The following is a 144,179-nucleotide window of genomic DNA, read 5'->3' on the forward strand; positions in this document are numbered from 1 at the left end:
TGGTTCCCAGTACAGAATCATGCCTGTATTTATTGCAGTAAAGCCTGAGGGCCAGGAGATAATAAACATCAAATATTGACCTTGGGCCTTGTCCCTTGCTCCAGATCCTCTGAATCTTGAGATGATACTATGTGCTGTAGATGGAGGGGTATTCAGACTCTTCACTATTTTACATTAAGGAATATTCTTCTGAAAATGTTCCACAGTTTTTGAACATAGTTTTTCACAGATTTGTAAACCACCATCTTTACTTCTTTTATACCTAGTCACATTAGTACACCAACTTTTCCAGCCTTTTTTTGCCATGTCCCTTCTTAGTGAGATGTGTTAATGTCATCAAATTCAAAATGACCCAGTATCTTTTATGTAGTGATAAAATGCCTCATTTTCAGCGTCTGATATGTTGTTTGTGTTCTATTGTAAAAAAAAAAAAAATGTGATTATGAGATTTGCAAATCATTGCAATCTGTTTTTATTTACATTTACACAGTGATTCAACTTTCAGACTTTGGGTTGACTTGGTGGAACCCAAACAATCAACAGCACTTGCTCATTACCTCTTAGAAAAGCATCTTACTCACCACATGTAAATATTTTTATGTCTAGCCCAAATAAAAAAAAAATCTGTTTACTAATGGTGCAAGACCTCACAGATTTTTTTTTTCTACATGCCATTTTAACACACAGCAATTCATCAATTCAATGTTTGAATACGTCACTATGAATCTACCTAACTATAATTGGAGGGAGAGTTGATGTTTGGGACACAAGTCCTTCTCAGGAAATTTTTTGAATTAAAAAAAATCTATTTTGGTGTTATTTTGATTCACTCATGGCCCTTTAATTACATTGAAAATACACATCTACATCTACTGAATGTAATTTTGATTGATTGAGATGTTTATTGACATGTAAAAAAGGTGAAAAAATGTAAATGATCATGTGATTTCTTGGAGACATATTCAAAATTGATGAATAAATTGATAAATGGATTGGATTACATATACTAAAAAGGAGTGGACAGAAGTACTCCACAGCAAAAACTGGAGTGTTCAAGTTTCAGTTTTAAATAATTCAGGGTTTATTTTATCTGCAAAATGTAATTTTAACTCCATTCTGAATTAAATGGCTTTCAGTGGTGGAGTTATTTAAAAGTATTTATCATCAGTTTTAGTCCAACTATGTTGAGAGACAGTGATGATTTTTTGTGTACCTTACTCATTCCCATCCCTTCTATATATATATTTGATTTGTTTATTATTATGCTTCTCTATCAGTAAAAAGCTACATGATATATTTAAAAAAAATATAAATTATTCCAAACAGTAAAACATATTTTACTTAACATCAATAAACTTAGTATAACAGGATATATATTCACAAAATGTATTTCTCAATCAATGTATATTATCAATAGTAAAACAATAATTTATGTGAAATACAGCATATTGAGATACCTTAAAACCAAACAAACTGTATTGTTACAAAACAGGCATAAACAATAAAAAGACAATTTCTCCAAAATTGAAGCATATTTCTAATATTTGTTGATACTTGTGACACAGCAGGACTGGGGACATGTTTATTGTCCTTCTTTACAATAAGTCAGATCATTTAATCATCATCATCCTGATTTGTTCCTGCATGTTAATTCGCCTTTAGCCTTGAATCATATCCTCAATTTGTTAATTCAACATTCAAATGTCTCGTGGAACAAACGCTGATCCCCTCTGACCTCGTGCGCATTTAATTTTCTCGCGGATCTTCCCCTACCGACGATTACCCACGTGGCCTCCTCTAATCTGACAGACGGCACATGTTTACTGATTTCTATCATGGGAACAGCCGAGCCTGTGCTCCAGCTACAGCCGTGTCACCCGAGGAAAACATCACTGTCATCAGTCAGTGCTTTATAAACTTTTCCACATGCAACAAGACGCACATTTAAGGAAGTAAAGCTTCTTTTTAATTTCACTTGACCGTCTGAAGTCAGAGGAAGTTACTTTACCGGACATCAGAGGATGGAATGATCACTTTCCAGCGCTTTCTTTTTCCCTCTCTACCGGCTGCGCACGCCTCTGGATGGCCAGGAGTTGCAACTTGCCAGCAATGATGCTTAACTTTCCTCACCACTCATTGTTCCCAGTGGTCGCAGCGGCTGTCCTGACAGCTGTTAAAGGTGGGATTTACGATTTTAATGAGCAGAAAGTCTTTTTATTTATTGCTTCATGTGTGTTGGAGCGGACTCAATGGATCACATATGAAAGGAACTGGGTTGGAAGTAGCTTGAAGGCTTCAGCTGTGTTTACTAGATGAAATGTGCAGCTTTTATGCGCCTTAAGATGCTTTAAAGATCCAAACACACACATAAGATGGCTTTAAAAGATGTGCACGTTTTATACAGTGGATCTGGTTTAATTTTATGTGCCCAAAACGGCAGAGTTGCAGCTGTTGCCTTTGGTCCTTTAGTGGCAAAATTTTAAGCAGCAGGCACATAAAAAGAATAGATATGTTTTTTTTAGACATTTGAGAAGTAAGCTGTAAAACAGAGAAACTCTGGGCTTTTTAAGTATCCTTTTCTAGATGACAGGCTGTTGAGGAATGTAGGGCTAGGTTTTATGCAGTCCTGCAGAGATGCTGAAGAATGAGCCATACAAAATGTGCACATTACCATTTAAAACCAATCTCCTTCATGTGTTAAGGCACCAGGCTGTGGAAAAAAAGTAGTTTTGTGTTTTTATTTTTACTCTCTGCCCATTTCATTGTCCCTGATTTGAAATGAAAGTGACAGCATGCTCTCCTGTGCACATCGGTAAGCCTCATCTGTGGGATTAAAGAGGCCTGCAGCTCAGGCTGCACAGCTGTTTCTCTGCTTGTTTAAAGATAACCTGCATTGGGAGCGATGAAGTCACAGTAAGCTGTCTGTCCTCTCTGGGATACCGATATCATGCCAAAGACTACTTTCTGAGATTGCACGGGTTTAAGTCTGCACATGATCACTGTGTGTGCATTTTTCATAGAACATGTATGTTGGACTGCAGCTCGTGCAGGACTCAGCTGTGCAGCTGTGCACTCCATGCGTGTCTAAGTGATAGAGTTCAGCCTCTGTTATCTCTGTGATAAACATGGAAGCTTGTCTTTCACTGCAGCCAGATGTGCAGCTTGTTGTATCAGTGAGCTCGACTAACTTTTACTGTAAATATTACAAATAATTTTGATTTTAATGTCCTGAGTCAGGATACTTCTGGAAATCCAGCCACTTAGCAAATAGTGTCTGATCAATAAATAATATGCTGGCTGATGTGCAGCAGTGTGCGTCATCAGTGGACCAGTTTTCAGCCTCAGAGTGGAGGCCAGAAGCCAATTAAGAAATTTTTTTAACAAGATGGATTTGCAGCATCAACACAGTAGTAGTAGAACCTGTGAAATAGCCTCTGTAAAACAGCAATCAAATGTGTTCTTTCAGTATGACAGCTGAAGTATTTAGAAATCTCTTTCATCATTACTGAAGGAAAACATAATGTACACAGTACACATCTGTCAGTGTGTCATACTTCAGGAAGAACCCAGATTTAAGCTTAATAAACCTCAATTTTATTGAGCTTAAGTTGAATGTTGGCAAAAATTTTGTATCAGCTGATATAGATAATTAACTTTCTAAGCTCTTAGCCAATACCCAACATCGTGCATTCCTATTACTTTTTCCTATTTATCTGACTGTATTAAACTATCCAAATGTTCATAATAAGTCACTTTTTATAATCTTTCAACTAATTATTGGTTTTGTTTACAAAAACGATTATCCTTTCATCCATTATACACTTATTCAGTCAGGGTCGTGGGGGGCTGGAGCCTATCCCAGCTGTCATAGAGGGAAAGGTGGGGTACACCTTGGACCAATCATAGGGCTGACATGTAGAGACAAAACAACCAGGAGTACTCCATTAACACCTATTTAGAGTTTCCAGTTCACCTAATGAGTGTTTCTTTGGATCGTGGGTGGAAGCCGGAGTATCCTGAGTGAACTTGCGCATGCAGGAGGAGAACATGCAAACTCCACACAGAAAGGTCCTGTCAGACTGGGATTTGAACCAGGAACCTTCTTGCTGTGAGGCAACAGTGCATACCACTGCAGCACTATACAGCCTGTAAAACGTATTTAATTGCACCACCAATACTTTTATTACTTTAGATCAGTGTTTCCCAACCTGGGATCCGGGATCCCCTTGGGGGGGCACAAAAGATTTTGTCTGCCTTGAGGTTGTCAAAATTAGATTTGCAAATGTTAAGTAAAATCATGATGAAGCACTTAATTAACAGTTTTATACAATGGTCTTTGGTAAGAAAGGTCTGTGCAGAGCCACCTCCTTAGGGTTTTATCAATGAAACACTTAAATTGATGTTGATTTTTGGCAACAATATGATGCTATAATTTTGTGTTCAGGTCTTGGGGGGGGCTCAGCTTGACTTCAAAACCTGTAGGGGGGACTCCAAGGAAAAATGGTTGGGAATCACAGCTTTAGATTATGCTGAAGAAAATTCTGACATACTCTACCTTTAATGCTTTTCACCCAATCCCTGCTTGTGTTTTTACTGATTATTTAAAGAGTGGAGAGATATCATTGGTTTTTAATATCCAACAGTCCAGCACTTCCATTTTAGTCTTGTGTTAGTCTCCTTGAAGTAACTAAACTTACTTTTTGTCAGAGTTTGTATTATCAAAGGTTTATTTTCAAGAGGCATGTGGCTGCAGACCTCTATGGTGGGGCAATCTCGACTGTGGGTTGGGAAGTGATGTACTGTTGGGGTTTTTGCTTAATTAATGGTGTGTTATTTCTAAATGTATCACAAAGACAGCCTGGAACAGTGAATGGAGAAGTCTGTTTCTTTACACAGGTCAGCATGCACTCACACTCACTATGTGAACATGTGGATTTATCACATTTAGCTTTGGATACATGAGCCATGTGTTCACACCATATGGCCAATCAACCCTAGCTTGCTGTTTACTATCCCTTGATCAATGATTGCCAATTTGATGTGAGCTGTACAGGTTAGAAAGGGATGCCTCAGTGAAGGGGGGAAAGCCAGGGAAATATTGGAACATTGCTTGTACACAGACTTCGACATTTGTTAGGTTACACAAATCGATTCATTGTAGAAATACTGATTTATCTATTTTATGAAAAAAGAAAGTTTACCAGTAGTATCTGCTCCCTGTGGCATCAGTCTCAGCTCTGAAATCTATAAAGCTGTTTCCCAGTGTGCTTTTATGCCTACTACATTTTTTATATCAACTCTGACATCTGTATATATCACAGATTTGGCTCGCCCTGAGATAGAGGATTGATTTACATATAGATGCAGTCATGAAATATGGTTTGTAAATCAGGAGAGAATGATATATCACTTCTAAGACCTTTTGGGGGGAAAAGATTCTGCTTTGCTGTCAGATAAGTTATTTTTGTAAAGGTTGGAAAAGTCACAGCCACATATTAAATCTGGAGCACTTCAACATGGAGGATGGCAAATTATCAAGTGTCTTTGGCAGGAGGGAGTGGGAGCTGTCACATACAGCATCCTAGTGGGACAAACAGTCATCTCAGAAGTTAGAGGAGAAGCTTTTATTTTCATTCAGACATTTATCATTCTCTTTGTTGTGGTGACACCCGCACTAGTAGGAATATGGAAGCAGAAAACTGAAAAATGAGGATTACTCTTAAGAATTTATTCTTTATTTATCAGTCATTTAAAAATGTAAAATACACTTTATTTGAATACCAGCTGTAGAACCATTTCTTAAAACCAAATAATTATATGTGGTGATGAGACTTCAGCATATTAAGGGACACTTTGCACGCACTAGTGCGCGTATTTTATTGTGAAACTTTAACAAAGCATCAAACCATTTTGCTGTATGGGGACAGTCATATATTTGAACATGTTTACACAGCACTGCCAACTGCAACAAATAACAGCAAAGAAAAACATGATCTCTAACACCAACAAGTGACACATCTCCTGTATTATCTCATTTAATAAGAGCACAGAGAAGTGCTTTAAAGGCAGCTTTAATCAGGGATCATGGAGCAGGTGTATCATCACATCCAGGCGAGCCAAATACGTTTCCCTGTGGGCGTATTTCAACATTGTCCAGTTGTTTTGCAGCTCTGTTACTTTCTCAGTTATAAAGAAAACCAGTGTCGCACAGTGTAGTTTCCTTATTTTAGTGTGCACGTTGAGAGCAAAGATACCCTCCTCTTCAGCAGTGTGGCTGAGTGAATGCACGTGTTACACAGGCGAAGCAGTGTAATGGGGAATGGGAATGGTGAGGGGGTCAAACTGGAGTGACAAGTGAACAAATTTTGATTTAAAAAAAGAATCTGTACATATTTATGATTTTTTTTCATGGCACTAGTTTCCACGCCAGTACACCTAAGAAGTCTTCTGAGAGGTGGCGTGCAACTGGAGAAAGACAATGGAGGAGGCAGGAGAGTCTACGGGCTGAAGTTTTCTTAAAACTTTAAGAAAACAGAAAAAAAGTCTAGATCATTTCCAAGAAGCTGATTTATTTGAGAAAAAAAAAGGGGACATAGAAATATCATTCTGAAAAGGCTCCAGTTGTGCTCATGAGCAGTGCTGCGCTTTTGGAGAAAATTCATGAGAAATTAAAGGCTGTAGGAGAAAAGTTTGTGAAAAATAAATTATTCCCAGCTTATATGTACATTATCAAGACTTATCTTGCAAACCTTTTTTTGTGTTAATATGAGCCGTGAAATTTCTCTGCTGTGCTACGATGGTGATGACAGTGATTATCATGATGATCGATAAAAAAGGTACTGTAGATGTAATCATCTTCAAAATTAATAGCATGGCTCTATCTAGATTCTGGATTGTGTCATGCAGTTCTTTATGGAGTTTACTCCTGCGGTGGGGGCGCACCTTGATGGCAGCTACGTCACGTGTTTTGTTGCTCTAAATGGCCCATAAAGATGTGACAGACAGAACGTTCATCCAATCACCCTCCAAGTTTTTTTCAAAGGCTCTACCCTTTCCAAAACGCTTTATGTCAGAGGTTTACCAGATGGATGTGTGAAACAAATCCATCTGGCGTGCCAGGTTAGCCATAGAATAATTGTATTTATCTGTCAAATTGTATTTATCCTGAAAATATGAGATGTAGTCATGTCTCTCTTTTGTTTCCAATTATTTCCCCCAGGATTGAACCACATTACTTCATCATATATTTCATCTTCAGACTGTAGTGTGATGCACGTTGTTTCTGGTGACAGCAGAGTCTGAACAAATGATACAAAATTATCCAATGTATGTCTTTGTACTGTGTATTTTAGATCTACTACTGGTGCTGCTAAATTAGCCTGTTTGGCCTTAATTTTGATCAGCATCAACTTTGGAGCTTGTAACCTATTTTTTTTAGATACACCTCTGGTGCCAAAGATAAAGATTTTGCTTCAGTCATTTGTGGCGCTTCTCTGCTCTTTTTAAACCCATGGACTTTTTTGTGCTCATGTCCTTTTTGTCTCATGTCCTTATATAGGTATTAAAGAGATATTTCTGTATGCTGTTTTAGGAAAAACATGCATGACCTTCAAGCCTATGAGAACATGGCATTCATCACTGTAAGAGCACAAAGAACACAATAAACTGCAATTTAAAAACAGCTTCATAAATCTGCCTATGACCTAGGATGTTCATAGGAGAAAAAACATTAAAAAGAAAAGTTCTGGAAATGCTAATTCTTTTCCCCATGAATAGACTAAGTACCAATAAAAGGCTAAGTTTGCACTTAATTATCATCACTTTTGGAGTGCTCTGCATCAGATTTTACAGTATTTTCTAATGAGCCTTGTGAAAAGACTTCACATTTTTAGATAAGAATAAACAGGATTTGTAGTTACTCTAAATTAAGTTTGAACTAAAATCAGAGCATAAAAAAATCTCACAGAAATGAATGATTTTAACATCATTCTTCTGTCAAACACATTTGACTTTCTAAATCATCAGCATTTGCCGAATTGCTGAAAGCGCTTTGCAAACCCAAACTTACCCTTGACCTGATCTGACCTTGGTTTAAACTTTTCTTTTGAGTAATTCTGACATTATCACATGTATTTTCCATTCTGCTCCTCTTTCTAAGTGCAGGGATTGTATGGAAAAGCATTAACTAGTTACAGAATACCCTGACTATTCCCCTGATTTTTTAAAAAATATATACACTACTGCTCAAAAGTTTGGAATCACTGGCAAATTTCATTGTTTTCCATAAAATCCTCAAACATTTTCATGCAGTTCACAAACGGTTTAACCTTGCAAAGCAGATGGATACGCCCGTTTCCTTGTTTTTCACTGGCGAATCCATCTTGCAAAGCTCCCATCTGAACCGTTTGGGCCCGGTAAGAAAGTGACAGGACCAATCAGCGATGAGGGGCAGTACTTTGAGGCGCAGCAGATTCGTGACGTAAACAAGCAGCAGCAAGAGCTAGTGCAGTTATGGAGGAAGAGATTAGAGTAGATGCTGCTAAAGTGCCAGTTTTTATCAGAGCTTGACAACATTTCTTTGTTAAAAGAAAAACAAAGAACAGCAGTGAGTTGTTTCCTTTTCAAAAATGAAAAAAGTACTTACGTGTCTGTATTCGCCATGTTTCGCATTATTCGTCAGTAGCTGCGCACGTGCAGCTTGATAGCGGCTGTCACGTGTTTTGTTGCTCTGATTGGCCCGTAGAGATGGGACAGACAGAACGTTCACCCAATCATACTCAGAGTTTTTTTCAAATCCTCTGCCTTTTCTCAAACATTTCCTATTGAAATTTTCCTAGATGGATGTGTGAAACACATCCATCTGGTGTGTCATGTTATTTTCAACTGTTAGTTCTCTGCATTAGTTAATTATGTTGCACAGCTAAAAACCATTTTACTAATAAGGGAGCAAAAAGACTGGACACTGGAAGACTGGAAGAAGGTGTTGTGCACAGATGAGTCCAGGTTTGAGTGCTTTGGATCAAACAGAAGAACATTTATGAGACGCAGAACAAATGAGAAGATGCAAGAACAGTGCTTAAAACCATCAGTCAAGCGAGGTTGAGGCAGTGTGATGGTGTGGGGTGCTTTGGGGGATGGTAGAATAGGAGATTGTAAAGAGTGGAAGGGACCTTAAGGGAGGAAATCTATCACAAGACTTTGCAATGCCATGCCATACCCTGTGGACAGCACTTGCTTGTGGCCACTTTCATCCTACCACAGGATAATGACCCAAAACACATCTCCAAAATGTCTGCGGAGCTGAACTCTACTGAGCTGTTTTGGAAGCAGCTTAACCGTATGGTATGAAGGAAGACTCCATCAAGCCAATCCATCTTATGGGAGATTCTCCAGGAAGCATGAGTGAAATCTCAACAGATTACCTTGACAAACTGACAGCTAGAATGCCAAAGGTCTGCACGACTGTAATTGCTGCTTAAGAGGTTTTTTTCTATGAAGGCAAAGTTTAAAGATATTTTTCATTAAATTTATTATTTCTAATTCTGACAATGTAAGCATGTCCCGTTAATTTGCCATAATTCATTTATGTTTAATGTAGTAGTAGTAATGTAGTTTTATGTAGTTGATTTCCCATTTAATTAGGACAGTGCAATTTAACCTTAACCAGTCAATCAACCAAACAATCCTGATATGTTTGGCAGAAGTTCATAACAGAAGAGGACTACAAAGAGGTCTAGACTGTACTCTTTGTTTTATTATTTACAAAGACCCAACATTAACTCACCATGGGTACAGCACTATGAAAAATCAGAACCTGACTCGTGTCAAACAGCCGTCTGCTGTTGGGGTTGTTAGGGGATACACAAAGAGATGGATGGATATAGACAAACAGAGCAACAACTTTGAAGATTTATGGCTAAAATGTCAAATGTATAGGTGATATTTGCAGGAACAAACATTTTTAACAATGCACTGATCATTCCTATAACATCAGCTATAATGATGATGAAACACAGAGTACTTATACTGGTAATTCCAGCAGATGAATTTGAGCAGCTCTTAGATTAACTTTAACATTTCTAATCATGATATTAGATGTAAGGCTGTAAGAAAGTTGTAACAGTTTAACTCAGGAGGGTCAGCAGCAGGCTGTCCATGCCAGCAATAAGCAGCATCTTAACTTTTTTCACAGGAATAAACATTTGTGCTCATAGACGGATCATTCCAGTGTTTGAATTAGCAACTAATATTTAATTATAATGAAAAGGGAGGTAATTATGGCAATTTAAGTTGAGTTGCTTGTAAATTCACTTCATAATAATGATAACAGATGTTGGCTAGGCTGCCCATATAAGGGGGATAAATGGGAGAGTTTCTGGGGCCCTTCCAACTTGGGGGCCAGTGGAGGTCTGCAAAATCATTGTCCATTGTAAAGTTAGGCTGTGATAACCCTATTTTATTTAAACCCTGAATAGTAACCACTCTTATCAAAGCAACAAAATATGATTTTTATTTATTTATGCTATAGTACAATATAGCCTTTTTCAAAATGTAAACCCCTTTCTTATAACAGATTTACCGTTATAGTAATGTTAATGATGTAGATGGGCACTCTGATAAAAATGAGTAAGAAAGTAATGCCAGACTTCATAGCTAAGCTGTGATGTGCTGAAATGTTGGGATACCAGGAAAGAAAGAAGAAAAACAGAGTTGTGTAATGTGATGGAGGTGAAAAAGGTTGACCTTGAAATTTGTGTTATTAAGAGTTGATGGAAGTCAAAACACAATTTCAGTACATAACATAAAAGAGAAATTATAGCTATGAATCTAAAACACTTAACCTACACAAGACAAAGTATGCAGATGACAGTATACTAGTATAAACTTGCTGGAAACCGCCCTTTTTTCAAGATCCTTTAAGGTTCCAACTCAATCCCATCCTTTAACCTTTCTTTTGTTCCTCAAGCTGTGATACCTTATCTTCCTCCCCTTCCTCTTAAAATGTTCAGAAATAAATCAACTCACGTATATTGTAAGTGGCATTTGTTTTTATGACTGTAGTTTTGAAATGACCAGTCTTTCCATTTTCTTTGCTTCCAGTTGGTGACAGCCAGAAGATTGCTAAAGACCTTGAACCGTCTACCAGCCTATCTCCGGTTTATCCCAGCATCAACTTCGAGGTCCTCAATGTAGATCATGTGTTTTTGAGGCAAGACACTCCAGAACCATCATGGAACTCCAGTCTGAAGGCTCAAACTCAGACTTTTCTCATTACAAGTCCAGGCGCTGAGCTCCTACAGCCAACAGTCAATGCCTCATTTGGCCCTATAACTGTAGATGCCCCGATTCCTTCTGACCAGCTCCTCAGTGGGCGCAGGATTCTGCCAGTCATATTGGTTCGCCAGGTTCGTTCTTCTTCTCCTATTGTCAAGATTCTTTTCCACATGCCCACAGTTAGTAATACCACTGCTGGGCAAGAAAAGACGAGATTTGGAGAAGATACGGAGAGTAAAAACGCCGGAGCCAAGGTAAAAGATGGAGCTTACTGTGTCACGGCTTACGCTTTCTGGGACACGAGGGAAGTTCGTGGGGCGTGCCTGGTGCCTCCAGGTGGATTCTGTGTGGCACAGCTCAAGCCAGAGCCTTCCTGGTTCAGCTCAAGCAGCCGATCAGGCAGCTCCAGCAGGGAAGCAGGAAGAAATGAAGGAATTAATGTGCTCCAGGGGAACATTGTGGAGGTTTACTTCCAGAGTCGGAGAGATCAGACTGGTCAGTGTACCCCACAGGATAGTCTGCAGCGTGTAGGAGTGGGAAGAGGTAGAGATTCAGGGAGATCTGGCACACCCATGAGGCGGATTGGAAGTGTTAATCTTCTCAGGACACCACCAGGGAACCCAACCTTTCTTCGACTGAGGCTTGGAGGTGCAGTGGTGATCCAGACATCCTCCAAACCCCTGAAGACCACAGACGTTGCAACTTTCTATGTCTTCCTGGCTAGCACATCTACCTTGGAAAGCTTCAATCTCAGGTAAAAGAGCTTCACTCCCTCATTTTAGGGCTGTTCCTTAGTTAAATGTTTGATATTATGGCAATTGCTTATATCCTGTTGCCTTAGATGAGCTTTTTTTTATACAGAGCACAGTATTGAAACACAGTGTTGACTTGTCGTAAACTCTCTCCATTTTGACTGATATAATTTGTACTTTGTATTCCACTTCAGACAGTGTATACTTACTAAAAGAGGGGCTTTTGCAGAGTATTTTATTACATTTATAGACTGGCATTTGAAGGTGGAATTCTTGTGTTCCAGTTACACCTCCAATGTGCAATGTGTAACACATGGAGACTCAATATTGAGGTTAAGTGGTTTCACCCCTAAGCTACCCTCAGAGCTAGTGACAGAGCCATAATGGAGGGAACAAGTTGGTGTTGTTAAATGGAGTCAGGCAAGGTAGTGCAGTGCTGGTGACCATGGCTGAAATGACCTTAAGTCCCCCATGTTTGTACCAACAACACAGTACAAGCCAGAAATGTATTGCTGCCATGATCCACCCAGTGAATCCTGGATTAAAAAAAATAGATATTTAAAGTGGAGCTGAACAATATACGTATAATTTTGAAACCACAAGTGTGTGATGTGTGCTGGTCACTTTACAGGATTTGCAGTTTTGTCCTGGTGATCTTAAGGATGTCATGCTGTCACTTCTTTGTTGTGTGATTCAAACCAAAACTGTTTTTTTCTTGTTTTCATGACCTGTTTACATTTTAAGTAGTCAGAGAAGTGAACACTGTATTGTGTCTGTGTATTCCATGCATGTATGTGTGCAAACTCAAGGCTCTCAATACCTCGAGGTATATCTAACATTGGATGGGTGTCATCAATCATTGCCTGAATTTGAATCTGATTCACAAGGTGCTAATGAGATTTGATTTATGACTTTAGATGTAATTCAGTTTAGATCAATTTGATGCAATTCATGCAGGAATATAACAATTATATAAAACTATTTGGCTGTGATATGAAAGATTCAACAATGTTGGAAATTGTACAAGGAACCTTCTAGTTGGGGACGTTATTAAAATATCAACATTTGAATTAAAAATGATTGAAAAAAACAATAATTTTTCTACAATATCTTACTTCCATGTAGCATATCTTGCTGGTGGTCCAGCTTGATGTAGCCAGACATCTGCTTCTGTGTTGACAGTGCTTTTATTAGGGCAGAGCTGAAGGGTCCTTTTTTTAGGGGTGTTAATAAAGTGAAAGAACCCTCCATATCGAATCAAGAAATTTGCATCACGTCATGGACAAAAATTTATTTAAAAGCTACAGCAGATGCTGATTTATGACTTTCCTTTTTTCAAAACAATAACCATTATTCCTGTCTCTGAGCACTCTATTGGCATGTTCACACCAGACACGAGTAAATCATTTGCTTTATCTGCTATTTGTGAGAGTTGAAAATCTGAACTCAAGCATATTACTCGCACTGCGATGGCCAATCAGCATAGAGAGCCTCTGGTTGCATCAGTGTCACTCAATGTCATTCAACTGGAAACTGGAGGAGAAACTTGTGGTGGGCTATACGACCCAATGTGCCTGTTCTACTGGTACAGGAATAAAAAGGTGCGTACCTAGGGGAAAGTAAATGAGAAGGTCAGATTTTGAAAAATTGCACATTGTGAAAACATTGTCTGTCACTTGATTTCAGCCATCTACTGCCAAGTAGGGTTGTTCCGATTCTGATACCAGTATCAGAAATAGGTTCGATACTGCTTAAAATGCAGGTATTGATATCAGCAAGTACACAAGTTTATGCACTAATGTGATACCGTTTGGTTTAGCTTTATATTTTGCTTTGTTTAGCCATGCTAAATGTTAGCGCTATAAACCAGAAATCATTTCTTCTTCACTGCCGGACAGCACTGCATGCACAGGCTACCATTTTTAGAGCAGCGAAGTAGAAGCAAAGGAAAGGACCCACTGCAGCAGATAATGTGGCTGCGTGACAGTTTTTTTCAGAATGTGATTGTTAAAATGCCTTCCAGACCCGTGCTGTCATACACGACAAGAAGTGACACAGTTTATCAAAAGATAAATAACTTTTGAACCATAAATCGTTGCTGCTTACTTGTTTTCCTCTTGAAACTAGCTGATGTGTCTCCCCATTGACGCTGTTGACTTTGGATCCCTTGCGTCAGCATTTTCAGCAAAACTGGAACTCGTGTGACTTTTGGGGACTTTAATGATTAAATCCACACCAGTGAAACCGATATTGAATGTCTCTTCTATCCATTTTAATCGGATTACAATCATTTATTACCGCTAGCTCGAATGCTAACACAAATGCTAACCACCATATTGGTCACGCTTTGTGAGCGTCTGTCAGCCAATTGCAGGCTATTCTGTAATCATGTCATGCTACCCAAATAGAGCACAATGGAGTGAGATAGAGAAAGCCTGTGATGCAGCCCCCTGTATTATTCTTGTTTTAATGTTTAGTAGTAAAATTCAATAATCAGCAGAAAAACAACTTTAGATTACAAAGATGCTGTAAATTATGATTCTATTTGTTGAGCCATGTTCTGAGTCAAATATAGGTCTAAAATACTTTGCTAGTCAGCACAGTCAGTCCAGAAAGCTCATGTTGGTATCTGATCAGTACTTGGTATCGGCCGATACCCAACACTTTGGTATCGGAATCGTATCGGGAAGGAAAAAATAGTATTGGAACATCCCATAACATAACACAAGCACTGCTTGAGTTAGCGTATCAGGCAAGCTAATTTTTCCCTTCATTTGAGGCAATTACCTGTACTGTGTTTGAGTCAGTCTGGTCTGTTGCTGCTGCAGATGGGCAAAAGTCCCAAACCTCAAGTCCAAGCCTGAAGGCTTCAAGGGGCAAGTCTCAGTCAAGTCTCATGTAGCATGAGTGATGTAAGTCTGAGTCTCAAACTTGAGTACTCATCTCTGTTTTAAGGGACCAGTCTTTCCTGTGGATAATTGTGGTTGTGTTAAGGCAGGTCACATGAGACGACGAGTCACCAGGAAAAAGAGTGGGCCGATAGTTAATGCCTGATCTCTGGACTATATCAATCATTATCTTAATATGAAAATGAGAGTGGACCTAATCAGAGATTTTTTTTAATCCAGTCCCAATTTTAAGAGAGTATTTTCTTGCTATCAGTGTCTTTTTCAGGTTGTCATTAATATGTCAGTGTTAAAGCGCTACTAAAACATGGCAGACCGAGTCATTTGCTTATTGAGACTTTTGTTTATTTTGGATAACCGGGGTTTGCATTGCCCCAGTTACTTTTCCAGGTCAGACATTAATTGTGCTTGTAATTGCTAAACTGGTCTTAAATAGGACGTTTCACCTCTTGTTTTGCATGCATAATGGTGATTTTGTTTCTTTATTTGGATAGTAGTTAAGCTTTTCTATATGACTTATATTTATGAACTGGACTGTGAGAGAACAAACAAGGAAAATTAAAGACTGAAGTAAGCAATGATCACATTTTGGCCTACCTGGTTAAATAAGCCAAGACGGCTTTGCATAATACATCATCCCCATAAAGAGAATATCATTACTCAGCTAGGCTGCTGGGTTTACAGATGACGGGAGTTTAGGAGGAGTCACATAAAATGTAATTGTCACTGAAACAAGTGAAGTAGAAAAAGAGACTGAAACAAAGTTGGAACATTATGATGTATATTTGAGCATCTTATGGAGGATAAGCTCTATGCATTTAAATGGTTGCTTAAGGCACTCTGAATACTGATGGGGCTTGCCATGAAGGCCGTTTAGTAAATGCTTGAGCGCCAACATGACTTGTGTTGTCTGCCTGTTTCCCTGGCCTCATAAATTTCTGACACGTTATATCCTATCTACTTCAACTTCTCAGGTTGTGGGGGAGTTCTGGAGAGCACTCTTCCATAAACAGGGAAATAATTGGCAAATGATTCACCTGTTTTCATATCTCAACATCCCACTAACATTTCAACAAGGTTCTGTGGGTATTTGACTTCATAAATAATGCATCTATTTAATGGAGCAGGAAAACAAATAACTAAAATCTCCCTGACTCTGTCGGTGGGGAAGTGAACTCAATATACAAGCAGCTCTGCCACATCAAAACCCACAGTTCAATCTGCTTCACAGTTTCCACTTGTTGCCTTTTGATGCACATTGCTGAGTGGGATAAAATTGTTTTCATCAGAATACTTTAGAACAATAATGTGCACAGCGATCACAGCATGGTTTGAGGTTTCAGTCCTTCCACGGCTTAATGGTTTTGTTTCAAACGCAAGACAAATTTCTCTTTAATCCCATGATTTAACCATATCATGCTGCAAACAGCATAGGAGCCGTGCAGTAATCTGCAGCAGGATGCAGGCAAATGGAAAGAAGTTGTGTGTATAATCCGTAGGGCACATGCAGTAGTTAAACCTGTGGCTGTGTCAGAGCACTTATACCAGACTTAACTTCCAGACAAACATGCCGACAAACACACAAACCCAGTGACCTGAATTTAGCTCTGTTAGCATTGTTGGAAGTCTGTGATTAAGGTTTGGTAGAGAGATGCTGACCCTTTAACCTTTCTTGTTATTTCGAAGATTTGAAAGGATTTACAAGCTCTCCAACTCAAATTCCCCAAACTCTGAGTGACTGACTTTACTACCCATGTTCTTCCATTCAGGGCAGTGATTTCCCTCCGTGTATCTCTGACCTACTGTCGCATCCAGAAAGAGATTGGAGAAGAAGCTGGGGCTGAGCCGATGGTTAAGTCCAAGTCACGGTTAGCTCCGAGGAGCTTGGCAAAGTGATTGATTCCTCCTGGGAGAAATCCCTGCTCCACTTCACTCTTTGGCCCAAGATTGAGTCCACTCTAGCAGGGTTAGCCCAGATAATCTCAAGGCCTGATTGAAAATGAATCAAGAGGTTAACCCTTTAGGGTAACGATGATCTGGGCCGACTGCCAGGATTAAGTACATCTGTGTGTTGTGGTTTAAAGAGACATTATACCCACCTGTTAAACTCATGTGCACTGTAAAAACACAGCATCTGTGGTGAAAGATATTCTCTCTTGCATGAAACTTTCCAAATGATTAGATATTAAATAGTTAGCTTGTTCACGTTTATAAACAAAAATGACTGGAAAGGTCATTGTACAACATTGAATTGACATGATACAATGTTTTCACATTTTATTTTCAGTTTTAAATTATAGAAACATAAATTATATAGTGTTTTGCTAATATTAGTGTTGTAAAGACAAAATGGTCTGAATCAGATAACCAATCTGTACATCAAAGATCAGAATGCATTGTTCTGTGGATCCTTGGATGGCTAAGAATAGAACATGAATGATACATTGATGCACCAAATTTTACTTTTGGTTGACTGAGACTCCTGTGTCCTAAAACCTAAAGAAAAAGAAAAAACAAACTTTGCAATTTGATATCCAAGCTCATTCTGCATGCCCAGGCTCTGGCTCTCTATCTTCAATCTCGCAGCACTTGCGCTGACCTTTCAACTTTTGCGCGAGAGCTGCGTTAGTAGTAGGTGCTTGCTACATACAAAGCATGGACAAAGCATTTTACAGTTACAGTTCTGTCACAAAAATCAAGACATTTGGACTCATATGAAGAAAGGATGACTTTCCAAGCATTTTTGCACTTTTTATTTTACTGTATTAACTCCTTTTTCTCCTGTACCTGTTGTCCAAGTGCCGTTTACTTGTTAAACTGGCTGTGCACTTTGATGGGTTTAAATATTTTATTTTCACTGTAAACAAGATTAATTAAGCCAGTGTTGTTTCAGGAACAGACTGGCAAAGATTTGTGAAAAAATTATGACAGACTATAATATACAATCAATTTGCATCAGATCAAACTGAACTGAATCAAATCAAGTCATTCAAAGTGTTTAATACGTCAATGAATCGTCAGTAAATTGGATTATAGCCTGTAAATCCAGACTGGAAGGATGATTAAGAAGGATAGATACATTTTTTCCATGTAGCCCACTCTTAGTCTCAGTTTATTTCATTTTTGGGGCCAGATTTACAGTATTTGTCTTATATGACATTTACTTAACACCTGAGCATACAAACCAATATTGCTCTATTGAGTGATTCACAGAAATGAGAAAATAAAAGGGAAGAGATGTGAGAAGAGGTAAGATACTCTTCTAATGCCCACAGAAGTCATTATACAACATTTAATGCCAAAAAAAATCTTTAAATCTAATTCAAAAAGCCATGTTCACAGACGACACATCAACAGGAATTAACCCTCTATTTGTCCTTCATGAATGACCAATCAAAGCAACAGGAAAAAACAAAGAGCCAAACAAACAGAGCTGGCAGCTCTCCAGCTTTCCCATTTCCAAAAACAAAGAGATGGATTGTGACTAGCTCTTGTAGAGCAACAGTGGAGAGCTGTTCAGTTTACAGGTCGATTTCCATTCTGTTCACCACCTGTGGTCATGAACTGCTTCTAGTGACTGACAAAGACAAAGAGCGAGGATAGAAGTGGCCGAAATGAGGTTTCTCCGCGGGGAGGCTGATGTCTGCCTGTGAGCGAGAAACTCAGTGATCCAGGAAGATTCTTGGCATTGAGATACTGCTTCTCTGCTCTCGACAGGAGCCTTCTGGAAGTAGTTTTTTCCCATGGGAGGGATGGTCATCAGGTCCTGCTGTCACTGTGATGCTCAACTGGACAAGCAGACAGCAGCTGAATTTATGGGTGTAGTTTTATAATTGAAAAACTTTAGGAAAATACAAATCACAAGTATGTTTGGTCTTAAATGAAAAAGAATTGAATATTTGCTCAATCAGGAAATGAAAACATTTAGATCTTTGTCAGACAGCCAATATATTTTCAAATAAATTCTCGGTTTTCAGAGTTTTTTATAATCTGCCTGTTAGAGTTTAATAACAGAAATGTTTACATGAGTAATCTTTAAAACATTCATTTAAATGGTAATGAAAATGTAAAGTGGCACTTTATGCCTTTGGCTACAGCTTTTTGATCCAGACATTAAACTTTGCACAAATATGTCACACAGTTATTGAACTGTCTTCAAATAATGTGATTGGTGCATGGGAAATACTTGAATACTGTGCTTGTGTTGTCCACCAATCAGCTCTGACCTTGACCCTGTGTCAATGGTTATCGATTGGCCTGGTGATAACATGTCAGTGAATTAGAACATATGTGACAGTGCACCAAACATGAGGGCATACAAATTGATCTTTCTTCAAGCATGAATACACTCTGTGGTGTTTGGTCAGTTGTGTGAGATGTCAATTATTTTAGGGAATGAGAGAGTAAAAGTAGTCAAATTACAATAGAAGCAAAAAGTATGTTGTACACAGTGTTGGGTAGGGATACTTTTTAAATTAGTTTTTTAGATAACTGCCATTTAAAATGTTACTGCATTACCTACTGTGAAAAGGAATGCACCAGTGTATCTTCGTTACCAAAAACTAAAACCACCGAACTACTTGTCCACATCAGTTTTGACAGCAGCATGTAGATGCATGCACAACTGCTTTGAATGTGTTTTACTCTACTGTCATTCTAGTTTATAGCCCATAATCTCTAATTCTGCCGCCTACAGAATAACAATGACCCTTACTGCTTTTTAAAATGCTCACAGTCTAACAATGAACAGACTGTGTGTAATACTGTATGCCTAACTGAAATGGCTGTCTTGCACAGCTGTTTCAATGAAAACAAAGCAACTGGAGCTTTTGAACTTACATTTCGTTACACTAAAAGCCCTGCACAGCAAACACTGGAGCGTTGATACCTAAAGGTTAAGCATCGTAGAGTTTATTTCAAGAGAGTGTAGTTTTGACACATTCTGAATTGGAGTTGTTTGACAGTGTTAGGCTAACTCTGTGGAGAGTCAGTTCATTTAAGCCCCGCCCACTGTCGTTTCAGGTCTTCTCTTGATGACACAAAGGCAAGCTAACTGAATGCTCCTCTTGTCCAGCAGTTCTACATGGTAAACATATTAAAAAAAACATGGCGTACTGAAACATTTCTAAAGTGATGCTGTGGAATCACTGTGGTTAACTAATATTAGCTAGCTTTAACGGACAGCTAGCTGATTAAAAAAACATTTACTTCCCTTAATAGCGTGTTAGGGGATATTTGGGTGTAGTTTCCCCATCATACTCTTGGGCAGAGTGTTTACATTTGTTTGGATGTTGCCTGTTTTCCAGTGATCCCTGCTATGTGCTTATTAAGATGCCTTAAAATTGAAACTTTTCTCTCACAACATTTTAGCAATGATTTTGCCTTCACCTATTGTCTAAATTGTTGTTTTGGGGTTATGAGTAAATGTGAATTTTATCCCCATTAGACCAAGAACTGTATTTGTTTGAGGATGATGAATAGAGGAAAACTGATACTGCTGTTAAATCCTGAATATTCCAAACATTGGTGGAAGTAAGAAAGTAATGGGTTTATAGTATCAGAGTGCAAATTGCAAATTGCAAAATTTTTTTTTTTTTTTTCAAATTATTGTCCCTGTTAATATCCTGCAGTTAAATTGCAGGATAAAGGGACCTGCTTGAGTAAGCATGGGTTAAATTCACACTGAGATGTTTCAGACACCCTGTTAATTTCTGTTATGAGGAAGTCAGTTTGTGTGGGATAAATAAAGTCCCGTCTGATAGGAAGAAAGCTGAAATTAGCTCTACAGGAGCTAATTATTAGAGTTTCTAAAGTGGATGTAGAGCATGCTGGGACCTTTTATCACCTTCTTGCCCTGTGATTCATAAAACTGCTCTTTCATCCTGTCCAGTTATACTTGAGGCAAAGTTTTTTTATTAGTTTGTTTTGAACAATTTAAAAATGAGAAGGATTGAAAATATAGTGTGCAGGAAGAGGCAGAAACCTCAGACAGATTATTTTCAGCTTCAAATGGTGTAAAATTGTAGCACAATTCACAAAATAAACCCTCTGAGCCTTGTGCCAATTTTAACAATTGTGACTCATCTGGAAATTTTTGTCTTAAAAGGCTTATTAAACATCAGCCTTGTAGTGCACAGTCAGGCTCTAAACATCCTTTTTTCAGGACAACTTGGTCTTTAAAAGTATGTGTGCTGCAGTAATTTCACTGGAATTTAAAACTGAGACTTAAAGACAAAAGAAAAACAAAACAGAAATTAAAACGGAAAGATTTTATGTTTCACACGGAGTTAACATTGATGATTAAAGTTTTTTCTCCCATCTATTGGGGACCAAAACTGAAAAAATGATCTTTCTGTTACATGAAGTCTTCAAAATATATATGTTCAAATGTTTATAGCGATGAAGATACAAAAGAAATGTGCAATTAATGGATTACTGCTTCCTCATGACCATTACGGGAGAACCCATTGTTCTCTGCTGCCTGCAAATTTCAACACCCCACAGCCCCAAGCATGTTATCAGTGTATTGCATACATACACAAACACATGTGTATATAAATACTGAAAAAATTAAATAAGATAAAGAGCTAAATAAGGAGTAGACAGTGATAGACAATTTGTCTATCACTGTAGTCCTGTATACGTCCACATCATCAAAAGTTGTCCCAGGAGTAATACGGTTCTAGGTGCCAAATAAAACACATGTAAGACCACATTCAAAATATTCACGTTTATTTAAAAGGGTTGGCCAAGTGATTAATTGTCAGTGGTCCTTTCTAAGAGAGCAGTTTGACAGATTGTTTTCCTTTTTTGCAAAAATGTATTGTATCTTGTGATTTCCTTTCCATTCACACAGGCTTTTAAAATGTTGTGTTGTCACTACCAGGCCAGGGCTGGATATGGTCAAGGCTGATAGTGAATCATGTCAGAAAAGAAAGAAAAGGCCAAAGCATCGTGTGAAATTTACAAATGGAATCTGCGTTTTTATATTTGACTCTTTTCAGCATATTTATTTCATCATAGCAGTCTTGAATGATAGTAGTGGAAGGCGGTTTCCATTCACCAAACAGTGTTTTTTTGGTGACTCAAAGGGCTGTAGCCAGCCACTCGCTGTTCCGTTGATATTCTATTGACACATTCATTTAGCAACTGGACATCTGCAGCGGATTGGAGATTGTTGGACCTCAGGGACTGTCTGGTTCATTCACATGATTTAATAATAAGCCTTCTATCTCTCCTGGCAGAGTGATGTGTGTGTCTGAATCAGAAATCTGATTAACCGATTCCCTGTCCTCCCAAGGGCTAATGGGAATAAATACCCCTGCCAATTCACAGTCTGCCGGCAGCCTGCCACTCATCAATCTGTTGGTGACTAAACATGTTAAGCACACTATATAAACAATTAACACGTACATAACACGTCTGAAAAACATGTTTGTGCAGCAAATGCACTAAATAAGTACCTAAACACATGCATGTTTACAGACAGCTAATGTAAAAATGTGGCAAAGGTCCTGGATAGAAGAGAAAGATGTAAAAAAAAGGATCATAATGACTCGTGTTAAGAAACCTAAGTGAACATGCATCTATTTGTTTATTCTAGGTATTTTCTTGTGATAACTGAGCAGCAGCTTCAGTAGTTGAAAAATGAAACCAACGTAGAAGTGCAAAAACCGCCTCAAGTATCCTCTAGACCTGTGGCTCTCCACTTGTCTTGCCTAAGGACCCCCTGCAAATGAGAAATTGTGACCCAGTTTCCTGTATTTATTGGTTCATTTTTCAGTCAGATTTATTTAATCTAATAATTTAAAATGTGCTGTTTGGACCTCAACAAAGAAACTAAAAAATACAGCAAAGTTCCTGGGAAAAGTATCATAGAATATTCATGAAATTTTTTGGGGACACAATTCAGGTAAGATTTCAGAAATTCTCTGATGTTTCCATTGAGAATTGCGGAAAAAGCCCTTATGGCAACTGTTGAATATTACAAAAAGTTCTTATTTCCTGGTGAAATTTCTTCAGATTTACAGGTATAGTCTCTGAGAATATTACCAAAAGTTTCTGAAAAATGCCTACTGGAAACATCCAAAAATGGAGGGGAAATTATGGGGGTAAATTGCTGCAGATTTCCTAAAATAGTTTGCAGGGAAAATTCCTCAAAGAGCTCAGATAAATTCACAACGAAAAAATCTGTCAATAACTTTTTTAGTTTCCTTTCTGCTGTCAAGAACTTAAACTACAGAAAAAAATCATTTGAAAGTACTTTATGGACTCTTAAACAAATTAATTTCCTGGCACATGTTTGCGACCCACTGGAAACCACTTTGCATCCTACTTCTGGGTCCCAACCCACTAGTTAAGATCCACTCTAGACCACCTGCTTGGAGCCCCTGAGAAAAACATAGTTCCCCCAAGAAACACATGAAAATAAAAGTGGTACATAGCTGTCAAAAATCAACATTGATTTTAAACATTTGCTGATAGAACCTCAAAAAATAGGCCTCTGTATGTTTTTCTTTCCAAAAGACCTCTGTATAAACTAATTATTTGGTATGTTTCATCATGATTTATGTAATATGTGCAGATCTAATCCTGACAACCTCAGAGCAGCCAAGGCCTCCCGCCCCTCAGAGATCTTTGGCACCCCCACAAGGGGGTCCTGGATCCAAGTTTGGAACCAATACTCTAGGCTAGCTGCAAAAGCCAGGGAGGCCAATTAACACCAAATCAATAAGACCATTTCCCTCCTACACTGGATCAACGGATAAAAAGACTCAGGGGTGTGAACTGTAGATGGAGCTCTACTAGAATGAATGGGACTGTCATCTAGCATAACTGAAGTTTTGTAAATATTCAGTTTGATAAGATTGAAAGTGAAAATTTAATACACAAGGATGGGACCCTCTACTGCCCGTTTTTTTTTTTTTTCTGTAGCTAATTTGTTTATTAGATTTCTGCCTGTTGTCTAAACCAGTACAATTTCTATCAAATATTTCCCATGACTGTTAGCTTCAATAGTAGCTGCAAACAGTAGAACTTCCTGGTTCAACGTGGGCTCAAGTAATCAGAAACGTCACTGTGTTACTCTAGAATTGTGAGTAATGTAGTGTTACTGCCAGAGATTGTGAATAAACCACGTCTTTACATCTCTACATGACCACAAGTCATCATTTTACTGTTTAAACCATCTGTTGTTGAAAAATGACCATTAAAGTCACTAATAGTTGCAGAAGATGCAAGTTTCATGTGTAAAGGTTGGCTCAACCAATGAAAGACACTGCCATGACGCTTTAGAATTGTAATGCAGTGCTGTAGCTCAAAACCAAGTTTTCTTAGGATGAAGTGGATAATATACAAACTTTTTTGTGTTCTACATGACCATGTATCATTGTTTCACACTCAGGTAAGCAGCGTGGACCACATGATGTGGCTGATAAGGGACAGTAGGAAGGAGGGAGTTAGAGTGTATCATCACCTGCTCCCACCCTTCCATTTCTATGATTTTCTTAAGGGTTTTTTTTTTATTCAAGGGTAGATGTACCTCATCTTAAACTCTGGAGTTTAGTTCCCTTCAACTGCACGAAGCTTTTTAAAAATACTTGAGGGATACGGCTGAGGGAAGCAACAATCAACTTTAATTACCTAGCATCATATACGCAGGTAAGCACACTCTGAAGTTGAGGTTGTGGGCTCTGTAAGAGCAAAAACCGCTGTGCATAGACACAGGCTGTAACTGGTTATCAACCTGCTGCAACCTTAATGACAGTCTATCTGGAGGAACATTAAACACTTTTTTTTTTCAAAGTACAGAGAGTCTCTGCCTCCTGGAAAAAAACTAGTAGGTTTTCCTTAAAAAAGTATTCTCTGCCTCCTATGCTACTGGCGGAATACGTTTCAACACAGATCATACGTACACCTCTAAGAAGTATATTTCTCATCACATACTACTCATTGTATTAGTAATGTGATTGAACATTTCCCAAACAGTACTGTGTGTCCTTTGCCATGAGAAAACTTCAAACTTTGCACTAACTGGACTTTGTGTTCATTGTTTTTTCTATTTCTTGCAGGGCAACAGTAAAAACAGGCCTGTCATTCAGTGCAGCGCGACCCAGTGACTCTACGCTGTGGGACATCGTTGTGGAGCCTGGCAGAGGAGCGACTCCCAACACTGTGTCTGTTTTCTGCCAGAGGAAGCTCGCTGTCACTGCAAAGAGGTCAGCCCAGTTCATGAACAGTTCAGTCCCACTGTGTTAGGCTTTTGTGTTTCAGACTGCTCCTTTCAAATGTATTCTTTCTGCATTCAAAGCAATCTTTTTCTTTTCTCGCTACGTATTTTCTCCCATTCTCTTCTTGCGTTTTTGAGATTTCAGTAATCCCTGCTGCTATCATAAGAAAAAAAAGCAATCAGTTCTCATGAAAAATGTATCTGCAAAGTTACGTTGGCTCTGCAGAGGAGGGACGAATAGAAAGGGAATGGTTTCTATCTTTCCAGAGAAAAAGTAATCATATTTGGCCTTGCACTCAATGAAGCACAAACTGTAAGCAGCCAAGTGTGCACAATTTTGTTTTTGTCTGTGTGAAAGAATGTGTTCATGACAGAGACTTGTTATCACTTATAGATGTAAGAAAGAGAGAGAAAAAAGAAATGTCAAGGACTGACTGACCACATCTACAGTTATTTGATTTCAGACACTCTTTTCCACAGTCAACATGTCTGACAGCCAGAGAAAATGAATGACACTGCAGGAAGGAGAACACTGTGAAACAGCAGAGGGGGAGGAATCTATGACCCTGTGCAAACAACTTAAAATTATTTAATGTGTTCTCATGTCTTTGGCTGTGTAAAATGCCGAAGAAAAATTGAGAATATTTGGCATGAATTGGCTTCCTAACTATCCAAATTACTCATGCACTCCTCATGTATTTAACCATAGGTTAATGGCCCTTCAATCAATATCCCAGGCTCTGGTTATGCCAGCCTGTAGAATAACTCTGCCTTTATGTGGGACAGGCAGCTATACAAGAAAGGCTTTTGATTATTTTCAAATAAACTCATGCATAGCAAAGATAAGAAACGATATAAAATAGTGCATTCACACCAGAGAGCCCCGTTAACATAGTCACTAACAAGTGCTTTGCTGTGCCACAGAGCTTTGTAAACATATCTGAATGTCTTTGATTGTTGAAAGTATGTTAAAATGGTTAAAACTGGGACTGACAGAGTTGCAGATAGCCTTGCATAAAGGCTGTGCCCCATTAGAGATGGGAATCTTTTAGTATCTCAGGTTTCAGTTTGATTCTGGGGGTCACCACCTTGAAGACAGGGAACAGCAACCACAAAAGAGTCTCAGAGTTATGATTTAAATAATAATACTACAAATATTTGATAAAAAAAATTGGTGCAAAGATGAGCGCTGACCCTCTCAACCAGCGAAAATGTCATTATTTAAACGCTCAGTAAGCGCAGACAAGTTCTCTTTAAATCTATAATAGAATTTATTTAATAAAACATCAATTAGAATCAACAACACTTAAACAAATAACTTTTATGATACTAAACTACAACAAACAAATAAGTTACAACTTAAAAAAAAGATGGTGGAAAATGTGTGTCAGAGAGATAGTGAGACAAGATGGCCGATAGTCTTAAAATGATTATTTTTTATTATTTTTATTTTTTAAATTTTATTCTTAATTTTTTTAGTGTTTTTCAGACAAAACATAACAAAATTGACAAAAAAATACAGTAAGACATTGCCAGACATTCAAAAAATTCAAAATGACAGGTTACAATACTAGTTACATTGGGATTTTAACACATTATTTTAGAAATTATAAAGTAATCAGAGCTTATAGTAAAGGAGTGGTACATGAATTCCAAGTCACATGTGGTTTTAAACATGTGCCCTTAAATATGGTAGACTAAGACAAAGGATAGAGAAAGGAACTTTAGCTCTCAACTGTAAAATCAGTATGGCAGCTTCAGCACACAGAAACCTAGAGGACAGACTTTGATTCAACACTCACACTAATATGTGTGTAGGTGAAGGCTAACCTGACATGCCAGATGGATGTGTTTCACACATCCATCTGGGATAGCTTCAATAGGAAAGGTTTGGGAAAAGGTAGAGGCTTTGAAAAAAACTCGGAGTGTGATTGGATGAATGTTCTGTCTGTCACATTTCTACGGGCCAATCAGAGCAACAAAACACTTGACGCAGCCACTATCAAGCTGTGCGTGCGCAGCTACTGAGGACTAACGTGAAACATGGCAACTATGGACATGTCAGTACTTGACTTTTGTTGCTTTTGCAGTGAAAAACAAGGAAACGGGCGTATCCATCTGTTGTGCAAGGTTAGGTGAAGGCACTGTATGAGATAAATGTGGACACAGAAAAGTAAACCCACAGCACATTAGCAGACAATAGGACAACAAATGCAGGTTTCATGAGTGCACATGCAAAACCTCCTGCAGTGGTTGAAGTCTGGTGTCCAACAGATCCAGATGTGAGCAGAGGTCAGTCCATTAATGTTTCTTCCGTGGTTCCAGCGAGTTAAAAGTCTTGTGATATCAAGATTCAGCTTTAGGATGAGAGTAGGGCTTTTATCTTCCTGTTGAGGCAGGAGAAGAGTTGTGTGTCCTACTTTGGATACCAGTGGGCTTTCTGCATGATCCTATCCAGATGTTGATGAAGGAAGGAAAGAAACTGTTGTACTTGACCGACTGATTGCTGACTCCACCACAACTTAAGCTAAAGCAGGGAACACAAAGCAACAGTGGCTTTTATCACTTGTGGACCCCCTGCTCAGGTCTCATATCAGGGAGGAGAATTTGTCCTACAAGGGCTGGGTTGATGAGTCCCTCAGGCTGTTTGAAAATTCCCTCCAAAAGAACTAATACTCGGGCTCCAACTTTGTGATGGAGGCCGAGTCTTTGTTTCATGACATTCACCACATGGCTTATTCCTCATAATATAAACACAAAATGCTTTGGAAGCCCAGTCTTGTTACGATTAAGATATCTACTAACAGCATTTTTGTATAGACACTTAACCATTACAGCCTTGAATTTCTCCTACATTCGCTGGTAAAGCCCTGTGCAACCTGCTCACAGCTGATGAAGGAGAGGCTGGATTTTCTGTGAAGTTTCAGTGGGAAAAAGTCTATTCAACATTAGATGTATTTGGTAATTTCTTTAGCCTTCATGTTTTTCATTCATCTGCTTGCAACATCCAGCTGCAAAAGCCACCTACGGACGATTTGACAAACTGAATCACAGAAAACTCCATACTTGCAACCTGTTTCAAGCTGCATTCAAGCATTTCACGCGGCTGAAACTGTCCTATTGTGGCGCTCTAAAATTGTTTTGATTGTGTTATGAATCTTTGGCCAAAAGTGAGCTTAAGTTCTACACACCCCCTTAAAAATATTAATATACATTTATATTTTCTCTGATAATGCCTGTTTTTATCATTACTGTTGATGCAAAAAGGTGGGTAAAGAAATTTACAGACAGAAACCGTAGAATCAGATTTATTGATGAACAGCCATATGCCTCAACCAGATTAGTCTTGAAATTGAGACACACAAATAATTGTAGCAACAGACTTCTATGCATTTACGACCTGACTAATAATGATTATTATTTCTACACCATAATCACTGGCTTTACACTTTATGTTGTTGTGCTAAATAGTCAGTAATGCCGGAGTGATTTTAAAGGGCCTTTTTTTCTGTTTTTTTTAAGAGTAAAATCATATTGATTTCTCTGCTTGTATTAACCTGAAAAACAGCAGTTAATTTTGATACTTGTTGCCGCTGGTGTTGAAACACACCATCAGCCACTTCTGCCCAGCAACCTCCCACCCACACAGCCACACACCACCCAGCCTCCGTCCGTCCGACCCACTTATCCGTAATCATCCATAATCACGGCTACGTTATCCGAGCTTAAGCGCTTGCACGTTCAGAAGGGGAGATTAGGAAAGAGAGATGTTCCAAGTTGTGTGCTTCGGACTGAGCTAACGCACACACACAAACGACATCCACACACGCACATGCACACTTGAACACTCACACTACTGTGCTTTGAAGTGATGATACGTCCAGAGATTTTAAGTCCCCTCACTAGATTTCCAGGAAATAGGGACGTTAACCCCTTCTGTACTTCTCTGACCGACGTGCATGAAAAATCTTGCAGTGATTTTAGTGGGAATCACTCCATTTGGTGTAAAATGTCTTAATCCATTTAAGTATTGATTACTTCTGTTATTGATCATGTTTTTATCATGCAATATATGAAAAACATGCTCAACCATAGAAGTGCTTAGCCAGCTGTGTCATATAGTTTACTCATGCTAGGCTAAGTAAGTTAGCTGTTGGTGATATCAAATGCCTCATACAGCTCCTTTTAAAGGAGAATATTTTATAAAACAGCATTTTACAGATCATGGTTGCAGCGTCTAGTTTGGTCTGGGAGTATTTTACATGATATTCGTGCTCAATACTTGTTTTCTTTCTTTTTCTTTTCTTTTTTAAAAATCATTGTAATCTCCATGTTGGTGCATTCATGTTTAATGAAAGACCCAGTCAAAGACCAAAAATTTAGTAAATAAAGAGACAAAACAAAGGGCTATTTTGTAAGATTCCAGGAAATAGTGTTAAACTGAAGTCCGAGAAAGCAGGTGAAAAATACAAGAGATTTGTATTCACAGGCTAATTTGATATCAGAGTTTCGCCATTTGACCAGCTGACCATGCTCATCCCTTGCCAAAAATACCTGCTTACTAGTGGAATAGGCCACAGGCATTTGGGGTGATTAAATTCAGGTCAGTGGTAAAATGGACTTTATTTTGTGTAGTGCTTTTCTAGTCATCTGACTACTCAAAAAGTGCTTTTACACCACAGGTCATTGATACCCTTTCAGCCCATTCACTCCACATTCATACACTAGTGGCAGAGGTTGCCATGGATATGGACATCCATACACATTTAAACGCCACTGATGAAGCAATGGGAGCAAAGTGGGGTTAAGCCCAAGGACACATTTATACTGGACTGCAGGAGCTGGGGATCAAACACACATTCTACCTACTGAGCCACAGTCATCCCAGGTGAGACTAATGTCTCTTCAGGCTGGAGATACACTCGTGATTTGACCGTGTGTTTGCATCTGGCTGCGTTATGAGCATTCTATTAAAACTACATGCTTGTACATGATGCATGATACTGGAGGATACAACTATCAGGCAGACAAGAGAGCTCAGACTCTATACTATACTATTCTTATTAATTGTGAGGTCAGAGCTGACATAATATGAATATCAGTAATCAACAGGAACAACAGATCAGCTCAAACTATTGACAGATGGTCAGAATTTACTGTCTGCACTTTGTTTCTCCAACATTTTTATTCATTTTATTTTTTTATAGTGGCCGTGTTAACAGGTGATTTCAGTCAACTGCATTTGAAGATGCAGTTGTTACAGGCAGTAAGAGTCCTTGTAATCAGGGGTGTAGCTAGGGATTTAGGGCCCTCAGAAAGAATATTACACAGGGGCCCCCTTAACCAGCTAGCCAAGCAACAAATGTTGTGTCATTTTTACAGATATATCTGCATTTTAATGTATTTTTGAACCATAATTTTCTTTTTTATGAGCAACACTTTTACGATGGTTAAATTATATTTACTTGCATTATTTTGCAGCGCTGGACTATACCATTTGGACATTTTAAAGGGAGGAGCGGTATTTTATTTTGTTCTATTTCATACAAATTTTAGTCTGTTAACCATTTCATTTAGTCACTTTTGATTCAATAATGACATTAATTACTAAGAAAAAATAAATAAAAACACAATTTTCATTGCAGGCTTCTCAAGGGCCCTTCCCTATTGTGGCCCCGGGTAATCAGTACCCTTTTTCCCCCTGTGCTACTCCCATGCTTATGCCTTTGTTTAGTTTCTGTTATCATGGCAAAGTATCCTCATCAGTTATATTAAAAACTAAACTAATACATTTCATTCAACCTTTATTTAATCTCAAAGAATTATTGAGGGTATGCCCTCATTTTCAATGATGTTGGATTTTCATTCCCAGGTATTTTGATGGACATGTTTGTCTTTGTGCAGGGATAATAACACATCATTAAGATGTGGAGAATTGTGGACTTGATTTGTAACTTTCTGCGTCCTTGTTTCTGCTGCTGTGTTAAATGTCACACCTCTGTCCCAGCACTACATCTACCAGCCATGTGCAAGCGGCAAATGTCATGTTAATGTATGAAGATATGCACACGTGTCACACCAAACAGATGCTGGGTCCACATAGTTAGTAGCAAGTATACCTTCGATCTAACACATACAACAAGTACAACACAACCAGAGTAGTTAACGGCAAAATAAAACAGGAAACAACATCTCAAAGATTAGACTGTAAATACAAAACTGAACAATGATACATTAAATGTTTCTTGCTTTATACAGCCCTTTTATGTGAGGTTATGAGTGGAATGACTCAGCGTTTTGTCGAGTTCTGGTGTTGAATTGACCCTCTGTGGGCTTTATGTTTTTTTCATAAGAGCCTCTCTCCCTGGAAACGGGAATAGTTCTCATAAACTGCACGAAAGTTGTAAATTAACTTAGATTGTGAATCTACAGCCTGGAGCGTCCACTGTGGAATACTTGATTAGTTTTTTTCACTTCAGAATATGTGTTTTAATCTTTAACCACATAGCCCAAAGCCTGTGGATGCACACGAGCAGAATAAAAGAAATAAACTGGGTTTTCATTAGGGACCCAGACATATAAAGAAAACAAGCAAATTTGTTTCACTACTTTTCATTACCTCTTTGAGATAAGTCCTTGAGTTGCCTTTTGATTGAACATGAATATATTGAAAGGTTTCTCTAAGAACAGATATTTGTACATCACTGCTGATTTCAGTCCTTTTCACCTTTTCCTGAATGCAAGTCTCCCCCCATGTAGAGCAGAGGTTCATTGTTTTGCTCTATGCGAAGTTTTGCTCCACTTCAAAGTGCCACAGGTCTGTTCACATTCGCCTCTATTTCCCCTTTGATCTGTTCCTCCCGGCAGGTACAAGCCTACACGCTCTCCCCAGCATCAAATAACATCACATGTCATTTCTCTGACAATCCTTTGACCAGAATATTCAACTGCGAGTCTCTGCCAGCACACTTAATCTTGCCTCCACACTCTCGCCTTATTCCTCCGTCTGCTGATGGAAATGAGACCTCTGGTGTATTGCCTTCACTTTGAGTTCAAACTCTGCACTTTACTTTGCAGAGTAATTTCTTTCTCTTTTGTTTTTCTTCAGCAGTGTCTTTATTACATGTATTTAAGTTTCCTCTCCGAGGGACACGAGAGGGTACACAACCAATCCCAGCTCCTTTTGCAGTCAAACATTTCTGTCTCTTGATGACAGTGTTTTATTGAAATGTCAAATACAACTGTCCTGAGATTTAAAACACAAATATTCAGCAGGAGAGCTTTCACATTCTGTTGTATTTTTAATTGACTAAAATGACAAGTTTTCCTTTTTTTTACACTGCATCACTTTCAGTCATTTAAATTAGGCTTATAAAATTATCCCTTACATTTTAACAGTGTAACTGTAGTAATTTTCCATGCTATATTCAACAATAATTTCCAATTTATCCTTGTAAACTAACACCAAAGTAGCTGAAATAAGTGGTGATTGTATTCAAACTTGACCTGTTGTGGGCAGAGGCTAAGTGCTATGTCGTGTTGTATTGCTCTTAACATTTAACCTTTCAATGATATTTAATCTGGTTTAATTTTCATATTTTATCTTCCAGTCATTTGTATAATATTTTTTATTCCCCTGTTGAATTATTAACCGTGAGACTACTAAAACAACATGCCCTTTATTTGCCTGCATGCACAAAAAAGCAAGTTTGACTCCAGATCAGTATATTTAATGGCAAAGGTCTGACTCAACATAAATTTACATCTCTAACTATTCAAAGGATACCCAATTTAATGAATGAAATCCTGAACTCAATAACCAGTAATGCCAAACATTTTGCTGCAAAATTTCTGCAACTAGTTTGCAGTGGCTGATGCCATAACAAACTTTATTTTAGGATTTGTCTTTTATCAGTTAATATACTGATGGATCAAAGATTGGCACTTTTCGAACCACATACAGCTACATCCTTAATTACAGGTAGATGACGTCATGTCACACCTAAGGCCAGGTATTCCCCAAAAACCATGATACGATACACGTCACGATTCAAAGGGCATGATGAGATACGTATCAGGATATGCATTGATTTGAGATAGTAAACACGTCCCAATAAACATGACCTACATAAAATTCACTATAGCAGCTGCTCCTTATTGTAGGGAATAACAAAAGAGGTATAATTTTAAGGATCTTTCATTTTAAAACACTTCACATCCTCAGAGATCCAAGTAAATTAAACAAATATTTTTAGAATCACTAAGCAAGTACAATAATGTTTGAGTTCCTAAACTTTTCTCATAAAAAGTAGCTGCCTGAAGCCCTTGCCATTCCCTACAAATAAAGCATAAAGTGCTGCTTATGATTATCTGATCTGGTTTTAAAGGTGAGGGAAATTTTGACTTTACAGCATCATTCAGTGCTGGTCTGAACAAAACAGTCCAGCATGGTGAGCCTAACTACTAACTGGTGTCATGTATTGATAAAGGTAGGTGTTTCTGCGGTGTTTTACCTTGTTTATTGTACAGCTTGCATGACTTACCTCCAACTCCTGACTTTCTGGTGTTTTAAAAAACATAAAATAATCAAGTAACTTTGCTTTTTGTCTTGCTGGCAGTAGATAGACACTATGATCCATGTGAGTACCAACTGTTTTGGTGCGAGTTGGTGTGCTTAGAGTCTGCTGCCATCTGTTGGCATTTTTGTTCACTGAGCCATAGAGGATTTGCATTATAAGACTGCAATCACAGCTTTTGTGGCCACGTCGATTCTCTAACATCTGTGTTGATACACGTATCAGCAAGGAGCATGTGACAGTATATTGCCATATCAATCTTTTAGCACAGGTCAAAGCAAAGAAACTCAGAATGGAAAAGGAATACGAACGCGTTAATGCTTGTGATTAATCTGGAAAGCTTAACGCCTTAAAAAATAATAACACAATTTAATCATATGACTAAGTTTGACCAAGAGTCTGAAGAACCACCTCCGGGCAAAACGCATCTATACTAATGTTAGCAAAGACGCCAACAACAACACAGGATCAAGCTATGATAGCTTATGTTGCTAATGCTAGCAAAGACGCTAACAAGAACACGGGATCAAGCCATAACGCCAAGCTACACCGGGGCAGTCCAGCAGACCCAGATTTGTCCCCAAAATGACAACATCTAAGCTAACTAATGTGATCGCTAATGGGTCACCAGAGACTGCAGACCATTGACATTGTTGACGACAAGGGGCTTCAAGACATCCTCCGGGTCGCCTCGGTTGACCTGTACCACAGAACACCTATGAGAACTACTGTCACAAGAATCTGTGAACTGTATGACAGCTAAAACGGCAACTAAAGTTGAGCAGCTGGCTTGAGCTACATTTATCACAATGGCGAGAGACTGCTGGACATCACTCAGCAACTTCAGCTACCTCGGGATAACAGCACACCTGATCATTCACTCTACAGCAGAAGTTAATTTGTGCCTGATGTGTTTTTCTGCTGGACTCGTTTGCAGTCTTTAAATATCATTGCTTAGTGAATTAAAATGCTCTAATTTACAAACCATAAATAAGTTTAAAAACTCTAGTTTGTTTAATATTTCTTCATTTAAACACCTTACTTGTACTAATTTATCTCAACCAAAAATACAAGAAAATGGTAGTATTTTAAGTGTTTCTTTATAGATAATAATAATGCATTTTTTTAGGAAAAAGCACTTTCAGAGTGCTATACATAAAGGTGAAATAATGAAAATAAACACTTGATAATAAGAACGTTTAAAAAACTAAAATTACTAAAACTAAAGAAATGCTGTGATTAATCACAATTAATCACAGCATAGTGATGTGATTAACTTGATTGATTTTTTCAATCAATTGACAGCACTAAAAAAAGCAATCTTGAGGTACTTTTGAGTCAAAAAAAGTGACACATTCAGACAAAAAGTTTAAAAAGCTCAAGGAGGATTAGCTGCTGGCACAGATTAAAAGCCTCAGTCTAAAGTCAGACAATGATTGTTCCTTTTTTTTGTGGTTAGGTTCATGTTATATTCTTTGATCAACCTAAGGTTTTTTTTTTTTTTTTTCAAAATAAAAGCAGGCCTGTATCTGAACAGGAAGTACATTTTTCAAGACAGAAGAAAAGTCCAAACTTAATTAAGAGAAATTTTAAATGCAGATAGTGGAATTTTAGAATGCAAAAATAAAGACAAATCATGATTTAAATTTCTAATCCTTTGACAGTCATGAAACAAAGTACACAGGCTCTAAAACAAGAGACAGATCCTGATCCCTCATTTAAAGGAGTCTGCTTGTAGAACCAGCTTGTTTGCAAAAGACACATCATACCTTCATTGTTTACATCACGATGTTTAGCAGAATAGCATATCACCATTCACATTAAAAACATGTTAAGACAGGGTGCATGGATGGCCTAGTAGTCTAAGGCGCTACCCATGTATGCGGGCGGCCCGGGTTCAATTTCCAGCCTGTGGCCCTTTGCCGCATGTCTCTCCCATTTCCATGTCCACTGTCTTCAACTATTAAATAAAGGCATGAAAAGCCCAAAATAAATCTTAAAAAACAAAACAAAACAAAACAAAAAAACATGTTAAGACAAAAAAGGGTGGAAAGTGGTTTAAGAGGTGCAGTTAGCCTTAGAACAAGACTCCTTCAGACTCTTATCTCCCTTCATCTGGCTATTTTATAGTAGGTAGTCTACATGACTAGATAATTTTGGAAGTCAATCGCCTTCATGCCAGACAAAGTGGGAGAGATCCCTTTTTTGTAAAGTGCCAGGATCATACCCAGTGCATGTAGAACATTTTTGATAATAACCGCAGCATGCAGAGCCACCTAAAGCTTTAATAAATTAACTTTCCTTGATTCCCATTAACTCCTAACTGGTGTTCTTCATTTCCTGCCCCCTGTTTGACTTTCACACATAATCATGAGTACAGCCTGTTTCTTATTTGAACTTCTTTAACACTGTGCTCAAGCTTTCATCACAAGGCTTACCCAGGCTTGCTGTTCACTTGTCTGAACATGTTTATCATTTTTCTCTCAACAGGGGTCTCCTGGAAGTTTTGCAACTGGACTTTGTTCCAAAAGATGTTTCTGAGCAGATTGAGAGTCAGATTATCTCCTGGCGTCTGGAGATGCCGGGGAACATCAGAGATGTGGGAACGATACGCATCTACACGACTCAGAAAGACTACGTGGGGCTGGCACCAATGGTTATGGTGAGGACATGATCAGAATATCTGTACTGTTTAAAATCAACTTCCCTTTTCAGTTTCTGACATTCATGACAAATTAAACACACACCCGGACATTATAATGATCTCATTCATTCATTTATTCACTGATCTTAATACCACTGCCCATTAATAAACATACACATGTAAATATGCCAGATTAAAGCTGTAGGCTATTTTCTATCTGTACTCCCCTAGTAGGTTGATGTACACATGCATACAAATATGCAGAGAACATCAAAAAACACAGGTAGCTCATGAACATCAACTGACAAAGACACTGATTTAATATGAGAGGTGGTTATAATATTTTGCTGAAAGCCCATGAGGAACAAAGCAACCGTTAAAACTAATATGCATAATGTTACAGGAGGTGGAGGTAAAGTGCCAAAGTGATGGGGAAAATTGCACATTAGTTCCATTATCTGATGAGGCAAAGTGGTAGTCTAATTGTATTTTGCCCTGTTGCACAAAATCCACAGGCTATTGCACTACATTGTTTATTCAGATTCTCTAAGAAGGTTGAATTGCAAAGAATAAGTCAATAAATGATACTAAATCCAGTGTATACAGATGAAAATTGTTTTCTCAATATAGCAATGTTTTATTTAAAAGTGGTAATAAAAGCTTAAACAACATCTGGATTTTACTTTATTCACATGAATTGTTTTAGTCATAAAATATAAATTTAAATAGTCTCATCTCTTCACTATTGTGAAGCCATGCTGTTGTGATGGATGCGGTATGTGGTCTAGCATTGTCCTGATAAAATATGCAATGCCTTTCCTGAAAGAGACGTTGTCTGCATGAGAGAACATGTTGCTCTAAAACCTCTTTATACCTTTCAGCCTTGATAGTGTCTTTCCAGATGTGTAAGCTGCCCACGTCACTAATGCAACCCCATACATCAGAGATACAGGCTTTTGAACTGTGTGCTGATAAGAAGCAGGATGGTTCCTCTCCTCTTAAGTCCCCAGGATATGGCATCTATGTTTCTCAAAAAGAAATTTAAATTTTGATTAATCTGACCACAGAACAGTATTCCACTTTGCCTAAGCACATTTTTAATGAGCTTTGCCCCACAGAAGACTGTGGGGTTTCTGGATCATGTTCACATATGGCTTCTTTATACATGATTCAACTTTAACTTGCATTTGTTGGCATCTGGCCAAAACATTGTATCTCCATTTTTTATGAGTTTTTAAATTTTTCATAAATCAGTAATATAAGTCACCTTTTTCAGCTGCCAATGGGTTTTTAACAAATATTAAGGCAAAAACCATTTAGTAGTAGATTAGTTGAAAAAATGCAGTTTTTCTCCATTCCCTGAAAAGTAGTGATTTTGAGATAGGATGTTTTGGTCGATTGCCAGCAATTTGCGGATGGCATGGCAAACTGTGCTGACAGTGGATATGTTCCTGAGCCATGCAGGGATTTCCAGTACAGAATCATGCCTGTTTTTAATGCAGTGCTGCCTGAGGGCCCGAAGATAAAGAGCATCCAATATTGACCTTTGGCCTAGTCCCTTATGCACAGAGATTACTCCAGATTCTATGAATCTTTGATGATATATACTGTCGATGTTGGGATATTCAGTTCCAGTAAATTTTACAATGAGGAACATTTTTGTGAAATTGTTATTTATTTATTTTTGGGCTTTTTCATGCCTTCATTTGACAGAGGAAGGACAGTGGACAGATTCGGAAACAGGGAGGAGAGCGGGTAGAGACATGCGGTAAAGGGCCACAGGCCGGATTCGAACCCCAGCTGCCCGTGTACATGGGTAGCGCCTTAAGCCACTTGACCATCTGCGCTCCCATAAAATAGTTTTTTAAAGCAGTTTTTCACCAATTGGTGTGCCTCTGCCCATATGTACTGTTGCCACTTAACCCAATTAGATACAAAATGTTCCTCTAGCTGTTTTTCATAAGTACCACTTACTTTTACAGGCTTGTTTTGCCCTATCCCTACTTTTTTGAGATGCGTTGCTTTCATCAAACTCAAAATGAGCTACAATTTTCCATGAAATGGAGAAATGTCTAAGTTTCAACATCTGATTTGTAGTTTATGATCTATTGCCCTCATCCCCAATTTCTGAGTGGGACCTGTAGGTGAGTCGTGGGAGGTTTTGTGTTTTGGTCTCGAAATGTGTTTTTCAGTATTTTTCTTTGGTACAGTATTTAACAGCCACATGGGGAGCTCCCCCTCTTCACCATAATAAAACACAAAACAAGGCTCTACCAGCCACTGGAGCTAAAGTCACAGTTACTTATACTTGGCTAATAAAAAAGAAACTTGTTGTTCCTGACTGGCCAGCTGCTGAAGGCCCAAGGTGCCAAGCGGAAAGTGCCAGGTAAGGACCAGATTAATTTTAGAATTAACAAAGCTAGCACTGGCCATCCCCTTAACCAACCAGCTGAGGACAGTGCAGAAGGCAGAAGTGATTAACTATAATATACAGAAAACAAAGTTCTTGGGTCACAATGGCTTGTGCCTTCTAAAAAGTGGATTGCCAGAAAAAAAGTCTGCTTTATTGTGTTAAAATATTAGTTAATGTGATTTGCAACTTATTGCATTGTTTTCATTTATATTTTACATGGCACCCCAGGCTTTTTATTTGCACATTGACACTCAGCTTCTGCTGCTTGATTTAAGGTGGATAATGATTAAATTATAATGAGGGAAGCAAAGTGATATAAAGTAGCAATGGTGGATCCATTTGCATAGATATCGTGCAAAGTATGACCCACTCTGCTCTGCCTCTGATTCACTTACCCTGATATTCTCACACACCAAATGCAAATAATAAGAATTAGCCGATTAGAGATGGCATAAGGTGTCATGCCTTCTCAATCCTCGGCCAAAAAAATGCAACTTACTGATAAATGAATGAACCAGAAGATATTTAGTGCTGGGTATACTCTATGGAGATGAAAATAGGTGGGTATACTCTGGATACCTCCTTGTAAGCTTATCACTTGGGTTAGCAATTCATTTTTTTGAAACATTTTCATGAGCAAGGACCACATTATTTGGCTATGATTTAATCTTGATTTAAATTAATCTGAATAAAGTGTTAACTTCTTGTTGGTATTCATTAGGGGAAGCTTTTAAGGGGATATGCTGTACCTCCTCAGGGCCCTAAGGAGTGAAGGAAAAAGATAGTTTTACTTGAATTTTGCTGAAAGAGGCAGAGTTAAGGTGTGGGCCTGCTCCTGAAACTTTACAATATCATACTAGCATTTCTTCCATGTGAAATCATTACTGCACAAAGATCTACTATATGAGACTTGAAGCAGAAATAACAAGGTAGAAACAATGAGTCTGACAGGGGCTTCAATGGACTATTTTATGGTACAGTAGTCATTCATGATCACACAAACAGTGGTGAGGAGAGATGGTTTATTTGCAACAGAGGCTTCACATCAGATCAAGCAGCTCTTTTCCCCTTTCAAAACAACGTTTATGTAAAATTGTTGGGGCTTAACATTAATATTTATAGCAGAACAAAATTGCTGCTACAGCCTGTTGTACAACAGGCTACCCGCAGCCCTGAGTGAATAAAACAATGTTTTTTTAAAAAGAAGCAGATTTAAACAGGAGCTAAACCATTTGAGCTGAACTTGATCACCGCCGTGAGATTACTGCAGAGCTTGTGGAAACATTGGACGTCAGCATCCTTCAGTGTGCCTCTGCCAGCACCGCTGCAGCGCTGATATTTGCTCTCTGATTTTGTGTCTACCCCCGTGATCCCGTGGCTTATGTTTGGGTCAGTGTAGCAGTTTGAACTGGAGTGTGTCCTTTTGGAATTGCGGTCAGCAGCTGTCAAGCCAACAGAGTGCAGAATATAAAGCTGCCGGGAAACATCTGCCTGGTGCTTTAGTCAACAAGCATCAGTGGGCGGGGAAAAAAAGAAGAACACTGATCAGCCAGAGTTCACTACAGACTCACTGCTGCTACCTTTAATAGATTAGAAAGTCTGTATGAGAGATCTTATTAACTTGAAAGTAGTTTTAAATCCATGTGCAAGGAGTTAAAGCCTAAAAATAAACCTTCATCAGGCTTGATGGCAACTTGTTGGATATTGGAGAGTTAAGCTACTGCTTAACACGGAAAGTGATGTACGGTACAAGGTCGGAAAATGGATTGCAGGATTAGAAATGTAATCAGGTTAAGGTGTTTGAGAGGTGATCTACTGTACGGACACTACAATTTAGTAGATGATATTTTCCTCCAGGTGTGTGGGTTTGTCAGGGACAGACATGCACTGATTTTTTTGGCACATCTGTAAGCGTTTTAATCCCCATCAGGCCTGCTACCACCACCCTCTGCCTGTCACCCCTGCCTCCTTCTGAACAGGGATGATTGAACCGTATAATTTAAAGTCAAGAGGGTGTCAAACAAGCTGCTGTGGGGTGATTTAAAATTAATCCTTGTTCTATGAACTTAACTGTTAAAGTAAAGGTGATATTTCTTGTTTGTGCTTTTAGGCTACAGTTAAAATGACATGCTGAATAATATAATGACGCTCCAATTAACTTATAGCTCAGATCTATTACAGTATGTCTTCAGGATCATGTTTCAGCTCCTCTGAAAGGAAAAATATACTCTACTTAGCATCAAAGACAACTTGTGTTGTGGCTTCATTGTGAGTTTTTTCTGCTTCCTCCCTGTATCGTCAATATGTGAATTTCATCCACGAAATTGGATCATTGGTTTACTGTATAGACCCTTTTCACGCCAATGTCACAATGACAGCATTGTAGAAGCTGGAGGCAAAAGAAAGCCTGATTGGAGGCAACACAAATGGCAAACAAAGTGTAAGCCATATATAAGGCCAAAAATGTCATTGTGGGAGTTTTGTGAAAGTCCTTAAAGACCCTGTAAAGTGAAATCCAAAATTTGTGTATTAAGACACTAGATATGTTGGAATATGGTTGCTGTAAACATGTGAAAACACTGAGATCCACATGTGACTGAATTTTGGATTTAGGCCATTGGAAAGTTTTTCATCTCTTGCCTGGTTGGGTTTAATTTTGGTGGGGCAAATATGTGGGCTGATGATATCACTAGTATTGAAAGTCAATAGTCAGTTAAATGATGTTTTTTGTTCACTCTGAGGTAAATTTGGCAAATCTATCAGCCACAGTAGCCTATGGATCATTTAAAGTATCATAACAGAGATTTGATTGGTTTATTTTCTCAGAAATGCTTTTTTTTCCATGTGTTGATTAATAAATTGTGAATCCATCTGCTTTGCAAGGTTAGCATTGAGGTGTATTTGCTAAAAAGTAAACCTTGTTTTGTTGGTTTCATGGATGATTTCACATCATAAGTGAGGAAATTGTGAAAAGGGCCCTTCCTTGTTCACCTTGCGAGCTACTTGCAAAGCTTTCTTTGGCCTCAACTAGCCTAATATATGTTTGTGCGTGAAGATGAAATGACCTGTTAGATGGACTTAATGCCTTATAATTGTTGAAACTTCACACATTTTTGGGGACTATGTTTTATTCCATTTAATATTCAGCAGGTAATGTATGAAAGGTTCAACTCAAGCTCTCATCTTCAATCTGAAAATTAACCTCCACTGTTGTTGTTTTTTTTCTCACCTACATCTAAATCCTCAGTTCACTGGACATGGCAGTGTCTAACGTGACTTTTATCCTCCTTTCTTCTTGCACAGAACTCTGATATCTTGAACACTGCGGTGCTGACGGGTAAAATGGTGTCTGTCCCTGTGAAAACTCTCGCTGTAGAGGCCGATGGCTCCGTCACTGATGTCAGTAATTACACCACCTGCAAGTCTACAGAGGAGGATGTACTGCAGGTGAGCTATTATATCTACTTCAAGGTTCAAGGTTGTCTTATTTTCCCTGTGAAGGGCAGTTTGTCTTGCAGTCGGCAGGATCACCTACATCCATTAAGCCAACAATAAAAAACAGTATAAATAGAAGCCCAACTGATAATGAGCAGTGAAAAACAAAAAAATACAAACAGTTGGTGGTTGGATAGCTTAGTGATTTACATCACTAACTTTGTTGCAGGAGAAAGGGGGTTTAAATCCCAGATGCTACAGTATTCAATATGACATTTATTTCTTCAGTAATCATTATAACCACATGGGGGATTCGACCCTATAACACTAACCCTCTCCACCATATTATAACGCAAAATAAGGCTCTACCAGACACTGGATCGCAAAAGAGCTAAGTTATGGATAAAAAAGAAACCCATTATTTTAGACCAGGCACTTGCTGTAGGCCCAAGGGGTTAAGCAATCGAAGAAAGCCTATGTGACGGATGTTAAGTGGTGTTTTCCAGGCTTATAAAACAGAGGTCAGGACCAGAGTTGCCATGGCTTGCACCTTGTAAAAAATGGGTCATCAGAAGAAAAAAGTTCGGAAAACACTGCACTGGACAACTCTGCTAAACAAGCTCTACCATGAGACCACACACCTGCTGTGTGTAGTAGCGACCTCACAAAGAAGAATCACTACATGCAAGATCACACAGAAACTTGCGTGATCAAGCATGACTTCAGAAGAGTGACATGGAAGACCTCGGTTGGTTGTCAGGGTGTTTATTTACAGTTGAAGCAAAAATGAAAAATAAGAGGCAAATAATACAGATGAAATCCTGGTTGAGATGAAGGTTGTGTTTATGTTTGTGAGCTGTAAAGGCACATAACATCTGCAACCCAGCCTGCCTGCTCTCATTTCCCCATAGAGGCAGCCCGACTTTGAATCATTAGTATTAAATATGTTTGATATTTACAGTTTAAGATCCACAAAGCTCTGTTGTAATAGGGAGAAGTAAAATATTTGTTTTGACACCAAACACTTGAGGTTTATTGGGACAAGTAATAATTTGTGATGAACCTCAACTCAGGACACACCCCCCTGATAGTCAGAGGGAGCAAATCTAAACTAAAGACTGACTTGAAATTGTTTCATTTGCCAGCCTACAAGAGCTGAGATTAAAATAAAAATACACACAGGGGATACAGATGAAATCACAAAATGAAACAGGAAACAGAAAGAACTACTAAAAAGGCATTCTAATGATGGGCCTAGTTAAACCAAGGTCATCAAGACAGTTCCCAGGTGTGTGTTATTTTTTCATGATTCATTAAAGGTCCATCTGGAATTTTTTTTTTTTTTCTTGGATGGAGAACTTTATGAGTTATCTCTCAGTTTTAATTCTGGTAAGAAATGAGAATTAATTATTGATCCTAATTTGCATGCAGAGCACTTTAGCTGAATGTTTGACACTCATTAATATTAATATGGAGACATTAAAAAAATGAACAAAAGTTTGGTGGGCTAGTATCATCCCTTAGTTTCAACATTTTCTGTGCGAGCGGCACGTGTCTCTGTTAAAGTATAGTGGATAAAAACAGCCTTTTCCATATGGCACTAGAGACTGAGCTCATGATCCAAGCACTCAGTCCATAAGCACGGCTCTTTGACCTTTGTGTAATGGATCCATGTTAGTGGGGCAGTAGAAGCACAGAGGAGAGAAAAGCAGAGGAGAAAAGGAATAATAGTGTTTTCCATTAAATGACATGGCAGCTGCTGGCTTTGTGAGTGTGAGGAAGTGTAAGCTCAAGAGAGTGCGTTTGTAATGATTTTCTGTGTCAGTTGAGGAACTAAATCCAGTTATTATTCTGTCTCTGAAAAGTCTAATACACTTCCTGTGGTGACTGGTCCCTCTGAGAGCAATGTCAGCAACTGGATGATTATAAGGCTTAACCATTCAAAATATAACCACATCACTGGTGAATCTTTTTGATGGATTTGACTCACATACAGTCCATAAGCTCAAGATTTAGCTGCATGTAAACATAACACTGACTGTAAGAATGGAAAGACAAGGATCCCAATGCACTTTTGAACCTTTTAAATCTACATTCAAAATTTTTTTCATTTTTTGGTCCCCATTGACTTAAAATCACATAAAGAAGTTTTATGAGAAAAAAGCACAATCTTGTCAAGAATCCATAGGTCTTCTTTTTGGCCTCATGCTTTATGCAAGAACAATAATGACTTTTCTCTGATTATTTTCCTCTAAACAAATCTGACTCTAATCAAATCTAGCAGCTATAAATTTGCAATTATTCCTGTTATTTATATCAGGTGGGGTGGCTGTTCCAGGTTTCCCCTACCCCTCCACAAGCCTGCGTGCAAAGTATCAAGCGGGAACAGCACGCATTTCTGCCTTCCTCTCCCTGTAAGGAAAGCCTGAGGCAGGGCGAGAAGCAGCAAAAAAACCCAGAGCAGAGAAGGCATCAATGACAGCAGAATGGCAATGATTAAGTCAGAAGCAGAATAAAGGAGAAGCTGGGGTGGAGAAGGAGCTTGCAGAGGGAGCAGCAGAGAAAAGCTAGGCTAGAGCAGTTGTAGGAAATATAGGAAATATTGAAAATAGCTTGCTTAGAAGTGAATCAGCTTGCTGTCAACTGATGAGGGCTTACGTGAGCTGATCAGCTGATCTCAACTAACTCTGTGGCCTGCTTGAACTACAGCCCTGGGTGTTAACTTATGTGGACCAATCCAGAGTTGTCATCTTTCATTTGCTAAATGACCTTTTTTTTCCACTATAATTTGAATTTCTTTTTAAATTTGCAGTCTTTACAGTCAGATTTTTTAAGTGCAATTGAAAATGAAAACTATAAACCCCAGAATACTACTTTTTCGTACAAAGTGCTACATCAAGTTGAAAGGAAAAAATTGGTATATTTAACTCAAAATGCCTTCATATTAAACTTTGACCAATCTAGAGCAAAGCATTCTGTTTTCTCCCTCAGATATTTAAGCAACTGTACTTTCCATCTCCTTAATCTCCTTTCTTTGCTTCTTTGCAAAAACAGTGGTAATATTACTCAATGTTTATCAGCTCCTACTCCAACATAATATACTTGGTTTCAACCATGGTTTCATGTAACCAAACAAGCAGGAATTGTGACACGGGACCATGAACTGGCATAAAAATGCACTGCCTGGTGGTTTTCTGGCAGAATATTGTGAGTGACCTGGAAACACCAAAACAAAAGTATATGGCCTACCCAAGGTTGTAATAGTTTTGGATTTTTCAATAGTTTTTATTTTTATTTCATTTTCACTTTCTTTTTTCAATTTCAGTTTAGTTTTTATTAGTTATTACTGCTGGTTTGTTAGTTTAGTTTAGTTTTTGTTTTTGCAAAAAATGCTTTGTTTCAGTTTTGTTTTTATTAGTTGTAGTGTTAGTGGTTTCTTCGGTACATGTCGGGGCTGAGTGAACATCATACTTTTTAAAAAACATATTCAAACAGGCTACTCTTCACTTTTGATTTTATTTGTTTAAAGATGATGTTTGAATACAACTCCAGACATAAAACTGCCACTGTATGAAGTCTTAACCAATTTTACTCTCCCCAGACTCTAGTGTAGGTGCCAGTTAATAGGGTTGTCAAAGACTAAAACTAAGGACATTTTGCCTCTATTTTAATTTTTATTTTCGTTAGTTTTGTAAGTGCACTATACTGTTTTAGTTAATTTTCGTTTTTTTTCAGTAAAGCTTAGTTTTGATTTAGTTTCAGTTAACTAAAATTATTTTTTGAATCTTAGTTTTAGTTATTTAATTAGTTTTAGTTTACTATAATAACCTTGGGCCTACCAGCCTAGACTCAATGCAAAAGCAAAAACTAGGCTGTAGTCTCTTAAATCACTTTTTTTTCTCAGTTCTGATGCTTGATTTAAGCTTCAGCACATCTTATTTGACGTGTTTACATGCCTAAATACCTAGCTTGCATTTTGTTGTTATATGAATATTTTTGTAAGCAATTGAACAGGTGTACCTAATAAAGTGAACACAGTGCGCAAAACTCTTAATCTGCATGATTCCTGCACAAGTATGCAGACAGAACTGAATAAATAGGGTGAAGACTTTATAAAATTTTTCATTTACTTTATTTTTTTTTCCATTGGTGATTTAAACCCTTACAGAGTTTATCTGTCTAGTGCTCTTTAAGTCTATCTAGCTTTTTCAAAAGCTCCCCCAAACATCAGAGATTTTAGTCTAGACCACTTTAAATTCTTGAAAAAAACGTCTTCACAGTCTGGTCCCCCAGTCCACATTTTCACAGAAGTTCGAGTTGACTTACCTTGGAAGTCATTCCTCCCTCTGCATTTTCCTCACTTTTTCCGCCTCCGTCCTTTTACCTTCCCTCTTTCCAGAGCTTCACTCTATTCTCCAGTCTAGTGCCCTCCAATTACCTCTGTGGAGCCACTGGTTTCCAAAGATAAGTGAGGCGGCGGTGGAGATAGGCCTCCAATCTTAAATAAAACACACCAACTGCTGTGTCTCACCTCATTGCGCTGACTGGTAGGGACTGCAGAGCTCCCACCTGCAGCATAAGCTCTCCAGGAAGAGGTGTAAGGCTGAGCTGATTTATATTCTGCTCTTGTTTCATAGAGACCGCAGCCTTGAATTTACATGACGTAAACAGAAACATTGTGCGACTCCCCGGCCACACTTTGGAAGAGGAGTAAAATGAATATAAAGTGTATGTCTGTGTGGTTTGTAGCTTATTTGTCTTGGTACCTCTCCTTTCCTCTCCCCACTCCTTTTTGTCAGTTTTTACCAAACGTTCTTACTTATTTTCTACTGGGCTTTAAACTGAAGAAGTATTGTTCAAATCACTTGACAGCAGCTCAGGACCAATTTCAGTGCATTTATTTTAAAGTGAATCAAAACTTCTGAACTCCCAAATAACTTTCTTTCCTGTGTTTAGATTTTTTTTCCAGCATTTATGTTTGTGCTTCCTTAGATTCTTACCCAGAAGATGCTCAGTCACCATCGCTCTCTCTCTGTGCCTTTGTTTGTACTGTGAAGGTTTCAGAGCGCTGTGATTACATCTTTGTTAACGGGATGGAAAAAAAGGGCAGGAGCAAGGTGATGCTTAACTTCACTTACGGATTTCTAAGTGCCCAGCTGGAGATGAGTGTGTGGATGCCGCGCCTGCCCCTGCTCATGGATGTTGCAGATCCTGAGCTGAGCCAGATAAAGGGCTGGAGGGTCCCTATTACTACAGGAAACAGGAGGTAAGACTGGATCTGTTATGTATGAAACATTGCTCTGCATTCACTGCTGTAGGATTCTCCCATAACTTTACTGATTTTTGTCATTATTACATTATATATAGAGTATGCACTGATGTGACTTTCAATCAGCCACATGACTGCTTAGCCAGGCTGAGTGGCAAAAAATTCTGAAACAAGACTGTCTGATCAATGAGGAACAGATGAAAATGGGAGAAAAATCAGACTGATATCTGCATTAATTGTGGTTATATGGACTTGGCAGAGATCCATACTAAAGTCACGGCGGACAGCTGACATTAATATGTGGCCAGATTGAGTTTCCTGACATTAGATGGACGTGATTTCAAGTGCACAAAGCAGAGCCTTAAGGCACACATCAGCCTGGTTCATTAGTGATGGATGTGATACTGAATTATCATCACACTGAATCATTTATTTATCTCACTTTAGCTTTTCTGTGAAAAGATTGCTCTTAGGGGCAGATCCACCAAAGAATAACGCAGCTTTTTGCATGTTTTTTTAGCTGTGCAAATGCAACAAAAGCATCTAAACCACAGAGTACATGCGAAGGGGAAACTGGCACATACTGCAAAAAAAAATAAAAAATAAAAAATGCACACAAACTGCTCAACTGAGCAAACAGCACCTTGTCCCATCTACATGTATGTGAATGAAAAAATATTTTAAAAATCAGCACAAAATCACTCCCCTCTAATGCAAATAAGCCTAATTATAAATAGCAACTCATCCACAAAGGCCAGCACTAACTTCAGCAGGTGGTAAAAGTGGTGCAATTTAGAAGCAAATGAAACCAGGTATCAAAGCAGTGCTATTTCGCTCTCCCCCTCTTGCTTCTTCTATCACCACTTAAGTCCATTGTTTCTGTATGTCCTAAGATAAGCTTTTTATTTAGATGATTTCCAAACATACTAGTTTGTATAATAATGTGTTTTCTGTGAAATTGTAACAACGACATAGACACAAGTGTGGTCACTATATGTTTTCCTTTTGTCCAGTTTCTTAGTCACACAGAATCATCTAATAATTACTGAATGTGCCAGCAAGTATATGCTTTGCTTCGTCTCATTCTGTCATTGGGGTGTTGGTGATCTGGGTACAAAGCCACAGATGTTTGACTCGGTCTGAGGCAAATAATGTGCAGAGTTGCTCAGGGGACAAAATTGTAAGGCGTGTTTACGTCAGCATATGATGAGAAAAAATTCTTTCTTGGATATGGTGCAAAAGAGGAGTTATTAGTGGCTGCAAATCTTGTTCTAAAGTTAGTGTTATTGATGTGGCACACAAAATCTTTGTGGATCTACCACCGAGATTGTTAAGTGTAAACCTGGACCTACGTCTTTTTCCCTATAAAACCAACTGTGATAGGACATTGCAGGATTATATTTAGAGCTTTAATTAGTTGTCATCAGATACTCTGGATACTGTGGAAAAATACACAGGAATTGTAACTTAGTAAAAGTACAGCTACTCAGGTTAAAATTTTCTTGAGTAAGGCAAATGTACTGGCCTATAAGTTTACTAGAGTACAAGTAAAAAGTAATTTATTCAAAGTTTGCTTTAAGTCTGAGTACTGAGGAGCTTATACAGTAAAACTGTATCTTTCTTTATTTGCATAAACAACAAGAGAAGGGATCTTCAACCAGGTTGCTCTGCTAAAGTCCCAACTCTATGATAGAGTAAAAAAGTGGCAAGAGTTAATTAAACTCAAATAGAGTTAAATTCAACACTTTTAAAGTGTTTATACTGATCCATGCTACATATAGTTAAACTACACTTTCCAAAGTGTTAACTATTCTACAGTATGACAGAGCTGCAGTAACCCTTGAAAATCAGTGTCAAAGTGGGTCTCCTCTAGAAAGAACAAAGCAGAGAGTCGACCTCATAGCAAGGCACACTGATGAAGAATAAGCACTGTAACGCTTGTTGGAACACCTAAAGTCACAGGCAGGAACTCTAACTCGGTGGATAACGTCACTCATGATGCAAATGTGTCTCACATCAAGAAAAACAAAAACCCACCAGAGACATAAGCAGAAGAACCCCAGCAGGGACCACTGTACAACAGGCAACATCAAAACACAACACAACAAATATAAACACATCTAGACACTGCCCAGGGGCATTATGGGAAACTTTGCCCACATATCTCTCCAGATTTGAGATTGCAGTGGTCGGAGCTTGACTCCTTACAGAGTTGAATTAACACTGGTGGATGAACACTGTCAACTGAAGACCATTTCACTCAGAATGGAGTTAAAATAAACTTTTGGAGTTAAATCAACTCTGAAATGTTTGACCCTGAGATATCAACACTCCAGTTTTTGCTGAGCCCAGATGTGTGGAGTCATTCTCAACATGTGCTATAGTGTAATCAAAAGAGGTGTGAAAAGTGCAAGAGTATAGTACTCAAGTAAATGTGTTAGTTCGGTTAAAATTTACTTAGGTAGAAGTAAAAGTACTGATTTAAAAATGCACTCAAAAAAGTACAAGTACACAAAAAACCCTGCTCAATTGCAGTAATTTGAGACCGTATGGTTGATCAACTTAAATTTGAGGTCTTAATTTTTTTCCTTATCAAAATAATTGGGAGGGAAATTAGAGTGATTAATCTCCATATTTTGAACTTTTCAGCTGCAGTAGATCTGTTTTCTTCTGACTGATTTCTGTAACCAGTTTGTGCTCTCTGCCACTCAGCAGCTGGAGCTGCAGTGACTCACACCGACTGTCACATCACATGCATACCCTTTATGTTGTTTTACTACTTGTCACATAGCATGCATATAGTGACTTTGGAACATTTTCTTGAAAAATGTAGAAACCACCAAAGTTTAAGAAAAGGTAAAACAAACTTTATTTCGTCTTTTTGGCTCTGACCAAATCCTAAGGCTAGCTACACACTAGAATATTTTCAAATCTTAATCTTTTAAAAACATGAGAGAACATGAGTGTCTTTTGGTTCTCATCCCTACAGCTATTAAAACAACCCAAAAGACAATTAAGATTGAAACAGTTTTATCAGTGATGACTTGATGTTTAATGAGTTTTACAGTAATCCACCTGTCAGCACTAGCAATTATTCAACCAGGAGTACAAGCTCTACTCTCAAAAAGGCTTTATTTGATGCACTGGTTTTTCACTGAATAGTCAGGACCCACTGTTGGTGAATTGAAAACACAACATCTGCTTCTATGACAGGAGTAGTGCCTGTGCCTTATCCTGCCTACATTTAAGAATAATTACACATTGCTAGTTCTAGTTGTAACATTTTTATAGGCATTATGATCACACATGGCCTGTTGTGTATTATATTTCAAGTCAGAGTCAAGGGTAACTTTATCTTTGATACAACAACTTTGTACCCACACTGACTTTAATGAGGGTTCTTATGGCTTCATGTTATAACAAAAACTAAATGACCCTTTGCTATTAGCTAACTTTACCTAGAGCAAATTGAAGTTATTTTGAGTCCATATGCAAGTTTTGAGCCCAGAGTTTTGCATGTTGGTGCTTATGTTTCCACTCCCAGAATTTGTGATATTTCAAGATACTATCTGAGATGTGTGTGCTGGTCTGAACCACCAAAGGCACCTTTCCCTGTCAGATCAATTCAATTTTTATCTGTTGTCAGAAAATGAAGGGTTGAGTTGCTGCATCCCGTCCTGTGATTTCCCTTTTTAATCTTCAGTCTCAGGGATGTGCCATTCAAAGTCAGAAAAGTTATGTTATGTGCACTGAGTTTACACCTCTGGTAAAACTGTTTCATGCAGAAATTTTCTGTCAAACAAGAATAAAGAGATTGTTAGACTGAGAAATGTACTAAATGTAAGGAACACCTGGTGTTTTCTATCATATTACATGAGCTATAACTATAGTTTCACTAGTAAGCAATCAGTGAGGAGCATTTTTAGGGATAGATAAAACCAAAAGGCATCTGTCTTGAGTTGAATAAGCCAAACAAGAAATCCTGCTGCACCTTCATGTATTCATAAGTGATCAGCTGTACAGCACTGTTTATTCATAGGAACATCATAAAAGTTTGATGGCACGCAATGTTATACATTGGACACACTGTCCCCAAGGGGGCTCAATGAGGACTTTGATCTTAGGCCTTTTCTCTAATAACTTTAAGGATGTTGTTGATATGCTTCTCTGGTCCTATTGTTTGTGTGGATGTCATTCCCCCAGTCAATGACTGAAATGTGTACATTGTCTGTTTTCCATTTACTGTGAGATAGATATTTACATTTAGACACTACCTGTAGTATGAATATTTTTATATTTTTATATGGTTATTGCGTTGTGATTATCACTTGTCTTTAATTGACAGGGGTCATTCACTACTACTTTTTCTATATATCCTTTGCATGTCACTATGATGAAGATGGTTCTCACCCATGTTGAGGTATTTTAGACTCACTTCAAAATCTTTGATCATAGACTGAGATCTAATAGGGTACAATTGTCCAAAAAATATGTGACTTGCAGATGTGTATATAGTTCTTGGTATGTTTTTCCTTTCACCGACGTTATTTTGTCACATGACTTGTCAGGTGATCCAGTTCATACATATATGGAGGTGTATTCCCTGTATCTCATTGTCTGATGAAGGGCTTAGGCCCGAAACATCACATGTGGTGATATTCATAGGAACATCACATCTGTGTTTGGTGTTAGTGGGTTGGTGATGCACCATAATTGCCCTGCAGATAAAGGTTAGTGGGATTACACTCAATACTTACAGTAAAGTCATTATTTTACACTCAATACTAATGATGATAGCTGACTGATGGACTTTTCTCCTGTTGGGCTTCATTTCCCCCAAACATTCAATACCCAGCTGCAGACATGAGCAGATACTAGGTCAGAGATGTGGGGAATGAAACAGCTGGCATGAACTCAGCAAACAAGTAATTATCTATGCCATGTCTGCTTTGATATACAGTGCCTTTTAAAATATTCAACCCCTTATTTTACCCTTTTATTGCTTTCATAAATCAATCATGTTCAATATAATTTGGCTTTATTGACCAAAAACATTACAAAAAACCTCTTAAATGTCAAGTAAAAACAGATTTCTACGAAGTCAATGTCCATTAAATAAAGAGATGTAATGTAAGATGAGTGAGTGAATAAATATTCACCCCCTTCAACTCAGTATTTAGTAGATGCAACTTTGGCTGCAATCACAGTGCTGATTCTGTGTGGATAGGTCTGACTCAGGCTTGCACATCTGGACACTGCAATTTTACTTCATTCCATTCTTTCTGTGCTGGAAATAAATATTTTCTCAGGCCATAGTTCTCTTGCAGATTAATTAAGATTGATTTAGACCAAAGGACTTTCTGCAACTTGTCAACGGAATCTCCCACATTCTCCAACATTGGCTTCCTCTTTGCCACTCTCCCATAAAGCTTCGACTGCTGAAGAACCCAGGCAACAGTTGTTGTATACAGACTCTCTCCCATCTTAGCTGCCGAAGCTTGTAACTCCTTCAGAGTAGTCATGGGTGTCTTGGTGGCCAGGAATACTGATTGACCAGTGACTGGACCTTCCAGACACAGGTGTATTAATACCCCAGTCACCTGAGACACATTCACTGCACTCAGGTGATTCCCATTTTACTACTTGTGAGTCTACTAGCACCAACTGACCTCTGCTGAATCAGGTCAGTCACTCCAAAGAGGGTGCATCTTTAAGCAGTCTCTTATTTTGCATTACATATTTTTATTTAATTTACATTACTTTTTTGAAATCTGTTTTCACTTTGGCATTAAAGAGATTTTTTTTGTAATTTTCTGGCTATAAAGCCAAATTATATTGACCATGATTGATTTTTAAAATCAATAATAGTGTGCTCGGTGAGCGGATCCCGGTGCAGATAGATTGATAGGTTACTCATTAGATCTTGAATGCATCTGTCATTGTATCAATTAAATAAGCTCAGAGCTTAATTAGGAGCTGCTCTGATATAGATCCTTGTCTCTATGGTCAGATGGCATGTCCTCAGTTGGACATGGCAGAAATAGATTACAGAGTGCAGGTCTTGGGTAAATTCATAAGGGCAGAGCAAGTTTTATTCTGACTAGAAGTAAATTTAGAAGCCTATGATGCCACCTATGCTATACAAGATTGGGAGTGCCCCACCACAGCAAAGGAGATTCGACTTTCATGTGATGTCATAATAACTCCATTTTAAGTGCAATAAGACATGTTTGACAAACACTAGAAAAACACACTTTGTTTTGACTGTTATTGGAATTTTGACCATGTGTTTTGTGCATGGTATGCTGCAGAGAGAGACCTGCAATCCCTGTCTACTTTGTAGCAGATTTGAATTAATACCTGTAAGTTAAATTCATAGATGATGTAAATATGCAGCCTTGCAACCCCAGAAAAAGCAGTGAAGAGTCACTGAATATTTATCGAAACCGTGTATGTTACATAAAGTAATGTCAAAGACTCTTTATTTCTGCAGAGTGAAGGCAGGTAGATTTTTAATAACCACTTGTATTTGACAGAAGGACTGTAGGAAAAAGTTATTTGCTGTCTAGTTTTGAGTCACACTCATAAAATTCATCCAGCATCTCCATCACATGCTAACTTCTCACCTTAGGCTATATAATAATGATGTTTATTTGGACTGGAGCTCTTGACAGAAGTCCACTGCCAGCCGTGTGTAGAAAAATATACAGCAGGCCTGCAGCGCACCTGCAGAGCAGTGCACGACAGAACAGCTGTGCTTATGATAATTATATGATTATTGCTGAGGGGTTTGAGGATGGTTTACAGCTTAACCCCTGTTACATACAAATAGACCAGTCAGCTGTGGAAACATGGTTAATTCAACTCCAGCTCATTTAGAAGAAAAAGGTTATTCTGTAAATGTTTTTTTTTAAAGATTTGTTTTTGGCCTTTATTTGATAGGACAGTGGATAGAGTTGGGAACAGGGAAGAGAGCAGGGAGAGACATGCTGGAAATAGTGCCACGGGCTGGATTCGAACTCGGGTCGCCTGCGTACATGATGCACACCTTAACCACTTGACTACCGGCGTGCCTATTCTACCAATGTTTGTTCATCTATTCAGAAGCAGAAATACACTGCTCTCTCACAGCATGAGATTTACTGCTAAACTTTACAGAATTTCAAACTAAAATAGCGATACTAATACGTTTTCAAACCCACTGTTAGCATTTTCCTAAAACTCCTAAAACTTTCTTTAGCTTTGTGACATTTGGCAACTCAGAAAAGCTTTAACAGAGTTTAAACTAAGGGCCTTTCACTTCATACACCTAGCCTAAAGTGTTTTGTCATGCAGGTGTATTTTTTTTTTTACCAATGCAAATACATTTTTCATTTTAGTTTGTATCCAAATAAAAGACTACATTTTCTTATTTCTTCCATTAATTTTGGTAACAATTCATTTATATTGTTAAGACAATAAACACTTGCTTTTGAGTTCCCATGTTTGACTTCCTGTTTTGGCCAACTGCTCTGTTCAACTTGACACACACTGGGTAAGACTTCACTGAAAGTACACTCAGCAATAATTGTACATTGTGTGTACTTAAGCTGAGCAGAGGCCCTTCTGGCATGTTCTATAGGTGGACAGTGGCATCAGCTGTTAAAACACATTGACTAGAGAGGGACTGATTTGCTTTGGGGTACATGGTGCAGACCGAACTTCCTGTGGCCCCTGTGGAAGTTGCGGGACCACCTAAAACCTGGTCCAAAGCTAAAGTCTGTGGTACAGTAAACCCCTGGTATTTAGAGGGCATATTAGAAAGAGGACATGTATTGTTAAGGTCATGACGCTATTCCCTTGTCCCACACAGGATGTACGACAGCACATATACAGCACAGTTGTATTGTCCGTGCATGCGCAGATACATTCATATTAAGTTTTTCATAGTGCTAGGAGACTAACTCCAAGCTCTCAAAGAAATACAGTCACTTTACTAGGTACACCTTTTCAATTGTTTGTTAACAAAATAGTTAATCAGTCAGAAGTTTAAACTAGGCATCAGCGTAGTAAAGAAAAGGTATTTAAGGTGCTTTGAAGGTGGCATGGTTGTTAGTGCCAGACGGGCTGGTCATCTCAAATGGTTTCTTGAACATGACAATGAGTTCACTGTACTTCAGTGGCCTGCACAGTCACCAGATCTCAGTCCAATAGAGCACCTTTGGAATGTGGTAAAACAGGAGATTTGCATCATGGATGTGTAGCAGACAAATCTGCAGAAACTATGTTGCTATCGTGTCAATATTTACCAAAATCTCTGAGAAATGAGTCCAACACCTTGTTGAAACTATGCCATGAAGAACTAAACCAGTTCTGAAGGCAAAATGGGGTCCAAACAGAACAATAATTCTTACAAATTCTTAAATGTGCCACCAACAGTTGTGATGGACTCTGAACAAACTGCCATTGTACCAATTAGTTCCTCATGAGGATACAACCTAGACTCCAAAAGAAGAAAATAAACAAGGGCATGTTTACGGCCAACCATTATAAGTCTGATCCTGTCAGCATATCTGATTCTGATAATTAATGATGTTATACTCTTTCTGATCAGTTTCTTTAAATCGTTGGAATTCTTTATCAAAATACAACTTAAATCAACCATCAGCATATTTTATACAGTGTCCTGTGTGTGTTAAGTGTCCCAATAAAAGGAGAGAAGCTCAGTCTTATTAGGAAAAAGCCCTGAAATCTGCAGTGTAAATACAAATGTGCAAGCCTTCAGGTGCATCTGGCTCTTAAAGGGAATGAGAGATGGCAGTATGCTTTTGTTGATCCATGTTGCTCCAGCAGGAGCTAAATCCAATGTCTTTGCGCTCTTCCTTCCACCTTGCACATAATTAACAAGAATTTGTCAGACATACCAAAATATGTTTGCACACAGGCAATTTTTACAACACACTGTACATCTGCAAAATAGGGCTTTAAATCATCACCCTTCTCACCTCTGTGATCCCAAATGATGATGCAGGAAGGCTGCTTGGCTAGTTTAGTGTTGGTAACAAGCAGTGCATGCTAATTAGAAAGGAAAATTGAGAGGGATGAAGTATATTCTCAGACATAGGAGATGTGCTTGCTCATGTGTGTACCTGCGAGGGAGAAAAACAAGTCGTTTTCACATGGCATACATTTCCCATTTGCCACCAACTTAAATGGGCAGTGTCAGGTCAAAGTGCTTGTAAAGTGTGTGACTTATTGGGTCTAAATACCTCTGTGTTTCAGATCCACGTGGGACAGTGAAGAGGAGGAGGACATGAGGAAGGGCAGGGGCTGCATGCTGCAGTACCAGTACTCTACCCTCCGGGTGCAAACACAGTTTATCGCCCATGTTGACAACGATGGGCTGCCGGACCCGCTAACTCTGATGGAGCCTGTTGAGTACTTCATGGGTCCTGATTGGAAGGTAAATTTTGTCTTAACCGACAAGCAACCAGTAGAACGATGAAGTCTGTACATCTTGACCACATATGTTAAGAAAAAATAGAATTTTAACATTCAAAAATGTATTAAAGGTTACCTGATGCATTGAAGGAAAATTAAAATGAATTTTGAAAAAATAGGGAAACACTGTTATTTTTGGAAGCTATTTTAAACTTAGCCTCTGTGTTCAGACCATAGAATAAAGAAAATATTGGACGTCTGTGTGACGTCAGCCATCTGCTTACAATAGGCGGACTCAAACAGCCCTTGAGGCCAATCCGTGGCGGCTTCTACATTGAAATCGCTGTCTCAACTGAACTTTGGATCAACCTAATGGCCTGCCCACTAAGCTCCACTTCCTGTCAGCTAGCTAGCTAGCATTCTGGTTGACAGAAATGGTCAAGCTATCTGCCAATAAAATGAGACGCACCAATCAGTGCACAGTTAGGTTTTTCCTCAATATAATTGAAACGATTGTGGTACAAAACAGTTCACCCCCCGTACAGTGAGAGCACAATAAGACACTAGCTAATGAGACACATTTGGTTTATTTCTAGTGTAAAAACAGACTCTTTAACAGGTGTTTAGACTGGACTTCTGGTGTTCCTGCAGCCAGCCTCAAGTGGACACTCGCCGTATTGCAATGTTTGCACTTCCCCATTGGCTTCATTTTTCAGGACTGGAGGTTGCCACTTGGCTCAAACAAAAATGGTCATTAGTTTTTGTCACATTTTAGTCATTTTTGCAAAGGACGGTTTTAGCTTTCATATTTTCAGTCAAGATTTAGTCACATTTAAAAAGGAATAAGATTTTATTAATTACTTTCAGTTAAACATTTGTTATCATTAAATAAGTAAGTTAAGTAAATCAAGTTACAGTAAGGCAGGGAGCTCTGGATGGGGAGTGATGCAGGCTGCAGGCGTGAGTGAGCCGCTAAACTCAATCAGAAATGTCCTGAATTGACATGAGCTCACAGTTTTCCCACATGATCCACCAGGTAAGTTAATTGGGATTCCTCCAGGAAACCAATCCCCACTAAAGTTTCATTCCCCTCTTTATTTCTGCTGAGTCTCCATCTAATGCCCCTGTGTATTTTCTGGGCCATAAAATCATCTCCTTTATCCACAGTAAATGGCAGGCCATTGTCACTTGAGTTGCTTATTTTAGTGTTGCTAGAACTTAGTTGCCCGTTTCCTCTGATGAAGCTCACAGACCCAAACAGCTGTTCAGATACAATGAGAAGAGCACGTATAAAATAGCTGAAGCTCACACTGCTGAACAATGCCAAACACAGAGGCTTTCTGTGTGAAAAATAAAACACTTCAAAAATGTTTGATATAGTGTGTAAGTGTACAGCAAACTGATGTTCAATATTCTTTTGCATTGTTCTTAACTCATATATATTTCTCTAAACCTGGATACTGCCAATAATCATATTGCCTACTTTTTTGAAAATTTTATCATTTATTGCTTTGATACAGATTAGTTATGGTCATAGTTGATATATTTCTCTTTCTATCATCATCAGGTGGATGTCACCAACCTTGTCCGTAGCGCACTGAAAGTAGCAGATCCTGAAGTAGCCCGAGTGCAGGATGGGATGGTGCTGCAGGGACGGGCTGTGGGTACCACTGCTGTACAGGTGACTCATAATATCTGGGTGTTTTGCTTGCATGTGATGGTTTTAGCAAATGCATGCTATAATCATAAATCTCCATTTGCAGTTTGGATGAGCCTGTTTTTTTACTTGCTGCAGGTGGTGTCCCCTCTGACGTCTTTGGTCCTGGCGGAGAGGAGCATCACGGTGGTGGATGATAAAGTAAGTGTGACAGAGCTTGGGGTGCAGTTGGTGTCCGGACTCTCTCTGTCCCTGCAGCTCAGCCCGGGGAGCAACAAGGCCATTGTTGCTACGGCAACCACACGGGAGACGATCACGCAGCTGAAACAGGTAAGCGACTGGAAAATTATAACACACAGAGCATGAAAGTGAGGCACTTTGCAGTTTGTGATGGTACTTGTGTCTTCTATGCCTCCGGGTTTGACAGTAACTCATTTTGAGCCTCACAACAAAACAGGTGAAGGGCATTTCAGCAGGGTATAAAAATCAGAAAGAACAAAGAAAAGCACTGAATTACTTATGTAACAATACATCTGAAGAGGGGTTATGCAAGTTTAGGAAACAATGGAATAGACACTTTATTCATATTTTGAACATTTTGTCCTTATTTTTATTAAATAATATTCAAAAGATGACAGCAAATCATGACATAAAAATGTCATCTGAAATTGATCAGTCCCTCTACATCACATCATAAAGTTAGACCCTCTACACTGTTAAAGTGCTAAGACAAGATGACAGAGACAACATCATTTCTTTCAGTTGTTGTAGTAGTAATGGCATTCATTAGTTGTTGACGAGACTCATCATTGGTATTGCAGTTTTCAATTGCTGAAAACTTACAGCCTCGCCCCCACTCTGGATTTGACGTCATAGTCTCCTGCATCATTCGTTTTCCAGGAGACTCTTTTAGATCCAATTTGAGGGGTCAGAGCATCTGGGCTGAGATACATCCAGTTGGCATTGCATTTAAACCAACTCTGAAAATAGTTTAATCAGATTTGGAAACAAGAAATTTTATTTAATATCTAGACTTTCTAAAATCAGCCTTACTATAATCTGGATTTGGCAAAAAAAAAAAAAGAAAGATATTTAGGCTGGTAGTTAAAATAAGGCTGTCACACCTTTGACACACTGATCTACTCCTTTGAGACCACCTGTCAGTGTCAGACGAATGGACAAGATTTAATCAGAGCTTACAGCACTAACACAAATCCCTCATTCTGACCACTACAGTCTGTGGTTACATATCGAAGACTAGACTTCCCCTGATGTGCTAAGCTGTATTTACTCCACTTGTTTACTTTTTAAATTATTTTTAAAGAATCACTTGAGCCTCAGACTACTTATTTTCAGCTGTAAACCTGTGGATGTGTGTTGTATAGCATTATTGTTGATCTGTTTGGGTCCAAATCTCAATATTGAGCAACTGTGTTTAAAGTAATATCCAATGGTGACTGCCCTCTACAGGTTGAAACCAGGCTACTGCATCTGAGTTTTCTAATTGGTTGATGAATTTGGGTAGACACTTTAGAGCTTAACACTTAACACCCACTGATTAGACAGCTGTTAAGTTCAGTAGGGGCAGTCGTTGCTTGCCAATATTCACAGATAACAGTGGGTTTCACCAATCAGAGCCATTTCTGACACGATAGGATTGTGGATTGCGTAGTGTAGGTCTTTCGCTCTGGATCACAAATAAACTGTGTTTCACTTAAAACAAAGTTGACATCATTCAAGCTTTTGCTTCCTAGAGCAGTGGTCCCTAGCTCCCCACCCAACCACCTACTAGTATCTAAGAAAAGCTAAGCCCCCCAGGACCCACTTGGAAAAATCAAACATTAGTGTTAATTGTTGTCATTGACGAAACCCCAGCATAACAGGTCTACGTGCACATGTTTATGACAACAGATTGATGTATAGAATATCCATTATTACAACAATAGCTGCGTTTCCATTACCGTAGAAATGCGCAAAATCTAAAAAGCACAATAAAAAACTGGTTATGGAAACACCTGAATTTTGAAAAACCTCAAATATCGCTAAAAAGTTTTTATGCTCTCATGGGGAGGTTTTTTCAGACGTTTGGATATAAAAGTATATCACAAAAGTGTAATGGAAACACTTTTTCCGCTTTTACAAGTCACAAGATGTGACGTACAGTGTCACATGACCAGTAACTCCGAGACAACATGTACGTACAGGACAGGTACGTGCGGACAGAAGTGGAGACGAGACTTTACTTAACATCATACTTACACCCTTATACATGGCTTTTGCCATACATATGGACTTTGCCTCTGAACTATTATCCGTTGCCTTTGTGTTTTCTTCAAAGTTATTAAGGCAACCGCTGTAGATGTAATCATAACCGTACCAACACGCAACAGGTTTTGAGCGTCCAGCTTCCTTGTAGCAGATTCATGCGAGATGAGATTTCACTAGAATTGCGAGGCTCATGCCCAAAACTGCCTTCAATGAAATCACATTCAAAGCGCAATTGTACTTAGTCGATATATGATTCATATTGATTTCATTTTGCTAAAAACTACCTTTGGAGAGAGCCACTCTCCCTCTAACAGAGCCATTCTAGAAAAATATTGTAAACTCAAAATTATCAAAAGTTAATTTACTAAAATTCTTCTTAGAAATGTTTAACAATGCTGTAAATGTACATCAACCAAAACTAAGAATTTCCAAAATATTAATGTCCAAAATCAAACCACTGTTTTCAGTTTTATTTCTTGTCAGTTTTTTACTTTACACTGATATAAATTTACTATTTCAAAAACTTGAAATTTTTGAGTTTCTAAATTAAATTTTAGAACTTTTACTCTCTGATATTCTGAGTTTGTTTTCTTCTAAATCAACTGTATAAACTCAAAAATAGATTTTCTTCCTAACAGAATGTTTACTTTTTTGCTCAAAAATTAGCCGATTAGCTTCCCTTTTTTAATATTTTACACTGGCCCTAATACACCTTTAAACAGTATGTTTCTAATCATGATTTTAAAAATATGTATGTACATCTAATTTTGACAAAGTCAGAGCAGACAGGCTCCCTCTAGGGTTGCCTGGACCCCTCGTGGGATCCAAAGTCCTGGAGGACCATATACGTACAATCATTTTCCTACTAAAATAGTCTGTAGTTGGGTGCACATCCCATGCATTGTTAATGTTTTTGCAGCTACTTTAAATTAAGTATTTGGCTTCATCTCTACATTAAAATGACTTTTTGTTTTAGTCATATTTTAGTCATTTTTAACCTTTATAGTTTTAGACAATGAAGACAAAAATATTTAGTCCAGTGACTTTGCCTTATACTTTAGCTTTAGTTTTGACATTAAACCATCTACCCTGAGAACAAAACTACTGCCCTTGTTCCTTTGAACAAGAGTCAGGCATCAGCCTATTTATCGACTTGTGTTTTAAAGCCACATGAAAGCCTAATCCACATTTACCCTCTAAATGTACGACTTTGGTTTTTGTTCACAGTTAAACTGTGTTTTGCCAGTAGGCCATTCAGGTGTCAATCAGATGTGATTAGTCACACCCATACAGTCCAGAGCACATCTGAACATCTTGGCATGGGTTTGTTTAATTTGTACTTGGACAATGAAATATGGTAATACAAAGCAAAACAGTGTATCAATGTTGTATACTCATTGTCAAACAGGACAAAAGGAAACACAAGAGTCTGCTGTTATATTTGTGATGTTTTTTATGTCATATATTAATTGAAAATTAACATTCTGACAGCCACTGTTTCATAATGAATAGTCACTTGGAGAATTCATTGTTAGTACCACTAAGTCAAGTATTACAGCCATTTTCTTGCATCAGTCTGTGGTAGCAGCTCTTGTGCTAAAACCTTATTAAGAGTTCAGAAAGACCTGTGAATAGAAAAAATAATCATAAAGTATTACATTCAATGAAACATTCAATTTGATGTATTAGGTTAAATTTGAAAGAAAAAAGGAAGGTAGGAAGTAGCTTCAAAGAAATGATGCAACTTTGTATAAAAAGAAGGAAATAGAGCGAAATGTCAGGATCTCGTAGCTGGAGATTGAATTAAATTATAATGAAACTTATTTCTGATCCTTCACTAATTTCACATTCTTTTTATCAGCATTCCTCTTGTATCTGCAGATCCCAACACAATATCTCCTATGGTGCAGCTGGTTTCTTAAACTTAGGACCTCATAGTTAATTTTCTTTGATAGAGTTAGTAGTTCATTTTAGTTAACAGAGTACGTTAGGGTCAGAATAAGAGATCAATCTGAATGAAACTCCCACCTTCTGACCAATAAGATGTCTTGATCACTTTGAGCTGATCATGACAGGAGAGAAGGGAGAGTCCTCAAATACTTTCTCATATGATTACATGGTTGTCAAAGATGTACGAAATACTTTTCAGTCAGGATCCTGTGAAACTGTGAAATTAAACTGTTAAAAACACTCAGAAATCCAAAGCTAAGGCTGCTAAGAACCTAATCTTCAGAGACGATAGCACAAAAAGCAGAAAAGTAGGAAAGTACAACAATTCCACACTCAATTTAAGTTTTCTCCAGCCAAGTTCAACTCTAAGTGCAGTTAAGGCAAAAGCTAAAGTGTATATGGGCCATGAGTAATATCATTCAAAACAACTTTATTGCTAACCCCCGAGTATGGAGTCTTAAAATTACCCTTTAAACTTTTATGTTGACATGTTTGTTCTAAAAGTCAATTTTCCCAAAAACATATTATGGGCTTTTGTAGAGGTTTTGAATTACAAGATATGCCATATAAAGTGCATTGACTCAACAGTGACCTGGAGGGTGTAATAATATTTACCTCTCTGTATGTGAACTCATTGTGTTCACAGCCCCGACCTGCATAGACTGCTCCATGTAAGCGTGCTGCAGAGGCAGACAGGGCGCCCAGATGATCATTTTAAAAGCTCACTTGCTCATTTAGCCACGGCAGCTTGCCCGGTTCAAATGAGCTCTCTGACACAGGCATGCAGCAACAATTAGGCCTTCCACATCTGCTGGATTGGCAGCTCACGTTACCATCATGTCTCTGCTGCAGCGCCTGTCAATAACAAACTGTTAGAACCATGCCAGTACAGATGACCAGCTAATTGTATGGTTCATGGCAAGCTGTTAATGTTTCTGCTCAAGGCTATTCATAATGAATTCAAATCCAAAATATGGGTTAGGTTTGTGGCCCAGTGGTTCACATTAGAAACAGGAAATGGGTCATTGTGTAATAATGTGATTGGATTGGCTAATATTGCTCTTAGTTTGACCTATAATGACCCATAAAGTCTATTATGCTCTCTTTATCCATGTTGGTTCAATTATAATTCAGACTATTACGAGAACTATGATACAATAGCATCCTACCGAGTCCAATCATAAAGAGATTAGTGAGGGCAATTTAGTGTTCTTAACAATCATGAGAATATGACTCTCAGTGAAGGCAGGGGGTAATATTGATTAGCTGCATGAGTTCTGACCTGATTTTTTAAATGTGTTATTTTAAATGCTCTATTATCACTCTATGTGCTCTCCTCTATCCCTTTCTTTCTGTCCCCTACCTTTCCTTGGCTAAACTTACCTTTCTTTCTTTCTTTCTTACGTTCTTTCTTTCTTTCTTTCTTTCTTTCTTTCTTTCTTTCTTTCTTTCTTTCTTTCTTTCTTTCATGCCTGCTATCCTCCTCCCATCCTTCATTCCCTCCTGCCTTCCCTGCTATCATCTTGTCTTTGCTTCCCTCCATCCTTCCTCTTTTCCTTCCTTCTTTCCCTTCTTCCTTCCTTCTCTCTGCTATCTTCCTGCTTTCCTTCCTTCCATCCTTCCTTCCAGCTTCCTCTTCTTCCCTTCTAACAGTCTTTGCCTTCCTCCCTCCCTCCCTCCCTTACTGGCTTCCTTCAATCTTTGCTGCTTTGCCTCCTTCCTTTCCTGCTAACATCATGTCTTTGTGTCCTTCCTTCCTTTCTTTCTTCTTTCCTGCTATTGTTCCTGTCTTTATGTCCTTCCTTTCTTCCTTCCAACTTTCCATCCTTCCTTCCTGCTTGTTTCCTTCAAGCTTTGCTTCTTTGCCTCCTTCCTTTATTCCTTCCTTCCTTTCCTGCTATCGTCCTGTCTTTGTGTCCTTCCTTCCTTCCTTCCATCCTTCCTTCTTCATTTACATTTTTTTTATTATTTAATTTTTTTCTCAGTTCTTTTGCATTTTTTTTTACTTCCATCTCTCTCTCTTCGCTCTTTTCTTCTAACTGTACCTTCCTTTTACTTTTCTCCAGTATTTCCCTCTTTCTAAATTGTGTTTTTTCTTTCTTTCAGGAAGCTGTAGTGACCTGCTGGATTCAGTTCAGCGATGGCACAGTCACCCCTCTGGAGCTGTTTGACCGCAGCATCTACTCTCTGACAGTCTCTACACCAGATGAAGCTGTGGCCACAGTGCGACGCACCCCACGGTCCACATTTGTAGTTGCACAGGGTGAAGGTGATGGGAAAGGGGCGGTGGTTCGAGTGGAGCTGAGGATCTGTGAGGAATGCCAGAAGTCCAAGAGGAAGAGTAAGTTAGCAGTGGGCACTGGTCTCCTCAGCATCAACTTCCAGGGTGCCAGCAGAGTCATAGCAGCTGGAGGTTTTGATGGAAATAAAGGCTCTTATGGAGGCGGATCAGAAATGGTTGAGCTTAGAACTACAGGGACAACACAGCGTGCAATGACAGGAATGGATAAATGGCTATTCAGAGGCACAGCACCAGCTCAGCAAGGAAACACCCTAACAGAAACGACCACCACTACATCAGTCAGAAATATGCCACCACATGTTGTGTGGATTGGAACTACAACCAGAGCATCAAGAAGTAGCACATTTTCTGTCAGTCCGTCAAGTACAACAACCAGACCAAGTTTAAATGCACCTCAAGGCACAGCCAGACCCATATTTCCAACAATGGGGGTAGTCAGTGGAGGAGAAGGGCAGAGGAAAAGCTTTGGGAACATGTTCGACAGCCCCAGTTCACCTTCCAACAATGACATTTCAAGAAAAGAGCCTCCTAAACCAAGAAGTCCAAAAGTAATTGAGAGTGACCTGATCAGGACATTCAAGGCCATGTCAGACTTGGAAATCTGCTTGTATGCTCTGGTGGGGGTCTCCTGCATAGCAATCTTGGCATTTTTACTCAACTGTGCTTCATATAACCTCTGTTTCCGCAACAACAAGTCCCCTATCCAGGCTGGTCCAGTCCCAATGGGGGTTCCGAAGGATCACAAGCATGACTGGGTGTGGCTGGGAAGCACCAACCAAAGCAACCCTCATCCTCCAGGCCCTCCACCTCAGGTTTCGACGCTAAAACGTGAACCACATCGACCCCTGGAGCCGCGCCATTCCGTGGACTCCGGTGGCCACAAGACCCTGCCCACTGTGAGTACTACCAATGTCCCTGAAAGAACTGCCACCCTAGGGCGCAGCAGGTCCAGCTCACAGCAGCAGCAGATAAAACCAATCGACCCGATGGCCAATCGTTCAGCTACCTTGCTGGCTAGGCCTCATCGCTGTGAGCCGCTTCATTCCCCAACAAGTAAGCGAAACCAGGTCCAGTTCACCACCTTCACCACACTGGACATCAAGCACTTGGCTGCACTAAAGAAGAATGGCGTGGAATTGAACTGGGCCAATCAGCAGGCGCAGCAAGTTCAGGCCCCTGTGGAGCCCCACACACCTTTGCCTGACATGCCGTGGCCTGTCGTTAAGCCACTCGGAGAGCCTCAGTAGTTTGTGTGGTTCTTCAAAGTTTGGTGAGATTAAGAAAACTCAACTTTAAACCAACTTCCAAAAAATCTGGGGCGCTGTGTTAAAGGTAATAAAAACAGAATGCAATGATTTGCCTCAAAAACCTATATTTTATTCACAATAGAACATAAACAACATATCAAATGTTGAAACTTAGACTTTTGACCATTCAATGAAAAATAATAGCTTATTCTGAATTTGATGGCTGCAACACATTTAAAAAAAAGTAGGGACAGAGCAACAAACGGCTGAAAAGTAGGTGGTACTAATGAAAAACAAGCAGGTGAGCTTTCACAACTTATTAGATTAATAGGCAAGAGGTCAGAAACATGACTGTGTATAAAAGGGGCATTTTAGTGAAGCTGAGTCTTTTAGGAGTAATGACGGGAAGAGGTTAACCAATCTGCTCAAAACTGTATAAAAATTGAGGAACAATCCTCAATGTAAAATCTATGGTACATATGATGAAAAGCTGTATCATGCAAAGTAGAAGCCACATGTAAACATGATCCAGAAATGCCACAGTTTTCTCTGGGCCAAAATGGAAACTGTTCTGGGGTCAGATGAATCCAAATTTAAAATTCCTTTTGGACACCAAAGTCCTTCAGACTAAAGAGGAGAGATGTCTTGCTGCCATCAAATTCAAAATGAGCTAATATCTTTCATAAAATGGTAAAATGTCTTTTTGAACATCTGATGTTGTTTATGTTCTGTTTGGAATAAATGAGTTTGTGAGATTTGCAAATCACTAAATTCTATTTTTATTTACATTTTACACAGTGCCTCAACTTTTTGGATTTGGGGTTGTTAGAGAAAGAACAAGTTATTGTACATACACATCATTTTATGGTGTAGAATAGCTTAATAAAGTTTTTTGATTGATAAATTGTATTTATAGCTATGGAAATAGGGACATTTTATATTAAAGGAGTTTTTGCTTGGTGAAAGCCTGTAAATACAACAGAAATAGAGCTCCTTTGATTATTCCTCTAAATTAAAGTGTCTTTTGTAAATGGGTTCTTTCTCCAAATGTGACGTTGTAAATATACATATATCTATACTAACATTTCTAAGTTTTAACAGATACATTTTCATAACCTTTTTTTGTACTATTCTGTTGCCCCTGTAGGAATGGCTCCAGATATTTTTAGCTGTAAGGGTAAATGCAGTACATGAGGGATTATTTCATGTAAGTAATTCTATTCTTTTCCAGCCTTTTGTACTTTTTTCCTCCCGAGATTACCTGAAGAGTCTGTGCAATTTGTCAAAAGAATATGCAACATTTATTAAGTTATTTTGGGGCAATCTGTCATCTTAGTCTGTACCAGGATATTTATTCAAATCAAATGCATGCTATGCAAATATAGTCTGTGCAGAGTTTAGTCTGTGCACGTGGACATTGTTTCTGAATTTTTTTACAAAGTTACCTTGGGCGCCTGGGAGCCTGGTTCTAAAATTTATAAAAGTCTAATCTTAGTCTCTTGACACAGAGCAATGCATATTCTGCTCTAAAATTCTTCATGTGTGAATGAAAAAGGATGATGTCTTTTCTATGTAACATCGTCTTATTTTTCAACCAAAATGTCATGTGTATTTCCTCTGAAATCCCTACAATAAAGAACAAATGGAAACATTTGTTATAGTTGCAATTCAATGAAATTCACTGATTGTTTTTTTGCCTTTGAAATTGTGAAGTACCATTCATATGAAAGCAGACTGAATGGGTTGGATTAGGATAAAGCTCTGCTCTGTCCCAGGGGGGATTTAATTATGTTTAATCACTTTTCTGTGTGATTTAAGGCTGATGTCATTCAGGGAAATATTATTCAGCATTTGAAATGCCTGCCAATATATGAGAGACCTAGCTGCTGCAGAAAATAACCACACAGAGAGGAAGAGAGAAGTAGAAAAAGATTCTCATTTTGTGTATTGTTACATTGTCCCAAAAGAATTACAAGCATTTCCGATGTTGGAGGCTAGCGTATGATAACTCATTCCTCATTTATCTCCTCTTTTTTCCCTGTCTCTAAGGTGACCGCAGCTACACCTCTCAAAATTACATTCCAGCTAGCTGTGATGTATAAACAGCATCCCCATCTTAAAGAAGCCCAGATAATCTGATGCTCCGCACCTCAGGAATTGGCAGCTGTGGATATTGAGGCGGGCCTTGTCACTCCCTGCTGCACAACAGCATCGGGTGGATTTAAAGCCTTGATAAATGCAGTTTTAATAACTTTCTCCCAAATTCTCTACCTACGGGGCCCACAGCGTTTTTTTTTTCTGGATGTGTATAAACTCTCTGCTCTTTCCAGTCGATTTATCTGTCCGGCAGCTGCAGGAAAAGTAAACAAACTCCCTTTAGAGATAAGCAGTGATTCAGAGCAGTCTCCGCAGTACATCATGCTCCAGCATCTTTGATTGAAGCCCACTCTATCATTCAAGACTGCCAATGCTGAACTCAAAAATTCTGACAGTAATGATGATCCTATAAAAGCTGCAATGTGTATGACAGCATTGAGTCATAAAAAGTGTCTCAATTTGCTTTTGGTTGGAAATCTTGATCTTATTTGATCGTTCTGGCATATTTTCTTCTTTCATCTATTGATCTAGGAAAGAAAAAAAAATCAAATTGGGCTTCATTACAGCCCTGTGAAGGAAATAAGATCTGGGTGCTTCATTTCAACTTTTTCAAGGTAATATCACAAAGAAAACATGAAAACAAGGTAAAGTAATCCTGTCCTGACACAGGCAGCACCCCAGCTTTGCCTATCTCCAATGTTTACTTCTTGTTTTGTATTGAGGACTGGTTAATAAAAATGGCACCCCACAAGACGTCTTTAGTGAACAGAAAACCAATGTTTAGTTTTCACATATTTCTCATCAGGAGGGAGAATGCACTTGAAGGTGCACTTCCACATTCACGCTGGAAGTGTCCCAAAATGTACATTTGATCTTGGTTGCCAGAATGTGCAGGTGCCGTGGCCTCGCCGACAGAGTAAATGCAGAAGTGCACATTACAGTCACTCTGTAAAACTCAACTAATAAACTTTACTTAAAAAATCATGTAAATCAAGAAAACACAACTTTCCGACTTCAGTAAAGTGAACTAGATATTGTGTGTTGCATTTACAAATGATTGTTTAGTGCTGTGCACTTTAGTTTAATAAACTAAAGATACTTTTAAGTTAACACTTGATAGATTAAGTAAGAAGTACATATGACTAAATGAAGAGAACAACCAATGCACATTTCATACTAGTAGGCAAGTTTGGCCAATAAAATCCGCCATGTATAGCAGGTATTTAGCCATTTTAAATTACATCACAGCAATTTTACTCAGTCATTTAAGTTGGGTTAACTTTTTTAAGACAAAATCTACTGATAGGTCGTCAGCCAAGACAGAGCAAGATTTTAATCCCATAGTCTGACCAAGTTGCTGTTGACCAAAAAATCATGTAGTCTGAGCCTGCCTTTAGTTACTGGGTAATACAGAGAGATCCCACCTGTGGGCAGCAACCACAATACATAACGGATGGTATACTGAACACAATGGAAGAGGACTTCCTGGTTCAGTGTGCACCTTTTGTCAGTGTAGTGCCCAAAGGCATTCTGGGAAAACTCTGCAGATCAAGAGATGATTGTCAATTAATTTGAAAACAATGACCACAAAAAAAAAAGTTACAGAATACTATACTTAAAACTTAAAATGTGACCTATTTACTCAGAAACTACAGCTTTAATGTAGACAAGTAATCACTTAGGGCTGGGCAACCAACTTACTGAACCACACCGCTGTCTAGTAGCTGGAGGTAACCAGGTTAGAACAACACTCAAGTTGACTTTATTTAAAACAACAATTTAACTCCACTTGATAAAACCTCGTACATAGTTATTTGAGTATTAAGGAAAGTCAACTTATTTGGTGTCTTGAAGGCTATCAGGGTTTTCAGTGCAACTCAAAACAAGCAGTATTGGGAAGTTAAACTCACAACAATGTCCCTTAACAAAATTAAAAATTAAGAATTTCTTTGGCTTTGAAAACTTCAGGAAATATTGGAGACTGTAAGACCTTAAAAAAATATACAACACATGAATGGCCACTTTTTAAATAAATAGATAGTTAAGTGCAAACATTCTACATACTTTTCTCACTGCCAGTTTGCACCCAAAGCCACAGAGCTCATCTTTTACACTCCTTTCTCGTTTGAGAATGAAAAACACAATCTAAGGTATAGTTTGTAGTTATTTTGAAACACTACATGCGACACAGTAGCATTTAGTGGTGGTTTGTAGCGCTGGAAATGTAAAGCACAGGCTTTACATTGAGAATGAACGCTGGCTGTGGAAACAGGCCCTAATTTACTGTGGTCCCAAAGATGTGACTACATCTGTACTTGAGTACCGGCCTCTTGTCAGCAATAAGAGTTGCAAAAGCAGTTCTAAAAATCTCCTGTCCTGTAAAATATCCATGGCATCAGTGTAGCATGGGCCCATTTAATCCTCTGAGCTGCAGATGCGAATTACATACCGGGTTGCTGTTTGTGTTTCAAAAATATTAAAAACATCCACAGTTGCCTGCAGGATGGTCTCCATTGCCCTCTCAGAGCATTAATGAATGTGAAAGGGAAAAGGTACCGTGGTTCCTTCTTCTTCATTCTTCTTCTAGGTGGATTTTTTTAAACTAACTGTGTGCATACTGCCACCTACTGTATCACACTGTGTATATGCACAAGTGTGCTGAGGCATGGAACAATGTTAATGATGTGAGGGGAGTAGTCATGCTGTGGCATGGCAAAAAACAATGTGGCTAATGTGAAACACCCTCAGTTAATTCCATAATATGAAATGGCATTATATGCTACTTGGCATGCTATGAAGCAGCAACATTGTACACCACATAATGTCTTACAAACAGCAAGATAGTAGCCGAGTTCTTCAGTATCATTACAGCAGGATCTCTAATCTGGAGCATCAGCTTCCCTATTGACAGATTTAAAGGATTGGGGTCATTGTGTTGAAGGATTAGTGTGCATTAGTGGACCCTCTCTATGGCACATTCCTGATAATGTAGGCCAAAAGAGACAAGGTCACTGGTTTCACACGCTTACATTTCTCACGGGTTAACACAGATGGAGGCAGGTGTTTATTGGAAGGTGTAGTTGCAAATGGATAAAAATGTACAAGTGGAAATGGGCTGTAGATGAGGCGTTACAATGCTGCCTTTATGTGGTCTGATCAGCAGAAAAGGAGGAAAGGTACTCTAAAGGGACTTTTATATGAGGACATAAAAACCTGATAGGCAGCCACAGAGAGACAAAAGATGACAGGCACAAGAAGAAGTTGCGAGATGGATGCAGAGATGAGAGCTCACAGGTGGAGGGGAGCTCAGACTGTATGGCAGCTCATTAAGACAAAGTACCTTGTGCTTTCTTGCAGCACTCGCCGCTGTCATGGCTTGCCAGCACAGCTCAGTGTGCATTTTAAGATTATGTCTATGATTTTGAAAAAAGAGCATAAAAATGAAGAAAGATGTCTTTGTGTTAATGAGACAGACATAGAGCTTTGTCAGAAGAATAGGCATCCTTTTAATTGGAAAGAGAGAGAAGTCAATTAATCTTAATAGTGTGTCGACATGGTGAATGAGTGCAAATTTATATGAGAAGTATACAACACACAAAACGTTTAGAATTTGGTTTAACTGATGAAAAGAAAGGATAATGGGAAGGGAGGATGAGGGTGGGAGAAATAAAAGGAAATTCTCAAGACATGGTGACTGCATAATTGTCTGCTCCTTGGGAAGTGTTTGAATTTTTAAATGATCTCAGATGTAATGTTATTGATAAAGAAATTATGCAGAAAATCTCAAATTTCAGCCCACGTTTTTGCTACAACCCCCTCTGAGCCAGATTCTTGTGTAGATTTGTCCATAAATCCTAGGAACCTGGTAATTTAGCATCTTTTTCTAATTGGTGCAGCTTCTTTTTCTTTCAAATCAATGATGGAACTTGAGTTTTGTGTGGAAAAAGTGTTAAAAATGGTATAAAAACCATACAAACCTTCCCATGAGGTAAGGTTTCTCTCAAATGTTTGACTTTACAATGTTCTAATTTTACAACTAGAAACCTGCAATCTTTTATTTGATGATGACAAAATTTACAGATTTTTACACTTGGATATTTTGAGTTTTTATCATGTTAATGTATGACTAAACTCAGAGTTTGGTTTCTTGTATATATACAACTTTATATTCTTAAAATTTAGAGTTTGTGTCCTCAAAAACCAAACAAAAAATTTAAAAAAATCATTTTTTCCTTCAGGGGTGGCTTGAATATGCTGTTGTCTTCTATACTTAATTTTTTTTCTCTAAATATATAAAGATTTAATTTTGCCAACATCAGGGCAGACAGGGCCCTGCACCCCCTCTGAGATCTTTGGCACCTGACCCCAGGTTTTGGAACCAAGGAAGGAAGCACTTCGGTGGGTTATTTGTATGATTTTGTGAATTTAGAGGGCACCAATAAAGGCTCTTTGTCAAATTTTGTCCACTTAGAAAGCACTAAGGTAAATTTTGTTCACACAGAGGGCACTTAAGTGGGCACTTTGTAAAGTTTTGACTATTCAGAGGACACTTATTCAAATTTTGCCCACTTAGAGAGCATGTAAACAAATTTTGCACACAAAGAACACCAAATTGGTCACTTTTGCAAATTTTGTCCCCTCAGAGATAAAAAAATGGCACTATTTTGTTTATCTACTCTAGTGGCATACTAAAGGGCACCTGTGCGGTGATTCTTTCAAACTTTTGGGCACAAAGGGGGAAAATTATCCCCCCGCCCCTCCTCTGAGTCCACCAGTGTCTCGCTGGACTTAAGTACCAAATGTCTTCTCAAAAGCCCTGAATCTTTCAGGTTGGTTAGAAGTATGCTGCTGATAAATGTTAACAGTTTTAATTGGCTTTTTAAAAATCCATTACTTTTCTTTCGAAACTGTTTAAGTCCACAGTGCAAAGAGCTATCATTCTGATCTTGAATTCCAGTATAATTATGTACATAAATGCTCTGTTGCTGCACCAATGTGGTCTGGAATCATCACTCAGGGGTAGACAACAGCTTCATAGGGCTTATTCTGTGGAAAACACTGTTCATTGTTTAATTCACATTGAGAAATATGCAGGAGTGCATGCACAAAATGACTCACTTGAGTTCAATGATCCCTTGTTAATCTCACAGCATTTGTCCTTTTCAGGAGTTCCAGTTTAGTTACTTGTATGTTTTCTTATCTCAGGGTACTTTAGTTCCTATATGGATGAAACCTGTTTTTATTCTGAAAGAAAATAATGCACTGCAGTTACATAGATAATGAGACAGATATATTAATGCAACTGAAATTGTAATTTTCAACTTATGAAAAAAAAAGAAAAAACAAAATGAATGAATGAATAAATGAAATGGGTATCAAAAGGTGAGGATTACTGCTGACTTGTACACTGAGTTGTCTGGTTCTTTAAAGTGAAATGAGCCATTCAAAGCCCTTAAGTGTAAAATGACTAGATAGCATGCAATCAGTGCAATAAAAAACAGTAAATGTTCTATTTGACCTAAATCAGGGTTGCATGTAAACACTGACTGCCTTAGACAGTGGCTGGGAAAGGGCAGAGCCTTTGAAAAAAAACCCTGAGGGTGATTGGATGAAGGTTCTGTCCGTCACATCTCTATGGGCCAATCTGAGCAACAAACACGTGACGTAGCCACTACCGAAGGAGAAAACTCCATACAGAACTGTATAACGTGAACCATGGTGACTGTAGACATGTCAGTACACGACTTTTGTTGTTATTGAAAAGAAAACCACTCCCTGCTGTTCTTTTTTCTTCTTTTAACAAAGAAATGTCGTCAAGTTCTGATGAAACTGGCACTTTAGCAACATCCACAATAATGTCTTCTGCCGTAATTGCACCAGCCTCTTGTAGCTGCTTGCTTATGTCACAACTCTGCCGTGCCCGAAAGTACTGCCCCTCGAGGCTGATTGGTCCTGTCACTTTCTAACTAGGCACAAACGGTTCAGATGGGAGCTTTGCAAGATGGATTCGCCAGTGAGAGACATGGAAACGGGCGCACCCATCTGCTTTGAAAGGTTATAACAGCCCCACTTTCAAGCAAATGTTTCAAAATGTCCACACAGGAGAGAAGTCATGCAGTTAATGCCAAAACCAAATTGTGTTTCAAATTTCACATATTTTTTTCTCATCCAATTAAAAGTTTGACCACAAACTAATGGAAAAGTGAGGATTCCTCTAAAGAGCTTAAAAATCTACAATGAAGGTGTTATAGTTGTACTACTGGTCATGTCATGTGATCAACCTTTTGAGGACGTACACAATACCATGACAATGGATTAGGTAGCAGTAGATGAGTGCATGATCATAAATCATAAATCAGCCATTGTGATGCCTCCTTATGGATTTAGAACAGCAGATTTCAAACCTTGAATTTGGCACCGTGGTAGCCTACATGTTCTTTTTAAAAGAAGACACCATATGTGGATGATCTGACAAGTTGGCGCTAAAGATAAGCAGATGGTTGGCGAACAGTAAGTTAGCATCATTTCCCCAGGATTGGTTATTAGCTCACAATAAGAAGATTAAGACTGAGATATGGCTGACAAGTGTTTTTACCACCATAAAGCTTAAAAAGAGTGTGAAACTTGTCTCAAACATCTTAAGTGGGAAACCTGCACTCTTTGCTGACTCACTGTCTCTCCAGTAGTGACGGTAAGAGCTCCTCTCTGTGTTTTCACATTCTCATTCAGAGGTGTGTGATTCTACAAAAGCACCACTAAAACCTTTTGTGTGATTTGTTTACCTCTTCCAGCTGCTCTGAGAGTGTGGTTTATAGATGCTGGTTTGTTTTTTTCTGACCCAGCCTTCTTGTTTCTCTTTAAGCACAGGCCAGGGGGGCTTTATGTCTACACTGCATTGTTCCTATAGCCTCCACAAAGGAATGGCGTCCATTTAGCTGCTCAGCAGCAGTGGTTTTTCTTCATGTTTTTCAAGTGCTGACTTGGAGATAGAAATTACTTGTCTTGGCTCACAACGACTTTGATCTCCCTCTTATCTGTTTAATCATTTGCAATTTTGGTGGTTATCCCTCTGAGATAATGTTATGACGCACCTGAATCAGCAATTGTGTCCCTTTAATGAACTTCCTGATAAGATCCACTGATCAAGCTTACAGCACAGGTGTGGTGAGTGCAGACAATGACACATTTAATAAGTACTAAGGTATTAGGTAAAATAAAACTATAATTTCACTCAGGAAAAAACAGAAAAATCTTTTTGACTAGACTCTAGATGATTGTCAAACTTGGGATACAGAAGGAACAATGAGGATTTCGTCCTGGTCATGAGAAAGTGGACCTGCTCTTTACCCTTGTAGAGCCTCCTGAGGGAGCATGGAAGTTTGCTCATCCAGTCTACATGTGTTTTGTGGACCTGGAAAAGGCTTACGATCGTGTCGCATGTGGGGTCATATGGGGAGAACACAGGGTCCGAAGACCACTGCAACCTAGAATGCATGTTGGCCTCTGCCATCTTGCTCCTAATCTCCAGATCTGTCTGTGATGTTCATGGACAGGATCAAAAGGTGCAGCCAGGGGAAGAGGGTTTTTGGTTGGTCAACCTCAGAATTTAATTTCTGCTTCTTGCAGATGATGTGGTTCTTTGGCTTCTTCTCCTGGGGATCACCAGCAGGCACTGGGATTATTTGTAGCTGAGTGCAAAGTAGGATGAGAGTCAGCACCTCAAAGTCCAAGGCCATAGTTCTCTGCTGAAAAATAATGGATTGAGCCCTCTGTGCGGGGAACGAGTCTTTGCCCCAAGTGAAGGAGTTCAAATATCTCAGGGTCTTGCTCATGAGTGAGGGTAGAATGTACTGTAAGACTGACATGTGGATTGGTGCAGGGTCAGCAGTGTTGCAGACATTGCACCGGACTGTTGTGAAGAGGGAGTTGAGCGGGAAGGCAGAACACTCAATATGCTGGTTGATCTACATTCCAACCCTCACTATGGTCATCAGCTTTGACCGAAAGAATGAAATCGCAGGTTCAAGCAGTTGAAATTAGATTTCCTCAGGAGGGTGGCTGGGCTCAGCCTAAAAGATTGGGTAAGGAGCTTTGATATCTGCTTCTCCATGTGTTACAGAGGAGCCAGCCAATGTGGTTCAGGCATCTGGTTAGGACACCTCTTTGTCACCTCTGATGGTCTCTCAGGCCAACTGGGAGGAGATCCAGGAATAGCTGAAGGCAATATCTTATTTTGCCAGGGAACACCTCAGGATCCCCCAGAAAGAGCTAAAAAATGTTGCTGGGGAGAGGGATGTCTAGGCTCACTTACTTGGCCTGCTGCCACCACGACCCGGCCCTGGATAAGCGAGAGAAATTGGATGGATGGAAGAAATCTTTTGGAGGGTTTTAAGTACAGTTCACCACACATCAAGTCATATGTTCTATACTAACAGGAAAATCAGCTACACCAGCTTAAACAACAATGCTATCAGAGATATTAACCAAGCATTTTCATACATAATCGTAACTATACTTAATCTGAGTGGCAACCTCCAGGGTTGAAGTGAATGTCCACTTGAGGCACGCAGCTGCATAACAACTGCATCTTCATATTTATCAATTTTTTTTAGAGTGGGAAAAAATTGTTAAAATCGGTTTCAAATAATCTCATCTTCTCATGAGTATGCGACAGTGTCACCTAAAGAGTAAAATAAGGTGAGTTTATCTGAACATATGGTAATGAATGGAATAACAGGAAACGGCAGGTTTTCTTTAAACATTTAAAATGAAAATATTCCATGTATATTTATTTGTATTGTATGAGGGTGCTTGCTGTCATTCTGATATACTGACATGAAGTTAAAATGATAAACAAAACAAATACGAGATAATATAAGGAGGATGTGTCATGGGGAAGAGGCGGAGAAGCGGAGAAGCGGGAAAAAAGGACAATAGAGCAGGCAAATTTTCAAATCTTGAGAAATTCTTAATTTTCAGAGCTGTAATGGTTAATGTCTTGATATTACTGCTGCCATGGCAGAGTCACAGTGACAGTAAAGACTGCAAAATTACTTGACAAAGCCTTAGTGACATCAGCCATTTGGTAATTGAGGGGGACTTTTGGGTCCAGTCTGTGCCGGCTGCCGTACTGAAAGCAGGGTCTCAAACTAACTGTAGATCAAACTGTTAACAAGACAAAGAGAAGGAGGTGAGGTGTCTTAAGCCTTCTGACAAATGTGCCGGCTTACAGTTATATCAGATAGGCTCCTGGTTCATCAGATAGTAGTCCTGGCTACCATTACTCCATGAAGACAAAAGGACACCCCAAGTGAATATCTATGCAGTCACTTATTTTACAATACATATTTTTTTTTACATTACTTTGTAGAAATCTGGTTTAACTTTGAAATGTAAAGATTTTTTTTTGTAATTTTTATTGTGAATAGAGCCAAATTATATCAACCGTGATTGATTTATAATATCAATAAAATGGTAAAACATCTTCAGGAGAAATGTCTTCGGGAGCTGAGCATTCCTAAAACTGCAAACTGCACCTGATGTATACAAGTAGTTTCAGAAAATGGGTGAGATATTAGTTTAAGTTGATTTTAAGGCAATCTATTGTATTTTATGAACTATTAAGAGTTGCACTGACTTGTTTTTTCTCATTTATTGGGAATTCAGGAGAAGTACATGAGCACTAGAAGTAAAAACCGTACTACACTGCAATGCATTTCTATAATTGTTATGCAGTCAAGTCAAATCTGAAATCAAAGTTTTAAAAGTAGATCAAATCTATATCAAATTTCCCCAGTATTACACATCTGGGCCTGGCGGATCGAACATTGCTTATGCAGAGTGTTGAATTCATAGTAATCCTGCCACCACAGATGTGGCAAGACTTTCACACATCACAGCAGAGGTGATTTATTTCACTTCCAGCGTCTTGCTTCTGTAATCTATATTTATCTGCTAATGTGTTGCAAACAACTGAACCCAGTTCTGAAAAACCCAAGACTTTTTTTTTAATGCCTTCATTCTTGGAAAATGGATTTTTTTTTGATGAATGTTTTGCCCTTCTTATGATTTTTTTTTTTTTGCTGCGAAGTTACAAACAGAAATAATAGTGTTTATCCCTTGAAGAAAAATGAAACGATAGGACCGCGTAGCAAGTCGAACGTGCCGTGGCGACATTAAAGGTGTTTGGAATGGGATAGTTGTATTCATCCCTGAGATAGCTGCAGGCACCCGTCTGGCTTTGCAGTTACTTTAACAGCTCATTTCAGATCTGAAGAGGAGGCTGTGAGCGCGAGACGTACACAGTCACGGCTTTGCACAGAAAGCATGCGCAGGTGTGGGTTCAGAGCGAAGGTAAAGAAGACAGAAGTGGTGTGTCAGAAGCAGCAGAAATAGGGAAACATATGACAGGTTGCACACTAGGTAGAGATTCTTGAAGCTCACTAAGACGTCTGCAATATATATTTTTTTATTGATGACAGACGTACTTACTTACTGTAAGCCCATTTGTTCTTATACAGCAGACAGTTCTCTATATCCATTTATTCCTAGACAACTATTATTTTCCCCTTTTTGTTCCCGCCTGTCTGTCTCCCTCCCTTCCTCTCCTCTTATGATTCCTGCCTTGCTTCACACTTCATACACATGCTGCATTCATCTTGCCTACAGCCCCTCAAACTAAATCTGCCTGTCTTGCTATTTTTTGCTTGCTCTCTTCCTTTCCCTCAAACCTGCCACTCTCTACGTTTCCTCTTGATATTTGTTTCCCCTCAAGTTTTACGCTGACGTTGTGCTTTTCTCTGTCACTGGAAAATTTCAGTGTCAGACACAAGGTGAGGCTTCAGAGACTACCAGATTAAGGATTCATTCAAGTTTAGCCTCAACTGCTGTTCACTTTTTGACCTTTTTACTTTGTTCTAAGTTAAAATATATTGAAGGAACAGATTTGCTTCAGTCTAAAATTCAAATTTTAAAGGAAGAGCATCTCGTATTTGATCGATTTTAAATTCATAGAAATGGGAGAGTGATACCGAATCCATTTTGTAAAATGAGGTTGGATTTATTTTTTAAGGGATCATCATGAAAAAAAAACTTCATTATTTTGCCCCTATATTTTCGTATCTGGAGTATCTGAAACCCCACAAATGTTAAATTAACCCACACAGTTTTTTAGTGGTCCTCCTAAATCTGAAAACACAAAATCTGATGGTCTGATTAGAATCTGTGCTCCTTGTGACATCACAGTCATATGTAACCCTCCTCCTCCCCAGCTACCTCCATTCAGTTCACCAGCATCCAGTCCAGAAATCATAATAAAGTGCCATCCAAGGTGCCATCTTAAGTTCCAGCTGCCCCATTTCCTCTTCAAAACATATGAAGTTCACGTAAGTTCATGCAGGACACGGAAGTCATACGCCCAGCTGTTATCAGCTGACAGGCTGATGTTCGAATCACTATTCCCAACCCCACTCAACCAATCACAGCGTGTGTTTAGCAATAAGGCGGTGTATTTAAATTACGTCTCCACTCTCACTTATCCCTGCTACTCCTATGCTACCCCGTCGCTGCTGTCTGAAATATTGCCTCCTCCACCCCAGCCTCCTCCTATTAAGTCTGCATGTTGTATCCTATCAAATCTCTATGTATGTATTTACCCATGTGGGGGATTTTGCATGCACTCCCCTGGAAAGCCTAAGCAGGCTGCTTGGCTAACCCAGGGAGTACTCTGAAAAGCAGAGCTATAACGCCAACTCTAACTGTATTCCATTTGGCAATAAATGGTTTAAATCTATGACGAGAGTGTTCCTGACTGAATTGGTTTTTAGTGACAATTTTAAGGAATGTCTGACTTTTCATCAAGGAGGAGGCATGGGTCCTGATCCCAGACTGGTTGAGAACCACTGCTTTAGGGTGGACAAATCATGATAAAGTGACCAATAGGATAACTTTACAGCATAGACATGAAAAAGTAACTTTTAAGGTGCCCTTCCTATGGACACAATGGGATAAAGTGCCTTCGACAGCACCCTTTCAATGACAAAAACAAGATAAAGTAGGCTCTAGGGTTCCCATCTAGTAGAAAAAAAATCAAGATAAGGTGCCCTCTAGGGTGCTCTCTCAATGAACAAAACCTGATCCTCACTTGTTTACCAGTGAGAAATAAATTGTTTTTAAGTTATGATTCCTCAACTCTTTTATTAAAGTGATAGAGTAGGCATAATCTCTTCAGAGAAACATTTAATTTTAACCAGAGTTTCCAGCTATTGTTAATGTTAAGAACTATTTATTTGTGTGGGTGGCCCATCGCATACATCAGATGCCCTTGAGTCCCCCTGCCACTCAAACATACTGGGTCTGCCATTGTTTCAAACCTTACTTATTTGTAGGCTGTTATTTGCTTCTTATTTTGTCATCACACTGTATGTCTGATATTTTCAAAATGTCATATTCAAAGGTAAATCTGGTGTGTTGTGTAACTGACTGTTATTTTCAGTATGTTTATGTTAGAACTTTTTGAAAAGCTGTGACAGATCTTTGACTGTATAATTATAAAGTAGAAAACTCAGATTATGTGTTGATTACCTCGATAAACTAATGCCTGAAGGGAATTTGGAGGCTGTTAGTTGTTTGCTCAGCTAAAAAGAAGAGTCATTTAAGGAGTCTTGTGATTAAAGCAGCTCAAATCCAGTTTGACCTGTGCACAATCACCCTATGTAGCCAGCTTTTTCAGAACATCACATAATAAATCAAAAAGGGAGAAAAAAAAAGATATTTCTTTTTTGTTTCTATCCATGTCCCAGGTCAGTGGTTTCCAACAAATCCCCATTGAGGAGGTAAAGGAGAGGAGAGGAGGGGGAGAGCTTTCTGGGGCCCAGCCAAACTGGGGGCCCCTAGAGGTCAGCAATATCATGGTCCATTGTAAAGTTATGCTGTGATGACATTATTTAGTTTTTAACCATGAATAATCTCGTCAAAGCAACAAAAACACATTTTATTTTATTTATGCTGCCATATGACATCACCACCACCGCTCAGGGGAAAACAACCTACTTCCTGTCTAAACTGAATCTTCATTTCGGATCAAATAAATGATTTAAATCGAATCCCTTAATTTATATATATATATATATAATCTTTTTTAATAGCTTTTAAATACTTTTATGCTTTCTTTATGTTACTTGATTTGCACCATACACCAAGTCAAATTCATTGTATGTGAAAATGTTCTTGGCAATAAAACCTAACTCTGATTCTTCTGATTTGGATTTCTCAAGTCAGTTGATTGCTGATTTAGCATTCCTGACCATATCATGACATGCAGAATAACAAAAGTTTGTGTCCCATGTATGTTTGCTCTGCAGCCATGCAGTTTAACATGTTGCCAGATCATTGCATTTGCCCTGCTGTTGGTGCTAGCGTGTTTGCTTTTAAATCGTGTTAAAATGCAAACTGTCCTGCCGTTGGACTGGTTTTATTGGCTCGGAAATAAAACTCTTATGACCTCCTTTTAATGTAACTGAGCACGACATAATGCAGTTTGAGTTGCCTTTTGTGTTAGTTTGTTAATGCCTTCTGTTGACTTGCAAGGAAAAGAGATAAGTGGTCTCAGAGTGTATAGTTATGAAAATGCTGTTGTTAGCCAGTCGGGAAGCCTGACCTGTAATTCAGGCTTAAACAGTACTTTGTTGATAAGCTGCACCTGCAGGCAGACTGCTTAAAACAATACTGTTTGAAAGAGTTAGTGTGTTTACTCAACCTTTATGTTCCCACAATGGCTGGCCACTAGATGGAGGAGAAAAAGAATATTCCCAATAGCTCCAGAGGTGCATTAAGCTTGGAAAGTGCCATGACCTGACAAAACACTACATAATGCAGAAAGTTGGTGGTTTGTAAATGTCAGTGTGTTGTTTAAGGGGTTAATAAATGCATATTTTCTCAGACTGAGAGGTGTGCTAATTTGACTGCCTGCAGGAATGAGAAACACTCTGACCCCTGTACATTTTAGTTATAATATACATTCATTTTGTAATATGTGAATTAATTCAAACTTGGTGAATGTTTAATCCTATTACACATAACTGAGTATAAAGAGCATCATCATAGTTTAAGTCATAAGACTCTAAGCCTTTGTTCAACATAAAGTCTAAACCCATGCAGTATTGAAGCTTCATGCGGTTTTTCTTCCTTTGTGCTTTACTATGGGCCCAGTCGAGATAAATGTTTATTCACAGATACTGATTCTGAATATGAATGAAGATAAAAACAGGCCATAGATGGCATCTCTCAGCTCCAACTCCATCAGAATTAAGCCATCAGATTGTAACCACAGAAAATGAAAGATGAGGCGTTGGGCAGGATATCAGTAATCTGTTATCAGAACTCCTCTGACTATTGGGAGCTGGAAATATTGGCAGGCACCCTCAGTCATGGTCAGACAACAAATTATGGTTTCTGAGGCTAAAAAGAGAAATATATTGTGTACTGGCTGTGAGGATGAAAGCAAATGAGCGCTGATTGACTGATTGTTTCAGGTCACTCATTTAGTCCAACAGATTTCTTAAAAAATATGCTACATATGCTGCTATCCTAGCTCAAAATATTTATAAATAGGGAGTTGCATTAAAAGTACAATATGTGGAATTCTGCACAAAAACATTACAACTAATAACATCACAAAATACCACATGACTGCTACAGATTGTTACCTACTGGAAGCTGCCGTTCTGTTGCTGTATCACACTCATGTTTGTTGCTACTTACTTGTCATGGACTAAGATTTTTGTCTGCAATTGGCTGCATGTTCTCTTACCCAAATTCCTCTCTGAAGTACATAACCCCTCTTGCATAAGACCCATCCCTAGTTTGGTGAGCCCCATTCACTAAACATTACCAAGTCTGCACTCCTGTTTTTTGCAGGGTGACATGTCCTATTTGACACCAATCAGCTGAATTCTTGCTAATTTAAATTTAAACATCAGATCCAACAGTTTGTCAAGACATTTAGATTCAAATCATGTAAATAGAAAGAGGATGCAATTATTGCAAATCTGATTAACCAATATTTTATTCTTAAAAAAAAAAAAACTAAAAAAATACAACATATCAAGTGTTGAAAGTGAGGCATTTTACCATTTCATGAAAAATATTAGCTCATTTTGAATTTGATAGTACCAAAACATCTCCAAAAAGTAGGGATGGGACAACAATAAGCTGGAAAAGTAATGAAAAACAGCTGATGGAGGACATTGCAACTATTGAGGTTAACTGGCAACAGGTCAGTAAGATGACTGGGTATAAATGGATCCTTTAAGAGAGGCAGAGTCTCTCTAATACCAGCTTTACCAATCTGTGAAAAACTGCATCTAAAAATTGTGGAACAATTTCAAATTTCTTTTCCAACATAACCATCCTTGCAGGTGGTGATTCCACAAAGGTGTGGCTCCATGTAGCTTGTTTGGGTTGAAAGGTCTGGCTCCAGCAAGGTGCCCCGATATCACGTGTCTGGGCAAGGTATCTGGATTCCCCATATGCCGGTTCATGGTGGGTATCATCTGGAGGGAACTAAGAGTAAAGCTGCTCAGAACGAGCTGTTTCTGTGTCTGTGGCTTTAAATGTTAATGAGCTGTCTGACTCCGCCTCTCTTAGGAAATGGATGTGGCTTAATGCATATGGCATATTATGCATATTTCAAGCAGGGAGGGACAACCGAAACTGGGGACTCCCCACATGACATCACGAGGGGAAAATCTGAGAACGGTTTGTTTCAGCACATATTTTCTGAAAGCTGGGGGGGGTTGTGGACAGGCCAGGGGCACAATTTTTTGTAGGAAAGCCTGTAAAAGTGCCATCGTTTGTTGGCTAAAGATCATTTAAAGTGGACTGATGTAAAAAGGAAAACTGTTCTTTGGTCAGATGAATCAGAATTTGAAATTCTTTTTGGAAACCATGTAGCTGTGTCCTGTAGATAAAAGAGGACAGGGATCATCCACAGTTCAAAAGCCTGCATCTCTGATGGTATGGGGTTATTGTATCTGTGACATGGGCATCTTACACATCTGGAAAGGCACGATCAATGCTGAAAGGTATATAGATGTTAGAGCAACATGTGCTCTCATCCAGACAATGTCTCTCTCAGGGCAAGACAATGCTAAACCACATACGACATCCATCTCTACAGCATGGCTTCACAATAGAAGAGTCTGGGTAATAAACTGACCTGCCTTCAGTCCTGATATTCACCTTTAGAAAACGTTTGGCTCATCATAAAAGGAAAAATCTGGCAAAGAAAACCCAGGTCTGTTGAGTGGCTAGATTGCTACACCAGAAAAATGTGGAACTTTCATGACATGCATTCGTTTTATTATTTACATTTCACAATGCACCAAAACTTTTTAAAAATAAACAATTGGAAAGTCAGAGCTGTTCTTTGTTTTTTTGGTGACAGATGTCAGAATAGGTCAGAAATATCTTTGCTCACTACATACTCCCTCTTTACCCCAGATGTGCATTCATAAATAAAAATAAACTTATTTTTAAAATCAGCAATTAAAAAAAGCCTTTCGGTTGTCCCATTGGTATTGGCCCTCAGGAGTAGGTCATTATCAGTATTGACACAAAGAGTCACACAGCCAACATGCATCCAGCATCATATGGCCATTATCGATAAATCTCCTGTTTGGCTTTGTAGCCATCTTGGTTTAGTAGACAAGTCTCACCATTGTCCTGGGCTTGTATAAGTTGTTTTATAATGATCAGGTTAAAGCCCACATCCATCCTAAAATGTGTTTCCTGCACTGTTTTTCATCTCTCATGTGACTAAGCAAATTCAAGTGAGATGTTTAACTGCAAAAAGAGAGGAATATGCTGTTATATTTTATTCATGTTTCAGCCTTTATGCGTCTGCACTTGTCTTCCACTGTTATCCAGGAGGCATGAATGCATAAAGTTGATTTGTAGGTTTATTACAGCTATGTCTCTTTCCTGTCATGCTTTATGTCTGTCTCTTATTTTCTTCCACATTCAGCTGCTGGCCACTATGTTAATTGTGCCACATTGCTAAACTTGTCTTATCTAGGCCGTGAAGAAAAGGCGATTCTATTTAGATAATGCTAATTCAGCTGTGCTCTGTTTACGGCAGCAGTTGTCTTGATTCATCTTCAGCAGTAAAGCTCAGTGGGGCTACAGGCAGCAAGTGTCAGACTACACCTGTAGTGCACAGCTCTATCAGGCAAGTTCATGCTAATTAAGTCCTGTAGGGAGGAGAGAAGACTTTGAAGTGACGTTGACAACTTATTTTGCATCATTTTGATAGAAGATACATCGCTAATCCTCCTCTGACTGACACATCACATGAATTTCTCATCAAATTGAACACAAGCATAAAGGAACGCAGTTTAAATGACACACATACAGCTCGTCTAGACACATAAACTTTACCTGCATAGTAGATGATAAAGGAAATCTGTCTATCAGACTCAGACACATGTGACAGCTTGTTTACTTGTGGAATAATCCGTCCTCAGTTTGATGCCTTGTGGGTAATTCAGGGATTCAGCGCTGGGAGAGAATAAAACCATGATTGCTGTCGGTGTCTGTGTTAAATGTTGGTTTCCCAGCAGAGGGCTGTTCTCTTCGGGTCTATTTTAAACTAAATTCAGTGACCCAGACTTTCCTTGTGTCAAACCATTTCCAGAAGATGTGACAAGTCAGCCAGTAAATGGGGTTGTTGTCAGGTCCACAGTCATGCTAAGTACTTATGACATGGTGCACTGACCCTTAATAAAATGTTTTAAAGTGGTTGGTGTTTGGAAGTTATTACCCTCCATGATTGTGGGTGAAACATGTTGGGTGTTGAGCTTTAGAAAGAAGAAAAAATGACTGACCTGCAGTATGGCTATACAGCCACAGTGATGGAAGTAATATGAATGACTTTTGACCCCAAAAATTGATAAGCCCAACTATACAGCTTGCCCCCTGTTTCAGAGTATCTGAATATTGTGGAAAGAAAATGATCTATGTTTTTCCTCTTTGCCCAGTGTGCTTGTACTTCAAAGAGGTCATGGTTCAGTTAGTACCCTGGTTTTGGGGTCGATGGTTCATCTGAATCATGCCAAGTTGCTATTCCTGTAAAAATACCATTTTCTGGTAGGATTTTTCAAAATAAAGGTAAGTGAACAATTACTGGTGCTGAGATTTTGCATGTTATAAACTACATGTGTCTTGTTACAATTGTTACAATGTGATGACCTATCTGTAGGTAGGTGGGTGGGGGGTGTAGATGCGAATTCCTGCTAGGCTAAAGTCAGCTTGAGCCAAAACACTCTAAAATAATGCATTTTTTACTTCAGGACATCGCAGGGCACATTTTTTTCCCCCTTAAACCCCAATTTCGTGCTTGTTAAAAAAACATGTTGCCAATTAACCTGACACGCCAGATAGGCTGTTTCATACATCAATTGCAGGATACATTCATGGAAACACTCCCATACCAAGCATTTGGGAAGGGTAGGACTTTAAAAAAATCTTGATAGGTGATTGGACAAACATTCTGTCCATCACATTCATTCTGGAACGATCAGAGCAACAATAAAAGTTGAGGTATTTGGCATGATCCAGTACTAACCTGAGCTTGACAGGCCAAGAGTACACTCCCAAGTAAATGAACAGTGGGGCCTACTGTGGATAGAACTTATTCCTAGGCTGGCCGGGGAAAGTGCAAAATCATCTTCTCCACCAAGAGAAGCTTTCAGAGAGCATCCAGAGTGCTTTTTTGGATAAAGAAATGCGGTCCAGTTCTGATAAACTGCCTGTGGAAGCCATTGTATATACCGCCTTACTGTACAACTAAACCCTGCCTGTAACTATCCCAAACTCAAGCTAAAACCAGTCAGGAGAAGAGCAAAACATCATGAAAAGCTTCCAGTGCTGTTAATCCTCTATTAAAAATGTAGTCCAGTTCTGATAAAACTGCTTCTATACTATAGCTAAACTAAACACGTCCACCACTTTTTTTCACCTCTGCTTGACTCTTCAGGATGCTCTCACATCATGAATTCACTCAGCTCACCTGTTCATTCAGCTGCAGCTCAGTAATTCAGTCGGTGTTTAAATCTCTCCTGCTCCATCACTCATTGCCTCACTCATTGATTAGTGTTATTACCTGTCTGTTTGTTAAACCTGTTAAGGTCACAATACCAACAGTCCCAACTGTCGCTGTCTTGTATGCTGCAAATGGGTCCGAAAGCAACCCATTAACAGCTGGTTGCATTTTTTAGAGACAGTCACAGCTGCACTAAGGTTAAGACACTTAAACTAACCCAATAGGTTATGGGAGGGGTTATATACTGACAAAAAGTATGCACATATCACAGCTTATGTGATTTAGTATACACCAAGTATCACATATTAATTAATTTCAGTTCTTTAGAAGAAATCATGTAAATAATTGTTTCATTTCTTTGCAAAGTTATCCAGAGGCTAAGAAAGGGCTCCCTGCCAATCATTTTCTTCATCACAAAGTTGTAAAGTTTAGTGTTGTTGGTAGAAATTAACAAGTCATACAAGAAGAGGAGTTTATTCTGAAGCCTGTATGAGGCTTCCATCTGGCAATACCTGCATCAGCGTGGTTGTCGGCAGAACTGATGGCTGCGCTGTGCACGACAGCTTTAGATCCAAGGAAGATGACATCATTTTGATACATGGGACTTTGATTGTCAGGATTACTACACGTCTGAAATGGTACAGTGTTGGTTTTACCCATCAAGCACCCAGCAGGTGGTTACCTTCTGCAGAAGCCTGATGTCTCGACACTCACCCATGTGTCAGTATCAAACGTTGCTGCTTTCCTGGATTCAGTGACAGGGAGAAGTAATTACAATGTGCTGCATGAAAAATGAAACGAGAGAGACGGGGAGGGAGGAAGAGGGAACCAGAGAGTTATTACCTTTGCAGTGACAGTCTTTGATGGTGGGCCCAGTGTGTATCTTTGTGATGTCAAATTGGGGATCTGAGGATCATTTATTCATGAATCTACATCTCTAACGCTTACTGTCTGGCTAAGTTGTTTGTATTGCCTGCCTCAGGCCTCAGCAGTGGTTAAATTGCTTCTGAATTATTTCTTTTTCCCACCATTGTTTCAGGCTCATTAGTTTGCAGGGAAGAAGCTACTGCATGCATTTGCTCCTCTCTCCTTTTATTCTATGTGTCTTGTTTGAAGGTTAAAACGCTGGCACAGGTCTAAAAAGTTGGTTTGCAATGATATGGATGTCAGTTATGTGTCTGATTTCTTGAGTCTCATTTAGCTGCTTAGTGACAGCATAAAAATAGAACAGATAGAGTTGGAGACTGCATTAGTCAGATGTCTGCTATGCTTAAATTAGTCTCAAGCTATGATTGGGATTTGGTACTGCAAAAAAAGTTCAATTTGTAACCTCTTTCGTGTTGTGGAAGTGTAAATAATATAGCATACACAGTACATTTGCTTTGTTAATCACAAAGCCATCATAGTCTCTCTACCCTACAGGAGAAAATAGCCCCTAAATAAAAGTATCGACCTTGTAATTTGTTTGTGCAACTGAATTGTTTACAATGAACAACCACTGTGCACGGTTTATGTGCCAACACTGTACAGTCCAATGGGGCACTGCCTGAGTGCAGAGTCAGGATAGACTATGACAAATTTCAATAAAGTTTCCTTTGGAAAGTCTCACAGATGGAGGCTGTAGTCAGATCTACTGTCTTTTTCTAATGCTTCAAATATCTATTAACAGTGGCAAAACCATGTCACCATCTCTCTCTCCTGCACTCATAAACAGCATTGACAGCAAACACAACTATCAGCTAGAAAATAACAAATATACTGTGTCAGCTGGAGATCAGCAAGTAGGCTGGTGTCCTGATTGTTCGTTGCTTTTGTTACAGGGAAAGCACAAGAACATTGCATTCCTGCTGTTGTCATGGTGATATACAGGTGCATCTCAGTAAATAAGAATATCATCCAAAAAGTTGATTTATTTCACTAACTCAATTGAAAAAGAGGAACTCATATATATATATATATATATTCATTGCACACAGACTGATGTATTTCAAGTGTTTATTTCTTTTAATTTTGATGATTATGACTAACAGCTAATAAAAACCCAACATTCAGTATCTCAGAAAATTAGAAATTAAAAAAAAACAAACAAACAATAAAAAAGGATTTTTAACACAGAAATGTTGGACTACTGAGAAGTATAAACATGTACAGCAGGCAATACTTGGTCGGGGCTCTTTTGCATTACTGCAGCAATGTGGTGTGGCATGGTCTGTGGCACTGCCAAGTTGTTATAGAGGCCCAGTTTGCTTTGATAGTGGTCTTCAGCTCTTCCAAGTTGTTGGGTCTGATGTCTTGCATCTTCCTCTTCACATTGTCCCATATATTCTCTATGGGGTTTAGGTCTTGCAAGTTTGCTGGCGAATCAAGCACAGGGATACCATGGTCCTTAAACCAGGTATTGATACTATTGGCAGTGTGGGCAGGTGCTAAGTCCTACTGGAAAATAAAATCAGCATCTCCATCAAGCTGGTCAGCAGAGGTAAGCATGAAGTGTGCTGAAACTTCCTAGTAGACAGCTGAGCAGTGGACAAGCACCAGCAGATTACATGGCTCCTCAAACCATCACTGACTGTGGAAACATTGCACTGGAGCTCAAGCAACTTGGATTCTGTGCCTCTCCTCTCTTCCTCCAGACTCTGGGACTTTGATTGCCAAATGAAATGCAAAATGTACTTCATCTGAAAAGAGGACAATGGACCACTGAGCAACAGTCCAGTCCTCTTTGTCTTTAGTCCAGGTTAGACACCTGGGATGTTGTCTCTGGTTTAAGAGTGGCTTAACACAAGGAATATGGCAGTTGTTAGCTCTTGAAGCACTCACTCCAGCTGCAGTCCACACCTTGTGAATGTTACCCAAATTCTCGAATGATCTTTGTTTCACAATCCTCTCAAGGCTGCAGTTATCCCTGTTTACATGTGCACTTTTTAACCACATTTTTTCCCTTCCATTTAACTCAAGCATTACTTTGCTTGGATACAGCACTCTGTGAGCAGCCAGCTTCTTTAGCAATGACCTTTTGCGGCTTACCCTCCTTGTGTAGGGTGTCAATGATCATCTTCTTGACATGTCAAGTCTGCAGTCTTCCCTATGGTTGTGTAGGCTACTGATCCAGTCTGAGAGACCTTTAAAAGGCTCAGGAAACCTTTGCAGGTGTTTTGAGTTAATTAGCTGATTAGAGTGTGACACCATGAGCCTCCAATATTGAACTTTTTCATAATATTCTAATTATCTGAGATACTTAATTTTGGGTTTTCATTAGCTGTAAGCCATAATCATCAAAATTAAAATAATTAAACACTTGAAATACACTATATTGCCAAGAGTATTCACTCACCCATCCAAATAAATAAAATCAGGTGTTACAATCACATGGCCACAGGTGTATAAAATCAAGCACCTAGGCACGCAGACTGTTTCTACAAACATTTGTGAAAGAATGGGTCACTCTCAGGAGCTCTGTGAATTCCAGCATGGTACTGTGATAGGATGCCACCTGTGCAACAAGTCCAGGTGTGAAATTTCCTTGCTCCTAAATATTCCACAGTCAACTGTCAGTGGCATTAGAACAAAGTGGAAGTGATTGGGAATGACGGAGTGGGATTAGCTCAAGAACAATGCGTAGAAAGCTTCATGGAATGGGTTTCCATGGCCAAGCAGCTGCATCCAAGCCATACATCACCAAGTGCAATGCAAAGCGTCTGATGCAGTGGTGTAAAGCACGCCGCCACTGGACTCTAGAGCAGTGAAGACGCGTTCTCTGGAGTGACGAAACTTGTCCATCTGGCAATCTGATGGACGAGTCTGGGTTTGGCGGTTGCCAGGAGAACGGTACTTGTCTGACTGCATTGTGCAAAGTTTGGTGGAGGGGGGGTTATGGTGTGGGATTATTTTTCAGGAGCTGGACTTGGCCCCTTAGTTCCACTGAAAGGAACTCTGAATGCTTCAGCATACCAAGAGATTTTAGACAATTCCATGCTCCCAACTTTGTGGAAACAGTTTGGGGATGGCCCCTTCCTGTTCCAACATGACTGTGAACCAGTTCACAAAGCAATGTCCATAAAAATGTGGATGAGAGAGTTTGGTGTGGATGAACTTGACTGGCCTGCACAGAGTCCTGACCTCAACCCGACAAAACACCTTTGGGATGAATTAGAGCGTAGACTGAGAGCCAGGCCCTCTCGTCCAACATCAGTGTGTGGCCTCACAATGCGCCTCTGGAAGAATGGTCAAAAATTCCCATAAACACACTCCTAAATCTTGTGGAAAGCCTTCCCATAAGAGTTTAAGCTGTTATAGCTGCATGGGGTGGACTGACGTCATATTAAACCCTATGGATTAAGAATGGGATATCACTCAAGTTCATATGCGAGTCAAGGCAGGTGAGTGAAGACTTTTAGCAGTATAATGTATATCAGTCTGTGTAATGATCTATCTGAGTTGAATTACTGAAATAAATCAACTTTTGGATGATATTCTATTTTACTGAGATAAACCTGTAAATACTCTTTCGAGTCATACTTTCTGTTTAACTTCAAGTGTAGCCTTAGCTCTTCACAGGAGCTGTACTTTTGGCTTTCACCATCTGATGATGACTCAGAAAAGATCCTTTAATCTGCCTTGGTAGAAAAGACCATGAGAGTGTTTTCAAGCTTCCTCTGTAAGAAATAACAAGTCAAGTGTCAAATTGCTTTAAAAGACTCCTTTTAATGTAATATTGATAAAAAATGAAAAAGAAATGATCACTTTAAAATGAACTGAAACTGCCTCTATTATGCTTTCTTCTCTTACCTAAAGCAAAAAGAGGGAAGGTAACACAATAGAAACAATAACATAGTTGACACTATGACATTTTATCTAACTCTAGTGCTCTTGTTTTCTCCTCCTTTCTATGTATCCAAAACTGTAGACCTTGTTTGACTTAAAGTCATAAAAGTTAGACTCTATGTAATTTAACAAACCTTTTCCTGTGAAACAGTCCGAAGGTTAACAGGCTTTTATGAACGTCAGGATGTTCCTTTAATCCTCTGAGACTCATAATGTAACATGACAAGTTGGAGCGACCTGTCTTTGTGATGGGTGTCAGAGCTCATACTGACTTCAGGCTGTTTGAGTGTCGGCCTGTTTGAATAAGCACCGGTCTGTTTTTCTTGGTGATAAAGGATGACCACACATCGGGATCAAAACGCAGGGAAGAGAAAAGGGTTCTTTTTAATTGCTGTCTTTTCAGAGTACTTGCAGCATTTCTCCGCAGAAAATATTCTCTCTAATTCACCGTATCTTTTTGATAATTGAGCTGAGCTGAACGTACATTGGATGCAGATTTTCAAAGGATGAGGTGGGCTTCATGTCACACTAGCAGTGGTCTTGATTTCACACACGTTAAACTGCCACCAGCCCGGTTTGCCCGAGTTATTCACCACGGATCAAAATGTCAGCCTCCTGCCTAACATGCAAATGTGTGCCTCAAGATTGTGAAATTTCTTTGATACAGTGTGTCCACTGTTTTCAAAATGTGACATCAGAGTGGGCGAGAGGTGTCTGCCTGCAGGGCTGCTCTGTGCACAGGCTTCCAGTTCAAGCCCTACTATCAAGTCAGCTCCACCTTCAGGACTGCAAAACAGCAAATTGATTATTTTTACATCCCCCAAAGGAGGTTAGTCAAGGCAGTCTGAGCTGTTTTTTTAATTTCACTACACTCTGAACCATGAAATCAGTTCTTAACTGATTTGCATTACTGAAGCAATAAAAATGTCTGAATGCAGTGGTCTGACTATGTCATCACTATTTTTGTGTTTTGGGTTGGGGTGGGTGTTTGTATCAGAACACAGTAGTTTTTTTAACTAGAACAAGCTTGATTAGTTATCCTCTCATGCTTCTGATAGGTTGCAGTTGACATCACATCAGCGAAGATCTTCGGATGGGGGACAGGAAGTGACTTCTACTTGCAAGGGTTATCAAAACGCCTCAGTTGTGTTCATAGCTGTGCAAACTGTTCAAATTTTGAAAAACAAAGCAGTCTGGTTTGGTTCAGTACAGTATGTCATAGTTTGGCACAATAAACCATAAGCTTTCTTGTTTTTTCTAAGGATGTTCCTAAGCGTCTATTTCGATATTCGGCTGGAAAGCTCATTTAAGTTTCGTTTAACCGACTAGTCAAAAGAGGAGAAAATCCTCAGAAAACAGACACATTCCTCACAGGGTCATAGTCAGCGGGTGCGATGTTAGCCTGATATTCTCTCTACTCACCCCTAGTTCCTACTACACGCTAACCGCTAAGCCACTGCTGAGCTTCTCATGTTTACATCCATGAAGTGCCAGCAGGAAAGTAGTGGCCATTAACTGAAGCTACAGTGAGCTCTAGTGGCGGGAGGTTCATTACTGTTTAAAGAGCATTTTAGACCGGGGATTAAAGCCTGTGTTTATAAAAATGATGGGTAATTGATTTAACCGACTCATAAATCCTGCACCGGCTAATTCGATTAACGAGATTAACGTTTTAGTGATTAACCCTAGGTTTTTCACAGTCATTTTCAACTAGCCTTGTTCATGCTCATGGGAAATCTTTTGAAGTTTAGAGCTCCAGATCATTTGGCTCATCTTACTACTATGATTGGCAGGGTGTCTGTCTGTCTGTGTCAATTTGCACCCCACACTGTTGCTCCAATTGTCCTTATTATATCTCTAAAGCATTCTTGGGTGTACTGGTTCGAAACTGGTGCCATGAAAAATAAAAAAAAAAATTGCTCAGATTTTCTATGAAAGCCCAAAATATTGAGTTGAGGCATCATTTTGGGGACCTCTGCTAATTTCCATTTACCTTGGGCAGCTCGTGAAAGTAAGTGACATTGCTGGAAAACTGGATTTTGTTGAAACATGCCCACAAGGCAGCATTTGAAGAAGATGATACACCTGTCCCATAATCCCTGATCAAAATAAGTTCCCTTTAAAGCACTTCTCTGTGCTCATATTAAGCAAGATAAAACAGGATATGTGTCATATGTTAGTCTCATTTACTGAGAAATCATTATTTAATTGCTGATTTATCAGCTGTAATTACTGCTGCAGCATAAACATGTTTAAATATGGGCCTGCCTTAGAGCAGCCAATGTCACATGGGCAGGTGGGCTATGTGATACTAAGCTCCTCAAAAAAGTGTGTGCACTAAAACTTGGTAAATTAATCAGATGTACAGCTTTAATGCTCCCCTTGTGTTGTTGGCCTATCACCGGGAACACGCTTCAGTGTCCAGAGATGCTGAGCTATTATGCAGTTATTTGGATATACCACACGTATTCCAGCCTATGCACCAAACTGAGTTGTCCTTGCATTAAATCTAATAGTTTCAGCAGAAACAATTTCTTCATAATCACCTTGAGCATGCTGTTCATGTATTTATTTATTATGTCAGAGGCAACATGTCTGATAGAGCAGCAAGATGGACCAGGTTTCAGATAATTTCACATGTGATAAGATAGTGGTAACAGAGCAGATTGCCTACAGATGCATCTCAAAAAGATTAGAGTATCATAGAAAAAGTTATTTTTTTCCTCTTGATTAAATCCTTAAAGCAACATTTCCATATATTCTAGATTAAATATTTTCTACTGCTTCATCTCCATCCTTTCTTTCTACATCCCCCTCTTCTCTCACCTCTCTCTGCATTTCCATCCATCCCTTTACAACTGAGGTGCAGTTTCAACAGATGGCTCTTGTGTTTTATGTTTCTGCCTTTTAAAGGATTTTTTTTAACTGTTATCATTAAATGTAATGCTTTTTTAAATAATGCAAATAGATGCAAATACTTTCCTAAAATGTGTTTTCCCTCAAAGTTTTTTTTTCAACATGCTATTGTTATTTTTAGAGTCCCCATAGGAAAAGGATAACTGGCAAACATTTTCTCCTTATTTTTAGTCAATATAGCACTGACAAAAAAGTAGTATCTCTAAAAAATGGACCAAATAAAGGGATTTCATTGCAAGTATCTCAAATCTGAATTTATGTCTTTTGCAGAAAGTAGCAACTCCACAGGTTGCAAGAAAGTCCCGTAGCATAGAAGTACTAAAAAAAACAGCCTTAACTCTTTTATGATTTTATCACCGTATTTTCCCTTGCTGAATTAGAAGGTTCAAAACAGCAGCCCACCAACTAGCGGCCTACCTCAGAGTGGCTTCATCTACAGGCTAAAGAAATGCTCGGATATCTCTGCAGTTTTCTTGGCTATTATGCTCGATAACACAGCAGAACTAGATTGCTTCATGAGGTGGAAAATTACATTACTATACTTCTTTTTTTTGACTGTTAATTTGTCTATCAGAAAGTGTGGTGGGTCATCACAGCAGCCACTAATGAGGTTGGTGAGGAGTCAGTGTCTGGGAGATTAGTGTGTCCAATTGTCCCTGGTTTCAATGGTGTGCAGGAAGTCTATATATAGATATAGACATGCTTAGGTACCATCAATGGACAGACTCACTATCTCACTACCGGAGGTGGAGGAAGGTTCATTCAGTGTTTTTCTCTTGTTGTGCAGGAATTTGTGAATCTACAGAAGTACCTCAAAAACCTGTCTGTGAGATTATATCACTTTTTTGTTTTCATTCTCTATTTTATTTCTTTGTTGTAGCTGCGGCATGATGGGTGGGCCTTATGGGCCTGGGCCCACCCACTTGTCCATTTAGCCCATCCTAAAAGTTTGGGAGATGATGCACTTTCCTTGTTTATTCTTTATTAATATTTGAATGCAACTTAAACCTAAAATACGGTTTCCTTTTAAAACATGAAAATTCATGCTATCAGGTGGGAAGTCGTAACTAATCATATCAGGACATATTATGCTTATAAATCTAGTGCAGGTCCACTCATGTGCACATGTCTCTCAGCTGATCATCAGATGATCCATTAGGGACTGAGGGAGACACACATTTGGAGGAGAGGGATATAAGTCTTAACAGATCAAAGTCAGTAAACGTCCTAAGGTTTCAAAACCACCTCTTTTTCATCAGTCTCAGCCACAGTGACTCACACTGCACCTGCTGACATCCATCCATCCATTTTCCTCCACTTATCCAGGGTTGGGTTGCGGCGGCAGCAGGCGAAGTAAGTCAGCCCAGTCATCCTTCTCCCTAGGAACATTTTCCAGTTCCTCCTGAGGGATTCAAGGTGCTGCCAGGCCAGATGGGATATACAATCCCCCCAGTGAGTTCTGGGTCTGCCTCAGGGTCTCCTCCCAGTTGGACATGCCAGGAAAATCTCCACAGGAAGGCGCCCAGGAAGCAACCCTGATCAGATGCCTGAACCATCTCAAGTGGCTCCTTTCGACGTGAAGGAGCAGATAGGAGCACCTATCTCTAAGGCTGAGCCTGGCCACCCTCCTGAGAAATGTTATGTTGACTGCTTGTACTCGTGATCTCATTCTTTCAGTCATTACCCAGAGTTCATGAGGGTTGGTACATAGATTGATAGGTAAATAGAAAGCTTTGCCTTTTGGTTCAGCTCCCTCTTCACCACTACAGTAAGGTACAACGCCTGCAAAACTGCTGATGCTGCACCAATCCGCCTGCTGATCTCACAGTCCATTCTACTCTCACTTGTGAACAAGACCCTGAGATACCTGAACTCCTTCACTTCGGGCAAAGACTCACTCCCAACCCAGAGGGAGCAATCCACCGTTTTTCTGGCAGAGAACCATGACCTCAGACTTGGAGGTGCTTATTCGCATACCAGCTGCTTCACATTCAGCCACAAACCACCCAAGTGCCTGCTGGAGGTCCCCAGCTGAGGAAGCCAGCAGAACCACATCATCTCCAAACAGCAGAGATGAAATTCCGAGCCCTCCGAACTGGAAACCCTCCTTCCCCTGACTGCACCTTGAGATCCTGTCCATGGAAATCTAAAACAGAAACGAAGAGAAGGGGCAGCCCTGGCGGAGGCCAACACGCACCGTACGTGTCTGACTTTGTGCTGAGTATGCGGATACAACTCTCTTTTTGGTTATAAAGAGACCTGATGGCTCACCGCAGCGGCCCCGGGACCCCATATTTCCACAGTACCCCCCACATGACCCCCTGAGGGACATGATCGTAAGCCTTCTCCAAGTCCACAAAACACATGTAGACTGGATGAGCAAACTAACTTCCATGCCCCCTCAAGGAGCCCTGCAAGGGTGAATAGCTGGTCCACTGCTGACAGTCATGTGTAATTTTTATAACTAGATTAACATATCTTAATTACACAACAAAAAATGACAGAACATATGAGGACAGAAATGATGTGTGCTGAATGTCACTGTCTGATCTGAATGTCTTTAAATTGTCTTAAAAGTCCAGAATCAAACTGACACCACTGTTCACTTCTCTTTTCCCATTGATATGCACGCTCTATCTCTCTCTCTCCTTCTTGCTCACTCTTTTACCGTGATCAATAATAGGCTCATTCATCCAAATCATCAAGAAGGGAGGATTTTCCTATGTAGACGTCAAAGAACAATCATCCGAGGACACCTCTGTCTTTATGAAAGGGGGGCAGTTCAAGTTTTTAGATCAATAGGCCCATCCAAAATCTAGCGCGCCCATTCAAAGTTGTAATCCTGGCGCTGCACCTGGTTGTAACAATGCTCCTTAGCATCAAGTCTCTTACTTTTTATTTCCTTTTTAAAAGGTGCCACATTTGTAAGGAGTTGGCATTTGTGGGATGAGCAGCAGAGCTGAGTATGTGGGTTGCACCTATAGAAAATATGCAAAATCCCTGCCAATGTCAAACAGCTGCCATTGACTGTTGTTTGGTGTACTGGATGATTGAAGTCTGAAGAAACAAGACATATTGACGATTTAATAATTTATTCATTTTACAAACAGGAGTGTGTGGAAGGACCATACACACAATTATAGCACCATTTAAAAGAGAAACAAACAGGCTTTCCAATGGTGTAATATTTATTGCCAAAAAGCATGGGTACAACAAAACAATGGTCTACAAAACAAAAAATTTAGATTGTGTTTAGATTGTGAATGTTGTGTGCTAACCTAACCTTCTGTCACTTTCTTTAAGGCAGATTTTTTGTAATTATGTAATTTGGGTTTACTTGGTCTCCCTTTGAGTTGATTTTTTAAGTTTGTTGCTAAGCTATATTAATTAAAGGAGCTTTTTAGCTCATTATCATATTGGTATGTACCCTTTCCTATACAACTGTTTGTGATTTTTGAGGTTATCACTATAGGATGCCTCAGATATTCCTTTGGTCTGCATTTGTATCCTGCTTTTCCTCACCCTCATGACAGAATAGTGTCTGGCGCTTAAAGGAGATTTTCTCAACATCATTGCAGACAGCACTGTTATTGTTGGTGGATGATTATTCGACTGAGAATGATGAAACACTGTGTTTGAATATTTCTACGTGACGTAAAGAGAAAAACATATTTCACCAGACAGTTCTTGATGACAGCGAGGCTTTGTAGCATTTTTATTGGATAGATAATAACCAGAACAACAGATAACTCAGTTTAGACCCCACCAGAAAGTATGAGCCAGCCTGAGAGAGGAATACATATCGTAAGGAACTACAGAACAATAATGCCAAAAAACTCTTTAACAATTAGTGGTTTGTCAGAAATGGGTGCTGCTTCCTGAAACACCAGAAGACAGTCTACTTAAACATTTCCAATGGACTAATTAGATGTGGTAGTATGTCAACTTTTTCAACATTCATGAAAAATTTCAAATTATACTGGTCTATTTCTGCATGAAAACATACTTCCTGGTTGCTAGCCAAACACAAGACTAACCTTTGGTTACCTGAGGCTTCTCTCTCATTAGTCTGTCTCATTTAAGAGGATGCAGCTCCCTAACCTCTGGCAGCCATACATTTGAAAAAAGTAGGGACGGGGCAACAAAAGGCTGGAAAAGTAAGTGGCACTAATGAAAATGGCTGGAAATGCATTCTGCAACTACTTAGGTTAATTTGCATAAGGTCAGTAACATCAAATAAAAAAGGAGCATTTTAGAGAGGAAGAGTCTCTCAGAAGTAAAACTAGGCAGAGATTCACCAATCAGAAAAATGTTCCTCAGCATAAAACAATGAAGATTTTGAACATTCCACTATCTACAGCACATAATATCATGACAAGATTCAGAGAATCTGAAGAAATCTGATCCTCTGGCCCTCAGGCAGCACAGCATTAAAAACAGACATGATTATGTACTTGAAATCCCTGCATGGGATCAAAAACACTTCTAGAAATCATTCTGTCAGCACAGTTCCCTGTGCCATCCACAAACAAGTTCAAGCTGCATCATGTGACAAAGACGCCATATGTGAATATGGTCCAGAAATGTTGCCATCTTCCAAAACTCATTTAAAATGGACTGAGGCAAAATGGAAAACTTTTCTGTCGTCAGGTGAATCAGAATTTGAAATTTTCTTTGGAAACCCACGGGACTGTATCCTGTGGAAAAGTATAAAGGTTTCAGGGCAACATATTCTTTCATCCAGACAATGTGTCTTTCAGGGAAGGCCTTGCGTATTTCAGCAAGACAATGCTAAACCACATACTGCATCCATCACAACAGCATGGCTTCACAATGGAAAAGTGAGAGATCTGAAATGGCCTACAAGAGGAGGAAATGCTACACTATGGTAAACCCCTCTCCCTATATTTTTGAGATGTATTGATGCCAAAAGAAAAAAAATAAATAAATAAAGAGCCAATATCCTTCAAAAAATCTAAAATGTCTCAATTTCAATATCCGATGTTTTGTTTAAGTTTTATTGTGAACAAAATATGGTTTTAATAGATTAGCAAATCACTGCATTCTGTTTTATTCACATTTTACACAGCACCCCAACATTTCTGGAATTGGGGTTGTATTTTTGCATAATTTTTCCAAGTAAATATATGAATGCATTGCTGCTAATGTAACTACAGATGCACAACAGTCCGTCCCGGACCCTGCAGTAAACTCTTAATCACCAGAGATACAACCATAGTGGCTTTAAAGGTGCTTAGAGGTAATATAACCACTTAGGAAAGAGTCTGTTTATATTGAGTAAAATTGGTCATTTCTAAAGATGACAAGAATAGCAATCTAATTATGTTTGTATTTTAATGACAATCACCTTTATGTGTTAGCATCAAGCTAACAGAAAAAGATGTATTTACTGGAATCATCTGTGTTACATCCCCTGAAGAATAAGTGCCAGTCGCTGTTTTTTGGGACCGTCAGCACACTTTAGCGTCAGCAGATTTTATTGCAGTGCTCCCAGCTGAAAATAGTTAAACTTTCTGAACGACTGCGAAGAGAAACCAATCAGATTTACCCTTTGTGAGAGTACTATTTCCTGTTCTACAGCCAAAGCCGACAGACTGAATTTAAGGTAGAGGTTTTAATTTCAAATTCCTATCACAAAATGATATCCAAAAGTTAAACATCATGCACGCTACGAAATTATGGTCTCCAGTGGCTGAGGTAAAGTAAGTTTGAGTTCAGGTGCATTAGTCATACATCTACAGAGTTGACTGAAACTCTGAAAAGGGAATTAAAGCAGCGCAAGGGTTATTTTTGCTTTAAGCAGTCTTTGAGCTATTAGTTCTACACTCTGTGCTTTGATGTTCTCTATATGCATTCAACATTGATTACTGTTGAAATCAGTGATGTTTACTTTACGTTTCTTTCCAAAGCAATAATAAAGACTCAAATGTAGCACCTTTGCTTAAAGGATTAAGGAATTTTTAAAAGGATCTGAGTTTAAATGAAGGACGGTTTGCCGTTCACTCTAAGAAGTTCCATTAAATGTCTTTAATTGCTTTCGTGTTTATTCCTGACCTCCATGTTTTTTGCTTGCATGCTGGAAATGTAAGGACTTTGCAGCATTTAATGAACTGTAGAAAAAGGGACCAGAAAATGACTGAATTTTTACATCTTACACAAGATGACTCAGTTCTTTGAAATTCTAAACATTGCAAGGACTATCACAGGAGAAATGAGTACATCAAACTGAATGAATACCTTGTAACTGACTCTAAGCTTCTTACAAAACATTTTTTTTAACCTTGTAGAGATATACAGTATGAACATGAACTGCAGACCTTGTGTGGGATCATGGAGTCAAACTGTGCATAAATTTGGATACTCTTAAGTGTTGTGCAAAAATGCATCTTAGTGCACAGGGTAAAGCTGCTCTGTTATACTTTTACTGAGGTTGTTCACTCTCAGAACCCTTAATGGCTCTGTTATATCCCTCCTACTGTAACACTGTGTGCCATACACGTTTATTTCCATAGCAACCAGCGTTAATACCTCAGATCTCTTGATTTTATTTGCATCTAATCATCTACTGTATCCTGTTGCTTTGACTTCTGTTAGAAAAGTCAGAAAATGTAGACCTTTTCTGTAACTTTAGCTATATACTTTCATGGTGCATTTATTCCTCTAGCTGTTTTCATAAAGTTAACATTCTGTAAAAGTCTTTTTTTTATTATCCTATGATAAATTCTTCTGCTCCGATTGAAGCTCCTTCACACCAGTATAACACTAACACTGCTTTCAATCATTTGGTGTGATTAAGCCTCTTGTCTGCAGAGTGACATTTGCATGTATCTATCATGCTGTTATTCTTTAAGTCTCACTACAGTTCTTGATTAGATTTATGAAAATTAAAACATGAAAAATGAATCAAAACCGCACAGATAGAAATAAAGCTATTTGTTTACGGGAGTCTAGCAATAAAAACTCGCCACTCTGCTACCATGTAGTCTTAACACAGTACAATAAACGGAACTTTCAGGAGATTTGTGGACATTATCCTTGGTCAAAGCTATTTCCTGTTCAAAGTCAAGGCTTAGCTTTAAGACTGTTCGAGTCTTAGAGATTCCAAAAGATGGGAGAAACTATACTCTGAACAAAAGCTGGGGTCACAGTAGGTTACACTAAATGCACTATCAATACTTCACTTAGTCTCATACTGACACACCCTCAATAAATGACTTTTTCTTGTACTGTCTGATATAGATACCCTTAGAGATACTCATCAATATTGCAATTAATTCTTTTCTCTCTCAATTCTCTATCACTCGGTGGTTAGATGAGACAATGGTGTGTTTTTAACAGAACTTGTTTATCAGTTTAATATTGCAGAGGAAACCCAACAATTTCTAGAATATCAACAAAATACTCAAATTATTTCCACAGACTTACATAACACATAATACCTTCAGAGAAATGGGAAAACCTTTCCATCGCTTCAGATGTCAAATTTACAAAACCATCAAATTCATGACAAAAAATGGCAACTAAAAACTCATACAATACAAAGTACTCCACAGAACTCACCTCACTGAGTGTTCAAAATGGGATGCTCATCAGAAATCTTTTTACACAGCACACAGAATTTCACATAGTTACAGTCGTGCTCCTTGGCACTGCACACCTGTTCATCACTTCTGGAAAAACATTACAGACCCATTATCATGCAGCATGTGCTGCCACATCCCACGGTGCCACTTTCTTTGTTTACTAGGAGACAAGTCCACAATAAAACTGGACATTAACCAGTTCTTTACTTCTCAAGGACCCAACTATTGCTATGGAAACCATCGTTATGAACTAGAAATAAAGAAACTTCATGAGCATTACACACTGGAAAAAGTTGCATACAAGTTATATCTCTGGAAAGGTCAATAGGTCAATAACAATAATTCAGCCAATAATCTCACGTTGAAGTTTGTTTAAACATTTATTATGCAACAAATATGTTTGCTGTGAGGCTCCGACTTTATCATTCTTCACAGATTTTACATACAGAATTTGAAGAGTGATAATATAACAGCTTTAACCCCAGTCAGAGCCAACAGGTGGATGCTGGGGCGGAGGTGGGTTGAAGGCTAGAGCGCAGCATTGATCCAGGTGCAGCGATGCAACAGAGGCAGAGAAAGGAAATCTCACAGCTTAAATAGCCCACTAGTTTAGGAGGATGTGAGTCATGTGATTTGATTAAGATGCATGTCAGGTGTGAATGATTGTGCTCCAGATTACTGGCAGAACTAACTCGCAAGCTTCGTTTAATTTCTCTAACTCTACCTGGGAATCATAAATTAACTAATACAATCATGACCTGGCCCATTTTCACAAGGGGATACTTTTATGAGCTGCAGTACACAGAGGAACAACTGTAGATGGAGACTCAGCAGGAAGAACGAAAGAGGAGAAAAAATTCAGTGAAAACTGGAGAACAGGTTACCTAGTGCTAAAGGCGTGGGAACTGTGCGTCCATGCACATGAACATGGAGAGCTAGTGTTGTCACATGTGTTTTTTTTTTTTTAGGACAATTCTGATCAAAGGATAGCAGCTCACATATGCCTGCAGTCTGCATCACTTGCCATTCAGAGTTCTCTGTCTTACTGAATGTTGTTGTTTTATAGATGTTTTTTAACTTTCCAAAGATAAAATGGAAAATCCAACCCTGACCAAAAGAGCTGAATGGAAAATTGTCATCTTAAGCCGGTCATACACTGCGATTTTCCTGCGGTTCAGGCATGAATTTAGAGTTACATGACTCACTTTGAGGTCGGGCCAACTTTCAGTCGTTTATCATGCTGTGTACAGGGGGGGCTGACCACGGCGCGACAACGACCTGATGACCTGCCCATGACTGTTCGGGAGGATTTCTTGCATGTTTGATATTTAGTCGTACGACTCCAGACACTTCACTCTGAGAGCAGAACCAGAATAGACAACTAAAGCCTGTTTTATGCTTGATGCATCTGCGAGGTCGTGAGTGTCTGCACGTCGAATGTGACATCAAATATTAAAAAATGCCCCTTCACAGGGGTCCTGTGCGGACAATTTTCCGTCTGGCTGTGCAGATCCCCCAAATTTTTGCAGACGCAGACACAGCAGACGTCAAAATGGCATTGAACACGCTACAGACATGATTCTTGAAGACACTAGAGGGAACCAGGCACCGCTCATCACTTGTCTGCGATTGGGGTGTTTTTCAGCAGCAGGGACTAGGAGACAAGGTAGAGGAAAAGCTGAATGAAGCAAAGTACAGAAATATCCTCAATGAAAACCTGTCCTGCAGTGGTCAGGACCTTAGCCTGGGCTGAAGGTTCACCTTCAAACATGACAGTGACCCAAAGCACACAACCAAGACAACATAAGAGGGGCTTAGGGACAACTCTGTTAATGACCTAGCTGACCACCCAGAGCCCTGATGTGATCCGTATCAGAAATCTTTAAAAATACCTGAAAATGGCTGTCCACGGCTGGTCCCCATCCAGTCTGGCTGAGCGTGAGAGGATTTGCAAAAAAGAAGGACAGAAAATTCCCCAATTGCAAAGCTTTTTGCATCATATTCAAAAAGACTCGAGGCTGTAATTGCTGCCAAAGGTGCTTCAACTTAATCTTAATCTTAATAATTATGTCAGTGTGATATTTCCATTTTTTCTTTTTCATAAATTTACAAGAAAGTCTAAAATTCTGTTGTCACTCTCATGATGGGGTACTGGGTGTAGATTAATGAGAGAAAAGAGAGAGAAAACATGACAACATGAAAACATGAGGAAACATTTAAATGACTGTAGCATCAGGCTGCAACATAAAGGGGATAAAATGAGGATTAAAAGATTAAATTATTAATTGGCAATATTTTTAATCTTTCCTTTAATCAGTGGTATGAAGAGCCATTCTTATAGCAAAAACAGACCAACAGATTGCCCTTCTGTTTACCCAAATTGCAAATGACCAGTCCATCTGTGGCCAGAACCTTTCAACATTTTAAAATGAATGGGGATTGGACAAATATGTCCAATCACATCTATTTTCGGCAAATTAGAGCAACAGCATAAAGGATGTAGTAGGCGTGTGCTACTCTGGGCAGGAGACTACAGAACCCAAGCTTGACAGGAGGCTAATGTTATCTCAAGACACGATTCTCTCATTATCAGTGGAGCCTGTCAGTAAATCAACTTTTGCTGAAACTAGTCTGGAGACGCTTTCAGTGCCATTCTTTGCTCTTTTTTTTAAAAATGTTGTCCAGTTCTGATAAAACTACTGCTATAGCTGCATCCATGCAAAAATCTTGCTAGTCTCACTTTGTGATACAAATTCCAGGAAGCTTTAGTCAACATATATTTTTGAATATGACTAAATTGTCGGTCCACAACCCTTTGACGTGGTTTAGAAATGCTTCTGTATACATTTTTCCCCTATCAGTTAAAGACTTTGATCTGTTTCTTCATGGCTGAAGAGAGATGTCATGTTGTCACAGGTTTCCTAAGAGTTTCCATTTTGCAAAGTGATTCATGCTGTGAATCAGCACTGACTCACTTTTAGGACCGTTCTGCTGGAGGATTATTATTCCATAACAAATGCACGTCCACTGAGTCATAAGTCAGGGAAAAAGTTTTAGATGTATGACGTCCATGCTTTTATAAAGAGTGTAGCCAAAGTCCCAAGCTACTGACGGTGTGTTGAGCCTTCCTGCTGCGTGGTTGTACAATTATGGCATTGTTGGTCCTATTCAGACTTAATTGTTTGTTTTGTTTTCTGCAACAAGTAAAACAAGTTTAAAAAAAATGGCCACCAAGTGAGTGAGCAGGCAGTGTGAGCTCCAGTCTGATTGTCTCTTTGCCTATTTTTGTAGCATTTATTGGCTTTCTGAGCCCACAAAGACACTTCCAACATCTCTGTGACTTTTCTGACAAAAACTGATCTTTATTCCATCAAACACACCTGAGTCACGACAGAAAACCATGGATGAATCTCAGATAAAACGCCTGTTTGACGCCTTACAACAGACCAAAGCGGAGATGATGATGGCACAAAGGTGGACCCCCTTTTTGTCGCCATGAAAGAAGTGAAAGCCTCACTGACGACTCTTGGAGACCATGTAGAACAAATGGAGCAACGTGTTGGAGCAAACGAGGACAATATAAGCGGCCTTCTCAGTCAAATCAAGGAGCTTGAGAAAGAAAATCTTACCTGATGGACAAATTGGATGATTTGGAAAACTGTAGTAGGTCGTCAAATCTCCGCTTTATCGGGATACCAGAAAGTGCAGAAGACTATGACTCGGTGGACTTTATGGCCTGCATGATCCCTGAGATCCTGGGCCAAGAGAATTCTCCTGCTCCTCTTCCCATTGATAGGGTCCATCGCACCTCTGCAACCCCTCAGAGCAACAAATTTCAGACCACGTCCAATGCTGATAAAATTGCTCCATTTTCCTGATAAAGTGAAGATCCTCCGTCTTGCCAGAGCAAAGAAAGATCTGTTTTTTTTAAATGGGAATCGTATCTCAATCTTCCCAGATTACAGTGCTGACTTGACGAGGGTACTTCGATCCGGTCAAGCGGAGACTCTGCGAGCTGGATCTGAAGTTCTCTCTTCGCTATCCCTGCACACTGGTCGTCTTGATGAATGGAAAGCAGCAGCTATTCACCGATCACAAAACAGCTGAAGCAGTTTTTATGTCTTCAACAAACTCTTCCACGAACTCCCCAATGTAAGTCCGCTCCTCAAAGGTTAACACGGGCTAGCCAGCCAGCTAGCCCTCACAATCCACATTAACCTCGCCATGAGTCAATGCATGACTCATGGATTTAAGTCAAGAAACGTTCTCATTTTCGTTGTTTCATCTACTTTTTGTACTCTGCTGTTACGCCTGTTTTTGTTTACATTGGCTCCCTGGTTACCATGAGCTGTGTTCTGGATTGCTGCCATAAGCGGAAACCCAAAGTCGTAAACGGGAAAGGAAAAGGAAGGACAAGATAAAGGTAAACAAGTATTAAGAGCCTGGCAGCCCCATGATATAGATGCATGAGATTTCCTTTTTCCTGTCCCACAATAATGGTGATAGATATTAAAATGATTCCTTTTGCAATATAAATATTGTTGTACTATTTTTTGCATCATTTTGCCTTTCCTGTGCTTTAATGTCTTTCCTCTCATTTTTTTTTCTAATTAAGTTGATTATACTTGCCAACTGATTCCAAATCAGTCTTTTAGAAACAGTATGTAACAGGCATTATTGGAATTCTTAACTCAAGATAAATTATTTAGGTTACCTCTTACTCCCTCCTTCTTCTCTCACTCTGTCGCCCCACATTTGCCAAGCCTTATCCAGAATACAATCAGGCTGGTGCTTGGACTTATAGCTGTTTCACTTATTCACTTATAGCTGTCATTCCACTACTACCACTCTACTTAGGCTTACAAATGACATCTTCTCAGCCTCTAACAATAATCAACTAACTGGTGCCATTTTTATTGACATCACATAAGCTTTTGATTTGGATGACCACTACTTGCTTTTAGACAAACTGTACTCTGTTGGTTTATCACACAATGCAATACTCTGGTTCAGCTCCTACCTTCACAATAGAAAACAGTGTTGCTATCCAAGGAAAAATATCTGACACTTCAGTTAAAAAGTTAGGCGTGCCTCGAGGTTCAATTCTCTGTCCACTTTTCTTTTTTTTAAATTTTTGTTAATGACTTTGATTTGTTCAGAGTCTAATGTTCATCTTCATGCAGATGACACAATAATTTACACATCAAAAACAGACTTACAACAAATCGAATCAGCCCTGCAATTAGTTTTGATAACATTCAACACTGGCTCACATCAATAAATTGCAATTGTATAAGAACAAATCTCATCATGATTTTTACTACTGCCCAGTCTATAAGATCCAAATCAAAAAATCAAACCTGTGCTATTTCATGTTTCAATGGTCAGTCCCTGCAAAAAGTTGAACACACTATAGTCTCTGGCTGGATTCGGAACTCAAATTCAAACACCATATTCAAAATTTTATTAGAAAAATTAACTTTAGCACTGGTGCTCTTTACCGTTCAAGAAACTGCTTTACTCTCTCTGTAAGAAAGAAACTAATGCAGCAACTCATCCTACCAATAATGGACTATGCAGACATTGTATACTCGGTTTCTCCCAACACTAATCTCCTCCCCCTCAGTGTTGTCTTGAATAAACTCTGTAGGTTCATACTTGGCTGTCCCTTCACGACTCACCACTGTATCATGTATGAAAAGCTCAATTTACCTTCCCCCACAATAAGAAGGCAGTGTCATTGGTTACAGTTTATCCACAAATGCATACATCTCAATTATCCCCTCTATCTTAAAGAGCTTTGGTACCATTCTCCTCTACTTATCAACTGAGACATACTACACAGCTATTTCTTCCTGTCTCTGGGGTTTCTAAATCAGTAGCCAAGAAATCATTTATGTTCAAAGCTCCCTCAGATTGGAACAATCTTCCAGCAAATATTACGTCTATAACCTTTTTCCATTCCTTTAAAAATGCCCTGTCCTCTTATCTCAGAATTCATTGTACTTGTTTTTAACAACACTGCCATTTCAGCTGCTTAACTTTAACCATACCATGCTCTGCTTGTAAATATTATCATCTTCAATGTGATTGTTACTGCCCAGAATGCTCACCTCAAACTGAATACATATTTTTTAGGTGGATAAACCACTACAGCTCAAATTTGCCACAAGAAGGATCTCTTGAGTTTGTATGCCTATCATTACTAGATAGTTACCTCCGCCAAGGAGGTTATGTGATCAGGTGGGTTTGTTTGTTTGTTTGTTTGTTAGTTAGTTTGTTAGCAACATAACTCAAAAAGTTATGGACGGATTTTCATGAAATTTTAAGGACATGTCAGAAATAGCATAAGGAAGAACTGATTAGATTTTGGAACTGATCTGGATCACCGTCTCGATCCAGGAATGTTTTTAAAGGATTCTTCACTATTGTGAGATAGGGCTAATGGCGGAGGTCTGCGCTCTCTGAATGCTTTTCTAGTTTTTCTATTTATTTTCTCTTGTTTTGTGATGTACTGCGTTACTTCTGTCATGTACTGTTCTGTTTGTTTTGTGCTCTGTTCTATGGTTTGTAAACCTATTTAAATTTGTATCCCCCTGAAAATGAGATTTCACATCTCAAGGGGTTATTCCTAATAAAGAATTTGAATCACTAGAATTTGAACAAGAATGAGCCACCGACCAAGCCAACATCACTCATTCATACACATTTTTTATTTGATGTATAAAGTAGAGGTGAAGAAGTGACCTCTGCTGAGATGCTTTCAGACACTCAGCAGGGTGACCAAGTGTTACAGTCTTTATATGGAAAACAGAATCCCCCCTACCTAAAAATCAATCACACAGCCAAAACAAACACATATGCTTACCCCGTCCATGTGTAGAGTATGTATTCATGCATTCAGACCCCCTGGCCTGAATCGCACAGCCTCAGAATGTCCTGCTGAGATCTCTGACTAACTTGTCAAAGGCTCTGAATTCCTTTAGTTGTGAAGAAGGGCCACAGTAGAAGCAGAAATAGAATTAGAAATGGACAACACAATGCTCAATGCAAAAACAGGAGAAGTAGGCTGTAAACAAGGCTGTGCAAGGGAAAAGGTTTCACTTTATTCAAAGGTGTCAAGCCATGTAGACAATAACCAGCATGTATAATAAGTTGCAACTGTGTTTCTCCTATGTTTGAAGTTACCAAGGCCCTAAATAAAAACACCTTTTGTTATGGAACCACAGTGTCATCATTCAATGTGCGCAACATAAGCAGAAAGAGCAGATTAACGCTGACCAGGTAGGCACATCTCTGACAATGTACAGTGTACACAGACTGGACAGATTGGAATAAAAATCAACATAATTCACCCCTCTCATTTGGAATGAAATTTCATTCTAAATTGGCCATTTTCAGTCAGAAACATCCTATTAGTGTGTCTACATGATGCATTTTTATTCTGATCAGGCCTTTATTCCAATTTGTATCCATGGTAACATATCTAATAAGATTACACAAAACATACAATACATAACATGCTTACAGCATTAATCTCAGCTGTTTTAATGAAAACAATCCAACAAGAGCTAGGTGATATTTTAAATAGAGGAATTCATTATTATATCATCAAATCTGCAGTCTGTACTACCAACATGTTAGCGTGCGTTTCAGAGCAGGTGTGTCCGTGTGCATCGTGGTTGTGTGTCATATGCAGCATGGACAAAGATGAGGATGAGAGGAGAGCAGCCGTTGGTGCTGCGTAAAAGGTGCACGAACCATCAAACAGAAGAGGAGGAAAGGGGAAAAGAGTGACGGGGCACAAGAAATCATGATGAAAAAATTAAAAACCAAAGATTGTGCACGTGTTCTAGATAACGAGTCTGAGTTGAGCCGCAAGACTTTTATGCTTGAGTCCAAGTCACGGACTTGAGTCCCCATCTCTGGTGAGTGCACACTGACAGAGCTGTAGGTTAACCTTCTGCAGGTACGCAGCAGCATGCAAACAAGAAGGAGAAAAAGAGAAACTGCAGATGCTTCAGGGAATTTCCCTCTTTTTTTTTTTTTGCAAAGGCAACCACGACATTTAGTAAATGAAAAATTAACTCTGGATTACTCTAATTGATATGTTGATTACTCATTACAGCAAAAATGTAATCTAATGGATTACCTTTACCCCAGTTTATGATGAAGGAGAGAAAGCAGGGAGACAATTTGCTCCTGTAATTGTTCTGTTGTGTCCCTGCATGCTCTTTCTCCTTTCTGTTGTTGCTAGAGGAGACATGTGTTGCGTTTGGAGACAGATGGTTGTAACCAGATTTTCTTTTAGAAGGCAGGAGGGAGGCAGAAGGAGGAAGTGGGAAATGAATAACAAAATGTATACAGAAATGAAGAGATTATCTCTGAATCCATAGTTCACCATTAAAATTCCTTTGATTTAAAAACTCACATTTGTGTTGATTTTATCAACACTTGTACTGTAGTGACCTTTTTGACCAGCTATGTTTCCTCTGATATTTCACACCCTCCAACCTTCCCTTTCAGCAGATTTAATTATAGTTTTCAGGCCGCTGCACTCAACCTTTACACTCCACCATTATTTATTCTCCTTGATATTTTCACACAGCTCTTCAGGCTTAATCCCATTCACCATTTGCTCTCGTACAAGCTCATTCCTCTGTAACATGGTGCAACACGATGTAAAAGAACCTGCAAAGCCTTGAAAATATCAATTGTCATTCATCAAAAACTAATTTGTATCCTGACATCCTCTTTTATTTCTTTTGATCTCCCCAGACAGCAGAGACTCCTTCAGGAACTTCTAGGCTGTATCAACCAGCACTTCAGTCACCTCAGGTCTTTTTACTGACTTGTTTGTTTCTGCTCTCAGGCAGCCGTCAGAAATGCCGAGACATTTTTAATCAAATATGTATCAGGAGGAGTTCTAACTTGAGTTATTTTCCTACATACTCAAAGATTCTACTGTCACTCTTTCTCTATTTAAAAAAAAGTGTTATGCATGTGCTTACCACATCACCCACATTCTGTATTAACCCTCCTGACTGAGATGATCTTCCTGTTACAGAAACAAGCTGGTGGATTTGGATGAGTTTAAAATAAATACGAGATACTTGTCCCCTGATGAAAGGATAAGCGCTCAGTAAAGAAAACCCTAATCCCCAATATGCCCCTATGCACTAGTTATAAATTACATAACCCACCACCTGGCCCTTAGTTGCCACTGTTACCAACTGTCTAGACTGACAGGCAGCAAGAGTCTGGACATCGCTGAGGGAACCTGTCTTTACTATTAGTCCTATTGCCCAATTAGTCCAGTGACACCTCAGGAAGTCTAGACAGTGAGCTCTGACATCCAAGAGCCACCCTAACCAGGAGAATTCCCTGTTGGCCAGGCTGCTTTTAGGGCTGCGGGGGGCTAGAGTGCAGTGACAGTGACTGCAGGTTTCAATTTTGAGGCATGGGCTCCAGTTCTCAATGCTTGAGTAGTGTTCACCCTTAAACTTCCCTCCTCCTGTGGTTACCTCTCCCCTGCCCTCTCCTTCTATATCCCCCTACAGTGATATTCTACAACCAACAGCCAATCAGAAGGCTTGGTTTGAAGGTCCATCTGTGTCCGTCTGACTGGAAGCGTAACAATGGTTCCTTGAAATGGTTAATACCTCTATCCTAGCAAAATAAAGAGGACAATGTAGAAGAGAAAAGGATGCATAATAACAGGAGCAAATGGAAATGGAAGCTAAGGCAGTCAAACATGAATGCCAGGTTGTTTCCCTTTTAAATAGTGCCATATTTGTAAGGGTCATGCATTTGTGTGATGAACAGCATAGCCCGGTATATGGGATGGCTTGTGAAAATTTTTGCCAAATCTTCTCTGCCACTGCCTAACAGCTAATTTTACTGTTGCTATTTACTTTTGTTTTGACACCCCAAGACTGTTTCCTCACCCTATCAGCACTTACCGTAGACTGTCTTCTACAGATTTGCAGTGGTTTGAAGGACGATATGGCTGATGGCTCTCTGACTGTACAATCTGGAACAGACTGCACACAGCCAATCTCTGGTCTTGTAAGACTGCCAGGAGGCCTGCAATGACTGCCCTTCACCGTCAGGCCCGTTTGCACTGGTGTCTGCAACAAGTGCACTGGAACGTGAACATGCGGAGTAGTGTTATGTTCAATGATTAGTCCAGATTCTGCCTATGGTAGTTTGATCATGGGTCAAAGTGTGAAGAAGACGAGAAGAACACTAGTCTGATTGCTGCTTCGTTAGAGTATTAATCTTTTGGTGGAGGCAGTGTGATGGTGCGGGGCAGCACTGCTGGAAAAACAAGTCTTGTCATCGGTGGGGGCAGTCCGCAGTGCAGAGAGCAGTCGAGATGAGATTCTGCAACAAGTGGAAATCCCATATCTCAACAGTCTGGCTACCTCCAGAATTTGGGAGTGGAGAGGATGGAATGGCCTGCCAGCAGTCCTGACCTAGACCCCAGTGAAAACCTATGGGATAAGCTTGGGTTCCAGAGTGACCAACACAACCACTTTGGCTGACTTGTGACAAAATGCTGGTTGAAGAATGGGAAACAATCCTACAGCAGTGTGTGACCTGGCTGGTGACCAGCACGAGGAGGAGGTGTCAGGCTATTATTATGCAAATTAAATTTGAGTGTCATAAGCATTCAATTTTTTGTTTTTCAATGAAACTCATTGATGGTATTGTGTCTCAGGGCTCTTTGGCTGACCAAAATCAGTCTCAGACACCTGTGATAATTAATTTGGCAGCTGAGCACAATTAAAGGAAAACTAATTAAGAAGGATGTTCCACATTATCAAGCAGGCCACAGGTTTAAAGCAATATGGGAAAGAAAAAGGATCCATCTGTATCAAATAGTGCAATGCCTTGGCCAAGGTATGAAAACATGAAATATTTCACAAAAACTTAAGCGTGATCATTGTACTTTGAAGAAATTTGTGGCTGATCCATAGCACAGACAGGTTTGTGCAGAAAAAGTCATAATGAGGAAGGTTTCTGCCAGACAAATTCATTGGCTTAAGAGAGCAGCTGCTAAAATGCGATTACAAAGCAGCAAACAGTGATTGAAGCTGCTGGTGCCTCTGGAGTCCCACCAACCTCAAGGTGTAGGATCCTCCAGAGGCTTGCAGTTGTGCGTAAACCTACGATTCAGCCACGCCAAACCAATGCTCACAAGCAGAAACAGTTGCAGTGGGCCCAGAAATACATGAAAACTCATTTCCAAATAGTCTTGTTTACTGATGAGTGCTGTGTAGCCCTGGATGGTCCAGATGGATGGAGTAGTGGATGGTGGATGGCCACCATGTCCCAACAAGGCTGTGACGTCGGCAAGGAGGTGGTGGAGTCATGTTTTGGGCTGGAATCATGGGGAGAGAGCTGGTAGGCCATTTTAGGGTCCTTGAAGGTGTGAAAATGACCTCGGCAAAGTATGTGGAGTTTTCGACTGACCACTTTCTTCCATGATACAAAAAGAACAACTGTGCCTCCGGTAGCAAAATGATCTTCATGCATGACAATGCACCATCTCATGCTGCAAAGAATACGTCTGTGTCATTGGCTCTATGGGCATAAAAACAGAGAAACTCATGTTGTGCCCCCCCCCCCCCTATATATATATATCTTTTTTCTTCTTTTTTAATAATTAGAGGCTTATTTCTATGCACCCATTTTTTTCAGTCCAACAAGGCTATACAAGGTTGAACATATGCAAGGTTATACAAAGTAGTTCTTAGCCTCCACTTTTTCAAAGTAGTCCTGAAATGAAAAAAAAAAGGTTGGGGGCATTGAATATATACTGGTCATTACATTAATATTCTGAGCAGTGAAGGAGAGCCGCCCTATATAAGTGGAAGGAAGTGGATGGATGGATAAGTGGCAGCCCAGGCCCCCTGTTATTAGAAATAAACAAACTTTCTACATGTATGATGGCTTAAACTCTAGTATTTAATGGTGCTTTGAAACACAAGGCAGTGGCATTGTCTGCTGATGTTAAAAATACTGTATACATTTCCCTTTTTGCACTTTATCAAAGACTGTTCTCTACCAGAGGGAGAAAAGATTCAGAGCTCAGGTTGTTGCATTGATTAAAGCTGTCTAACTTCTATTTGGTGTCCAAACTACATTCGGGCATGCTTTTGATGGTCTTTAAATTGAGAAAGTAAATGAGTTTCTGACCATTACTTCTCTTTATTGACAATTTCATATAAAATAAAATAAAATAAAATAAAATATTTAAACTCTTAAAAACTGCTTTGAAAGGCTGATCTGTAATAATTTATAAGCTTGAAAACCAGGGATTTAACTAAGAATTAGACTGTACTTCTACTAAAATATTAACAGCCTGTAAGACAAAGTGATCAAGTAACAGGTTGTGACAGAACTGCCAAGACACTAACGACTGACTGACTTAGCCAGGGTTCAAAGAAGACAATCACTAGAGCCCTGCACAAGAAAGGACTGAGAGGATGCAGACCAAGAAAAACACCACTTCTGGAGGGGAGACTCCTTCAAGCCAGACTGAAGTACTGTATGCTATGGACAACCTGGAAAGAGAGTATGTATAGTGGAACCATGTCCTTTGGTCATCTGAGACCAAACTAGAGCTCTTTGGCCTTAGAAATGTTGGTTATGTTTGGAGAAAGAAGGAGAGGCGTATAGCCCAGAGAACACTGTCCCCACGGTGAAACAGCACTGGGAGTATTATGCTGTGGAGATGCTTCAGTGCACCTGGAACTGGGAATCTAATAGAGGTGGAAGAAATCATGAAGAAAGAAGGATATGTGTAACCTTGCAAAGCAGATGGATACGCCTGTTTTCTTGTTTTTCACTGGTGAATCCATCTTGCAAAGCTCCCGTCTGAACTGTTTGGGCCCGGTAAGAAAGTGACAGGACCAATCGGCGATGAGGGGCAGTACTTTCAGGCACGGCAGAGTTGTGACATAAACAAGCAGCAGCAAGAGGGGGTACAATTATGGCGGAAGAGCTTAGCGTGGACGCTGCTAAAGCGTAAGTTTTATCAGAACTTGACAACAATTCTTTGTTAAAAGAAGAACAAAGAACAGCAGGGAGTTGTTTTCTTTTCAAAAATGACAAAAGTCGAGTACTTACATGTCTATAGTCGCCATGTTTGGTGTTATTCTTCATAGCTGTGCACATGCAGCTCGATAGCTGCTACGTCACATGTTTTGTTGCTCTTATTGGCCCGTAGAAATGTGACAGACAGAACATTCATCCAATCACACTCCGAGTTTTTTTTTTCAAAGCCTCTGCATTTTCTCAAATGTTTCCTATCGAAGCTTTCCCAGATGGATGTGTGAAACACATCCATCTGCCATGTCAGGTCAGGATATGTGAAGATTTTGAAAGAAAACCTAAAGCAGGCAGCAGCAAAGCTGGGTCTGGGTTGTCATTTTGTCTTCCAACATGCCAACAACCCTAGAAATACAAGGCTCCTGGGGAAAAACAGGAGCTGTTGCCATTAATTGGAGAAGTTTATGGGACAGACCTAGGTAGCGGCAGACTGGGATGGTGGTTTCCATTTTTAAAAAAGGGGACAGGAGGGTGTGCTCAAATTGTCAGGGTATCACACTACTCATCCTTTCTGGTGAAGTCTACTCTAGGGTGCCGGAAAGGAGGCTCTGGTCGATTGTCGAACCTCGGATTCAGGTGGAACAATGCATCCCTGCCGTGGGACAGTGGATCAGCTCTTTACCCTTGCAGGAATTCTTGAGGAAGCATGGGAGTTTGCTCATCCAGTCTACTTGTGTTTTGTGGACTTGGAAAGGGCTTAGGATTGTGTCCCAAGGGGTCGTTAACTGGCAGACTGCGGTCCAAGTCTGGACCCAGACTCCATCCAATTTGGACCTGGACCTACAATCATTAGAAAGACAAAGAGAGTAGACGAAAAGATGAGTGAGCTGGGACAGGGAGTCTAGAGGTAATAAATGATTAGTAAGATCATTTATTAAAAGCTAATTCAAGAACTAGTGTAACAAAGAGTATTATGTCTATTTCATGGATGCAAAAAACATGAAATTCACTGCTGAAGTTTCACAGATAAGATGCAGTGATCAGAAACAGGGATACTAGTATTTCTCATGTATACAGGGATACGAATAACCAGGTTTCTCTGTGAAACACAATATTCCAAATATGATCAAAACCAGGATATGATTCATAACCAGAATACTCAATTCCATGAAAACACACTCAATGAAGGCAGATGCCCCGATCTGGAGTTCTTCACTGTGAATGATGTAATCTGCAGAAAGCCTATACAATACTAGTTCCAAACATTTTGCCAGGTCTGGTAATCCTTGAAAGAACAGGGCTGAATATTTTGCCCTAAATTAAACATCGGACACCCCTGTACACATTAGGCATGCCTCAAACCACTATCCCATCTGTGCCCCATCTAAACCTTTTACTGCCTGTGTATCATTTGCATGCATGCTTATGCCTAACAAACCTCTAAACATTTCTTTTATGGAGTGAATCAAATGCTTATGAGTTTGGGTCTTTGAACTAAATGGGTAATGCTGTATCTTTTAAATGTTAAGGGTTTTTAAGGCAAACCCAATTTTTTTGCCTCAGGCTTTATTTTTAATGGATTAAAAATCATCCAGGTGAACCAACGCTTACTGATTTAAGTGCTTCTCATCATAAAACAGCTCTACCATTCAAAAAATACTGATCAAAGTTCAACTTCATCTCCAAGGTTATGCTGAAACTATAGTGTGAATAGACACCAGCATGGATTTGACCCTGTGTTTTTATGGTACAAAAACTAGAGTCATTGGTCCAGATTTTGAGTTTTATCATATTATTTTTATACCTGGAGTAACATCATTCTGACATTTGTTTCTATCTAACAGTGCTGGAGAAGTTCGTTTGAATGCAAAAACTTAGAAAATCTATAGCAGAATAACCATCAGGAGTGATCTAGTTTGATATATCATTCTTGGTGTAGCAGCTCTGGGCTGTCACTCTGCATTACTGTAGATCTCTCAGTTGTAGATGAAGGATAAGACAGAAGACTGGAGATCTTTCGCCAACTGGAGCAGGTTTTATTTTCACACTAGCTCTCTGCAAAATAAAAAAGATTCTGGATGCAACTTCATGAGACTGATCTTTGACATTTAAAGGTCCTCCCCAGTGTGTCGCCTGGGTCAATACATGTGCCACTTCAATTTTGTCAATATACAATTTATACACATAAAAAAATACAGAAATTAAAATACATTTAGGTCATTTCACACCTGACAGTCTGGGGTCCGTTTCCAAACAGAAATTGCAACAGTGTTGCACTTTCCTATGGTTTGGTTCACATTCATATTACCCTTGGTCAAACGAACCAAACCAAACCATACTTTTGGGGCGCTGTCGTTCCAAACAAAGAGCGGCAAAGAGGAAAAGGAGACATAGATGAAACCAGAAATCCATCTCCTTCTGCCGGTCTTTTTTTCCACATAAACAATGAAAACACACCAAATTTATGCTGTCTTGGGATTTCTGCTTTTGCTTTGGGGCGTTGAAGCAGCCAGCTGTCCAGCATGACGTTCTTAAAATGAGAAAAATGAATCGAGCCAAAAGTGAAAGGCGGGCCAACATATGTACAAGAGACTGTGACATGTTGCTATGTCTACACAGATGCAGAGTGATGTACTGACATGTATTTGAGTGTATTGAATCACATATATAAATGCATAAATTATTACGTTTTGTGCCACCTTATTAACCTGGCATACCAGATGGATTTTTTTCACACATCCATCAGGTAAACCACTCATACACAGCGTTTGGGAAAGGGCAGAGCCTTCGAAAAAAATCAAGAGGGTGATCGGATGAACGTTCTGTCTGTCACATCTTTACGGGTGAATCAAAGCAACAAAACACATGACGTAGCTGCTACAGAAGGAGTAAACTCCATAGAGAAATGCATAACGCCGCGAACCATGGCGACTGTAGACATGTCAGTACACATTTTCTGTCGTTTAAAAAAAAAAAAACACTCAATGCTGTTCTTTGTCTTTAAAAGTGACAGGACGCTGACTGGTCCTGTCACTTTCTAACCAGGGCCAATTGGTTCAGATGGGAGCTTTGGAGGATGGATTTGCCAGTGAGAAACAGTTGCCAGATTTTGTGTTTTCTACTACACAGTGCAGTATTCTGAACAGAGTACTGCAAGGGTCAAGGGCTATCCAGGATCAAGAGTAGGCTACCTGCAAGCATTCTGGGATCGCTTACATGCATTAAACAGGAAGGCAACTTTTAACAGCTTTTCTCCCTCATTACAGTCTTTGAAATTCATTCATTCAAAAAAAAGTGGTTTATCATTTACTGAATACACCTTATGAGTGCAGTGTTTATTGAACAGTTCTCCATTCAAAACCAGTTGTAAGCCATGGGGGTGAGCAGAGCTCAGGGTGTCTCGACTTAGAGATGTTTAGTGGGGCCACTGTGTGACATGTTTGTCACATGAATCATGATAAGACGAGACAAGATGGAACTTTATTTTGATGGAAATGTGTCAGTCCAAAAGGAAACTCCTCACATTCAGACAACTGTATTGATCTCAGAAAGACTTTGAAAATCCCACTATCCACAGTATATAATATCAAGAAATTCAGAGATCTGGAGAAATCCTTGTGCTCAGTGGTCAAGGGTGAAGGGTGAAGGTGAATATTGGATGCTCTGGGCCCTCAGACAGAGGGCACAACTCTGTGTTTAAAATCACTGCTCATGAACAGTGAAAATGCAAATTAAAGCTGTATCATGCAAAAAAACAAAACAAAAAAGAAGTCATACATATGTGAACATGATCTAGAGAAATCAAGCCTGTGATTTTTCTCTCAGTCCAACCCCGGTGTTAGCATTGCCAACTAGCTTTTTTACATGCTCAGTTGCTCTCCTGAGCAATGCTGATGAACAGAGATTCGTGAATGGACATCCTGAGTCAACCCCTGCTCCACCACCCACACAGAGCCAGAGTATGCGTATTGCGGGTCAGTCTCTACTGCCTCCTTAAGACTCAGATGTGGGTGACCCATTGTGGAGGACAGTCATACTTGCCTCAAGTGACCATGGATGACATGAGAGATGTAAAGATGTTTACAGTATGTGATTATGCCATTGTGTATATAGGAATATAAATGTATGTTCAGATATTCTTTGTTTTTAGCATCCTGAGCCAGATGTACTTAGTTTAGTTCTGCTGTGTACCTATCTGGTACAGAGTTTGCCTGACAATAAAGGAAATCTTGAATCTCATGTTTCATCATCTCTTCACTCCACAGACAGATCCGGTGTTGCATAACAGTAATTCAAACTTTTCTCCAAGGCAAAGCTTGACAGTGGGTTTTAAAAAAGAAAATGCTGTGTACATAGTCTTGAAAAAAAAAAGCCTTCATTTCTACGCTGCTCTCATTATCTTCCTAACATTCCCATAGGGTCACACAAGACACTTGAGCTAATAAGCTTCTGTCACATTAGACTGATTACAGACCTTTATCACAAATGTAAAACTGAACAGCCATCCATCAATTCTTTGTAGCTCTGGTAATGTCAGTCTGCCTGTTTTGCTGTAATTAGCTCCAAAACAATGTAATATCCTTTGTATGAGAAATCACCCACTCTAGATGCAGTGTTAATGTCATTATTGCTCTTATCTGAAGCTGGCGTTTCACAACCGCCACACTCATCCCTTACAAGGAGGAACTGTGGACAGGCATGCATCAGGAATATGAAGTAAAAGGCTAAAGCAAAATCCAATTATTTTTTAAAATAATTAAATAATTAATTTCATAATTATATACCAAATCCAACTCAAAAAAAGTTGGGGCATTTTGTATAATTTGATTAACACAGAAAACAGAGATTTCCAAATATTTTTCAACTTATAAATCAACATAGCACAAAGAAAAGACAATTCATGTTCAAGCTGAACATTTTGAATTTGTTGCCTGCAACATGATTCCCTGCGCTAAACCCAGCATCATTCTGTGATGTATAGTACGACGTGGACTCTTGAAAACTTTGGTTAACCATCATTTAACACAATATGTCATACATCTACAAATGTAAGTTAAGACTCTTCCATGCAATCAAAAGCCATGTAACAACAACATCCAGAAGTGTTGCTGACTCAGCCGTGACACATAGTGCAACTCCCACGAGCTACTTTGGAGGGCTAAATTTATATATTTTTAGCTGTTAGCGCCACTGTCTGTGAACTGTTACAGTGGTAGATGCTTATTGTAATGAGGCTGTTTTACACAGGGGTGATTTTTCCCCAAAATAAATGTACAGTGCTAGATTGCCCACTTTATATCAGACCACAAACTTTGTTGGTTAATTTGTGTTTTCTCCAAGGTTGATTAGAAAAGTATTTTAAAGTTGAAAGTGCAGTATTTATTTACATTTCAAAGGATTGCAGATCTAGTTCAAGTAATGCCAGCCTACCATAGCTAATCTCATTGAAAACTGCAACTAGTGAAAATTCATAGTGGCTGGTAACACTGGAAAACTACTAGCCACAGTGGCTTGTGAGCAAAAAAATGAAGGGTTAGGGTTGCTGAGAAGTAGTTACAGATTTGCAGTGACATCATCTTCCATTCATGCAACATCTTCTTCAAGGACAACACGTCTTATTTCAGCGAAACAATGCCAAGCCACATTCTGCACAAGTTACAACAGCATGGCTTCACAGTAAAGAGTACTGGCACTAAATCAGCCTGCATGCTACAGGCCTGTCTCCCACTGACATGTATGGCACATGATTTAGCACAAAATCTGACAACAGGAACCAGCACTGTTGAGCAACTTAATATGTACATTAGACATGAAACAATTTGTCTTCAGTCCCCGGATGGTGACAGAGTGATGCAACACAGAAAACATGTTCCTGTCCCAACTTTTCTGGAATATGTTACAGACATCAGATACATTTTTTTATAAATTAAAAAATAAAAAACTCCAATAAAAAGTAAGAGTTTCAACATAAAGTTTCTGGTCATTGTGTTGCATTCAGTTGAACATAGGTTGAAAAGGATTAGCATCTTACTGTACTCTGTTTTTATTGACATTTTGATTATCATCCCAACTATCTTACATTTGGTGTTTATATGTTAATGCAACAAAAATGACTTGAAAAAGTCCAGTACAGCGTTATTGTTTGTGTTAGCTTTCAACAGATGGCAGTGTGACCTACTTTTTAAGCCTCTGTGTCTTCTGTGGCTTAGGATGAGTGTAAGATAACAACTGGTAACCTCTGTAATTTAAAATGTTCAGCTGTGACTTATAAGCAGTTTAATAATTTAGTTAATCCTCAATGCAGAGCTTTATTAAACATAACTTTCTTAAAATATGGATCACTTACTATACTCTACTACTTACCGATAGTCTAGATTTTACTGGCAGTTCTAGAAGATTTGAAGACCCGTAACATAACAACAAAGTGACATGAGGTTGTCAGGACCAAAGAGCAGCTTAAAATAAGCCTTTAGTAAAAACCATGAGTAAACTGTAAAACTGAACTATTTTTCGTAACTGATTGTATAAAAGATTTTAACTGGTGGATATATTTTTTGTGTAAAACTCACGTTAAAGTACATAATCTACATGTTTCTCATTCACTTTGATTTTCCCAAATGTCTTACACATATTTTAACTTTAAACAATCATGCTACCCAAAGTAAGATAATTTGATTGACTACAGGTAACAAAGACTGAAAGATGAACTTTGAACCACAAACTGCTCCTCCCCTGAGGTCAGTAGATCATCCTTGCTATATTAAAATTGGTTCCCACAGTTGGGAATCTTCTCTAGCTGAGAGGGTTATTCACTCATGGTGCAAAAGTGTCTACTGCCCTGAGGCGTACTGCGAAAATTATGATGATAAAAGTATGACTGTCAAATAATGCATAAAAAGTGGTGCAATTCAATGCCAAATGAAACCAGGTATGAAACTGCATTGTTTTACTTGGCTTGTATATCTCTAATGGCCACTCATGCAGACCATTCAGCTGAGACGCCATATATCTCAGACTGGAGGTGCTGTAATTTGCCAGTACAATGTATTTCAAGTTTTCTTTTTTTCTTTTTTTTTTTTTTTTTGGAGAATTCAATTTCATTCCTGAACAAAGTCTGGCATTATGTTCATGAAATAACCACATTGCAAACACTACAGACTTAGCAACATTCAAAAGTAAAATAGAGCAAAAGGTCAGAGGTCTTAATTATTAAATTATGTTTAGACCTGTTTAAGAAGTGGTTACATGAACAGTGGCTCGCTTTAGCTTTGCTAGCTTTATCTAAAGTTAACATAGCTACGCTGGCTATGTAATTAATGTTGCTACATAAGACAATGCAGCTAAGTTAGCTTTAGCAATGTGAGCTTTGGCAAACAAAGCTAAAGCTAACTCTAGCATTTTGGCACCTGCATCTTATCAGAGCACATTTTTTTGTGGATTCTTTTAACAAAAGCGATTAGCACAAATCTCAGCGCTATTAGCCCAGAGTGAAAAATCTTAGTGGATCTACATAACAAAGTGAACAAGTACAAAAAAATGTGTTCTATCAACTCAGAAAAATAGAGTTAAAATTTTGGATTTTAAAGTTAACACAACTCATTAACAAACTTTTACTGCTCAGTCTTCAGTGTGTTTAAGCTCTTGATGACAGAATTAACTTCATTTCTGTATTCAAAATATACTTTAACTTAGAAAAAAAAACATGCATCATGATAAAGCCAATCATTTTTTACAGTTGGTGCCGTACCATGTACCATACCTAAATGAGAAAATTATCCACAACAAAGACACTGACCTTGTACACTATAAAACTGACCACGTTGAAACTGCTCAATTTTTTTTGCTGAAACTGATTTTGTCACAATTTCAAGGCAGTGGAAATAGATTTTTTGAGTAATCATAATCTGCACATTTATATCGGGTTGACTTGACTTTTATAAGTTAAACTGCACTTTAGAAACATTCCTAAACTTAAAAATTCACGTCTAAGTGCTTCTCGTAAAGCTACATGGTCTTGGTCCACTGCAATTTTCCCCTATATCTATAACATAATTTAATCTTGAATATTTATGCCACCCAAGTTAGTCCAATTTAAGGGACTACAAGTGATAAATGCACTATGAAACAGAAGGTCCTTTTCCATCATGCCCACTATACCATCGGATTTACAGTATATCAAAGTTTCTCCCTTATCTGAGTGGGTAGCTTCACTCATGTCACAAAAGTGTCAAATGCCCAACAGCACTCTGGAAAAAAACTACGCAGATTAAGGGATGATTGTCAAAAAATTTAAGTACAATGGCAAAAACACTTAAACTGATTGAGTACTGTTGACTTAAAACTAAAAATTTGTTTGGTCATCTCAAGAAAAGCTTTTTGGGATTTTTAACTTAACACAACTCATTTTTTTTAAACAATCTTCAACCGTTCCATCTAACAGCAGAGAGAGAGAGGGAGAAAAACATCAACTATGTAAGAGTATTTGGAATATTTTTCACTTATTTTTTAAATGACTTAATTTAATCTATGCAGCCTTTTTAAATGTTTTAATGTTTACTTCAAATCTGAACCTCCTTTGAACTTTGAATTTGTTTTGCTGAGATGTGTTGTTTTAACCTCTAAAATGCTGAAATTCCCTTCCACATAAAAGGAAATTCTTTCGAGGTCCTAAAATGAAACTTTAAACCTTGATTATACTTGAACCATACATTGTTGACATGTTAGCATGCTTATAAGAAGCATTATTTTGTAGGTTATCTAATATTTGGTTAAAACCCATATAATGTGACTCTAGTTTGACATTTCTGTCTATGTTTGATTTTCACATTGATACATGCTGCTTTAAATAATGGAGTACTAAATCCCTGAGGGACAGTTCGACACCATGCATGGCTGATTACATCCTGCTTTGATTTAAGCACACTCATCCCTCACAAACATCAACCGAGTTCCCTTCCTCTGCCCAGAAATTAGCGAGCCTGTCCAAATGATTTATATAAGGCTAGCTAATAAATCTCATTTTGTGACTGTACATCCCACACATCACACTCGACGCTCCAAATATCACCCTGAGAGTCCATATTAGGGCAGAATTAGCAAAAATGTCTACAGTGATTCACAGCATGGAAGTTTGAAAACAACGTGGTGTGGTTGTGCTCGCTCAACTTTGAGATTTATTAAGTGTTACAGATGAGTGTGGTGCACAAAACCTTTTTAAACAAATGAACAAAAGAGCATGCAAAACAAAACTCCATTTTTAAAGTTAATTGACAATTCAGTGAAGAACCACTCAACACAATGGAAAACTGGAGCAATATTTGTGCTCACAAAAAACATGCCCTGTCGCTGAACATAGACCAGTAAAGTAATTGACCGCCACCCCAAAGGCTTAGGTCCAGGAATAGCTGTCCTGATTGTCCTCTCAGTCGGAGGTCGAGAATGAGGGACTTCATAGCTCAATGCTCATCATCCGTGTTCCTGTTTATCACCTAAACATAACAGGACATGACCCAGGGGACAGGCGATCTGATTAACAGGATTACAGGGCGGTAACAAGATTGGCCTGGATAATACAACACAGCAGATTTCATTCACGCACGCAAAGAGAGAATGAATTTGTCGAAATTAGTTTGATATCCCCCAGAATACAAACCCCAAACATCAATTTTATTTTGGACAAATTTGGGGGATAAAAGTTTAACCAGGATGCACAGGTACCTCTGACTCTAGTGGTATCTTTGACCTCACATGAGAACAGTTTGAAAAGTTGGTCTTAGACTTTTTGACACATTCATCCGTAGTGTTTGTTCCTATGGCAAACATGCAAAAAGTTCTCTGTAGTTAATATCTCCAAGCGATGCTCAGAGACCAGTTCTCCAAACCACTGATGTTTTAGAAAGCACACATGCAAATGTTCATGTACAGTGAGAGTGCAGAGGCAGAAGCAATGTTACTCTTAATGTGTGCCAAAGTATCACTCTGCATCTCTGCATCCTGACTGCAGTGAACACAGTGCTGCTATCAGAACAGTCTTATATAACTAAGCTTTGCATTTTGTATCAATATGCCTATGTTCAACATACAGTGCTGTGAAAAACAGTGGCCACCTTCCTTTTTTTCTTTGCGTATTTGTAACACTTGCACCAGTGAGAAGATGTACCTGATAAAGTGGGTACAACCCCCTGTTAAATCATGAATTAAATGCCATTTTCCCCATTTTTGGAAAGCTGACTTTGAATTCACTAGCTACTCCCAGGCCTGAATACTACCAGACCTAATGAATCAAGAAATCCCTTACTCTAAACCTGTATGACAAAGTGAAGTAGGCTAAAAGAACTCAGGGAGCAACACATCATGCCGTGATCTAAAGAAATTCAACAACAGATGAGAGACAAAGTCAGTGACATCTATCAGTCTTGAAAGGGTTACAAAGCCACTTCTAAGGCTTTGGGACTTTAGCTCACCACAGTGAGAGCCATTTACCACAAATGGAGAAAACTTGGAAGAGCAGCAAACCTTTGCAGGAGTGGCCGGCCAACAAAAATCACTCCAAGAGTGCAATCACCACTCATCCAGGAGATCACAAAAGAACCCAGAACAACATCTAAAGACCCGCAGGCCTCACTTGACTTGGTTAAGGCCAATGTTCATGATCAACCATAAGAAAGACACCAGGAAAAAAACAGCATCCATGGGAGAGTTCTAAGATGAAAAACTGCTGCTGGCCAAAAAGAACACAAAGACTCGTCTCACATTTTGCCATAAAAATATCTGCATGTTGCCCAAGACTTACAAAAATATTTCTAGGACTGATGAGACAAAAGTTGAACTTTTTGGCCTAAAACTAACACAGAGTTAAAAACAAACAAACAAACAAACAAACAAAAAAAAAACATCATACCAACAGACAAACATGGTGGTGGTAGTGTGATGGTCTTAGGCTGCTTTGCTGCTTCAGGATTGGAGGACTTTGGAGGAATTATGCTCTCTATCAGAGAAATCCTGAAGGACAATGTCCAGCCACCAGTTCATGACCTCGCTTGAGTGCTCTTGGACAATGATCAAAAACACACCAGCAAGTCCACCTCTGAATGGCTTAAACCAATATGAAGGTTCTGGAGTGGCCTAGTCAAAGTCTGACTTAAATCCGATCAATATGCTGTGGCATGGCCTTAAACCCTCCAATGTGGCTAAATGAAAACAATTCTGCAAAGAAGAGTGGACCAGAATTCCTCCACAGTAATGTGAAAGACTCACTGCCAGTTATCGTAAATGCTTGCTTGCAGTTCACAATATTGGTTTAGGTTTAGGGGGCATTTACTTTTTTTACATAAGGCCAGGTAGGTTTGGATGACATTTTTCCCCTTAATAAATGAATTCATCATGTAAAAACTGCATTTTGTACTTGGTCTGGTTACCTGTTCTCATATTAAATTTTTTTGATGGTTGGAAACATTTGAGTGTGATAAATATTCAAAGACCAGGGAAAATCATTTTTCACAGGCAGTGGATATCGATACAACTTCTCATTAACGGGAAAAACCGAATCATTTAATTGGATGGGAATTTATATTTCAAAAAATGCTGATCTATTGGGATCTTCACACAACTGTCTCTTGGGTTTGCAGAAAATTGTAGGAACATGAAAATATCCAGAGAATGGCAGTACTCTGGGACAAATGCGTCATTGATGATAGAAGTCAGAGGAGAATGGACAGCAGGGGCCGAGCCAGAATTGTTAAATATCCAGGGCTTAGCCCCATCTTGGAGGGTTTTTTTTTCTTATTAGGCAGTTTCAAGCAATTTTAAATACAAATTTAGGTTTTAAATGGCAACAAATCTATACATCATATGGGCAGAAATGATTCATTCCCATCTTAAAAAAAATATTTAGCCAACATCACAATTCAACAAGACTGAAAGCTCTTATAACTTTAAAAAAGATATTTTAAGTTTGGCTACCAGTATTAAATTCCAATTTTGTATTCAGAAGGGCCCACTTGTTTATCATCATCCATTTGTTTTTGCATTTATCTATCATAGCACCCAGCAGCAACACCTGACAACCTGAAAGGATTATGGCTTTTGAGAAAACCCTCTTGTAAGCCACCTCCTCACTCCGCCTATGTTGGCCAGACTCGTCTGAGATGATAAAAAGGCAACAATAACTCAGGTAACAGCTTGTTACAACTGTAGCATGCAGAGGAGCATCTCTGAACCCACAGCAGGTTGAACTTGTAGCAGGTGGGCAACAGCAGCAGAAAACTGCATGGTGCCGAATCTGTTTGTTGAGAACAGGAAACTGGGGTGATGACTCAGACAAGCTCTGTGGCACAACAGCCATTTCTAAATGGTGTGCAGTAAATTCTTAAAGAAATACGCCATCCGTTAGAACAGGAAACTTTCAATTTAAGAAAATGAATTCAATCAATTAAATTTTCTCTCAAAAGTCGGTACTGACTCATTTTTATGCACTATTATGTTATGGCTCTGTGTTGATTGAGTAAAAAACATTTTGAGAAGAATTTGTTGATGTGCTTTTTTCATGACTAAAATTAGAGACAAGGTAAATGGTTAAAACACTAACTGAAACAATAGTTGTAGTATTTTTTTCAAGAAGTCCTAGTCCATAAAAACAATTCAGTCAGGAACACTCTCGTCATACATTTTAACATTTTACTGCAAAATGGATATACAGTTTTACTTGGCCTGGAAGGCTCCCTGGGTTAGTGAAGCAGCATGCTTTGACTTCCTATGTTGTACATGGCTAGAAACCCTCATATAAACTTACAACAAAAAATAAGGCAATTAGTGTTTGGTACATTATTTCTTTGTTGTAACAATGCTTCTTGCCAATAAATTTTTAAGTTGTAAAGCCTGTTTATTACCCTTTTAAATGATGCCACATTTGTAAGGAACATGCATTTGTGGGATGAGCAGCAGAGCTGAGTATGTGGGTTGCGCCCATGAAAAATGTGCCAAATCTTCTCTGCCAATGCCAAACAGCTTATTTTGCTGTTACTATTGACTCTTGTTTTGAGCTTCTGGTACCCCCAGGTGCTGCCGATCGGGTGCCTGATTGGCAGCACCTGTGAGCATGGGCCCTGCTACAAAGGGCAGTAGATGTCTGCTTCAAGAATCGGCATGCCACGTTTGACTGATGTGGATAGGGCCCGTCAGTTGGGCAACTTCAAGCTGGTGTTCTGCAAAACCAAGTTGCGGCATTGTTTGGAATGAGCCCTAGTACCATCTCCAAACTGAAGGCCAAGTTCCATGTAACGGGGGATGTCAGAGATAGGCCACGAAGTGGGCATCCCAAGAAGACGACACCCCAGGAATGCTGTTTTCTCTCCCTGTCAGCAAGAACTCTATCCTCCAAGATGACAACACTCACCCCCACAGAGCAGGGTTTATCAGAGACTACCTCCAGAGTTTGGGAGTGGAGAGGGTGGAATGTCCTGCCAGCAGTCCTGACCTTAACCCCATAGAACAATTGTGGGATCAGCTTGGGTGTGCTGTTCGTGCCAGAGTGACCAACACAACCACGTTGGCTGACTTGCAACAAATGCTGGTTTGAAGAATGGGATGCCATCCCACAGCAGTGTGTGACCAGGCTGGTGACCAGCATGAGGAGGAAGTGCCAGGCTGTGTATGGTTCTTCCACACGCTACAGAGATTCCTGTTTGTTAAATAAATAAATTGTTAAATTGTCAAAATGTCTTGTTTCTTCAAACTTCAATCATCCAATCCACCAAACACCAAACAGGAGTCAATGACAGAATAAGCTTTGGCATTGGCAGAGAAGATTTGGCACATTTTTCATGGGCGCAACCCACATACTCAGCTCTGCTGCTCATCCCACAAATGCATGTTCCTTACAAATGTGGCACCATTTAAAAGGGTGATAAACAGGCTTTCCAATGGTATAAAATTTATTGCCAAGAAGCATTGTTACAACAAAGAAATAATGTACCAAATACAAATTGCCTTACTTTTTGTTTTAAATTTTGATAGATATATCTATGGCAAAGTGAACTGAACACAATGCAATTCGTTCAGAAACAATTAATCCATAGTAGTATAAATCTGAATATGACAGTGCAATAAGCTTGAGCTATGCTGTAAAGGAGAAGGCTGGGGTGGAGGAGGTGAGGCTTTCCCACTGCAGCAGCATTAATGCAAGCCGGGATTAGTGAGAAGTATGTCACATTTAAATGGACCCTTCTTTCGAGGGAAAGAGCTGTGATTGGCCGTGAGAGCTGGGAGGAGATAATAAGGATCAGCTGACAATCACGGCTGGGCGTTGACTCCTGTGTCCTGCATGAACTAACTCTAGGCTTCATAAGGATTACATTGGCAAATAGCAGCACCAACTGCACTCATTTGCTTGATATCTACCTCGAGTCATCATCTGATTTACAAAGCATATCATGTCTTTAATCATCAAGAACAGGTATTTCTAGCCCCTGAAGGGGTGGTGAGTGTATTCATAGGTTTCATAACAGAAGAGGGGCCAAATTCACCCTCTCAGACTTCATTGGTATGACAAAGGAAAATAAACCATTACTTTGATGTAAACAACTTCAAAGTTGACCAAAGTGATTCCACTATGATATGAGCTCTGTCCTCAGACAAGAAAACTTTTGAAATCCCTGTTTTCTAAAAAGAGACTGGATGAATTATTTCTGTTTATTCAAAGAGGTCCTGAAATCTAAGCCCTGACTGGCATAGAATCAAGTAAAATGTTTGCTCAAGTTGAATTCTTTTGTCCAGATTGGACTGTAAGCTGCATTGGATGCATCATAAATGTTTAAAGTAATAAATAAATGTAATTTACACTTACTGCCTCCCGCCTTCTTTTACTCTTACTTTGTTTTCCTGCATGATGACCTTAATTACTACTTCTTTTGTGTTCTCACTCCAGAACCATTATCAGAGGTGATTTACAACCACAAAGAGCACTGACAACAGGGTGTAAGAATAAAGTCTGAGGAGTAGCTAAATAGTAATGGTTTGTTTAGAAAGAGTGTTATGAATACAAGAAAAAACACATATATGAACATGATACTACTAGTGTATGTACATTTATTCTAAATTAAGACAGAATCAGCATGTAGGCTATTAAGAAAAAGGAGTGATACAAATTGAGACTGCAGCTTTGTGTGGGGTACAATCTTAAATAGACTACTTAAGAGCAAGAGTTGTAATGCTTAAAATACTTATTTGAAAAAAAAAAAGCAAATTCTTACTACCATAAAGTGTTGTGCATTGAAACCACATTTTACAACAGTGAGTATGAAATGGAGTTTTCATGAACACAGTAACAGCTGTACAACAAGATAAACATACCTGAATGAATTCAGCGAGAGCAAAGCTCTGTCAACATGGGTTCTATCTTCACAACACACCTAACATGAGAAAAAGAAATGCTCAAAACATGTCTCAGAAGATATGATAGTGGCAACAGCCCACACGCACACATAAGCACACACACAGCAAACTCATGTTAAGCTAGCTCTCTCTCACTCTAATTTACAGACGAAATACACAAACAAAAGTCTCTCATTCCATCTCAGTACAGATATTTATAACAACAAAACTGTTTTAAAAGTTAAATCAGACATAGAACTTTTCTATTTGCACTTTATGAATGAGCTACAGTAAATACATACCTCTCAGCTGAGCTCTGAGCAGACTGACGAGAGGCGGAAAGATGCAGTATTCTCCCCTTACTGCCAGCAGAGGGCAGCGTGATGTTACTAGTACAGTGCATCAAAATAAAGACTCAAAGGATTTTAGATAAATTAACCCTCAATAGAGTGGTGCAGTCATGACATAATTTTGTAGGCAAACCCGGAAGTTTGCGTAGCATGGGTTCCCTCGTCGTCCAGCCTATGGGATTTTATTGCTGAGAATAAGCTCTGTGTCCAATTAAAGTTTATAAAATGTACACGTTTTGTTCATAAAGATAATCTTCATAAACTGATAATATAAGAATTGTATCTGGTTCGTTAATCTATCAAAAGTAAAAAGCTAACGTCATGCTATATTGACCTACAACATGGTCGACTGATTTTACGTCATCACACGTGGATACAACTGAACGGCTCAGTTGCCGCCGTGCTTTGGATGATGACGTATGTAATCCTTGTTAGCTATCTTTTAGCAACCACCTTTATTAAGACGTGACAAGATACACAATTCAAAGGTGGGGCACGTTTCATATGTGTTTTATGTCGTAGGATAAAATGTTAAACTCTCCTGAACTTATGTTCACCACAGACCTTATTTCAGGCATTTAACCGAAAACGCATTCAAAATTCCCATAGACTTTCAGACGAGGGAACCGGAAGTGCTAAAATGCTAACTTACTTCCGCGTTTTAGGACTCATTCCTCTATACCACTCAGGACCACTCTATAAACAAAAACAATATCCCAAATAATAAAAAAAATACATAAAGACAATATTTTAAGTATTATAATTTTCCCTATGTGTTACATTAGTGTGGCATAAGTGGGGTCTGATAGCCTGGCACGTCAAATAGATTTGTTTCACATATGCATCTGGAAAACCTTCGATAGACAGCGTTTGGGAAAGGGCAGAGGCTTTGAAAAAAAACTCAGAGGTTGATTTGATAAATGCTCTGTCTGTCACATCTTTACAGGCCAATCAGAGCAACAAAACACGTGACATAGCTGTTACAGAGGTTCACCACTATGGAGGACCAAACTCCATAGAGAGGTGCATAACGCCAACCATGGCCACTGTAGACATGTCAGTACACGACTTTTGTAGTTTTTTCAAACAACTCAGTGCTGTTCTTTGTTCTTCTTTTAATGAAGAAATGTCATCGAGTTCTGATAAAACTTAAGCTTTAGCAGCATCCATGCTAATCTCTTCCGCCACTATTGCAACGGCCTCTTCTCACTGCTTGCGTACGTCATGACTTGAAAGTACTGCTCCTTGATGCTGATTGGTCCTGTCACTTTCTAACCGGACCCAAATGGTTCAGATGGGAGCTTGTCAAGATGGATTTGCCAGTAAGAAACACAGAAACGTGTGTCTCCATCTGCTTTGCAAGGTTAGGGGTCTGACTCACAGTCAGAAGACTCAGTGGGTAAGTAATGGGTGGATAAGCTATTTTAGGACCCCTATGAATGTATTTAGGCTTGATTTTACATAGCCCTGTTTTATAGTACTTTTGTACTACCCAGCACACTCACAAAGACCCTGACATTTATCGCACACAGTCAAAAGAATAACAGATTTTATGTAAAGACACAGCAGCTCCACCCACCTTTGCCTTCCTGGTCTGGCCAACAAGCAATCCCAGTGCCTTGAGAGTAGCTATTAGACTAAGGGCCAATCTCCTTTCCACACCTTGACCCTTCCCCTTGCCCTTTGAAACAGAGTGGTAAGAGGTAGAGGTGAAAACCTTCCCTTCAGCAATGAGACGCCACTTGATTGCTGTTCATCATCACACATTGCTGATAAACAGTGCGTCATCAGAGATGACGATAAAGCTTCGACCATCTCATTCATGTGTTGATCTTTTCCATTTATTTATACGGTTTATAGCCTTGATTTACACTTCTACACACAAAAAATACCACAACCTCCCATCCCTAGTAGCTAAAGATTGAATATATGAGAAAACACAAATGTTATATTCTATATAATCATTTATAAATGCCAAAAAGATTAACATTTATGTGCCTCCTTCATCCGTTGTGCCATTTCGCAAGTGAACACGATGCATGGGTTGTGACAGGATAGAAGGGGATGAAGTAAATGAGAAGAGGAAGAAGCAGAAAGGGTCAATAGGGTGATGCAAAAAAGAGAAAAGGGGTTTGCAACGAGGAGAAACTAAACAGATGCAGAATAAGAGAAGGAAATGCAGAAAGAGACGAGGGGGATGCAAAGAGATAAAATGGAGAGGCGGACAGGAAGGGGGGGGGGCGGAAGATGCAGAAAACAAAGAAGAGAGAAATGCAGAAAGAGAGAAGAGTGAGTTGCAGAAAGGGGAAGAGGGAGATTCAGAATTACATTCAGAAATCTCCAGCAACAGCTTAGAGAACAACTTTATTAGACCGACGCATTTTGGCTGATGAAGGCTACATGCCTAAGAAGGAGATTCAGAAAAGGAGCAGAGGGAAATGAAGAAGGGACTGAGAAGAAGATGCAGAAAAAAGAGAAGAGAGCTACAGAAAGAGAAAAAGAGGAGTGTAGGAGGAGTGGAGAGAAACACGATGGAGGAAAACAATTTAACCTTCTGTTAAATTAAAAATAAAAGTTGGGGAGTCTTGGGCAAAAGAATTCTCAGCTAATGGCGGAGGAAAAATGTCCATCACAAGAATATGAATCAGATACAGCAACAGAACAGTTGCTTCAGTAGCATTTCATGCTTTCCTTGCATATTAGTCTTTGACCTAACAGACAGTGTTTCCACAGCAGTGATTGTCTATCATGGCAAATCTGTCATGCAGCTGCCATGAAAAGACAGGACCTGTTACAACTAGTCATTTTTGAATTATAGTCATTTTTTAAAATTGCTTTAGACATTTCAATGAGAAAATTCTACATATTGAGATGCCCCGAGAAACCTTCTTTTTTCCTCATCTCTGCCACTTAAAGCACATGTGGTTTTAATCATTGTGGGCATGTTCAGGGACCAAAAAGGATGATCTTCCCAAAGGTGTTAAGCAATCCTGGGTGTCTTGCCTCTTGAAATTAAAAAGATACAGCCTCAAGACCACACATTTCTCCAGGGATTTCATGCAGTTTGTGTAATGAGAATCTAGGACTTAATTGAAGCACCACTGCAGTAACTGTATGTATTCATCCTGTGTACAATTATACTGGATGTAGCTTCAAATAGATTCCTATTGGCATACTAAGTTTGACATTTCTCTCCACTTACCTCCAGCATTAACCCTCTGTTAGCCTCAGTCTAAGGACCAATTGTCAGGTAGCTGAAGTGCTTCTGCTTTGTCTTTTATTTTGATGCACTTGTTGACTGGGATATCAGTATTCCATGTGTACCATTGAGCAACTTAGTCCTTTCTAAAGGTTTCACTGAGGGACAATAATTTATTGAAAACTGTCAAAACTGTGCTAGTGATCAAAACAAGTCTCAAGTCTGCCAAGGATCAAAAGCAATAATCATCTAGCTCTTTTTCTTCTGTTGTCTGTTCTTCATTATGTGCTTCTTGTTTTTCTCCAGCCTTGTTTTGTGCGAATTGAAGAGAGGACAAAATAAAGGCGACTACTGCAATTTCATCCCTATTGGCCCTGTGGCAAATTGGCCCTTTATCAAACAGGGCCCTCATTCATCACTCCAAAGACGGGTATTGAAATTGCCCTACCAGTCACAAATCAGAGCAATGGATCGGCCTTTATCTCAGACAAGGCCGTCATCACTCTGTCGTGGCTGAAGGGGAGGAACCGGGACGTTTAAGAGTCTATCCTGCGTTTCTTTCCTGATGGATGTTGTCGGCTTGACCTCCGTGTGACCAGGATCAGCTGGCTGAGGGCCAAACCTGTATTTAACCTGGATCATTATCTGGCACTGTGTGTCTTTCATTCTCTATCTCTGTCTTTTGTTTTTTCTCCCAGCATGCCTCTGCTGTCTGCTTTCACTTTTTCCTCTAGCCCTGATGGCTCTTACCTCTACAACCTCATATAATGCCCATCTTTGTCTCTTGCTACATTTCTATCACATTAACATGGCTTCCTTTCTTGTCCTCCTTTTATTTCTTACACAATTTTCCCCTCTTTTATCCTATCACAATCATTCTCCATGCCCAATCAATGCAAATGGAGAAAGACAATAATGAAGGACAAGACAAATGGCTGCTGCATTGTCAGCTGTGCCTCTTTAGTTTGAAGCATCAGTCTGCAGCTATGATTGATGGAACTGTATTTATGTAAGACCTTCCTTTTGCACACAGGCATCTATCTCTAGTGTAAGATATTATGACCATATATTCAAAATAACCCTACTTTGTGTTCCCATCCATTTGAATAATAAAAAATGTCATCTAATGGTAGACTTGGATCAAAAAAGGCCCAAACATGTCCTCTAGGGTGATTTCCAGTGGAAAAAGTATGTTTAAGTGTCCTTAAGTGAGCTTTCCATTGGATCAAATGTGATATTGTGTCCTTTAGGGTGCTGTACCTGTGTACCAAATTTGATTAAGTGCCCTGTACAGTTCAAAAGGTGCTAGAATGCCCTTGAGGATGCTGTTCTAGCGGTCACAATAAAATTAAAGGCCAAAAGAACACCTTTCCAATTGACAAAACTTAATAAAGTTTCAACAATTAGGTTTTCAAGTGGACAAAAATTGTCCCTTTTGGTGACTTCCACTGGGCAGAACATGATAGAGGGCCCTCTTTGGTGCTCTACCAGTAGGCAAAACGTGATTCAGTGCCTCACAGTAAAGCCGTGACCGTGTGCCACCAAAGGGTGCCCTTCCAGTGGGAAATAGATGTGGTAGAGTGCCCTTTAAAGTTTCTTTCTTTTCATTTCTACTCTTACCAAGATCGTCAATATACTTTTTATATGCCACATCGCCAGTGACAACTGCTTCAGACTTGCATTTTCAAGCAGAAGCTGATGAAGACTCAGCTCAGGAACAGATGTAGAAAACACAGGCCTACAAACTTATGATGCAGTAACTCTCTCCCTGATTTCAAACACTATCATTGTCTTGTACTATTCAAATAAAGGCAAAAAGTTCCCAAATAAACTTAAAAATACACACTTGGACAGGTTTTCATTACAGAAGTACACAAAACAGCAAGTGATCAGGTTGACCAGTGATAAATCTTCTCTGTCTCCTTCTCCTGGCAGCTGCTGTCTTTATCATCCTCTCTGATCAATTTCATGACTTATAGATTTAACTAAAAGTCCATCTCAGTCTATTCCTTATCTTAATGGTGTTTTAACCACTCTGCTTTATTTAATTTAACTCAATCACAGTGCAACGAGCCCAATCACTGGCAGGGATATTATCTTTAAAGACAGATTCATTAACATAGACTTGCTTTGTGTCATTTGGCTGATTGGAAACCATCAGAGACTTAAGGAGGCATGCATGTAAGAGATTTAAGGAAGAATTGCTCTGCAATGGTGCTAAAGACTCTTTCTCAGACCACTGACTATGAAAACAATGGATGTAGCCAGTGTGACGTCACCAGTAGAGGGCATGCACTACTGTAACCTCTCCATCACACCATGCCTCTTCAGTTTGGGACCTGCCGTGCAAAGTATAGGGAACAGGCAAAAATGGGAGTAAAACAGATCAATATCTGCTAAATTTAGGACACTTTAACTCCATAGAGATCCATACTGTTTAGTAAAAAAAAAACTGGCAATGGACATTGACATGTGGCCAGAAAACAGATTTCTTTATTAGTGACAAATGGGAAACTGAAATAAGGTCAGCATTTTGGATTACTATAGAGCTTTAGATCAGTTCTTTCTCCATACAACCCTTCTTTTTACTTGGCTTTTGCTGTAAAATGGTTGCTCTATGTTTTTTTAAGTTTGTTATGTTAGGATGGAAATTCGTACTTAGGTAAAAACAACTTTAGCAGGGTTTTTTATTTTTTGCAAAGCAGGTGGATTGACTAGATTTCAAGTTTGTCATCAATTGCATCTATTTTCCACATCCTGTCAAGCTTGCATTATGGATTATTCCTCAGAGCAGAGCAGGGCTTCTATGTCAAATATTTGTCGCTCTGAATGACCTGTAATGAATATTACTAGTGTTAATAGTGACGCAATACAAAGTAACGCGTCATTGTGATGACAGTACTATTGACATTTCTAACTGCCCATTTCCTGCCATGGTATAAAAAGAAGAACCATGTCTTCTGGAGTAAAATTCTTTTCAGACAAGAAAAGATGCCATGTTGGAAAAAAATCCGCTCTGAGGCCTTGGCTGCTATGGGCATAAAGAGAGAAAGAATAATGACGTGACCACCAGCATCCTCTCACCTCAACCTTATTGAGAACCTGTGTAGCATCCATAAAAGAAAACAATGAGGGTGGATGGCAGGTTACCTCAAAACATCAGCTCTGGGAGGCAATTCTGTCATCCTCAAAGGAAATACAGGCAGAACTATACATGGACTTAGAACTTTAACGGATGAGAGAGTTGTTGAGGTGATATCAAAGAAAGGCTCCTATGTTAATATGGAACTTGACCTGTGACGATGTTTTTGATTAAAATAGCTTTGATTTGAGAAAAATTACAACAAATTTCTGTTTTCAATCCTTTAAAACTATTGAATGCTGAAATTAAATGAAACTTTGTTTTGTATTATAATTTAAAACAGTGGTTCTCAACTGATGGGTCAGGACCCAAAAGTGGGTCGCTAAGCTCTTTCTAGTGTGTCGTAAATGTATACCGGGAAAAAAATTTTGACAACCTCCATCTACGGAAGCCCTCAGTGGACATACTGTAATCTCAAACATGTATATTTTTTAAGGTTTTCCTATGATTACGAGTAAAATTCAGTATTTTTTTTGTCAGGATTTTTACCTATTTATCTCCATTTTGTTGGGAAATACAGCTGGTTTACCCAACATAACAAACATAACATAACCAAACTTTCATGCAATCTTGGGAAAGTGGAGTAAAATAAGATGTAAGCATGCAATCTTATGTAATGATGTGCTTTTCTTACATGGTTTTTTCCCCCCGTCTCTTTTTTCAGCAAGTTTTACATTATTATGTCCGGCTCCCTGGAAACTTAAGTATCCCTTTTTGTTCTTATATTGTTTTCATAATCTTTTATTACCTTATTCTCATAAATGTGCAGGACAATGGGCTCAAAGCAAGGTATAATGTTCTGAGTTGGTTAACATACCAGTGTCTCTAAGTATAGTTGTATCACCTTGTTTTGTTGTACTAGGAGCAAATGAGTGACTCTTGTAAAAATATTTACAATATTTCTGTTTTTGAAGGAAACAGTTCTAAACTGAAATAAAGTTTTTCTTTTTAGAGTCCAAACTTCAACATTTTTTGGAGTGTTCTTATGTCTTCATGGTGTGATGGTCGCCAAGAATACTGATCAACCAGTGACTACTGATCAACCAACATCCATGAAATGAAAAAGGATTTTTCTCTTAAGTAGGAGGTGGTGGGTCCTGATGCCTGAACAGTTGAGAAGCACTGATTTAGAACACTGAATTTGAAGTTATTTTGCAGAAAAATGCCGTTGTCATCATTGGTAATTTTATCAAAAAAAGATCCATATAATTGTTGAGGAATGAAAAATCCTGATGACCAATTATATAGACTATTTAGGAAAAAATGAACAAAAACAGTATATGCATAATAATTTGGAAAACAGTGTAGTAACCACAAAAGACAAGAATATTGCGCACCCATTTTCACCGTTTCTGTTATCATTCAACACTATTTTCTTCTTGCTTCTTACTGACTCCTGTTAATAGTATGTTTTCTTTCCACTAACATCCCATGACATCCCATGCATATCCTCGATTGGTTAAATGAATGGCTGTGGCCATGCTGGTTCACCATATTTGGAGGGTAGGGTGAGGCTTGAGGAAGCACTGGGCTGGCAAACATCAGTTCATTAAAGATTCCCAGTCAACACCCTAGGCTAATTCAATGGCTGGAGAATTAATGAGTTAACCACCATATTTTGCTAAACTTTTATTTAGTTTCAGTCAGGCAGTCTGGTTAAATAGTCTAGTAAGTAGTGGAAAAAACACCTCACTAGTGACCACGGCTTTTTAAACCTAGATCAACATATTTTTAAACACTATTTTCAAATCGAATGGAGTAACCTGAATATCCTCACTGCTTGCCTTGAGTGAGAAAATGGAGCGCCATTAACTGCTTATCAGTTTTCAGAAAAACCCATTCTGAATTCTTAAAGCCTTATCCAGCCCCATCCCCTTGACTCAAAATGAGTGAGGTGTTATCAGTCCTTTGGGGGAAGCTCAGGAACCTCGGCCTGTGTTGGCATAGGGGAAAAAAAAAAAAACCTTAAGTCTTCAGGGGGAAGAACACCCACGCACACAATGGATGCCTTCAGAAAGTAAAACAGGTCAGGACTCCAGTGGTCTGATAAGGCACAGGACTCATGAATTAAAGAGTGCCGGAGGAAATATGACATTTTTCCTTTTCCATTTGGTTTATATAGGGGCAAAACGCTGTGCAGTGAAATTACCTGGAGAGAGGCTGCTGTGATAAAGGACTGCCAGATCAATTTGAATTATTTCTGGTGGAATGGCATTGAAAATTCAAACATTTCTGCTGTTGTTTTAGAAAACTCTAAATGCATAGTAGGTCCATTAATTAGGGCCCGAGCACCTACCTCACCACCTACCTATTTTTTGAGCTTTTCTTTTAAACATCATTCCCATTGAATGGCTGTTAGATTTACAAGGCTCATTGTGCTCATTGTTCTTAATTAAAGCAGCAGTAAGAGCCATCATTATTCTAAAGACAGAATCAGTATGCTCACATACAGTAGCCTAGACAATTAGTAGTATAACACATTACACCATCTTTTGCACATTTGATGAAATGTTATTCCAATTAATGCTCTATTCAAAAAGGTGAAAATAATCTGATGCTGTTCTTTGGGTTAATGCAGACCTTTCTTCTTTTTCTGCTTCCTCTGCAGAGAAGGAGGTGATTAATATCGAACTGGTAATGGCAGAGGAGGGCAGAGATGCAATGGTTCTTCTTTCTCTAATGATTGGTTTAAGTGAGTGCTGTAATGGGGTGAGCTGTCAGGGATGGTGATTTACAGGACCTCCTCCTGTCGTCCTGCCGTCGAGGAAGGCCAGAGGGGTGAAGCAGAGGGTTCAGCAAATAATATCTCAACAAAATGTACACTTAACCATGGGATACTGTACGTATATTTTGTTCTTTTGCAGTACAGCAAAGCCAAGCTCCCCTCTGCATATTAATCACAGAGGGAAAGGGAGAAGAATGGCCTTGTTCAAGGCTAACCTTTAACTGACAGTGTAGGTAATGCAATAGAAGTGATTTTCTTTTTAAATCTGACTCAGCAAGTCTTTTTCCAGCTGGCCATTGGTGATTTTTTTTGCTGTTAAGGAAGGAGTTAAATTTAGGAAAGTTTCAGATGAAACATTGCCTTGAGGAATTCAGTTCTTGCACCATGGAGAAGCTGATTATTTATTTATTTTTTTTTTTCAAATCACTCGTCATCACTGTACCCCAACATTTGTAGAAACAAATGATCAAATGCAAGCTTTTGTGTACTTTGGCTAATAAAGGAATCTTGTCTGGTGAATTGATGAGTTCATCAACAAGTTCATCAATGTCTCCCTTGGGAATGTCCTCATGGAGCATCAGACATGAGGACTTTCTAGTTTTTCTTTATCTTGTTAAAAAGTGTAGATAGGTGAGATAACTGCATTAGTAAATGCATTTCCATGTTTGAAATGTGATGCTCTGACTTGGGTTAACACCAGGGATGTAACGGTATCAAAACTTCATGGTACAGTATTGCCTCAGTGGCTAGTCCATGGTACGGTATTCATTGCGGTATTATAAAAATCTCAGAACAATAGATGAAGGCTCAGAAGGAAATTACATTGGCATTTATTAAACAACAGTTGCTCTTTTAATATAATACAATAATAACTTTATTAATCCCCAAAGGGAAATACATTTGTCTGAGTCTCATCTGTTTAAAGTAGAATTATAGAGTCTGATTGCTGAGGGTATAAAAGATCTTCTATATTTTTCCGTCCTGCAGCGGAGAGAGAGGAGCCGTCCACCACCGTTGTTTTTTGGTTATTTAGGGTGATATGAAGTGGATGATCCATGTTCCTCAGAATGGCCTCCACCTTCTTCAGTGTGCATCTCCCCACCACATCCTCCAATGAGTTCAACTTGATTCCAACCACAGAACCAGCTTTTTTCACCAGTTTGTCCAGCTGCCTTGCATCCTTGTGTTTTGCACTGCCTCCCCAGCAGACTGTAGCATCAAACAGTGCACTTGCCACCACAGACTGATCAAACATCTGCAGCATCTTACTGTAGATGTCTATTGATCGGCGTCTTCTTAACCAAAAGAGGCGGCTCTGCCCCTTTTTGTAGATGAAGTCTACGTTTTTAGACAAGTCCAACTTGTTATCCAGGTGTACACCTAAATATACATATAACAATATATGCAAAAAAGTGCTGTAGGTGTTCATAGTCTTACAAATGACTGAACATTTTAAAGCTCTATTAACAAATAGAGGGTAAAGGAAATAGGATGCAGTATTGGATATGGGAGATGGAGAAGTTCTTTTTCTAAAATAAAAAATTGCACCAGCTGGACCTTGTTAATAAAAAGGCATACCTATCGCATGAAATCTAGTTTTTCAAACATTCTCAGTGCTAATTACCTACACTCCTTATGATCTGTTGAGCCCTTGTGCTGTTTGACTGCAAACTCTTCCCTAAGAGTCTTTTGGCATGGCTGGATTTTGCTCTTTGGATATCCGTAAATCTTTTCAGAATGATTTATCAAGCGGCTCCTCATGTTACTCGTATTTCCCATGTAGTGTGTTACTGCGGTCTGGCAGTGTCTAGCTTTTGTCTGCCCATCACGTTTTCTCCTTCCACATTTTTTGACACCAGGAAACCAAAATGTTTCCACATGTCAGATTTAAAAATCATTGGAGCCTCCGCAGCAAGGTTTTAAAAGTTTTGCATTTTTCATCAGTTTAAATTTCTATTTAGTTTTTACCCTTTGTTTTGAATTTCAGTTTAGTTTTGATTAGTTTTTACTGCTGTTTTTATTATTCAGTTTAGTTTTTATTTTGCAAAAATGCTTAGTTTAAGTTTAGTTTTTATTAGTTTTATAGTTAGTTTCAGTTTTGTTGGTAATGTGGGATACCTGCCAGGGGCGACACCCAAAAGGGCCCTTCACTTTTCACTGTAATTATTCAATTTTAATGTCTGTATACAACTCAAGAACTAAAATTACCATTATGTGAAGTTGTCTTCAGTCAAATCAGGCAGTTTTACTCTCTCCAGGCTTGGGTGTTCATGTCAGTCAGTATGCTAGTATCAAAGACTAAAACTAAGGAGATTTTGTCCCAAATTCTATTTCATTTTAGTTAGCTTTGTAAGCACACAATACAGTTTTAGATTTCATTTTATTTGTAAAGCTTAGTTTTCATTTAGTTTCAGTTTACTAAAATTATTTTTACATTTTAGTTTTAGTTATTTAGTTAGTTCTAGTTAACTATAATAACCTTGCTCTGCAGTTTGAAAAACTTTGTCACTTGTCTTTCCCTCGCTACTCCATGCATCCGCCATTTTCGTGCTGTCGAAACCAGCAAGCAAGTGGAGCATAAACCGTGGTGGGTACGCAAGGGCCAACTCTTTTCTCCACTCATAAACCAAGTTATAGTTTAAGCTCAGGATAACTATGTCAAAAAGGTGTGAACAATGCACGCTGCTTGTTCATCAAGGAGCTAGGCAAAGAGCTTGAAATGCTAATATGAAGGGGCGCATGGAGGGCATGCTGAAACTCCAAAAGCATGTCATTGAGGCAATGGGAAGATGTGGGCTAAAAAAGACAACACAGCCACCACTCAGCCACAAGAAGACATCAGGCAGGAGGACCAAAGAAAGAGGACGATCTGCCCAGTTTTAAAGACAGAAAAGGCAGCAGCTGGTGTTCCCAGTGCACCAGGCCTGTGTGCAAGGAGCACGAACAGACTGTGATTTGTTGTGAGGCATGCGAAAATTAGGACAGCAGTTTGTGCTTTACTGAAGTGCTGTGTTTAGTTGAACACAGTCAGAACACAATTCAGCAGTTTTCTGTAATAAAACAAAAGTTCAGTTCAGTTCAGTAGCTGCTTTATCAGTCATCCGTGTTTGTGTGACAAAATTACAAATAAACACGTTGCAAATATTGACTAAAAAAGTGTTTGGCCCCACTTACTGCTAAAGAAACAATACAAGATCAAATCATTCAATTATAAATCACACATGTAAAAATGGGTCATTTGTGACCCATGTGTGTAAACTTGACGTCTTAACATAAGAACTGGTTCTTTTCATAACATAAAGAGGGAAAAATTAAAATAATGATATGTGGAAATCAAGAAAAGTATATTGAAAAGCCCCATTGTCAATGTCTTTTTAGAGTCTGGAGGCTAATGGTAATGTGACCATGCTGGGCTAAAATTACAGTATGTCTACATTTCAGTCCAAGGAAAAAG

General features: G+C 39.0%; 1 protein-coding gene across 1 annotated transcript; it reads left to right on the forward strand.

Annotated features, from left to right (window-relative positions):
- Positions 1–2,109: 2,109 nt before the first annotated feature.
- On the forward strand, positions 2,110–66,343 carry LOC121525517 (transmembrane protein 132D-like). The gene is made up of 10 exons (XM_041811552.1): positions 2,110–2,179; positions 11,101–12,028; positions 25,003–25,149; positions 36,227–36,398; positions 42,097–42,240; positions 47,286–47,494; positions 56,759–56,939; positions 58,485–58,598; positions 58,713–58,904; positions 64,899–66,343. Exons 1-10 carry the CDS (start codon positions 2,110–2,112, stop codon positions 66,339–66,341), a joined length of 3,600 nt encoding a protein of 1,199 aa, XP_041667486.1. The 3' UTR covers positions 66,342–66,343.
- The last annotated feature ends 77,836 nt before the right edge of the window (positions 66,344–144,179 follow it).

This window comes from Cheilinus undulatus, linkage group 17, assembly GCF_018320785.1.
Source record: "Cheilinus undulatus linkage group 17, ASM1832078v1, whole genome shotgun sequence".
In the NCBI taxonomy this organism is placed as follows: domain Eukaryota; kingdom Metazoa; phylum Chordata; class Actinopteri; order Labriformes; family Labridae; genus Cheilinus; species Cheilinus undulatus.

Excerpts from the sequence above, each read along its gene's own strand:
- LOC121525517 (XM_041811552.1), top strand. The coding sequence starts at position 2,110 with ATGATGCTTAACTTTCCTCACCACTCATTGTTCCCAGTGGTCGCAGCG. Across the intron at positions 36,399-42,096 it reads GGCTGGCACCAATGGTTATG|AACTCTGATATCTTGAACAC; the intron begins GTGAGGACATGA and ends CTTCTTGCACAG. Across the intron at positions 58,599-58,712 it reads TGGGTACCACTGCTGTACAG|GTGGTGTCCCCTCTGACGTC; the intron begins GTGACTCATAAT and ends TACTTGCTGCAG.